At 45.8% G+C, this 144,179-nt stretch overlaps 1 protein-coding gene across 4 annotated transcripts; it reads left to right on the top strand.

Moving 5' to 3' along the window:
• The first annotated feature begins 44,611 nt into the window (after positions 1–44,611).
• LDAF1 (lipid droplet assembly factor 1) lies at positions 44,612–108,379 on the top strand. Of its 4 annotated transcripts, none has more exons than XM_073543027.1 (6): positions 44,612–44,824; positions 66,486–66,630; positions 77,586–77,727; positions 93,564–93,732; positions 98,948–99,086; positions 107,195–108,379. In XM_073543027.1, the coding sequence occupies exons 3-6, from the start codon at positions 77,635–77,637 to the stop codon at positions 107,292–107,294; spliced, it is 501 nt and encodes a 166-aa protein (XP_073399128.1). In that variant the 5' UTR covers positions 44,612–44,824; positions 66,486–66,630; positions 77,586–77,634; the 3' UTR covers positions 107,295–108,379. The 4 variants fall into 4 exon arrangements, with proteins under 4 accessions (XP_073399128.1, XP_073399127.1, XP_073399126.1 ...); XM_073543026.1 differs by having other exon boundaries at positions 44,613–44,824; positions 66,486–66,644; XM_073543025.1 differs by lacking the exon at positions 66,486–66,630 and adding an exon at positions 46,592–46,664 and having other exon boundaries at positions 44,613–44,824.
• Positions 108,380–144,179: the final 35,800 nt, after the last annotated feature.

Genomic DNA, 144,179 nt, shown 5'->3' with positions numbered 1-144,179 from the left:
ACTGTCTGGCCCTTCCACCACATTTGGCTATCTCTGACACCTTCCACGTGTCTCTACTTAAACCTGTCTTCATGTCCCGGTTCTCCGAGTCATCTGCCAGGACATCAGACCTGTCCTCGGACAAGTTTAAGGTTAATGACCTCGTGGGATGCAGGGTGGTGCGTGATAAAAAGTTTAATTTGGTGGACTGGAAGAGTCATGGTCCAGAGGCTCAGACCTGGGAGCCAGTGGAGAACATCCGCGCTCCACTTCTCATTGCGGCATTTGAGCGTAGCGAGGCTCAGAGAGGAGGGGGCCCTAGGAGGGGGGGTAATGTTAGGCGTCGGGTTCCTGTCGCTGCACAGCGAGAATCCCGAGCCTTGCTTCCAGCGGTCTCCCATTCCTCTTCAGCTGCAGAGGAGGCTGCTCCTCAGTCTCGTCGGTCCCGGCGCTCTGCCCAGACTAGCTCTGTGGGTTTAGTTGCTGCTGCCACCTCTGGTCCAGCTATAGCAACGCATGCTTGTCAGCAGCGAGCTACTCCAGGGACTAAGTCCTCCATTCGGTCCACTGAGCATGCCCATGGGAAGATCTCCCATTGGAGATCGGAGGTCACATGCTCAGGTCCTTCTCCAGCTTGGATTGGACCATCAGGAAGGTCCCAGAAAGACACTGCTATAAAAGGGTCACATGGCCGCTCGGCCATGCGCTAGTATAGACTGCATTACCAGACTATGAGGAGTGAGTGTTGTATGCATGTATGAATGTCTCTGGTGAGATCGCTGTGTGTGATGGGGATCAGCGACTGGCGCCCCTGCCGGGTATCGCTGATCGCGCTCCATCATCCTGGGCCGTTTTTTGATCATTGGTCTCCCGCTGGCCAACGCGCATCGCTGTGTATGGCAGCGAAAGACCAGCGATCAGCGACGCTGAATGCTGGTTTCCAATGTAAACATCAGGTATCTAAGAGACGCGCGGCTCTAAGTTACCCGCTGTTTTCCTTGGAAACCAGCGTGCACGCTGGATTCCAGGGTAAACAGTGGGTATCCAAGAGCCGCACTGGTATCCAAGAGCCGCACGGGTATCCAAGATACCCGCTGTTTACATTGGAAACCAGCTTGCTCGCTGGTCCTGATCGCTGGAGGGGCTGTCTATGTGACAGCTCACCAGCGATCAGCCTAAAGATGTCCCAGCGATCCCATCCATGTCGGATCATTGGTTGGATTGCTGGGACATCGTTATGTGTAACTGTCACGTGCCCCATCCAGTGTGACACGGCCAGCAGGCCGGTAACTGATACAACAGGACACTGCACGTGTAATTGTCCAGTGTGACGCGGCCTGCAGGCCGGTAACTAATACAACCAGACAAAGGGGATAGGGAAAAACCTGAGTAACAATAACAATGGTGGCCCTGCGATAGGGAACGGGGAAGTGGAGACCTCCTGCACTCCCCTGAGTCAGTGTTTCTACACTCCTAACGTTCCCTAGGCCGGTTCCGCACCGGGCGCCGATCAGGAACCTAAAAACCCTGAATTGCCCTGCACCTAAACCCTCACTAGGGAAATGGTCGGTGCGGAAACTAATCCCACCACTGCACTAAACACACATAAGGAAAAATGACAAAACAGGGGAACACCACTTAGCTTTGCTCTGTTGCTTACACTCCCAGCAACAGAGCCCATGACCTGCGTGCAGCTTTTCCTCCGACCGGATCCAACACCATAGTGCAGCCTTGGAGCAAACAGAGTCCACCACCTGCATGTAGCTGTCCAGAAACAGAGTCCAGCAAATGAGTCCAGCTTTTCTGCCAAAGAGTCCAACATTTTGAGTCCAGCTTTCCAGCAACCGAGTCCAGCATCCTGAGTGCAGCTCTACACCATAGCTGCCATTCCACCAAGCAATGCCAGCCCTCCTTGCAGACACCATAGCTGACACTCCACCAAGCCATGCCAGCCCTCCTTGCAGACACCATAGCTGCGACTCCAGGACTCTCACTGAGCTGCCCGTGACTCTCCTTCAGCTCCATTCTTCACCCAGGCTTGCTTGCAAATGAGGAACTATCACCAACAGTGATTGACACACCTGACACTCTTTTATAAAGCAATCACACCTGTTACATAATCACGTGTACAAACTAAGGTAACCAGAGTGCAATAACCCTAATGGCCACCGGGGGGAAAACTACAACTGAAACCACCACAGTGCAATAACCCTAATGGCCACCGGGGGAAAAACCACCTTTGGCACAAAGCCAAAGGAAAAAAGTTACTTTGTGCATTTTCTCTGTCATATCCAACCTGGATCATGACAGTAATGGGTTGTAGGTTTTAAGATCTCAAAGTGTTCTCTGAAGCAGAGGGAGAAAATTAAGACCAAACAGTTGGGTGGGGTCCCTAGGAACTACAATTCCCAAATATTTCAAGGCCGAATTCTGCAATTTAAATGGAAAACTATCTGCTAAATGCAATTGTTCCTCAGAAGGGAGGAAAATATTCAATGCCTCAGGCTTAGTGAAATTAACCTTTAAGTTACTAAGACTTCCAAATTCTTCAAATTCTTTAATCAAAGAGGGGAAGGTAGTACGAGCCTTAGACACAAACAAAAGTAAATTGTCAGCAAATAAGGCAGTTTTATAATGTGTCTGACCCGCCACCAACCCCCTTATATTGAGATTTCGCCTTATGGCAACTGCAAGGTGATCCATTATGATAACATATAGCAAAGGGGATAGAGGAGACCCCTGGTGTGTGCCATTACGTATAGAAAAATCGGGAGAAAGGGAGCCGTTTGCTCTAACCCTTGCCGAGGGGCAGGTGTATAGGGAGGCTATCCAATTTAGAAATCTAGTCCCCAGACCGATCTGCTCCAACGAGGCCCTCATAAATTTCCAGCTGACCCGGTCAAAGGCCTTCTCCGTGTCCACTGAAATTTGCCACAGAACACTAGGATTGGCAAATTTGCCACTGGTGCCCTGTGCTCTTCACAGATGAAAGCAGGTTCACACTGAGCACGTGACAGACATCACAGAGTCTGGAGATGCCGTGGAGAACGATCTGCTGCCTGCAACATCCTTCAGCATGACCGGTTTGGCAGTGGGTCAGTAATGGTGTGGGGTGGCATTTCTTTGGAGGGCCGCACGGTGTTGGGCTGTGAGTACAGCCCCCATCTGTGGACGTCGGGCACTCAGACTATCCTCATGGAGTCGGTCTCTAACCGTTTGTGCAGACACATGCACATTTGTGGCCTGCTGTAGGTCATTTTGCAAGGCTCTGGCAGTGCTCCTCCTGTTCCTCCTTGCACGAAGGCTGAGGTAGCGGTCCTGCTGCTGGGTTGTTGCCCTCCTACGGCCCCCTCCACGTTTCCTGGTGTACTAGCCTGTCTCCTGGTAGCACCTCCAGCCTCTGGACACTACGCTGACAGACACAGCAAACCTTCTTGCCACAGCTCGCATCGATGAGTCATCCAGGATGGGCTGCACTACCTGAGCCACTTGTGTGGGTTGTAGAGTCCGTCTCATGCTACCACGAGTGTGAAAGCACAACCAACATTCAAAAGTGACCAAAACATCAGCGAGAAAGCATTGGTACTGAGATGTGGTCTGTGGTCCCCACCTGCAGAACCACTCCTTTATTGAGGGTGTCTTGATAATTGCCAATAATTTTCATCTGTTGTCTATTCCATTTGCACAACAGCATGTGAAATTGATTGTCAATCAGTGTACATTATATATATATATATATATATATATATATATATATATATATATATACTGTGTTCCAAATTATTATGCAAAAAGAGTTTAGGAGTGATAAGGTTAGAATTTTTTTGTTTGTCATTTAAACTCATTGATGGTGATGTGTGTCAGGGCTCTTTATATCACTGAAAGCAATTGCAGATACCGATGCAAGTTAGTTTGGCAGGTGTGTCCAAATAAAGGCAAGACTACTTAAGAAGGCTGTTCCACATTATTAAGCAGCCTACATTTTTTGCCAAAATGGGAAAAAAAAGGATGTGTCGGCTGCTGAGAAGCAACAAATTGTGGAGTATTTAGGTCAAGACATGACTACAATCAACATTGCCAAGACACTTCATCGTGATCATCGCACAATCAAGGAGTATGTCGCTGATTCCCAGCACACACGTGTGCGTGCTGATAAGGAAAAATTGAGGACTCTTTCCAACAGGCAATTGCATCAGGTTAAAAGGGCAGCTGCAAAAATGCCTTGTCATAGCAGCAGACAAGTTTTTGAAGCTGCTGGTGCCTCCAACGTCCCCCGAACAACAAGATGCAGGGTCCTTCAGAGGTTTGCAGCTGTGCGTAAGCCATCCTGTCGACCACCTCTATCCACTGCACACAAGCAGAAACGGCTCCAGTGGGCCAAACGATACATGAAGACTGACTTCCAAACTGTTTTGTTCACCGATGAGTGCCGTGCAGCGCTCAATGGTCCAGATGGATGGAGTGGAGGATGGCTGGTTGATGGACACCCCATGAAAACACGGCTAAGGCGCCAGCAAGGAGGAGGTGGAGTAATGTTTTGGGCTGGAATCATGGGGAGAGAGATTGTCAGCCCCTTTAGGATCCCTGAAGGGGTAAAGATGAACTCCATAATCTATGTGGAGTTTCTAAAACAGCACTTCCTGCCATGGTTCAAGAGGAAGAACCGTGCTTTCTGCAGCAAGATCATTTTCATGCATGATAATGCACCGTCTCATGCTGCAAATAACACATCTGCATCTCTGGCTGCTATGGGCATAAAAGAGGACAAACTTATGGTGTGGCCACCATCTTCCCCTGACCTCACCCCCATTGAGAACCTCTGGAGCATCATCAAAAGGAGTGTCTAGGATGGCGGGAGGCAGTTCACATCTAAGCAACAGCTCTGGGAGGGTATTCTGTCCACATGCAAAACAATTGAAGCACAAACCATCCAAAAACTGACAAATTCAATGAACGAGAGAGTTCAGAAGCTTCTTTCGAACAAGGGGTCCTATGTGCAAATGCAACATCACCTAGAATAAAGTTTTGACTTGAAAACTGTTTGATTTCATTTTGTAATAAGCTGATAATGCTTATAATTTCACAATTCACCATTTTTTTGTTCAAAATAAAAATAAAAAGGTTGAAAACTCTGCTGTGCATAATAATTTGGAACATGCATTTTGAGTGTTTCTTATTTTTAAAAATATACTGTTTCATAGGCAGTTTGTTCAAAAACATTGCAATTATACTAGAATATTAGATGACTGGAAAATAACAATGACTGCAATTCATATAGGTAATTTACAGAAAATATGAGGAAATATTTTTTGCATAATAATTTGGAACACAGTGTATATGTATATATATATATATATATATATACACACACACACTGTATGTACAATTATACAGAATTATTCTCTTTAATTGTATATACACTGGGTATGTAGAATGTTTTATAGCGCATGATATTGTGTCCTGTGTTTACTGATGGTTTTAAATAGATTCCGAAAAAGCACTATCAGTACCCCTATGATTAAGGGCATAACTTCGGTAGTCAAGTGTAAACTATCTCCTGCGGTTTTCGGTATATATTATGTAGCTATGTGATATTATGTGAATTGCAATGTATTGTCATATGGAGTGTGATATGATAATGTATAATGAATAATGTAGTGTACAGCATAGGATGACGCGGGGTAAGAAATATTTTAAGACTTAGGACAAAAAATACACAGGATAAGGTAGTTGACAGTAGTTAGATAGTGACGTTAGGTAAAGGTAGGAGTTAATGTTCGGGTCTAGCCCACAGTGGGACGGGCTAGGTAGGAAGACAGTGGGGAAATTCCTGATGTGTAGGAAGCAAGATCTGGACAGCAAGGAAAGTACACAGTGTTCTGGGCAGTACAATGCCTTACTACTATTCCCTGGGTGAATATACTGGTGTAACATCTGGAGCTCAAGGCTCGATTCTAGTACTATGTGAGTACTTTAACCCCTTCTGAAAAGAGGAAGATTTAAGTGGAGACGTTTGTTGGAGAAGTAATGGACCTTGGACGTACTGCGGGACTAAGCTGGGAATCCTTGCGACTGACAGAAGCAGGGCTGTAAGGGATAATCCAGGTAGAACAGAAAAAAATCTGGTGGGGTATGCTGTGGATGCGAGGAATTGAAAGTGTTGTGCCCGATGGTGCAAGTTGTAATATGTTGTTCATGGACTGTTGAAAAAAGTTCTTTGTGATGAAACAAAATGTGTGTCATATATGGTGGCTCCTGAAACTGAAGACCTGGAAACAGCTGAGGCTTGCGGCCTACAAGTGAGTGCAACGCAACCCACACATCACAGCACATTTAATCGGGGACACGATACTGTAAAGTGCCAGGGTGACGTAGAGCAGCAACTCGCCCATGACTACCGCCCTCTGGCACGTTGTACAAGAACTCATGGGAGCAATGAGAATAAAATAATAAAATTTGCCTACTTTTGCCCTGGTGGCAAGTCTTATTTGACACTATGTTCACACCACTATTTATGGCCTCCTTTTAACCCCTTTGGTCATATCTGTACATCCTGCGCTGGGGTGATTATATGTGGAGGGGGCTCAGGAACTGACTATGTTACACAGCCGCATTTGTCTGTAACAGCAGTGGCCTGAGTTGAGCTCTGATCGCTGCTGTTAGCCATTTAGATGCTACTGTCAGTCTCTGTCAGTTAGGCGATGATGTGTCACCATGGCATTTAGTGGCCTGTCGCTGCCATCTTGGTACTCCTGTGAAGCCAAGTGATAGTCTGAGCTTCATAGGAGATCATGATTTACACTATATACTGCAATACTGTGGTATTGCAGCATATAGTATAAGTGATTAGACAATCGCAGGTATGAAAAAAAAGTTTTAAAAAATCTATAAAAAAATTACATAAATTACATATAAAAATTCAAATAACCTCCATTTCATCCCTTAAAAATAAAGAAATAAAAAAATGAATAAACACATCTGGTATTGCCACGTCGGTAAAACTCCAGTCTGTAAAAATATAACATTATTCTGTACAGTAAGCACCATAAAGAGAAAGAAATAAATCAAAAGGTGAGAATTTTATTTTTTTTGGGACATCACACATCATTAAAAAGAAAAAGAAAAAAGTGATCAAAACATTGTATGTACCCCATAGTGGTATCTGTAAGAGGGGACAATCGTACCTCTAAAGAGCCCCTGTGTGATGTGTCATTAGCGTGGGAAGGCTGCCATTTACTGGCTAGACAGATATATATATATATCTCTAATATATAAAGCTGAATGTGTGTGTGTGTGTGTGTGTGTGTATGTTTGTATGTATGTATGCATGTGTGTGTGTATGTCCGGGATTGGCATCTGCACCGTCGCAGCTATAGCCACAAAATTTTGCACAGTCACACGTCTGGACCCCGAGAGCGTCATAGGCTATGTTGTGAGGTGAAATTTTAACCCCGCGCGTTCCAATTCACCAAACAATTTTGCCCCTAGGTACATAATGGGGAAAAAGTGTATGTATATGTGTGTGTATGTCCGGGATTGGCATCTGCACCGTTGCAGCTACAGCCACAAAATTTTGCACAGTCACACGTCTGGACCCTGAGAGCGTCATAGGCTATGTTGTGAGGCGAAATTTTAACCCCGTGCGTTCCAATTCACCAAACAATTTGGCCTATTATTCTTATCATTTCTATGGTGTTATCATCCTTCTGTAAAGCTGGAAATAACACAATTTATTACCGTGCCAACACAGACCACCCTTTGACACAGACTGCAGGGGGAGCCCAGTATCACACAGGATAGGATTAGATACACAGCTCAGCAGTCAGTATCACACAGGAGAGGATTAGACACATGGCTCAGCAGTCAGTATCACACAGGATAGATTAGACACACAGCTCAGCAGTCAGTATCACACAGGATAGGATTGTATGCACAGCTCAGCAGTCAGTATCACACAGGATATGATTAGATACACAGCTCAGCAGTCAGTATCACACAGGATAGGATTAGATACACAGCTCAGCAGTCAGTATCACACAGGATAGGAATAGATACACGGCTCAGCAGACAGTATCACACAGGATAGGATTAGATACACAGCTCAGCACACAGTATCACACAGAATAGTATTAGATACACGGCTCAGCAGACAGTATCACACAGAATAGGATTAGATATACGGCTCTGCAGTCAGTATCACACAGGATAGGATTAGATACAGGGCTCAGCAGTCAGTATCACACAGGATAGGATTAGATACACGGCTGAGCAGTCAGTAACACACATGATAGGATTAGGCACACGGCTCAGCAGTCAGTATCACACAGGATAGGGTTAGATACACTGCTCAGCAGTCAGTATCACACAGGATAGGATTAGATACACGGCTGAGCAGTCAGTAACACATGATAGGATTATATACACAGCTCAGCAGAAAGTATCACACAAGAGAGGACTAGGTACACAGCTCAGCAGACATTATCACACAAGATAGGGTTAGATACACAGCTCAAAAACAGGATGTGCCAAAGGAGAGGACATTTTCATTCCAAGAATTCCACTCATTCCATCTGATTTGTTTTTTGATTTTAAACGCCTCCAGTTTCCACTTCAACTGCTATTTGCAATGTCCATTAACAATGCTCAGGGACAGTCCTTGAAAGTAGTAGGGATCGATTTGCAATCTCCATGCTTTTGTCATGTTCAAGAGTTGGAACTGCCAAAAATCTGTTCATCTTTGCACCGAAAGGAAAAACCAAAAATCTTGAATGAGTTGAAAACAAAATAGTATCAATACTTGGGTAATCGTTTAGTTAATTTGTGTTGCAAATCTGTAGTGTTGAATATATGATGTGAAATGTTTTTATCTGCAATATAATCATTATAATTTGTTATAACTAACCACTAGAGTTGAACGAAACGAGTCGGTCATATTCAAAAGTCGCCGACTTTCGCTGAAGTTGGGTTTCATGAAATGAAACCCGACCATAGCGTGAGGTCGGCCACGAGGTTGGCGACCAGAGCGCCAAAGTCGCGTTTCAAAAGATGCTTCCAGCACCCTTTTTCAGCCAATGATGGAGGACGCACACTGTGGGCAACGCGATGACATAGGCATCGGTCACGACCATCTTTGAGAAGGGCATGCAAGTGATTGGCTGGCTTTGTGTGGCGTCACAGGGGCTATAAAAGGGCGTGAACGCCGATCGCCATCTTACTTATGCCGATCTTAGCATAGGGAGAACTGCTGCTGCTGTTGATTCTGTAGGGAGAGCGTTAGGCAGGGAAGAAGAACCCAAAAAACTGCTTCTGCTGTTAGCGATTTCCATTTACAACACAACACTTTGTGTGCAGTGACAGGGGAGGCTCTATTTTTGTGCATCAGCTTTGTTGGTTATTAGGCTGCCTTATAAGGCTCCCTGATAGCTGCATTGCTGTTTGCACATTGCTGTGCAAACTGCTTTTTTAAAAGCAAAAATACTTTTCTTTCTCTTTTCTGCACAGTTACCAAGCGTTCATTTTTCCACCCTTTTGTGTGTGCACTGTGCAGCAGTCCTGCTTATTAGGCTGCCTGCGTCCATACTTGAACTGAGAGCATCATTGTCAGCATCCTCAAATCTTTAGTGAGATCCAAATTCTCACCAATCCTATAGACACCCTCCACCTTGTCATACACCATCCAATTTCAGCCTGTTACATTGAGGTGTAATCTCTCCTGGGCCAGAGACAATAGTTCTGCGTCCTCAAATCTATAGTGAGATTGAAAATCTCACCAAACCTATAGACACTCTCCACCTTGTCATACACCATCCAATTTCAGTCTGTTACATTGAGGTGTAATCTCAACTGGGCCAGAGACAATAGTTCAGCGTCTTCAAATCTATAGTGAGATTCAAATTCTCACCAATCCTATAGACACCCTACACCTTGTCATACACCATGCAATTTCAGCCTGTTACATTGAGGTGTAATCTCTACTGGGCCAGAGACAATAGTTCTGCGTCCTCAAATCTATAGTGAAATTCAAATTCTCACCAATCCTATAGACACCCTACACCTTGTCATACACCATCCAATTTCAGCCTGTTACATTGAGGTGTAATCTCTACTGGGCCAGAGACAATAGTTCAGCGTCTTTAAATCTATAGTGAGATTCAAATTCTCACCAATCCTATAGACACCCTACACCTTGTCATACACCATCCAATTTCAGCCTGTTACATTGAGGTGTAATCTCTACTGGGCCAGAGACAATAGTTCTGCATCTTCAAATCTCTAGTGAGATTCAAATTCTCACCAATAGTAGATACACCTTCTACCTTCTTTTACAGTACCATATAGCTGGCGGTATTTTGGGTACATTTTCACAAAAATGAGCAAGTATGGTGGAAGACGCCATGGAAGTGGGCGGGGGTTGCCAGCTGGTCCCGATGGTGGTGGTGGTGGTGTTGCATCTGTTGGTAGTGGCAAAAGCACAATAGCACCTAAGGCAGGAGGTGTTGAGCCTGCGTCATCGTCTGGCTCCACAAGGCCTTGAAGGCTCTCTTTTCTGGGAGTAGGTAAACCACTTTTAAAGCCGGAGCTTCAGGAACAAGTTTTGGCTTACATTGCTGACACAGCCTCCAGCTCTCTCGCCTCCTCTTCTGAAGTTTCAAAAAATAAAAGTACTGAGTCGTCATTGGAGGCTCCTGGTCAGGAACAACACCTTTCCTTGTGTCCTTCACCCCTACCAAAAGTGAAGGATGTGGCAGGCCACACTACCGAATACTCCATGGAGCTCTTTTCACATACTATGCCTGGGTTAGCAAGTCAAATCGTGAATTCCCCAGTCCAAGATGAATCTGACATGGAGTGCACTGATGCACAGCCACTGCTAGATTTTTCTGCTGGTACTGGGACGCCCTCCCAGGGCTGTGGGGTACTCTGTACCGGGCTGGTCTCTCAGAGGGGATTGTCACAGCAGCGGTGACCCGGTCCGTGGCCCTGGGTGCCCATGTAAAATGGGTTGAGTTGGGAATAAAGTTTATAAGTGATTCGTGACGCCACCTGCGGTGTTCGGCAAGGGAGGTGTTAAGCCGACGCTGCAAGCAGATCCTCTGGGACAGATGATGTAGTGCAACAATAATGTTGTAGCCCTCCACAGGAAGGGCTCTTGGTCCCAGGGCAGTGTAGCGGAATGTTTAGAAAGAGGGTGCAGTGTTTGGCACAGAGATGTAGCGCAGTGTTGAGGATGTTGCAGGAAGGAGGCAAGGACACAACAGGGTGCAGTTTCTTTACCTTTACTTGGCAAACGCAGTCCAGGGTCCTGGTTACAGATGGCACAGGAGCAGGCTAGCCTGGAAGCAACTCAGGGATCTCTCTATCAGATGGGTTGTGTAGTCTCCTTCCTAGCGCTGGCTTGAGGTACATCCAGTACTGTGTTACACTGAAGTTCCTCCTTCTTATCTTCTCTTAGAACTACCTCGTGTCATGGTCACGTGTGTCAGGACGCAGATGTTTCCGCAAGGCGGACCCATAACACACGTGACCCTGGATACACCGCCTCCAGTGGGGCGCATTTAAATAATAAAACGTGCAGGTGGATATGCCGCCTCCACCTGGCGAATTTAGGTATTACACGTTATACAATAAATCAAATAATAAAGGGGGAACCTGGGTAACTTTAACAATGGTGGGCCCTGCGATAGGGAATGGGGGACGTGGAGACCGCCTAAGCTCCCCTGAGCCAGTGTCCCTGCACTCCTTACATTCCCTAAACAGGCTCCGCACCTGTCGCCGCACGCGTACCTTAATGCCCTTGCTCACCCTGACCCTAAACCCTCACTAGGGAATGGGTCGGTGCGGAGACTAATCCCACCACTGCACTAAAAACACACATGAGGAAAGAGACAATACAGGGGAAACACCACTTAGCTTTGCTCTGTTGCGTGCGCTCCTAGCAACAGAGCCCACCACCTGCGTGTGGCTTCTCCTCCACCCGGATCCATCACCATAACAGGATCCTTCACCTTAGTGCAGCCTTGGAGCAGAGACCACCACCAGTTGCAGCTGCTTAGCACCAGAGTCCCAAGGATGAGTTCAGCTTCTGCCACGAAGTCAAGCATGCTTGAGTCCAGCTCAGCGGCCAAGTCCCACATGGTGAGTGCCACTCTCCATAGTAGCCACTCTACCAGACCATGCAGACACTTCCCGCTGACACCATCACTGCGACCCCACCACGCCATGCCAGCCCTTCGTCCAGACACCATCGCTGAAACACGTCCCCCCTGGCTAAGCTGCGCAGGACTCCTCACCAGCTCCATCCTTCCTCCAGGCTCTCAAACCCAGAGTGAAAACAATCTCACAATATCACAGGCAGTGATTGCACACCCCTAGCACACCTTTGTAGGGTGTCACACCTGATCCATAATTAAGTGCACAAAAACCTAAAGTGCAATACCGAAAACCACCACCGGGGACAGTCAAGACACCTTGGAACTCTCCAAAGTAAAAAAGTTCACCCAGTGCAATTTAAAACTGTCAGATCATGACACCTCATATGGCAGACAGCTGTAGCCCTCTATCTCTCTTGGCTCACCCGTCGCTGTTGTGCCTCCGAGTCTTAGTTGGGAATAGAGCATTTACAGCTTCCTATTCCTCTGGTTTCTGTTGCAGGACCTTCAGTATCCATACAACCGTGGAGACCAGGCTCCAGACATGCGCTAACACTGGGAGGGAGCTCTCTATCCTCAGCTCAACCTCCAGCTTCTCTCCACACGTCTACACTCGTTGCCCTCCTCACACTAACTTGTTGTGAGTTCATTTTCCCCTTCACCATTGAGGTCTGATGAACTCCCTCTTCTGGTGAAGGAAGGTAGTGAGGCTGATTACAAAGAACCTGAGCAGAATGATGATGACTGGGTGACTGGGATTGCTGACTGGATATAAGGCAGCCGACGCCCTTCTGCCTTGCGGGTGATTACTCTGAGGGATTCTTGGAGACCAGTCTGATTCCTGCTCCTCAAAAGCTAAGTTTTCTGCTCTACTTTTTGCATTTGTGTTTTGGTTTTGTTTTGCCTTGTTTTTCTTGATTTCTGCCATTCCCTGCTGGGTGAGCTGATTTCCTTTTTGCTCTGTCTTCAGATAATACCTGAGTACTGATATAGTCTTTTTGAAGCCTAGCGTCTTCAGGGCCTTTTTCCCTATCAGTCTGTTGGCTTTTGTTTTTGAGAGGGTTTTGGCAGATTGCAGACAGCAGCTTTTCTATTCTGTCCTATTTAGTTAGCTTGGGCCCCATCATTTGCTCAGCCTATCTTTCTATCTGTGTGGGTGTTTTTTCATCTTGCTTCACCCTCATTATATGTTGGGGGCTGCCTATTGCTTTGTGGTCTGCTCTGGGGCAGTTTAGATTTCCCTTTCTGTCTTTAGGCTATGTAGTTCTCCGGCTGTGATCGAGGGGTCTAGGGCACCGTAGGAACCCCCCACGGCTACTGCTAGTTGTTGTTGTTAGGTTCAGAGGTCTGCAATCTGATAGCTGTCAACTTCTCTGGTTTTCTGGACTTAGCTAGTATTTCTGTTTTTGCCTCCTATGGTGACTCATTCATAACACTAACTCCTCCTTTCCCTTCCTGGCCCTCAGAGAGCACTCATGCCCCAATTCTGGTTCAGAGCTACCTCTGCTGGCCTGGAGTGGGAACTGTGTTGCATGACATGGTTAACTGTTAGAGAGACCCTTCATTGCCTCCAAGCCTGACATCACCCTCCCTAGGAGGAAGGTAATGCCACTGTGGCGACCATACTCCTGGGGGCGCCACATTCCCCCCTAGTGAAAGTCAGTACTCCTGGACTGATAAAAGAAAACATGAACAACATATGAACAGATAAACAATATGAAGGTTACAAGATTTAAGAAAAAAAAAAGAAAAATTTACAAAAACCAAAAGCTCCAAAAATAGTCCTATGATGATAGGTCCAAGCATCAATGTCCATGGTCCATTCCTGGGGAAATGGTGAGCTATGTACAAGGGTAGTGACCACACACAGTCCAGTGGCCAAAATGTCCATCAAACAAAACGGGAAAAATTCAAAAAGGAAATTCTTACAGATTACCTGTAGGCACAAACTTGAACAGTTACATATATACATACAATTTCAACATTTACATGACTCTGACTTGGTTATATGCGGAATCTGATAGGTGGTATACCTTGTGTAGTACGGGTAGACCTGTGTAACTCTGGTGTGGGTAAACTGGGTAGTATTCTCCTATGGATTCTAAGTCTCACCATGGGTATGACAGATTCACCACTGGCAGGGCGAGGGTTCTCTGGCTCCACTGCTGGTGTGGCATCTGCTACCTGATTTTCAGGATTCTCATGAGTCACTTCTTCTTGTACTACCAATTGGGGAAATGTCAACACTGGCACCACTATGGCATCATTTACTTTAGTCCAATTTGCAGGGAATTCTCCAAGTATAGTGTTGAACTTTTCTTCTTCTATGGGTTGGATGTTATTTTGTTCTTCTATTCTTTCTCTTAACTGGTCAGGGCATAATTTCAAATGATCCCTTGATACTGCTGCTGAGGTTTCTCCTCCATCTTTACTAATAAGGCACACCTTGGTATTGTCAAAATTTGAGGGTAGAATGGTGTAGGGTTCAGCTTCCTATTGGTCATCCAATTTATGCAGTCTTCTTTTCCTCTTGAGGACTTGTTCTCCTGGTGACAAGGGAACTGCCTTTCTTGTTTTTGTCTTGCCTGAGCTAGACTCTTCCCCACACGCTCTTGTACTCTACGTTACTGTTGTTGTCTTTCTGTATCCCAGTCAGCATCTGGTGATGTTACTTCAGGTGTCAGGACTCCCATATCCAAATCAATAGGCAGTTTACCAGGCCTCGCTCTCATTAGGTAGGCTGGAGTGCAGTTGGTGGAATTCACAGAAATGTGATTGTAGAGGTCTACCAGATCTGGCAACTTTTCTGGCCACAGATTTCTCTCTTCCAAAGGCAAGGTCTTCAGTAGATCAATCACTACCTGGTTCATCTTTTCACACATGCCATTGGTCTGTGGATGGTACGGGGTTGTCCTGATCTTCTTACAACCGTACAAGTTACAGAATTCCTGGAACACTTCTGCCTCAAAAGCTGGACCTTGATCTGTAAGCACTCGCTCAGGATACCCATGTGGTCTACAGAAGTGCTGTTGGAATGCTCTGGCTGCTGTCCTGGCTGTTTGATCTTTGACAGGCACAACTACCAGGAATCATGAGTAGTGGTCCACGATGGTAAGAGCATAGATGTAGCCTGAACGGCTTTGGACCAGCTTCACATGGTCTAGGGCGACCAACTCAAGTGGCTGTATGGTTATTATCGGCTGTAGAGGAGCTCTCTGGCTGTTTCAATCCTTTCTGCGCAGGTTACATTGTCCACACTCTCGGCACCATTTTTCAATGACTTTCCTCATACCAGCCCAGTAGAATCTCTCCCGGAGCAAGGCTTCTAGCTTCTTACATCCGAAGTGTCCAGCTCCATTGTGGTATGCTTCCAAGACCATTGATGTGGGTCGCCCTCCCAGGGCTGTGGGGTACTCGGTACCGGGCCAGCGTCAGCGGGATGTGTCACAGCAGCGGTGACCCGGTCCGTGGCCCTGGGCGCCCAATGTAAAAAGGGGAGATTGAATGGTGGGATGTCGTTAATGGAATAGTTTGTGACGCCACCTGTGGTGTTCGGCAAGTGAGATGTTGAGACGACGCTGCATGTAGATCCTCTGGGGCTGGTGGTGTGTTGCAGCCAAGATGGTGAAGCTCCCCACAGGTGGAGCTGTAGCCCCAGGGCAGTGTAGATGTCGGGGTAGAGGGGAGGCGCAGGCGGTGTAGGAGCTGGTACCCAGATGTAGCGGTGCTGGGTGCGTTGGCGCAAGAATGAATGGAGGACACCAGGGCTTGTAGTTCCAAAGCTTTACTCACAGTCTGTAGTACACACAGGTGCCTGCCTTCATGCCGTGTCTTCCTGGTCTGGGACTCAAACAACCTCCAGGCCAGATGGAATGCTCCCTTCCAACACTCCGTCAACATGTGCCTTTCTGAACGTCTCCTCTTATAGCGCCTTTAAGTGTGAAGTACTCCTAGTACTGAGTTACACTGGAGTGCCTCCTGACAGATGTTCCCAAGAACTCTACTTGTACGGCAGACAGCTGTAGCCTGCTTCGGGGACTCCTTACTCCGGAGTCCCGGCTCACTATCAATGTTGCTGTTTTGCCCCCAAGTCTTAGATGGGAGTAGTGCATTTACAGCCCACTACTCCACCGGTGTCTGTTGTAGAACCATTGGTGTCCATACAACCTCGGGACCGGGCCCCGGCCTTGCGCTTAGAACTTCTAGGCAGGGCTCTTCCTCTAACCCACGTCCTCTGTTCCCTTTTACTCCTACGTTCCGTACTAGTCTTTCCTTCTTATGGAAGATCAGGTTTCGGTTCAGTGTCATTCTCCTTCTTTCCTTTCCCGTGCCAGCAGACCCAGGTCACCGAGATCTGCTGCAGCACCTCCTTCCTCCATCCCTCTTTCAGGGATCTTCTTTCCTCACTCCTCTCTGAGTGACTCCCTCTCACTGACTGACTTCGAACTCTCCCAAATTCTAAACCTTCTCACTCTTTTATGTATTCTAACTCCACCCGCCTCCCAGCACGTTTAGTGTTCCAAGCAGGGAGCCACCAAAGGTGCTCTGCTACACTCCAAGCAGGGAGCCGCAATGTGGCTTTGCTGAACTACTCTGTTGTGTGGGATGCAGGTGTTGGAGCGTGGTCAGGAGCCTCCAACTTACCTGGATGGTGGGGTACCACACCTCAGGAGGAGGTGCAGTACCTCTGTGGCGACTGAGCCTCAGGAGCATCACAGATGCCTTTCTCTTTGGGACTATCACCTGCCAGACCAGCTCATGAGTGCGGGCATTGATACTCCTCCGACACAGCTTTCCTTCATAGATGAACAGCCGGCCTCTATCCTTCCACAACTGCTGGGTTTCTTCTGGAGCATCAGACTCTGGGAGTGAGTCAGCTTGTGACAGTAGATCCTTCACCAGGTGGACGGCGGGGTCATTATCCTGAGTTTCTGCCCAGTCATGATGGGGCAATGGATTTAGGGTGACCTCCTTCAAGCCAGACCGTCTGTTTCTCACTCCTTGAGGACGTTGGGCTGCAATTGGCCGGTGGAAGGGAGGTAACTCTATTTCTTCTAGAGCCTCAGGGTCTTCTCCTGCATCTGGCAGATTAGGCATTCTGGAAAGCGCATCAGCATTGCCATTCTTGTGCCCCGCTCGGTACTTGATGGTAAATTCATAGTTAGACAGCCGAGCCATCCATCGCTGCTCCAGTGCACCTAGTTTTGCGGTTTTCAAGTGAGTCAACGGGTTGTTGTCCGTGAAGATGGTAAACTTGGCTGAGGCTAGGTAATGCCTGAATCTCTCCGTCACAGCCCAGACTATGGCCAAGAACTCCAGCTTGAAGGAACTGTAGTTGTCGGAGTTTCTTTCAGTGGGACGAAGCTTCCTGCTGGCGTAAGAGATCACTCTTTCTTTGCCATTCTGTACCTGTGATAGTACTGCTCCCAGTCCCACGTTGCTGGCATCAGTATACAACACAAAGGGCTGGTCATAATCTGGGTAGGCCAGAACTTCATCTCCTGTGAGAGCAATCTTCAGTCAGGTGAAGGACCTCTCCAACTCCTCAGTCCATTCAAATGTGGAACTTTTCTGTTTGGCTTTCTTGGACTGCCCCACCAGAAGATTTTGCATAGGAGTGGCTATTTCAGTGAAGCCCTTGATGAATCTTCGGGAGTAGCCTACCAACCCAAGAAATTGGCGTAATTCATGGAGGTTGCTGGGCTTCGGCCAGTCCCGGATGACTGTGACCTTGTCAGGGTCCGGTGCCACACCTTCTGCACTCACTACATGACCGAGGTACTGAACCTTGGGCTTCAGGAGGTGGCATTTGGAAGACTTCACTTTCAGGCCAAAGTTGGACAGGGCTTCAAACACCTCAACCAGGTGTTCCAGATGGTTTTCATAAGTCTTGGAGAAAGCAATGATATCACCAAGGTACAACAGGACTGTCTCAAAGTTCATGTATCCCAGGCAGCGTTCCATCAGCCGTTGAAATGTTCCTGGGGCGGTGCAGAGCCCGAATGGCATATAGTTGAACTCACAGAGACCCATTGGGGTGGTAAATGCTGTTTTCTCCTTGTCTGCCTCTGCAACGGGAACCTGCCAATACCCACTAGTGAGATCTAAGGTGGAAAAGTAGTTAGCAGTTTTAAGTGCAGCTAAGGACTCCTCAATTCTAGGTAATGGGTAGGCATCTTTATGTGTAATGCTGTTAATTTTTCTGTAATCAACACACTTTCTCATGGCACCATCCTTTTTCTTTACAAAAACTATTGGAGCTGCCCAGGGGCTACAACTGTCTCTGATAACCCCAGCTTCCTTCATCTCTCCCAACATACCTTTAGCACATTGGTATTGTGTTGGGGGTATAGGCCGGTACCTTTCTTTCATGGGTGGATGATTCCCAGTAGGGATATGATGTTGAACCCCTTTTGCCTTCCCAAAGTCTAGGGGGTGTTTACTGAATACCCGCTCATATTCCTGGGTCACTCTATAAACCCCATTCTTTTGGTATGAAGGGGTGGCGTCAGTCCCCACCTGCAGTTGCTGGCACCACTCCTCCAGCTGCTTTACAGAGCCATTGTCCTCCACCAGGTCGGGTGAGACTAAGGGCTCTGCTGCCTGCACTGCATTGTTACTGACAGTGAGCAGCTTAGCAACTGTGGCATACCGAGGTATTGTGGCTTCCTCCTCCCCACAATTCAAAAGGCGTACAGGTACTCTCCCTTTACGTACATCAACTACCCCTCTGGCTGTCAGGACAGTGGACCTGCTATCAGAGTATACTGGCTCTACCAATGCCTGGTAATCCTTCCCTCTGAGGCCTATAGCTGCCCGACACCAAATCAACATTTCACATCTGGGGTTTATTGCAATGGGGAAAGCATCACTCACTCTGACACTGCCAATTTCTCCGCCAGAGAGTTCTACCTGCTGTCTTTGCATCAGGGCCTTGATCTCCTTCTGCAGGACTCGTTGTTCACTGGAACCAGCAGTCTCAGCCACCTGTTGCAACAAGACAATAACCTCGGAAAGACAATTTTCAATTAGATTTGTACCAAGAGTCATCATGGGATTACATTCACGTCGATCAATATCCACAACTATCAGACATTGAGATTTTAACTCTACCCTCCCCACTTTAACAGTAATTTCTTTATATCCAATCTGCGGGAAAGACTGACCATTACTGGCAACTACTGTCAGTTCATCAGTGGGGCCACGGGTAAGTTCAGAATCAGCCCAATACCGCTTGTAAAGGATATAGGGCATATTTGTTACCTGGGAGCCAGTGTCCAGCAAAGCGTTCATGGGGATGCTGTCAATCACCACTGGAAGGATCGGTCTCCCGCCAACATACTTGGCTCACCAGTTCCTTGGACCTTTTGGTCCTACTCCTTGGGGTTGGCCCTATGCCCCAGGGGTTCCTCGTTTAAAGGACAGAATCTTGCAAGATGACCTGCCTTGTGGCAGCGATGACAGATGGGACGTCTGTCCTGATCATAGCGGTCATTGTTCCTCCCTCGGAGTGGCGGGGTTCTCCTCTTCCGGAGCCACGGGACATCCTCTGGACTGGAAGCAAGCTGGATCTTCTCCTTGGAGGACACCTGCAGGGACTGCACGGTTTTAGTAAGTGCAACCATACCTTTGGTCAACTCTGGGACCTGAAGACGCAGTTCTTCAGTTGGATCTTTATCCAGAGTCTGTGCATCAGCCTCCACAGGGATGGAAGGGAAAGATGTTGCTTCCTGGTGGTAGGTGATCGCTGGGCACCTAGGGGGCGCTGGACGGTTGAGAGTTGGTTCCTGCAGTACCCGAATAGCCCTGTCCTTGAAATCAGGTCAGGGTTTTGTAGGGTTATGATGCGCAGCTGTGCTCTGTGGGTACTGGATAGGAGTCCTTCAATGAACTGCTCCTTTAACAGTTTGTCTTCCTCTTTCACACTGTCAGGATCAATTTGCTTGACGGCTCGCAGCGCCTCCTGCAGGTAAAGATCATAGTCCCTTATATTGTCCTGCGCTTTCTGTTTACATCCAAAGAACCTCATCTTGATTTCAGCTGCGGTGCGGGTGTCAAAGGTGCTTTTCAGCTTGGCCAAAATCTTTTTGACAGTCTCTTTATCAGTGTCCTGTCAGGCTTTTACTTCTCTCTGTGCTGCACCTGTTAGCTGCCCAATAAGGATGTTCACCTTTTGGCTTTCAGATAGAGGATACACCTCAAACAAACTGCACAGTCTCTCTTTAAATTCACTCAGGGTATGTGACTCACCCGAGTACTGCTGTAGCCAAGCCGCTCCCGGTATGTAGGGCACGGACAGCGGCATTATGGGGACCGTTGCGGTGGGCGTTACTTCTCGCGGCGCTGAGGGGTTTGCGGGAGTGCCCGCCGCTGCATTGGCATTGTCCTCAGACATTTTCTCTCCCCCCTAGTTAACATGAGCCAGGCCGCGGGGTTGCGCTCGCTTACCGGATGCCGCTCCTCGGCTGGATCAGGGAACGCCAGAACTGCAGGGCTCAGCTTTTAACTTCCCGTGCGCTCTTCTCCCTTTGCGCTTCTCGGCTGGCTCCGCCCACGAAGGCCTGCCCCCTTTTCTTCCCACGCTCGCCAATCAGTGGGATAATGGCGGCAATGGCGCCAACAGTCCAGAGTACACAAAACAGTCTCTGGCACACAGGCCCCGGGGATACTGGGCTCCGTAATCCTGTTCGTGACACCAAAATGGGACGCCCTCCCAGGGCTGTGGGGTACTCGGTACCGGGCCGGTCTCTCAGAGGGGATTGTCACAGCAGCGGTGACCCGGTCCGTGGCCCTGTGCGCCCATGTAAAATGGGTTGAGTGGGGAATAAAGTTTATAAGTGATTCGAGACGCCACCTGCGGTGTTCAGCAAGGGAGGTGTTAAGCCGACGCTGCAAGCAGATCCTCTGGGACAGATGGTGTAGTGCAGCAATGATGTTGTAGCCCTCCACAGGTAGGGCTGTTGGTCCCAGGGCAGTGTAGGATGTTGCAGGAAGGAGGCAAGGACACAACAGGGTGCAGTTTCTTTACCTTTACTTGGCAAACGCAGTCCAGGGTCCTGGTTACAGATGGCACAGGAGCAGGCTAGCCTGGAAGCAACTCAGGGATCTCTCTATCAGATGGGTTGTGTAATCTCCTTCCTAGCGCTGGCTTGAGGTACATCCAGTACTGTGTTACACTGAAGTTCCTCCTTCTTATCTTCTCTTAGAACTACCTCGTATGGCAGACAGCTGTAGCCCTCTATCTCTCTTGGCTCACCCGTCGCTGTTGTGCCTCCGAGTCTTAGTTGGGAATAGAGCATTTATAGCTTCCTATTCCTCTGGTTTCTGTTGCAGGACCTTCAGTATCCATACAACCATGGAGACCAGGCTCCAGATCATGCGCTAACACTGGGAGGGAGCTCTCTATCCTCAGCTCAACCTCCAGCTTCTCTCCACACGTCTACACTCGTTGCCCTCCTCACACTAACTCCTCCTTTCCCTTCCAGGCCCTCAGAGAGCACTCCTGCCCCAATTCTGGTTCAGAGCTCCCTCTGCTGGCCTGGAGTGGGCACTGTGTTGCATGACATGGTTAACTGTTAGAGAGACCCTTCATTGCCTCCAAGCCTGACATCACCCTCCCTAGGAGGAACATAATGCCACTGCGGCGACCATACTCCTGGGGGCGCCACAGTACATTCACTCAGAGCACTACATTGTCCTCGCAGTGCACTGAGGCGGAATCGGACCCTGATGAAACTCAGGTGCCCCTTACCGCATACTATACCACCTTACACGGTGACATAGAGGAAGGTGCACATGAAATTGAAGAGGAGGTGATGGATGACCCAGTTGACCCAGATTGGCATCCACTGGGGGAAGAGGGTGCCGCTGCCAATAGCTCAGAAGAGGAGGAGGAGGATCCGCAGCAGGCAACAACATCGCAACAGCTGTTATCTGGCAGGACCGTAGCAGTCCAAAAACCTGTTACAAAAACCAAAAGGGTTGCAGGACAGCTTGGCCAGATGGTCATTAGCACAGCGTGCAAGGTCTCAAAATGTCTTCCATAGTAGGAAGAGTGCAGTGTGGCACTTTTTTGAACAAAATCCTAATGATCAGGCAAAAGTTATCTGTAAGAAGTGCGCAAAGAACTTTAGCCAAGGGAAAAATCTGAGAAATTTGAATACCAGTTGCATGCTTAGACAGTTAACCACCATGCCGGACTACCAAACCTCATGTACCACATGTGCACCTGCTGCGAATGAAGGTAGTCAGCAACGCTACATTGCTTCCCCCCGCTGTTAGCCCAACGGTTAGCACACCACCAGCAGCAAATGTCGAGGTGTCGTCGCAAGGGCAAAGCAGTCATGGAATCACAATGTTATTGCTACGAAAGACTGAATCTAGGCCATCAGCAACACCACCAACACCATCACCATCACCAACCCTCTCTCAGTCTGCCATGTCCCCCGCTAGTTCCACCATATGCACCTCTCAAGTCCAGCTCACCCTACCAGAGACTCTGAGTAGGACAAGAAAGTACTCATGCTCTCATCCGCGTACACTGGCTTTGAACGCCCACATTGCCAAACTAATCTCATTACAGATGATGCCCCACCGGTTGGTTGAAAGCAAAGCTTTCCGCGAGATCATGGCCTACGCAGTACCACGCTATGACCTACCCAGTCGGCACTTCTTTTCGCGAAAAGCCATCCCAGCCCTCCACGTGCATGTGAAAGACCGCATTGTCCATGCACTCAAGCAATCAGTGAGTGGAAAGGTGCACCTCACAACAGATGCATGGTCTAGTAGGCATGGCCAGGGCCATTACGTGTCCATCACTGCGCACTGGGTTAATATGGTGGATGCAGGGTCCACGTGGGACAGTGCTGCCTAGCCCACGGTATAGGAAACCGTTGGCTGTAGGCGTTCAACCCTCCTCCTCCAGAAGCGAAAGCTCGTCCACAGAGCGCAGTCGCACGAGCACTCCATCCACAGCTGCCAGTGTTGCACACGAGGTGTCCAACTATCGAACAGCTAGTGGTAAGCGTCAGCAGGCTATGTTGAAGATGATGTGTTTGGGCGACAACAGACACACTCCGGAGGTACTGGCCGACTACTTGCAGCGACAAACTGAGTCATGGCTGGGCAGTCTACATCTTGAGGCAGGCAAGGTAGTTAGTGATAACGGCCGGAATTTTGTGGCAGCCATAGCCCTTTCAAAATTCAGACACATACCTTGCCTGGCTCACACCTTGAACCTGGTGGGGCATTGCTTCCTCAATAGTTATCCGGAGTTAACACCCCTGCTCCATAAGGTGCGAAGATTGTGCTCGCACATCCGCCGGTCGCCCATACACTCCAGTCATATGCAGAAGCTGCAGCGATTGCTCCACCTTCCCAAACACCGCCTAATTATCGACGTTGCAACAAGGTGGAACTCCACCCTGCACATGGTTCAGAGGCTGTGGGGACAGAGGCAGGCTGTAATGCATTTGTGGGAGGATACACGGGCAGGCAGTTTGAGGGCAGACATGGAGTTGTCTGGTGTGCAGTGGTCGAAGCTGAAAGACCTCTGTAAAGTCCTTCAGTGTTTTGAGGAATGCACACGGCTGGTAAGCGCAGACGACGCCATCATAAGCATGAGCATCCCACTTATGCGTCTGCTCATGCAAACTTTGACGCACATTAAGGAGCAGGCATCTGCAGCCGAGGAGGAAGAGGAGGGAAGCCTTGATGACAGTCAGCCATTGTCTGCTCAGGGAAGTCTCGTGGACGAGGTGGAGGAAGAAGAGGAAGAGGAGGAGGATGATGGGGATGATTATTTTGGGGAGGAGGATGCTTCTCAGGGGGCAAGAAAAAATGTTGGCGTGGCAAGGTCAGGTACAGGGTTTGTGCGTGACTGGAGGGATGTGGATTTGCCAGAAAGTGCTCCTCCACCCAGCACTCGCAGTGCATCATTGACACCTGGAACATTGGCCCACATGTCTGATTATGCCTTGCAGATCCTAAAAAGGGACCCCCGCATTGCCAAAATGAACGATGACGACTACTAGTTGGCCAGCATCCTGGATCAACGCTATAAAGGCAAATTCCAAATCATCATGCTACAGGAGAACCTAGAGCTAATAATGGCTAACAAACAAGCAACTCTGGTAAACCGTTTGTTTGAGGCATTCCCAGCACACAGCAGCGGTGATGTTTTTCCAACAAGCCATAGGGGGCAACATGAAAGAGGTGTTCGTGGTGCACACAGCCAAAGTGGCGTTGGACACAGGGGTTTCATGACCATGTTGTGGACTGATTTTTCAAGTACCGCTCACACGACTGGTAATACTGCATCGATCGAAAGTGACAGGAGACAGCAGTTGTCAACTATGGTAACAAACTTCTTCTCCTCCCATATCGATGTTCTCCCTCACCGGTCATTCCCCTTTGACTATTGGGCCAGTAAACTTGACACCTGGCGTGAATTGGCACAATATGCCTTACATTAGCTCGCTTGCCCTGCTGCTAGTATGTTATCTGAACGAGTCTTCAGTGCTGCTGGATCAATCCTAACAGAAAAAAGGACCCGTATGTCGACCCAAAATGTTGATGATCTAACCTTCATTAAAATGAACCATGTATGGGTTTCAAAGGATTTTGTCCCACCCTCCCCTGCTGACACGTAGGTTGCCAGAAAAATGGCTTGCTTTTGTCCTGCTCTTCCGCGGACTTCTCCAATTACTCCATTTGCAGCTGCTGAATGTCCAACATCAACATATGCCAATTTTTCCACCTCCCTAACTGGGCTGCCTCCCCCCACAGGGCTGGGGTCACCACCTGGCGCATGCACCCGTGCGAGTGCCGTTGCCCTGGACAGGTGGGTGGGCACACTGTTTGGCAACGGCACTGGCACAAGGTCCCTCATAGTAGAATCAAGTGTCTCTGACGGTGGGGGTGCACACCCGCTGTCCGACACACCGGCATACTATGAGGGGCCCTGTGCCAGTGCCGTCGCCAACGAGTGGGCCCCCCCTGCTTGCTCAGGATCACAGTACTTGCAAAGTTGAAATACTTACCTCTCCCTGCTCCACTGCCGTGACGTCTTCCGCGTTTCCTGACAGTGACATTCTGGTCAGAGAGCGCGATGACATCACGTCTGTACGCCCTCTGCCTAAACAGTCCAAGTGCAGTGAGATGGAAGATGGGGACGACGAGGAGTCCAGACTAGTACAGGGATTCCCTAGCGAGGAGACTTATTTAATTGTTTTCAATGTTGAGACAGCTATTTTTGGGGAGTACTATACTCTGGAGAATTATATATGAGGCCCACTATACACTGGAGCAATCCAAAGGTGGACATCAGACACTGGAGCAGCATTTACAGGGCCCATTATGCACTGGAGCAATAGAAATGGGGCCCATTATATATGGAGCATTATTTGGGCCCATAACACAGTGGAGCTTCATCCATGGGGACCAACATATACTGTATCATCATGTGGAGCTCATCATATACTGTTTCAAACATTATATGGGACCAATGATTCTGTATGGAGAATTATATGGGCCTCATTACTCTGTATAGCGCACTATGCGGTGGCCATAATAGTGTATGGAGTAATATACTGTCCATTTTTGGAGCTATTGGAGAATTTAAAATGGATATCAGTCATCAGATGTAAGAAGTGAAGTATTTTTCATTGTACTATACCGCTATTTCTCTGCCGTATCAGAGGATCATGAATTGTGGCATGTGTTAAAGGAACCCATTGACACTCTTTGGCCCTGGGCCCACGAAAATCTGGAGCCAGCCCTACCCCCCCACAACTTTAGCCAAATAACCACCAGTTTTCAATGCCTAACTATTATTATAAAGTAAATTAAGGTTGACAAGCTTAAGTAATAAGAATTGATGTTTTTGGCGTTAAAATGGGCACTGTAGGTGTGTTTCCTGTCCTCCACTCCCTGCCGATCTTGGTTCCCCATTGACTTGCATTGGGTTTCGTGTTTCAGTCGGCCTTCGACTTTTCACAATAATCGGCCGATTTCGGTCGACCCGACTTTTGAGAAAGTCGGGTTTCATGAAACCGGACTCGACCCGAAAAAAGGCAAAGTCGCTCATCTCTACTAACCACAGTTGGTTACTATGCCCGGGCAACGCCGGGCTCTTCAGCTAGTATATATATATATATATATATATATATATATATACTGTATATGCACTTCAGGGGAAGTCTTCTGTAAAAATCAATTTTTAAACTGCAACTCCAATTTTTTGAGGATTATTTATTACAGTGTGACTACAACGTTCAATTTTTGGTCTCCAACAAACGAGTACTGAGTGCACAGAATTTCGCAAATTCATAATAAAAGTAAATGGATTTTCAAAATGAAATTAATCTTCAATGAAAACCTGAAAATTGGGACTCAAGCCCAGCAGATTCCATATGGGGACAGCCCCCTTATATCACTTTTTTAGGCTATAATTACAAATTTTCTAGATCATTAAGTGACCATTCATATAAAAAAAACTCTCTGTAGTTAATTCTTGAAGATTTATACTTCTAATCATAGATTTTCAATCCAGAGCTTAATGATTTAAGACCTAATCTTCTCAATAGTGCCATAATAAGATTATGCAACAAAGTGTTAATGTGATCTCATTGTTGTAATCTCCGATCTTCCTATGTGTATCAGTAAAATAAAATACTTGAAAGGGCGACTTACAGACATTATTATATCTTCAAGCTGCACTCACATACATTAATTGCATTTTGCCTAAATCATTGATTTATTTTTATCATAGAAAGTTGAAAAAACTGATACCTTGATAATTGTGATCTGATGTGTTATTCCAGAGAAATCAATGTTTTTCGTAATCGGTAAATGAGCTATTAAGACACTGAGAAACCTGCTCTAAGCTGTTATGGTGGCGTGTTTTTTTCCCTGAATGCTAGGCAGCGGGGATCCGACTGTCAATCAGAATGACCTCAGATGTCCCACCCCGTCGTCAGAGTGGACTGGAAAAAAGCCTCCACTCTGTGGACCTTACTTCAGTAGAGGTTTCTGAATCCCCGGCTGTAGCAATTTGTGACTGCTCTGTGCCGGGGAAGAACGGCGCCAGACACAACAGGTAGGCCAGCTGCAATCACCTGCATGTTAGTGCTTAGATGCATTTTTTGTTGTTTTGTAAAGTTCTGGATATACCTTTTAATTAACTTGGTAGGGTTATGGCTTGTTCACTATCACTATTGTTATTAAAGGCTAAAATTTCCAGCTTTTATAAAAACACAGCCGCCTCTTACCTGGTGCCAAAAAAACAGCAGCCATGGGTTCTTCTAAGAGGCTGCCTGGCACTCTGAAATGAAAATGGTGGAGGCCCAAAAAACAGGAGAAGGCTAGCAGAAGATAGCAAAGCATTTTCACCTTGCCCTTTCCTCAGTTTGAAATGTAAATCAGAAATGTCAGTTACCAGGAACAGTGGCGGTCAAGATGAAGTCTGGAAAACCAATCAAAATTTCAATCCTCGTAGGATTGCTATAGAGGAAAATCAGAACCCCCGCTTTATTGCAAAAAACCATTATAAAAATTTTGCAGACTTTGCACTTGTGTTACATTGTTCTACTGTTCAGATATACCTGCACAAATATGCCCTTCATGCAAGAGTCATCAGAAGAAAACCTCTTCTGCATCCTTACCATAAAATTCAGCGTCAGAAGAAAGCAAAAGAACATCTAAACAAGCCTGATGCATTTTGGAATCATGTCCTGTGGACCTGAGGTTGTGTTGCAGCCTATGCCACAGGGAACATTTCAAAGGTGGAGGAAAGAATGGACTAAATTAAATTTAAACAAATTCTTCTTTTCAAAATTCTTTTTATTAAAGAGTAAAAATAAGACATTCACATAAAGGTTACGATTCCTACACGTGAAACGAGATTAGGTAATGTGAAATGAGCGGTTGATAAACAAATTCTTGATGCAAACAAAACCATCTGTAAAAAAGCTGAAGTTAAAAATGGCTTCTACAAATGGATAATGATCCTAAATATAAATCTATGAGAGGCAACTTCAAAAGGCACAAGCTGAAGGTTTTACAATGGCCCTCACAGTCCTCTGATCTGAATTAACATCATTGAAAATTTGTGGATAGACCTCAAAATAGCAGAGGATGCAAGACAAGCCAGGAATCACACAGAACTGGAAGAATTTTCCAAGGAAGAATGGATGACAATCCCTCAAACAAGAATTGGAAGACTCTTGGCTGGCAACAAAAAGCTTTTACAAGCTGTGATACTTTCAAAATGGGGTGCTACTAGGTACTAACCATGCAGGGTGCCCAAACTTTTTTGTTGGCCCATTTTACGTTTTATAATTTTTTAAATGTAAAATATGACTATGTATATATTCTTTGCCTAAAATACAAAGGAAATGTGTCATCTTTAACTTTCGGCCTTTTAGAGATCATTTTATCTTCAACTTGCTTATTTTGACCTGGGGTGCCTAAACTTTTATATGTCACTGTATATATAGAAAATACACACACACACACACACACATATACAGTGGGGCAAAAAAGTATTTAGTCAGTCAGCAATAGTGCAAGTTCCACCACTTAAAAAGATGAGAGGCGTCTGTAATTTACATCATAGGTAGACCTCAACTATGGGAGGCAAACTGACAAAAAAAAATCCAGAAAATCACATTGTCTGTTTTTTTTTTCATTTTATTTGCATATTATGGTGTAAAATAAGTATTTGGTCAGAAACAAAATTTCATCTCAATACTTTGTGATATATCCTTTGTTGGCAATGACAGAGGTCAAACGTTTTCTGTAAGTCTTCACAAGGTTGCCACACACTGTTGTTGGTATGTTGGCCCATTCCTCCATGCAGATCTCCTCTAGAGCAGTGATGTTTTTGGCTTTTCGCTTGGCAACACGGACTTTCAACTCCCTCCAAAGGTTTTCTATAGGGTTGAGATCTGGAGACTGGCTAGGCCACTCCAGGACCTTGAAATGCTTCTTACGAAGCCACTCCTTCGTTGCCCTGGCGGTGTGCTTTGGATCATTGTCATGTTGAAAGACCCAGCCACGTTTCATCTTCAATGCCCTTGCTGATGGAAGGAGGTTTGCACTCAAAATCTCATGATACATGGCAGGGCCGGACTGGGACTAAAATTCAGCCCTGGCATTTGAAGTTACACAGGCCCACTAGTCACATGGTGACTATATAATATCTTTGTACAGTTGTAGTTTACAAGAAGTGAGAGGAGATTAACACGACTATATAACATGTAGTCAGAGCTGTGCCCAGTATTTCAGCTCAGTCCTATTTATTGCTTTTAGGTACAGTACTCCTCCCAAATCTCTGTCCCCTTTTGTATGCATGATTACAGAATTCCTGGCAGAACTGCTCTCTATTGGGCAACCAGACCCCCTGGTCATAGCCGCCCCTATCATACCTCCCAACTTTCGAAGAAGGGAAAGATGGATAAAGACTGCGGCGCACACCCATGTCCACACCTAATCGCACCCATTTAGCACTGCTGATCACACTGACTGGTACTGAGGGCACAGTGGCTGGCATTATGGGCACACTGACTGGCACTAAGGAAGAGAGAAAACAGAGAGAGAGAGAAAAAAGAAAACAGAGAGAGCGAGAAAGAAAGGGGAAAGAAAGAAAGAACAGTGAGAGACAAAGAAAGAACAGTGAGAGACAGAGAAAGAACAGAGAGAAAGAAAGAGGGGAAAGAAAGAAAGAAAGAACAGAGAGAGACAGAGAGAACAGAGAGAGAAAGAAAGAAGTAAAGAAAAGAAAGAAAGAACAGAGAGAAAGAGAGGAAAGAAAAAGAAAGAAAGAACAGAGAGAAAAAAGAAAGATTAGAGAGAGAAAGAAAGAACAGAGAGAGAAAGAAAAAGAAAGAAAGAAAGATTCTACAAAGATACTATAGCAGCCCGGCTCCCATTGTAGTGCCCACCTGAGCCTCCCGGTGCAGGACCTATCATGATCCGCTCACATGGCCGGCATCCCCGATTCCAAGGCGATCCTGCTGTCTGCGCTGTCGGAGGAGGACACGGTGATGGATCTGAAGCATTCCTGGTTCCGTCACAATCTCCTCAAGAAATGATCTCATTTCCGGTCAGCTTCCAGCACATCACTTCAGGTGGAACATCATGTGTGTGTTTTAAAATGCTCCTCGGGGCTCCGCCGTGTACTCCTGTGTCCGTGGGAAAAGCACGCTTCATATGCTTTGTACACACTTGGCTCCGCTCCGTACATCCCGTACACATATGGCTCCACTCCATACACACACGGCTCCACTCTGTCCACCTCGTGCACGCGTGTCTCCTCTCCGTACACCTTGTACACGCGCGGCTCCGCTCCGTACACCTCGTACACGCGCGGCTCCGCTCTGTACACCTCGTACACGCGTGTCTCCTCTCCGTACACCTTGTACACGCGCGGCTAGGCTCCGTACACCTCGTACACGCGCGGCTCCGCTCTGTACACCTCGTACACGCGTGTCTCCTCTCCGTACACCTTGTACACGCGCGGCTCCGCTCCGTACACCTCGTACACGCGCGGCTCCGCTCCGTACACCTCGTACACGCGCGGCTCCGCTCCGTACACCTCGTACACGCGTGGCTCCGCTCCGTACACCTCGTACACGCGCGGCTCCGCTCTGTACACCTCGTACACGCGCGGCTCCTCTCCGTACACCTCGTACACACGCGGCTCCTCTCCGTACACCTCATACACGCGCGGCTCCACCTCGTACACACACACGGCTCCGCTCCGTACACCTCATACACACGGCTCCTCTCCGTACACCTCGTACACACGCGGCTCCTCTCCGTACACCTCGTACACACACACGGCTCCGCTCCGTACACCTCATACACACGGCTCCTCTCCGTACACCTCGTACACACGCGGCTCCTCTCCGTACACCTCGTACACACGGCTCCGCTCCGTACACCTCGTACACACGGCTCCGCTCCGTACACCTCGTACACACGGCTCCTCTCCGTACACCTCGTACACACGGCTCTGCTCCGTACATCTCATACACACACACAGCTCTGCTACATCCACACTGTAAATCCTGACCCCACACATACTTACCTCAACCAGCACCATGACAACAGCAAAGCAGAGTCTTGCAGACGGTAGAGGCAAGGCTGAGCGCACAGGACCTGTGATGAGGTCACAGGAGGGGCGGAGTCAGGGGTGATACGATCGGGGGTCTGGACAAAGGCTCCTGATCATGTGACCCCCTGACTCCTCCCCTCCTGTGACCTCATCACAGGTCCTGCGAACAGAGCGAGCAGGCAAGCGAGTGGCTGCAGGGGGGAGGGGGTCTCATGCTACGGCGAGGATGGGGTGCGTGGGGGTGCGTGGCGGCTTATCTCCTTGCAGTGCGGGAGGAACTTGAATCTATCACCGCCATGCCCGCAGAGGGCCGGCGGCAGGAGCCACAGTGGCCGCAGCAGCTGGCAAGCGGCCAGAAGTTCGGGCGCTGCCGCCCGCGGCCCAAATGACAGCGGCCCAGCGGGAAAATGCCCGGTTGGTTATATTGCCAATCCGGGCCTGATACATGGCCCCATTCATTCTTTCATGTACCCGGATCAGTCGTCCTGGCCCCTTTGCAGAGAAACAGCCCCAAAGCATGATGTTTCCACCACCATGCTTTACAGTAGGTATGGTGTTTGATGGATGCAACTCAGTATTCTTTTTCCTCCAAACACGACAAGTTGTGTTTCTACCAAACAGTTCCAGTTTGGTTTCATCAGACCATAGGACATTCTCCCAAAACTCCTCTGGATCATCCAAATGCTCTCTAGCAAACTTCAGACGGGCCCGGACATGTACAGGCTTAAGCAGTGGGACACGTCTGGCACTGCAGGATCTGAGTCCATGGTGGCGTAGTGTGTTACTTATGGTAGGCCTTGTTACATTGGTCCCAGCTCTCTGCAGTTCATTCACTAGGTCCCCCCGCGTGGTTCTGGGATTTTTGCTCACCGTTCTTGTGATCATTCTGACCCCACGGGGTGGGATTTTGCGTGGAGCACCAGATCGAGGGAGATTATCAGTGGTCTTGTATGTCTTCCATTTTCTAATTATTGCTCCCACAGTTGATTTCTTCACTCCAAGCTGGTTGGCTATTGCAGATTCAGTCTTCCCAGCCTGGTGCAGGGCTACAATTTTGTTTCTGGTGTCCTTTGACAGCTCTTTGGTCTTCACCATAGTGGAGTTTGGAGTCAGACTGTTTGAGGGTGTGCACAGGTGTCTTTTTATACTGATAAGTTTAAACAGGTGCCATTACTATAGGTAATGAGTGGAGGAAAGAGGAGACTCTTAAAGAAGAAGTTACAGGTCTGTGAGAGCCAGAAATCTTGATTGCTTGTTTCTGACCAAATACTTATTTTCCACCATAATATGCAAATAAAATGAAAAAAAAAAAACAGACAATGTGATTTTCTGGATTTTTTTTTCTCAGTTTGTCTCCCATAGTTGAGGTCTACCTATGATGTAAATTACAGACGCCTCTCATCTTTTTAAGTGGTGGAACTTGCACTATTGCTGACTGACTAAATACTTTTTTGCCCCACTGTATATATATATATATATATACACTCACTGGCCACTTTATTAGGTACACCTGTCCAACTGTGTGTTAAGACTTAATTTCTAATCAACCAATCACATGGCGGCAACTCAGTGCATTTAGGCATGTAGACATGGTCAAGACAATCTCCTGCAGTTCAAACCGAGCATCAGTATGGGGAAGAAAGGTGTTTTGAGTGCCTTTGAACGTGGCATGATTGTTGGTGCCAGAAGGGCTGGTCTGAGAATTTCAGAAACTGCTGATCTACTGGGATTTTCACGCACAACCATCTCTAGGGTTTACAGAGAATGGTCCGAAAAAGAAAAAAAATCCAGTGAGCGGCAGTTCTGTGGCCGGAAATGCCATGTTGATGCCAGAGGTCAGAGGAGAATGGGCAGACTGGTTCGAGCTGATAGAAAGGCAACAGTGACTCAAATTGCCACCCGTTACAACCAAGGTAGGCAGAAGAGCATCTCTGAATGCACAGTGCGTCGAACTTTGAGGCAGATGGGCTACAGCAGCAGAAGACCACACTGGGTACCACTCCTCTCAGCTAAGAACAGGAAACTGAGGCTACAATTTGCACAAGCTCATCGAAATTGGACAGTAGAAGATTGGAAAAATGTTGCCTGGTCTGATGAGTCTCGATTTCTGCTGCGACATTCGGATGGTAGGGTCAGAATTTGGCGTAAACAACATGAAAGCATGGATCCATCCTGCCTTGTATCAACGGTTCAGGCTGGTGGTGGTGGTGTCATGGTGTGGGGAATTTTTTCTGGGCACTCTTTGGGCCCCTTGGTACCAATTGAGCATCGTTGCAACGCCACAGCCTACCTGAGTATTGTTGCTGACCATGTCCATCCCTTTATGACCACAATGTACCCAACATCTGATGGCTACTTTCAGCAGGATAATGCGCCATGTCATAAAGCTCGAATCATCTCAGATTGGTTTCTTGAACATGACAATGAGTTTACTGTACTCAAATGGCCTCCTCAGTCACCAGATCTCAATCCAATAGAGCATCTTTGGGATGTGGTGGAACGGGAGATTCGCATCAGGGATGTGCAGCCGACAAATCTGCGCCAACTGTGTGATGCCATCATGTCAATATGGTCCAAAATCTCTGAGGAATGCTTCCAGCACCTTGTTGAATCTCTGCCACGAAGAATTGAGGCAGTTCTGAAGGCAAAAGGGGGTCCAACCCCTTACTAGCATGGTGTACCTAATAAAGTGGCCAGTGAGTGTATATATACTGTATACATACAAACAGAAGAATGAAGCAGCACTGTAAGAGCTAAGATGTATGCAAACTGACTATATGACATTTGGGCTGCATTACTGCTACACATAATATGCTTATAAAAAATGAAGGTACTAAATGAAGCTATTAAATTGGACAATGTGAGAACATGGCAACCTTTCTTTGATGGGATCCTAAACCTAATATTTATCGAACATGCCTCTCCCGAGCTGAAAGCCTACAATTTTAAAGGGCAGTTAAGATCCAGCAGTAATTACAAAAGACCTTAGGCTGATGGGAGGAGTGCTCAGTCAGAAAAGGAAGCAGTCATCCCCTCCAATAGTATACTATAAAAATAAAAATAAATAACCAGCACCTCTGAACGGAATAAAACAAGTCAGTGTGAAGCGGTGCACGCTGCTATGACTGGATAATATACAAAGAAAATAATACAGCAGCACAGTGTAAGTGCTAAGATCTATGCAAATATTGAATATTTGAAATTTGAGCTGCAGCGTTTCCCTGGGTTTGCCAACTACTATCGTAAATGTATTAAATATTGTTCCATAATTGGCAAATCACTGACTGACTTGACCAAGAAAAGCCACAGTACAAAGTGATATACGGATCAAGAAGATATCCAGTGACGATGATGGTGTTGAATAAAGAGCAGTTTTATTAATCTGCGCAAGTCAGAGTTAAACAAATTCCTTCATCAGGATTATCAGTATCGGAGCAGATTTATCCATATATCACTTTCTACTATTGTATTTACTACTGTTTTTATTCCAGCATAGGGAGCAGCGGCAGCTGGAATCTATATCTGCATAGGAGTTGTGCCTGACACAACCTAGCCAGGTAAGCAATACCATCCAATCTACTATATTTATTTGCCTATTCATGCCCTATTATGCGCTTTTTTTTTTTTATCACTTCTTAGCTATTTTGACCAAGAAAAGTGCACACTTAGCTAACTGGAAGTCTAGGACCATCCAAGCCTCCAATGAATTAAAAGAGCATTTCTCATCTGCCCCTGTATTGGTTCAGCCTGATCTAGAATATCCTTTTATAGTGGCGGTTAATGCCTCAGAGACTGGAGTGGGAGTAAGTGCTGTTAGGCTGTGTGCACACGATGCAGATTTGCAGCGGATCCGCAGCGGATTTTACCGCGCAGAAACGTTGCATATACGCATTGTGATGTACAGTAGCCTTAAAAGCAATGGAAAAAAAAACCGCTGTGCAGATGCTGCGGATTTTTCCGCGCGGTTTTCCTGCGGTACAAAATCTGCAGCATGTCACTTGTTTTGTGCGGTTTTCCATCTCCCCTGTCACCAAATCAGCAGGGGGGAGTCCGCAGTGGAAAACCGCACAAAAACTGCAAGGAAACCGCAGGAAAAATGGAAGAAATCCGCAGGAAAAATGCAGGCCATTTGACCTGCGGTTTTCTTCCATTCTGCACAGAAAAATCCGCAGGGCTCAAAACTCCGTCTGCACTCAGCCTCACAGTGTACACCGTCTTTCACTCAACTCTGTCCGTGTGCCTTCTTTTCACGAAAATTTTCATCTGTCGAAAAGAACTATGATATCTGCACTCGGGAATTGTTGGCAGTCAAGTGGGCCTTCTTGAAGGTGCCAAACATAAAGTCATGGTTATTATTAACCACAAAAATATTACTTATCTTGAATCTGCCAAAAGACTAAATTCTAGAGAAGCTGGATGGGCTCTTTTCTAGGTTTGAGTTTATGGTTAGCCTTGGTATTAAGCATGTTAAAGCTGATGCTCTTTCCCGAAGCTTCTTCAAATCTCACTCCAAGAACTTTAGGTGAGGATATTGTTGTGTCCCCAGTTTCTTTAGATGTTCTTGTGGAGTTATGTAGATCTCAAGTATTAACTGCAGACAACACTCCCACCCAAAAACATCTAGGAATTCTTCTGGAGTCCCATGTGTCAGTTCTCACAAGTCACCCTGGGATTAACAATATAATCCGACTGGTAACTAGTAATTTTTGGTGACCAACCACTGTTTGAGATTGTAAGGAATATGTCACTGTTTGTGAAATCTATGCCCGAGCTAAAGCACCCTGAACTCATCCTGCTGAACTTCTCCTTACCTACTCCTAGATGCACTTAGACTCATCTCACCATGGACTTCATTGCTGACTTCCCATGCTTCTAGAGAAAAACTGCTATCTGGGTGATGGTCGACAGGTTCAGCAAACAGTGTAATTTTGTTCCTCTGTCTGGGTTACCTAACTCTGAAACCTTAAGTAAATTATTAATTGAATACATTGTGCATTTACATGGTATTCCAGAAAGTACAATTTCCAGCAGGAGACTCCATTAGTTTAAAAATTCTGGAGGGCATTTGGCAGCAAGACCAATATAGTATTGTCTTTCTCATCTGTTTTCTGTTCAGAGACCAATGGTCAGACTGAACGTGCCAATCACACGCTTGAACAATTTCTTCAGGGTTATGTCTCTGACCATCAGTGGAATATCTGCCTCCAGCCGAATTCACCATTAGCAATCTAGATGTAGGTGTTAATTTTTCAGATTGCTGAGAATAGTTCCTCCTTTCCTATACCCTTGTGTTTTGCTGCAGTGAGCTGGTAGTTAATTAGCTCACTGCTAGAAGCCATGCGCGGGACTTTCTTCTATATAAATCCCAGCAAACTGACTCTAGCTGCCAGTTATTAGTTATTGTTCATCTAGTGACCTAGGCTCCCTGACTTGGCTCCTGCATTCCGTTTTGGCTTTTTTCCGTATTTTAACCTTGGCTTGTATTTTGACCATCCACTTGTTTCCTGATTTTGTCCTTGATGTGATTTCTCGGCTTTGACCCAGCTTGGCAACCCGTCCTGCCTCTGGTTCACGCTTCCGGACAGCAAACCTCCCGCGGAAGCAATCCACTGGACGCCATTGTAAGACCAGATACCTGTAGCGGGGTTAAAAGGTAGTCTGGGTTTTTCTTGAATTTGACAGACGGAGCAGGAATCATTGAGTCAAACCTTCAATGATCATAAAGTAATATGCGAGGATGGGAAAACCCTTATAAATATTACTTTATTGCAAAATGTTTAATTTCAGGAACAATAAAAATTTATTTATGAAGGTGATCACATCCTTTATAGACTTGTGTATCAGCAGAAAAATCCATGCAATCATATTCAAAAGTGGGAAGAAAAAAACAACAGAAGATAACAACCACTGTGTATTTTGATCCTGCTGTCATAATTGCAATTATCAGAACTGTGGTGTGTAACACATGATGATCAAATGACAGCAACAGACTATTAATGATGCTTCTTATTGAATTATGTTAAGACTTAAAAGTGAGTAAATTAAAAATTGTATAACTTAATGCACTTAAAACTTACTGAGTTACTGTTAATCTGCATTTCTGAGAAATCTGCTCTTTGGGGATCATGATTATGCTCTAAAGATCCATGATCCACCAATTAAATGTGAAGTTTGTTGATATTTAAGGGGCTGTCCACTTCTCAATCCCTATGTAGTGGACAACCCCTTTAATGAATATTTGTAAAATAGTGGGTCACAGTCAATTCTTTTAAAACTCGCAGTGGTCACCTCATCCATATAAATAATAATTTCTCATATTGAGTTCTATCTACCTCTTTCAGGAAACAAATAGGAGAAAAGAGGGAGTGGGGTCTGCAGCTCTGAGAAGAGGCAGTGTGCTGTTGGGTAATGTAGTTTTACATAGTTTCAAAGTTACATAGGTCTAAAAAAGACCTAGGTCCATCAAGTTCAACCTTTCTCAATGTGGTGCCCCCAGGAGTATGGTCGCCACACTGGCAGCATTGCCTTCCTCCAGGGAGGGTGATGTCAGGCTTGGAAGCAATAAAGGGTCTCTCTGGCAGTTAACCATAACATGCAACACAGTTCCCACTCCAGGCCAGCAGAGGGAGCTCTGAACCAATACTAAGGGGAAGAGCTTCTCTCTGGGGGCCAGGAGGGGAAATTAGTCAGTTCCTGTGAGGAGGGCAACGTGTGTAGATGTGAAGGGAGACACTGGGGGATTGAGCAGAGAGTTGAGGCTCATTCCCAGCTGGAGCGCATGATCTGGAGCTTGGTCTCCTAGGTTGTATGGATACTGACGGTCCTGCAACAGAAACCAGAGGAATAGGAAGCTGCAAATGCTCTATTCCCAACTAAGACTCGGAGTCACAACAGCGACGTGTGAGCCAAAGGAGATAGAAGGCTACAGCTGTCTGCCATACGAGGTAAATCCGAAAGGGAAGAAGGAGGAACGTCAGTGTAACACAGTACTACATGTACCTCAAATAAGCGCTAGAAAGGAGACTACACAACCCATCTGCATAGAGAGATTCCTAAGTTGCTTCCAGGCTAATCAGCTCCTGTGCCATCTGTAATCTGGACCCTGGACTGCATTTGCCAAGCAAAGTAAAGGTAAAGAAACTGCACCCTGTTGTGTCCTTGCCTTCTTCCTGCAACTTCTTCAGCACTGCTACATCTCTGTGCCAAACACTGCACCCTCTTCCTAAACACCTCTCCTCACTGCCCTGGGACTACAGCCCTGCCTGTGGAGGGCTACAACATCATTGCTGCACTACACCATCTGTCCCAGAGGATCTGTCTGCAGAATCGGCTTAACACCTCCCTTGCCGAACACCACAGGTGGCGTCACGTATCATCCAATTATAAACTTTATTCCCATCACTCAACCCCTTTTACATGGGCGCCCAGGGCCACGGACCGGGTCACCGCCGCTGTGACAATCCCCTCTGAGAGACCGGCCCGGTACCGAGTACCTCACAGCCCTGGGAGGGCGACCCACTCTACATATGATAAAATTCTTTATCACTTATTATCTATACCCCAAAATGCCATTTGTGCTGAGGAAAGCATCCACCTTTTTTTTAAAAGCTGTTATAGTGCCTGCTATTACTACCTCTTGTGGTTGGGCATTCCACAGTCTGACTGCTCTAACTGTAAAGAACCCTTTCTATTTAGCTGCCATAATCGCCTTTCTTCCACCCATACTGAGTCCTTTGTAAGGTCTTTGGAAGGAAAAAGTCATGTGCCAGTCCTTTGTATTGACCACACATGTATTTAGCAGTGTAAGAATAGGACCTCCCTTTTAGCAAAGTGAAGCTGGTTGCAAAGGGGCAAAGGGAAACAAAAAAAGTCACAATGGTACAAGAAAATAGTTTTATTTTGGGCCTGTACTGTAAACTAACAAGTCATGCAGATACTATGCTTTGTAAAAATATTCCCATTGTAGGAATAACCCTTTAAATCAGTGACATTTTGTAATTCCAGTCGTTACTTTATTGTTTAGGTTAAGAATCAGTGATGTAGCTCCTGCATCTCTGCCTGCAGAGACATCAACGTACTCACCGCCAAGACTCCAATCCTCCTTCCGGGTCTGCTGTTGCCGGGGTGCATGCACTCCTAGTAAGTCTCCAGGCACTGTGCTTAGAGCGTGCACACGCACACTTCCTATTTCTTAATGGGACCGTGCGCGTACCTCTAAAGTGTCCCCAGCCAATAGCTGGAGGTCTCTTACTATTTAAACCGCCTCCACCAACATGGAGGTGCCTGTGCAATGTTGTGAGTTTGTTCCTAACACGATTGTCAGTTCTCAGGTCCCTGTACTAGTACTGTATCTCAATCAGCTGCACCCGCCAGTGCACACCTCAATGTCAGCAGAGCCAGCTGCATCTGCCAGTGCTCACCTCAACTGCAGCAGAACCGACTGCCCCCGCCAGTGCTCATCTCTCCATTATACTGTCCTGTCTGCACAAAACCAGCTGCACCTGCCAGTGCTCACCTCAACGGCAGCCAAGCCAGCTACACCCATCAGTGCTCATCTCTCCGTCAGACTGTCCTGTTTGCACCTGTGGTTCTTGTCATCTTCTCTACCTTCCTGCATCTGTTGGAAATCCTCCGGGCCGTTCCAGCTATCCACTCCTAGGGGTCAGCCGCTATCTACCCAAGGTCAGCCCTGGAGTAGCACCTGGATCACCTCCCTTGTCTCTCCATGGACTTCGGTGTCGTTAGCTGCTATGTGTCTGTGGTCGGATTGGGTGAGACTCCTAGTCACCCCACTCTACAGTAGGTCTTCCTTGGGCTTTGACACAGTGGTTCCACCACCAAGCCCTTTTCATGTTATGGATGGAGGTTCTAGCAACTAGCTGAAATCAAATAATTTGCTTTCTTATACACCCTGATCAAATGGGTTTAATTCCTGGTAAATCATCCGACATAAACATTCCATGTTTCACTTAAGTATCTTCTTATGATGTGTCCAAAGTAGGCAAGTCATAGCTTGATGGTTCGTGCTTCTGTAAAGGGTAAGGGGGCCAGTTCAATGCCCTACACTCCTTGCATACGTCCCTGGTGTGTAAATATGTCCTGACAGAAATAGTATTATAATGACTCTTAGAGTGGACCCTCTAGGCCGTGATACCAAACCTCCCTGGGTGAGCTGACCTAGTGAGGACCACCCTCTATACAGGGAGTGTCAGGGGCAGAACAAGGGGGATAAAGTACCACGATTGCTGGAACCAGGTGGCTGGCTCGAAGGAGAAGCGAAAGACCGTGTCTAGCAGCGTGAAGACGGGGACACGCTGGGTACAGAAGTGCGTAAAGCGTGTACATGGGGGCACCCAGGGTACAGGATAGTGCAGAGCGCATACTGGGAAGCACGCCTGTGTACAAGACAGTGCAGAGCGTGTGCTGGGAAGCACGCCTGAGTACGAGACAGTGCAGAGCGCGTGCTGGGAAGCACGCCTGAGTATGAGACAGTGCAGGGCGCGTGCTGGGAAGCACGCCTGGGTACAAGACAGTGGAGAGCGCGTACTAGTTGCACGCCAGAGTACAAGGTAGTGGATTTGAGTACAGAGAGCGACCATGCCGGCACCAAGCTGGCCTAGCAAGGAAGCAAAATGATAATCAGGCGCAGCTTACAGGAAGAGGATACCTGATATAGGGAATGCGCGCTGGAGGACTTCCGGGTTAGGGTCCTCCAGGACCATAGAGACGTCACATGTGCGCAAGCACGCCTGACGGGACCCCAGAGAACAAAAGTAAGTACACCTCTAAGTGAAAATGGACAACTTGAGCCCAAAGTGTGAATATTCTGTGTGGCCACCATTATTTTCAATCACTGCCTTAACTCTCTTGGCCATGGTGTTCTGTAGAACTTCACAGGTTGCTACTGGAATCCTCTTCTTCTCCTCCATGACAACATCACAGAGCTAGTGGCTTTCCGAGACCTTGTGCTCCTCCACCTTCTGTTTGAGGATGCCCCACAGATGCTCAGTAGGGTTTAGGTCTGGAGACATGCTTGGCCAGTCCAGCAGCTTTACCCTGTTTTTCTTTAGCAAGGCAATGGTTGTCTTGGAGGTTTGTTTGGGGCCGTTATCATGTTGGAAAACTGCCCTGCGGCTCAGTATCCAAAGGGAGGAGATCATGCTCTGCCTCAGTTTGTCACAGTACATGTTGGCATTCATGGTTCCCTCAATGAACTGTAGCTGCCCACAGCCCCAAACCATGTTACTCCCACCACCATGCTTGACTGTAGGCAAGACACACTTGTCTTTGTACCCCTCTCCTGGTTGTCGCCACACACGCTTGACATAATCTGAACCATTATCTTGGTTTCATCAGACCACAGGACATGTCCTTAGTCTGTTTGTCTTCAGTAAACTGCGGGCTTTCTTGTGCACCATATTTAGAAGAGACTTCCTTCTAGGGATGACAGCCATGCAGATCAATTTGATGCAGTGTGCTTTGGCGTATGGTCTGAGCACTGCCAGGCTGACCCCCCCACACCTGTAACCTCTGCAGCAATGCTGTCAGCACTCATATGTAGAGGTGAGGGGCCGAGCTGGGGGGTGGTCCCTCTTCTTACCGTGCAGAGATAAAAACAGAGACACGATGGAGGCAGATTCTGGGTGCAACAAGTCCAAGTTTATTTCTCACTTGCCGTCCGCCTGACGGCCTCAGAAGCACTCCGCACTTCCTTTACCTCACGGCCCTCCGTTTCCAGGGCTGCTACTTACACACTGCACGTTACACTGGGGGACGTGTATGCACACACCGTCCCCTCTTCACTCGTCGACGCTCCTGACAGGTCCGTCACTGTGGCCGCCTTAGGCCCTTAAACCAACAGCGCTTCCACTGATCAGTCGTCGTGACAAATACAGTGTCTCACACCCAGTGCCTCGTCCCTTCTGCGGTTCTTCCTATCAGGACCACCCCCCTGATGTTCTCTCTCCTCAGTCCCCCTGGTTTAGATTCTCCTCACAGCGCACAGACTGTCGCAGTCCTCCTGTCACTGGAGCTCCCCCTGGGGACTGGAACCTTCTGGAACCCTCCCTCAGTATTTATAGCTCTCCCGGGCCCCTGTCACTGTAACCCCGCCCCCATGACCAACGTTTTCTAAAGCCCTAAGCTGTTGTCAAGTCCTTTGCTCACACTCCTCCCTGCCATCTAATGGTCAACCCAAGGTACTGCACGTCCACTACACTTTCCTAGCTGTTTCCCCACTGTAATAACTGACACCTACCTACACTGTGCAAACCTTTCCTTCTTCACTCTGACTAGTCCGTCCGTCCGTCAGGTCACCTTCCCTACACATACATCTATTATGAAAACACAACCTCTGGATAGGACACTGAGCACATCCACTCAACTTCTTTGGTCGACCATGATAAGGCCTGTTCTGAGTAGAACCTGTCTTGTTAAACCGTTGTATGGTCTTGATCACCATGCTGCAGCTCAGTTTCAGGGTGTTGGCAATCTTCTTGTAGCCTAGGCCATCTTCACGTACACCAACAATTTTTTTCTCAGATCCTCAGAGAGTTCTTTGCCATGAGGAGCCATGTTGAATTTCAGTTGAACAGTATGCCAGAGTGTGAGAGCAATAACACCAAATTTTACACACCTGCTCTCTATTCACACCTGAGACCTAGTAACACTAATAAGTCACATGACAACAGGGAGGGAAAATGACTACTTTGGCACAATTTGACCATTTTCACTTAAGGGTGTACTCACGTTTGTTGACAGCAGTTTAGACATTATTGGCTGTGTGTTGAGTTATTTAGAGGGCACACCAAATTTACACTGTTATACAAGCTGTATACTGACTACATTGCATAAAAGTGTCAGATCTTCAGTGTTATCCCATGAAAACATAATAAAGTATTTACAAAAATGTGAGGGGGTGTACTTACTTTTGTATACTGTATATTTGAACAGCCCTTTAGACAGATAGTGGTCCCTAAGGCTGGTTTCACATTAGCGCTTTTTAAGCGCATGCACGGCCGGGGGTAGCTCCGCCCCCGAGCCGGCTCTCTGCCCGGCGTGCCCGCCCCTTGCTTGTAGCGCCGCCTCCTAGCGGACAGCGGCGCCTGCGATCGGCGCACCCTATCTTTAGCATAGGGTGCGCAGATCGTGCGCAGGCCGTGCGCTAGTTGCGCTTTGACCTGCGCTGCGCACTTTTGACGGTGCGCCGTGCGTGCCAAAATCGAACTTTTCGGATTTTTGCGCGCACGGCGCACCGTCAAAAGTGCGCAGCGCAGGTCAAAGCGCAACTAGCGCACGGCCTGCGCACGATCTGCGCACCCTATGCTAAAGATAGGGTGCGCCGATCGTAGGCGCCGCTGTCCGCTAGGAGGCGGCGCTACAAGCAAGGGGCGGGCACGCCGGGCAGAGAGCCGGCTCGGGGGCGGAGCTACCCCCGGCCGTGTGTGCGCTTAAAAAGCGCTAATGTGAAACCAGCCTAATTAAGTGGTTATTTAGTGCATATTATTATTATTATGAGGGGGGGTTGACGTATGTCGCCTGATTGGGAAACCTCTCTTTAAGGCCTTCTTCACACGTTCATCTCTTGTGTCCATATGTGGCCCGTTTTTTAAGGGCCGCAAATACGTACACACGCAAGCCGATTGTATTCAATGGTGGTGCTCACATCATTTTTTTCACATGGACCACATTTTTTTTTTTGCGCAGCATGGATAAAATGTGTGCTGCACACATGCACATGGATTACATCCGTGTGTCATCAGCGTGACACGTACCGGCGCCTGTGAAGAAGCTGTACAGTTCGTGCTGTTTCCCGGCGCCGGCAGGCAGCTCTTATCATCGTCTCCTGCTTGCACGGAGATCAATGCGACCAGGAGATAATGATGGGAGTTGTATTCAGTGCATGCTGTGTAAAAAATAAATAAATAAATAAATAAAACACAATTTTTCATACTTGTTACCACTAGTGGACTCAGACGAGGGCCCCTGTGGAAGAACAATACATGGGCCTTTGCAGCCCAATAGCTCATCATAATGCACAATTCCACCTGCTTTGGAGCTGGTAGCGGGCCCCTTAATTCTTGGGCCCCAGTGTCGCTGTACAGGTCGCACCAATAACATTTCCCCTTCCCTGCAACATATATATAAAGAGAAAAATATATGCCTTTCAAAAGTTTATAGACGATAACGGAACTTCCCCTTCAAGACTAGAAATGTTTGCTCCTCCGGCTGCAATTTAGAAGACAGCGTGAGATTGATTATACGGTTGTAGAAGAATGGTGCGGTCGCCTCTGACACATATATAAATATATACCATCTCCTGATCTATCCAGGCGGCTGTATATATCCTGCTTATAATAGACGGGAACTGAGAACTTTTTGGCTCTGCTATTATTGTGACTTTAATAACATCATGAGCCTGTGCAGGAAGAAAGTGTGAAGGAGGAGTGATCAGGCAGGCGCTGTAAGGAGCTCCTTCTCTACAAGGCCGCTCTTGTGTCTGAGCAGAACCCTGGGGCGGGGAGTGAATAGGAAATGCTGCTCATGAGTATGGAGGGGATCTGACAGGCAGCTCACAGAGGTAAGAGAAGGGAGGATTAGGTTACTTTTCTAACCCAGTCACTTGTTGTCGCTGTCTGCTGCTTCTTTACATGCTGATTTCCTAGAATGACCTAGGTTCTGCTTGTTTGGCCCAGGAGCTGACAACCGGGGCTTGTGGTACAAAGACGCCTTTTAAACTTTAGCAAATGAACGTGTAAAGTAGATATCATTAATAGTGATGAGCAAACGTGCTGGGATAAGGCGTTATCATACTTGGGTGCTAACCGAGTGACTTGAGTGTGCTCGAAAAATGTTTGAGTCCCTGCGCCTCCATGTCTAGACAAGCTGCGCCTGCAACACGTGCCGGGATTAACTACCAAACAGGGAATCCCTGCATGTGTTTAGGCTGCGAACAGCGTTGACATCGCTCATCGCTACTTATTAATTTTTGGTGTAGCAATAGGGGTGGCCATACCTACAATCACACCTGCTCTCCTATGTCTCTGGGCCTGGCGTTACCAAGCGACACATGGGAAACCAGGCCTGGAAGTGAAAAAAGGAGCTTCAACGCTGAAGGGACCATATAGAATCCCACTGAATAGGACAGGTGCACTATACCTATAGGCGCACACTTCCCGGCAGGTATGAGTAGACATGACATCTCCGGCCTCTCACCTCTAGTGTAGAGGCAACGTTGGTAGTCCTCGGTCACTGGGCCAGAGCCCTGCCAACCTCCTATTTTCGGCATCCTCTATGCCTCTTCTGATTAGTAGTCCCTTCGTCATCATTACTTTGCAGCCCAACAAATGCATGACGTCACGGGGTGGCCTACAAATATAAGAGGTGCCAGGGATGTCGCAGGTATTAGGAGGTATGCAGAGTTCTGGATTGTTGGTCACGGACTGCCAACATGGCTGCTGGACCATGGTTCTACAGATCATTTTACTCAACTCCAGGTCTAATCCTTAGGCTGTGTGCACACGCTACGGATTCTGCTGCGGATTTTGCAAAATCCGCAGATAAATCCGCAGGTCAAAAGACCTGTGGTTTATCTGCGGATTAGCTTGTGGTTTTGCCCTGCGGTTCATCATCTCCACAATGGAGGAGATGGTAAACCGCAGTGGAATCCGCAGAAAGAATTGACATGCAATTCTTTCTGCGGATTTGAAACCGCAGCAAAAACCGCGTGGAAAATTCCGCAGCATCTGCACAGCGGTTTTTGATTTCCACAGGTTAGAATGCTACTGTACACCGCAGCAAAAACTGCTGCGGATCCGCAGCAGAATCCGCAGCGTGTGCACACAGCCTTAAGGCCACGTTCACACGATGAATAGTTGGTGAGTTTTTTTACCTCAGTATTTGTAAGCCAAAACCAGGAGTGGGTGATAAATACAGAAGTGGTGACAAGCTTCTATTATACTTTTTCTCTGATTGTAAGCTAAAATCAGGAGTGGAACAAATATTGAGGTAAAATACTGAACATGTGCACATAGTAAGGATATGTTCCCACAATGAGTTTTCGGTCAGTTTCTGAAGTTGCAGGTTTTCTGCATCCATTAACCTCTTCAACTTGATTTTCCATCTTCATTTTTATTCTCCCCTTCTTCCGAGAGCCCTAACTTTTTCTTTTATTTTTCCAGCTCTATAGCAGTATGAGGAATTTTTCTTTTGCAGGATGAGTTGTAATTTTGAATGACAACATTCATTCTGCCACATAGTGTACTGGAACACGGGGAAAAAAAAATCCAAGTGTGGTGAAATTGCAAAAAAGTGCAATTCCATAATGTTTTTTGTTTTTAATTTGCAGTGTTCAATATATTGTAAAACTGACCAGGCAATATGATTCTCCAGGCCAGTACAAGTACACGGATACCAAACAGGTATAGGTTTTTTTTTGTTTGTTTTTGTTATTTAAGTGGTGAAAAAAAGATTCAGAAGTCTGTCCAATTTTTTTTTTTGTTTCATTACTATTTTCCAAGACCCATAATGTTCTAATTTTTTGTGTGAGGGCTTATTTTTTGCGCCCGAGCTGACATTTTTACTGATACCATTTTGGGGTAGATGCAATGTTTTGATTGCCTCTTATCGTTTTTTATTGCAATGTTGTGTCAACCAAAATACATAATTCTGACGTTATGATTTTTTTTCTCGTTACGCCCTTTACCTTTCAGATTAATATTTTTTTTTAGATTTTGATTGGATATTTCTGAATGCAGTGATACCAGATGTGTTGCTTTTTTGTTATTTTTACTTGTTTACTTTTTGTTTGTTTTTTTTTACTGTATTTAATAGTCCCATAGACTTGACTGTCCGATTGCCTGTGTTACGTAGCTTTGTTATGTAGATCAAAAATCATGTTCTCCTCTGAACGCCGGCCATGAGCCGTGTCCACGAGGTGATTGTGATAACTGGCATTAAGTGCTGAGAAATATGTGGGCTCGGCGTGTGAGCTCGTATCAAAGGCAGGGACGTATGCGTCATCGGTCGTGAAGGGGTTAAGTAAAATGGGGTTTCATGCATTTTTTTTTTACAAAACTCATCGTGGGAACGTAGCCTTAAAGGGGTTGTCCACTACTAGGACAACCCCTTCTTAATCTAAATGTTTGGCCCAGATAAAATTTAAAAAAAAACAAAAACATACTCGACTCTCGTGCAGGCGCTGTCTGACCGCACCCTTATACTATGCTGATTACAGTGCGTCCAGCTACTGGGAACACCATCAATCGCCTCCAATCCGTGCCTACAAGTGTTGTCAGTCTTCTAGCACTGTCACTACAAGTGATCAGGGTAATTGCACTGTTTCTAATTAATTATATGGGCTTTTTGTTTAATGGGAACGCATCAGCACCACTTTTAACATATGCTAGTAATGGAACGGCTGCATAGACGGCGGCTCTTCCTCCTCCATGAAAAAAGGACCTTTTTTTTTTCCTTTGATATTTGATGTGCAAGTCATAAGAAATATAGTGCAGGAGGCCTACACAAATAAGGCTGTAAATGGACTAGGGGCGAGTCGAAGCACTTGGGAGAAGCATTTCACGCCCTGAGTGAACTTCCAACCTAATTTGGATAAAAATTCTACACTTGATTTCTCTTGATTGACTTATTGGATCTCTAGTAGAGATGAGAGAGCGTGCTGAGATAAGGTGTTATCTTAGCATGCTCGGGTGCCGAGAGTCTTCGGCATGCTCGAATAATATATTCCAATCCCCGCGGCTGCAGGTCTCGCGGCTGTTCGACAGCTGCAACACATGCAGGGATTGTCTGTTTCTTAGTCAATCCCTACATGTGTTGTGGCTGTCGAACGGCCGCGAGTCCTGCAGGAGAGGGGGGCTTGAACATATTATTCAAGCACGCCAAAGTCAGTCGGTTAGCGTCCGAGCATGCTCAGATAACACTTTATCCAAGTGCATTTACTTATCACTAATCCCTACAAAAAAAAGTACATTTTTATTGGGAGACAATCACCTATGTAGCCAAACCACTAACTTCATATGGAAAAACATGCTGACAGGTTCCCTTTAATACGTGATCATGAATGGTCTTATAGCTAGAGAAGCTCTTTGTAGCTGCCATCCCCTCCGGAGAAATAGAACAAGGGTTGGGATTAAGGGAAGCCTTTACTTTTAACTCTGAGTTGCTTTATAGGGTATGTGAAGAGTGGCTTAAAGCATTAGAGAAAACAACTATACTGTAGATAATACACCAGGGGGAATCATAACGTGGTTCAAAAGAATCCTTAACGTGACATCTGACACCCACGTGGCACCCGAAACACATGACTTGGACTCCTGGCACTGGAGCAGAATTCAACACACATTTATAAACCTTTTTTTTTTTTTCACTTGCAAAACTAGCTCTGGGCACTGAGATCATAAGCCTTGAAGTCTTCTCATGATGATAGTTTTTTTTTTTAAACTTTTTTATTTACCGTATACACTTTTTATTTGCTTTTTTTTTTCTTTGATACCAAATTGGGATACTTAAGACATTTTTTATTATTTTAACGACATTTTTTTCTAATGTAAGTGCAGCAACTAAAAATCGATACTTCAATATTTTTTTTTTTTTTTCTCTTCAGCATTTAATGTACGGTTTAAAAAAAGTTATGTTTTAAGTGCATGTTTAAAGTACTGAGAAATATACCAAACTGGACAAGATCGTGTAAAAAATCCAATTCCACCATTGGTATTTTGGGTTTTGTTTTGTTAATATAGTTTACTGTGTGATAAAAAAAAAATGACCTGGATATGATTGTTCACGTTAGTCCGATTACAGTGATACCAAACATGCATTGATATCCCCCTCCTTACGACATTTTCTGATTGGGTTGATTAATTCCATATTTTAATAGATTGGACTTTTACAAATGCAGTGATACTAAATGTGGTTATTTTCCCTTTAATCATGGGATAAGAAAGTACGGTAATTTGAATTTTTTAAAAATATTTTCAAAAATAATTTTAATATTATTGGATTTGAACCTGCGATCATATACCATATGCTGCAATACAATAAAAATATCCATTTCCTATGGAGTTCAGCTTACAGTTGAGCATCACGGTAGTACTGAGATGACAGCAATGGAGGCTGTGAGGTAGCGCTGTCATTCAAGTAGGGAATTCTCGCTTGGCAGCCAAATAATCACAACCGGCACGGGTTTTCCATAAAAATCTTAGTTCGTGTGGATTATTCAGGCATCATAAACCCAAACCAGCAACATAAAGTTCATATTCACAGCATAGCGTCCTTGACAGAGCTTCACACAGGTTATGCCATGTTCCATACGCAGGCTCTTCAGCCTCATAGTTATCTCACCCACGTCAGGGTTTCCTCATGGTTCCTTCACCATGCTGGAGACATCCATTCCCTCCGGGGAATCATCAGGCACGTGCAGCCATTACACACAGCCACTTCACATGCTGTTAGCCAGGAGACACATCTCCAAGCGGGACCTTCCACAACGGACCAACCAGGTCCCTGCATTCACCACATGTGACCTACCCTGGCCACCTTATATGGTCCGTAGCCATGCCCACCGGGTCACATGGCTATGACCTCATCACAGGTCCTTGAACCATTCACACTCTCTTTGCAATAGCGTTCTTAAACACACCCCCTGGGTGGGTTTGTAGGTAACAGGGCACGCCCGTCTCCCCAGCTACCTGGTGTAACAACCCTGCTGGCATCACTGCATGGCCTCCCATCCCCCGCACATCAACTTACTCACTGCTCCGGGTCATGCTGTGAATTCTGTCTGTTGCCAGTCCTGTGCTCTGTGCCTCTGCTCTTCTGTATGTTTCCTGGCTATATGTGTATAGGGGGGGTGGCGCTAGAACTCTCTGGTTCTTATGCAGTCAGGGTGCACCTGTCTAATCGGTCCCTGACCAATCACCTAGAGCCCTTGACTATTTAGTTCCGCCACACCCACTGAAACATTGCCTGTGCAATGTCTAATCTCAGTTAGTATCTTGCTGCTGAGTAAGCCAGGCCCTGTCCTGTGTATTTCCTCCTTCTCTGGAGGAATACTTCTTGTCTTGCTTTGTACCTTGTCCGCCTGCCAGGAGGCACAGGAGGCAGAATATCCTGCCCTTGAGTCTTGGTCCCAGTACCTTGTCTGTACTCTGTCCTGCCTTAGTCTCCCGTTCTCCTTGTCTGTGTCTTTCCTTGTGTCCTTCCTGTCTGTGCATCTGCACCCCTGCAGCTCTGTCTGTGCATCTGCACCCCTGCAGCTCTGTCTGTGCATCTGCACCCCTGCAGCTCTGTCTGTGCATCTGCACCCCTGCAGCCCAGCCTACTCCGCACTCCTGCCTATAGCCATACCAGCATCTCCTGTGTGAACAGGTCCAAATCCTGTTCCAACATACACCACTCCCTCCTGCCTACACCTGCTGTGTGAACAGGTCCCTAGCTGTCCCTTCTCATACCACGCCAGTCTGTCCAGTGTCTCCAAGCCGTGCCCGCCTGTTCTGTGTCTGCAAGCCGTGCCCGCCTGCTTGCCCTGTGTCTCTAAGCCGTGCCTGCTTGCCCTGTGTCTCCAAGCCGTGCCTGCTTGCCCTGTGTCTCCAAGCCGTGCCTGCTTGCCCTGTGTCTCCAAGCCGTGCCTGCTTGCCCTGTGTCTCCAAGCCGTGCCTGCTTGCCCTGTGTCTCCAAGCCGTGCCTGCCAGTGTACCAATCCGTGCCTGCTTGCCCTGTGTCTCAGCCGTGTCCGCTTGCCCTGTGTCTCAACCTGCTTGTCACTCGCACCTGTCCAGGTGTCCTGTTCCCGAATGGGATCAGCAGCCACAGCCAGACACCACCCTGGAGTGGCACCCGGCAGCTACCTGCCGGACAAGCCTGACCTCACCATCAGAGGCTCCAGTGAAGATCGAGGTAGCTGCCGTAGTAACGCCCCTTCCAGGGTAGTCTAGTTTGTGGCACAGTGGGGCCACAACCCCCCCGGCTCGCGCCACTCAGCCAAGGCGCGAGCGTGACACCTGGAGACTTCTCCCTGACACATTGAAACAACACCTCAGCAATATCACTGCTGATTAACACACGCATAAGTCTCCATCTCAAGGCCACCCACCTTGAGATACATAACGGTCATTCAGGACTCTGCCATTCATCCTCTCTCCTAGGACATCCACACAGCGCCCCCTAGCGGACACAGTGGTCACTACACCACATACCTCCCCCCTCTGTTCAAACCTGTGGGGTTGAACACACAGCATAACCCCAGGATCTCGAGACCGGGCACTCACTACACCTTGCCCCACAGGTCGAGAGAACCGTCTCCATCTGTCATACAGCCTAATTCCTATGTTAGGCCTCCCCCGCCCCCCGCAGTCAGAATATCGGCCCTGATCTTTGGCCCTCCAGTCACAGCCTGTCTGCGTCATCAGACACTGTTTGGTCACTACATTCCTCTCCCTGTTGATTCCGTTCCACGACCAGCTCCCCCTGTCAATATGGTCATAAGTCTTAGTTAAGCCTACTGTCTGGCCTGAGTCTGACTCATTCAGCGTCTCACAGGAACTACGGTCTCTCAAAATCATCCTGCCAGTCGAACTACCACTTGCTGACATTCTTCGGCCATCTGCCCTGTCACTTCTTGGTGGAACCCTTCGAGTCCTTACATCTTGGGTTGAAGGCGCCCGCCACCTGGTGTTCCGTACCTCTTTATTGATTCGCTGACGGTCCACCTCAGCTGCTCAATCTCTTGCAGGTACCCCACTCGATTCTCCAATAGCATCCGAAAGTTTTCAGGCTTTCCACGGAGCCAACCACCATGATGGGAATCCTATCCTCTTCACTGGATATCTGGTCTTCATCATCAGGAGGGATCCTCACCCTCATCACACCGGAGATATTCACAAGGTCTTGCATTACCTTCCCGAATCTTCCAATGATTCTCCCAATCAGACTTTTGGGAACCAGAACTACATATTTCCACAAACCCAGCCGATCCATAGCCTCTCTTGCTAACTCTAGGCGTCGAGCAGTTTTCATATTACTCCGCCTGACCAACTGTTTGGCATGGAGACATTGCAAATGCATCTCTTTCAGGACAGCTATCTGGTTTGCTGTATCTTCCCTGGCCGATATTATCACCAACTGCCGAGTCTCAGGTGCCCAGTGCACCTTACACGCCTTGACCGCCTCCTTAAAAGCCTCATGCACACCTTCCTCAGTGCAGGCTTCTTGCATGTCTTCTCGTACATCAATCACAGACTTGAAGGTCGTGGTCTTGCTCGCTTCCTGGACCGACGGCTCTGGCTTTACCACGGACACTTCCCTCACTACAGATGAGCTGACCAGATGACCATCTTCTTCAGCTCTTTGCTCACCCACTTCACAAGATTTTATCTCTTCATGACCCTTTGCCACGATTGGTACTGGCAGTTCCGTCTTGTCACTCGGGCCCAACCGCTGTAAGTCTTCGTCCAGTTTCCTCTCCCGCCGAAGATCTCTTGCAGTTTCTTTGAGTTCCTCCTTTTCTTCCCTAAGGGTCTTGTTCACACTATGCCAGGTGGACAGATGACCTCTGAGCTCCAAGACTTCTTTCTCGCGCTCCTCGACCCTGTGCTTGGCCGTTTGTCTCAGGACTCCTTCTCGTTCGACATGTTCTTCCACCTCTTCTCTGAGGGCGTTATTCAGTCCTTGCCACGGTACCATGTGACCTTTGAGCTCAGAGACTTCTTTCTCTAGCTCCTCTAGTCTGTGCTCCCTTTCCCTCTCAGAGCCATAGTCACCCCCAGAGTCTGAGTCACCCCGACCTGCCGAGCAATCCCTCCAGTTACCCATTAACCATGTGAATACTTCAGCCGTCTTATCAACTAGGTCAACGTCAGTCCTGTCACGAGATTCCAGGTCCTTCCATTGGGCCAACGTACCCCTTTTCCTGGTCACTTCTACCTCTGACCTCTCCACGTCAGGAGCCGTGACCATCTTAGTATTAGTTAGCCCAACAGTAGGAACGTCTCCACCCTCCTGGCATATGTCATCAAACCTGAGAAAGTCCCGGCCCCACTCCAAGGCATACACTAAGTCTGATGGTATACTGCCACCTTGGCACTCACTGCCTTCGAGCCCCTCAAACATTACTCTGTCTAACGCATAGTTAAGAGCATAAGATAAGAGCATAAGATAATCCTTTAATCGTCCCACCATGGGGAAATTCAGAGCCTAAAGGGTATGTCACACTAAGAGATATCGCTAGCAATATCGCTATAACTTGTGACGTTATAGCGATATTGCTAGCGATATCTCTGTGTGTGATACTTACCTACGACCGGCTCCCCCGCTGGTTATCGCTGATCGCGCGAGAACGTCCAGGACTGTTTCTCGTCGTCAGCTTCCTGCGGCGCTTCCTGCTGTGAGGACGAGCGACGCGTGGAGCCAGGCGGGAGGACGCAGGATCGCCTGGTGTGACAGGTAAGTAGCGATCCCCGTCCCCAGCGATGTCGCTGGTGAGATCTGCCTGTGTGGCAGCTCACTAGCGACCACTTAGCGATGTACCAGCGATCCTGACCGCGTCATATCGCTGGTCGGGATCGCTGGTACATCGCTAAGTGTGACAGTACCTTTACAGCAGCAAGGCAGGAACAAGTACAGATACAGACGCATAAAGGCATTACATTGACAGTAGGTAGGTACATATACGAAAAAAAAAGATATAACCGGACAGTCACAACTTTGGATCTATCAGTTCACTGTTTGGGTTGTTCTCCGTTTTGGACACTGCATAGTTCAACGTGACCCCATGTTTACAGCGAACCTGGACCATTTTCTCAGACAGAAAGTGAGAGGAGTTCCTGCCAGTCACCTGACTCTTTGAGTCCAACCTTCCAGAGATTCCTTCCCGGTGTAGCATCACGGTACACGCTTGCGGCCAGTCATCACCTGGAAAGAATATCCCACACTCTGGAGATAACATACACGAACACTGCAGTTCTCCTGACATGTCCACGGAGGTACCCAGTGCTGCCCCTTTTGCAAACTCTGCCCCTTTCTGGACCACCATCCCAATTTGGGTCACCGCCTCCCTCTGGGACTCCACCCCTTTTGGGCTACCACCCCGATTTGGGTCACCGCCCCCTTCCGGGACTTCCCCATGTCCATTATACCGGTCTTCTCAGACCACAGTTCACACCACACAGTTTATGTCTCTTGCGATACCACACAAGTCCTTGTTGGCACCACCACAGCTCCTGCTGTCACCGATTTTCGACACCACCAGCTGCCGTTCACACACAGCTGCTGATGTCACCCTCGTAACCCCGCCGAGTTACCGGAAGCCGCTTGTCCTCTTCGTAACCCCGCCGAGTTACAGCAAGCCACTTGTCACCTTCTTGACTCCCACTGAGCCACTACAGCTGAGTTGAGACAAGAGAAAAAAAACACATCACACTAAACTCACGTGTCCTGTCTGTGTGCTATTCAGGACGTTCCGTCTCCGCCTGAGACCATCCAACACACAGGGCGCACCGGGTGCGATTCAGGGAGTGACCCTCCTCCCAGGGTCTCCCCACACACCGGCCTCACCAGGTCCAGGGGCACAGCGGGTGCTCTTCAGAACATCTGTCTCCGCCTGAGACTGCCTAACACTCTCGCCTCACCAGGTCCAAGGTCATACCACATGCTCCCGGGATCCGATTCCTTCTCCTAGAATCTCCCAACACTGACCCTCCAGGACCTTTCCTCACTGAACCCTCCAGGTACACAGTCTTACTCACTGACCCAGGTCAGTACCACACGAACACCTGTCCGTTACCTGTGTCGGCCACACAGGTCCTCGGGTACCTCTTATCCGCAGAGGCATCCTAGCAATCACCAGTCTCCTTCTCTTACTCCGGTCAGCAGCACATCACACGTCTTTCACAACCGTCAGCCCTCCTGGCTCAGCATTGCCAGCACTGCACCATGTGCTTTGAAAACCGTTGCCCTTAGTAACCAATTTCTGCAGTCCTCTTCCGTTGCTCCTAGCAACAAGGCTACAACACTGCCCATGGCCTTCTCCACCAATTGTGAGGTAGCGCTGTCATTCAAGTAGGGAATTCTCGCTTGGCAGCCAAATAATCACAACCGGCACAGGTTTTCCATAAAGCAATCTCAGTCCGTGTGGTTTATTCAGGCATCATAAACCATAACCAGCAACATAAAGTTCATATTCACAGTATAGCATCCTTGACAGAGCTTCACTCTGTCCTCCCTGTGGTCACACAGGTTATACCATGTTCCAGCCTCATAGTTATCTCACCCACGTCAGGGTTTCCTCATGGTTTCTTCACCATGCTGCAGACATCCATTCCCTCCAGGGAATCATCAGGCACGTGCAGCCATTACACACAGCCACTTCACATGCTGTTAGCCAGGAGACATCTCCCAGCGGGACCTCCCACAACGGACCTACCAGGTCCCTGCCATTCACCACATGTGACCTACCCAGGCCACCTTATATGGTCCATAGCCACGCCCATCGGGTCACATGGCTATGACCTAATCACAGGTCCTTGAACCATTCACACTCTCTTTGCAATAGCGTTCTTAAACACACCCCCTGGGTGGGTTTGTAGGTAACTGGGCATGCCCGTCTCCCCAGCTACCTGGAGACTTATCCCTGACACATTGAAACAATACCTCAGCAATATCACTGCTGATCAACACACACATAAGTCTCCATCTCAAGGCCACCCACCTTGACATACATAACGGTCATTCAGGACTCTGCCATTCATCCTCACTCCTAGGACATCCACACAGCGCCCCCTAGCGGACACAGTGGTCACTACACCACAGGGCCTTCAGCAGAATCCCAGCTGTTATAGTAACCCATCGGTCTCCCTCAATCGCCAGTGCACCCGTCCATTTAAATGCTGCTGCTAGAGAGAAACAGCAGCATTTAAATGGTTAACAGCAGCTGGAACACCGCTTTAGGCCTCTTTCACACGTCCGTGTCTCCGGTACGTGTGGTGACAGTTTTCACACGTACCGGAGACACGTACTCACGTAGGCCCATTCAAATTAATGGGTCTGTGCACATTTCACTGTGTTTCCACAGACCGTGTGTCCTTGGCAAAACACTCTGATATGTCCGTTTTTTGCCGTCACCACGGACGGCAAAACGTCGTGCACATGAAGAACACACATTGATGTCCTCCATGTGCACGGACGACCGCCGGGGAAGAAGCGTTACTGTAAAGCGCTGTTACCCTGCGGCAGGTGCTGAACGCGGCTCTCGTTCTCTCCTGCTCTGCCGGTGATTGACAAGAGCAGAGGAGAAATGAATGAAAAACCAGACGTGGGTTCCCCCTATGTTTTTGAACCAATCCGGCAAAACTCACAGTTGCGGACTGCTGTTTTTAGACTGGGGGGGCCCATATCCATGGCCCCTTACCAGCCTGAGAATAATGTTGTGTCATGAAAATAAAAAAAATCAAATTTTTCCACAAAAATGAACTTTTAGCCCCCATTTTTTTCTCATTTTTGCAAGGGTAACAGGAAAAAACATAGACCCCAATATCTGTTGTGCAATTTCTCCCGAGTATGCTGATACCCTATATGTGGATGAAAACCAGTATTTGCATGCACGTCAGGGCTCGGAATGGAAGGAGACTTTGATGGAATGGTCTGTGGACAACATGTCGTGTTTGGAGAGTTCACAAGTTGCGTTATTTATGCAAATTTTCATCTGCATTTTACAGTACCAGCAAAGTGTATAACAGTGGTTGCGAGCCTATGGCATGCGTGCCAGAGAGCCAGAAGCAATGTCTGCATACACGTGACGGGGACATGGCAGTGACATCATACACACCTGTCGCTTGGACGCTGAAGTCAGCTGCCAGCTTCAGAAATCAACGTGGCAGGGGAGATGAAGGAAGGGGAGCACGAGTGCTTTTTTCTATGCATTGAACAACAGCGGCGTCGGCAGGATGGGGGACATATATACCAGGATGGGGGGTATACAAGAATTGGGGGTCATATACCAGGATGGGGGGCATATACACATAACTGAGGGGAGATACATGGATTGGGGGTGCATATACAAGCATGGGGGATATAGATGGATTGGAGGAGCAGATTCATGGCTGGGGGGGCATATACAACGATAGGGGGAGCCTATACCACAAGGATGGTGGGTGAATATATCAGGATGTGGTGACATATTCCTTTATGTCTGCAGTCTGGTACCCCTGCTCCTGTCTGTGGCTGCTTTCTGCTGAACCTGCCTGCTCTCTGTCCGAGTCGTTTGCAAACTAAGGCCGGGGTCACACTTGCGAGTGTGATGCGAGAAAGTCGCGTATCAATACCCGGCACTCGGGACCATAGTGTTTGGCTGCATAGAAATACATGCATCCGCACACTCTGGTCCCAATTGCCAGCGGCAACGCCGGGTATTGATGCGAGAGATTTGCTCGAGTTTCTCGCATTACACTCGCAAGTGTGACCCCTGCCTAAAACCTTGTTTTTAGGTTAAATTGCCATGTTGACATTTTGCCATAAAAAAGTGGGTTTTGGACTGCAATTTGGGCATTCGGTCTCTAAAAGGTTCGCCATCACTGGTCCTATGAGATTTCAGCAATCTCATGCACACAGCTTCTTTTTTTTTTTTTTTTTTTTGTCCTCAGTATTTTGTGTAATACCTCGTTTTTTTGCAAAATGCAGCATTTCACTTCTTTCTGCATTTTTTTCATCCACTGAAAGCATTGGGTGGTGCAAAAAACGCTGAAAAAAATGTAGGTATCAGTTTTTGCTGTGTTTTTGGTGCCAAAACCTGTTGAAGTAGAATCAGATTTTTTTTATGCACTAAACTTTATCAGTATGCACAAGAGACAAATGTACCCTGACAAAAACACTGCAAAAATGCCACAAAAACTAAGCAAAAAAAGGCATAAAAAAGTGTGAACTTAGCCTAACGCCACTGTCAAAATACTGGAGGAGAGATATGTTTCACTGAGGCTTCTGTGACTTGAAACCCAGATGTTTTGCTTCAGCACACTAAATGTTGAGATGGGTTATGCAGCCATTTTAAAAGGACTGGGTTTTTTAGAACAACCATAGAGCGGGTGGGATGTTGATCTTCATATCTCCACCTCAGGATGTGGTCTGGGATATAAATAGGCCTTCTGAGACATTCAGTGTTCAGTAGGGCTGGAGAGAGGAACTCCAGTGCTTTGTGTCCTGATAAGGAAAAGCTGAACCAGTGTGTTGTTCTCCCGAGCAGGCGGATCCCCACAACAACATGGAATATGCTGTTTTGTTATATTTTGTTTTTCCTTAGGCCAGATAGGCCATGTTTATTTTTCCTAAGTCTGAACTGGCTTATGCAGCACCCTTAATAAACCAGTGAGAGATTTAAAGAAACAGGTTTCCGGGGTCTATCTCCTTGTGTGGCCGAGTGATACAATGTTTTGTGACTGCAGGAAATTGCAGGTCAATAGTATTACTCTGTGATTTTGCTGCCGTAGCCGAACCTGGAAAAACCACTATCTCTCAATGACTGGTAAAGGAACTCTATTCTTGTTTGCGCTAGTGAAAAGATATTTAATTAGACTTTTTATTTGTGTATACTGTATATACTTTATATCCCAAGCAAACTAATGATTCAGAGAGAATCCCATGAGGATGCTAGGGACTAGTCTTGCTCAAAAATTTAGGATAGATTAAGTAAAGGACTCTATAAGAACCCCCAATAGATGCCATCCAAGAGTCGGTTTATTCGTTCATGTCAATGCGTTTCAGTCCCGAACAGGACCTAAAGTAGGAGGAACGGTAGAAATAGCTAGTGGCTGAGTATCATGACGCTGTCACCCTGAAGACTTAGATGGACTGTTTGAACTGATGTGCTATATAAAAAGTTCTTTAATATGAATAGATATAAACCTTATAGACAAAAGAATTAGGACACCTACAGAATATTTTATGACTTCCCATTCTAAACCCATAGACATTAATATGGATTTGGTCACCCCTTTGCAGATATAACTGATTCCGCTCTTCTGGGAAGTTTTTTTTCCAAGACTTTTAGAGCAGTGGTTCCCAAACTCCACTCCTCGCGGACCCCAACAGGTCATGTTTTCAGGATTTCCTTAGTATTTCACAGTTGATGGAAGTATCATCAATGCATCAGGAATTCTCTCACATGTGTAACACTATGGAAATCCTGAAAACATGACCTGTTGGGGTCCGCAAGAACTGGAGTTTGGGAACCACCGCTTTAGAGTGTGTTTGGGAATTTTTGCCCATTTATCCAGGAGAGCATTTTTGAGGCTAGACACTCATGTTAAATGAGATGCTGGCTTACAATCTCTGTTTTAGTTCATTACATAGATGTTTCCACTGCTCCACTGGGGTTTCCACTGCTCCAGGGTCCAGTGGTGGTGGCTTTACACCACTTCATCCTATATTTGTCAATGTGTTTGGTGATGTGAGGATACATGTAGCTGTTCTGCCACGGAAATCTATGCCATGAAGCTCCCGGTGCACAGTTTTTGTCCTGATGTTAATACCAGAGGAGGTCTGGAGTTATGGAGTCAACAAGGCATTGGTGACTTTTCTGTCCTCTGCTCCTTAGCACTCGTTGATCATGCTCTGGCACTTTACGTGTTCTCCACTTTGTGACTGAGTTACTGTGCTTTCTTCCACTTTTCAATAATCATACTCCTATGTGATGATGGAGTATTTAGGAGGAAAGAAATGTAATGACTTGTTATCCTGGTGGCTCCTATGACAGGACCACGCTGGTATCAGGGAGATAGTTACCACCAACCATTCCGTCACAGGTTAGTAAAGGTAGACGGCAGGTGAGGGGACGAGTGTTATACACATTTGGTAATGGGACTGAATGAAATGTTTATGGTTCAGATCTTGTTTTACGTATGGAATTATTTTTGAACCTTTTTCCCTTTCCTTATTTTTTTTGCTTACTTTTCAGCGGTATTGTTCTTTTACATTTTCCAGCCTTGATAAAAATTCTTATCCGTACTATTGTTTATTATAATGGGGATATTTAGACCTCCTACGCGATAACATGAATGTGACATAGCTATGAAGTACCAGCTGTAGTATCGTGTATATTGTAATGAGTCTTTTGCACTTCATTCTTTCAGCATTAAATATGTGTGTTTCTATATCGTTCGTTTGATTTCTATGCAAATTATATACCTGAATTTCAGGAATTTCTTAGATGACAGTGTATTGTTCCTGTCTTTTTATCTACAGTTTGAGACCTTGCATATTTCCAGTTCACCTTTTCATTACTCCTCATAATGATGACTAGAATGCAACAGGTTTTATACATAAATGTATCTCACTTCCAATAACTTTATATTTTCACAAACTGCCAGAGAAAATTACACTTTAAAAATCCATTCATTACACCCACGTGCTATAGATTTCATTACTCTACAAAGGGCTTCATTAGGCATTCAGAAGACAAAAACTGATTATAAAAGATGCTTCACAAGAAAATAACGTCCCTTTAACCATCTGTTCTTCCTTTTTCTTTTCATTTATCTACAAAAATACTAAAGCTTTTTATTACCGTATGTTACGAGGAGATTGATTTTAGGACATTACCGAAGCGGAATTATGCCAGGAACATTGCAAAATTAAAGTTCCAGAATGAAATCGGACGAAAATGTTGAATTGACAACACCTACAGTAGATAATCCTTTGTACGACATCCAATCCTAAATCCAAAGGCACTGATGTAGAGTTAATTCCCCCTTTGCAGATATAACCCCTTCCACTTTTCTGGAAAAACTACAAGAATTTGAAGTGTCCAATGAAACCACATAATATACTCGTAGAGAACTGATAGCCCGATTAATATACGTCCCCACAGTTCTGGAGTTGATAGATGACTGTAGGAGTTCCTCAACCAGGGGGATTTGACCTGGGAAGATGTCAACAAACCCCATAAATACTATCCTTTCAACCCAAAAGTACCTGCCCAGGGTAACACATCTTTTATATAAAACCTGAAAAGCAACAGAATCACTTGCCACATATCCACACACATTGAGCTAAAAAGGTTCAATAGAAAGCAACCTGGACCAAGTCAAAGACAGAGGAGCTAAATTTGGAGACTCCAACCACAGAGATCATAAGTTTTCAAATTTACTCCATTTTTTGTTCAAATGTTTCTCAAGTCTTTGAATATTATTTACTTTACCTACCAATTCCCTTATAGTAATGGGTTCAGGGTTTTTCCAAAATGAGGCCATGTTTTTGGGCTTGATCTGTTTAGCTAGCTGATGGCTCTCCATCAAGTGAACTTCAACCATATAGCCAAGAATACAAATCCTATTGTCCATAAAAATTTGACAGTATTTATTAATTCCACCTTTTCTCTCCAAATGATGGAGTGGAGGACAGTTCCACGTTGCATGTATTAAATCCATATCTGGCATACTACACTTCCAGTACTGTAGATCTCATTTATACTCCATCTTAAATAGAAGTTGGTGAACTCTGGAGACTCTAGAATTTTACAATTATATCTAATTCATAGATACCTAACTAAGAGAAACCTTCAACATACTCTGCAATAACTCCTCCTACATATCACTTATTGGGCCTAAATCTCTATGCCATATAACCCACAAAGAGCTTGTTTTCTTTTTAAGGCTATCTTCTAAAAGACATCTAAAATATAAGGCTATGATGACCCTTTTTGTACTACCCCCAGTTAAAACCATAGTAACAAATGAGGCATTTGTTGTAGGAGTCATTGACGCAGCTCAGGTCTCCCTTGTATTATGCACCCCTGTCTCAACTGAATATACTGATAAAACCTACTATTGGGCAGATCAAATCCATTTCAAAGGCTTTGAATTATCCTACCACTAACGATTGTACTATTGTAGTGATCCTTTTATTTGGCCAGAGTTTGAAGCCAACAATCTTTATAAAGCAGTTGTCCGATCGTAGGAGACTCCCTTCTCAATCTGAATGTTTACCCCCAGCAAAAATAAGAGTGAGAGCTGCAGCTGACCGCTTACTTCCTTTTCATTACTAAAATGTCCAAAGGTGGGGATAGTCACGCCAGCACTGATTGGGCGCAGGGTGTTCATGTCATAACAAACTCACATGAGCCCCGGGAATGCGTGTGCCTACACTACTGGAATGCGCCGATGCGGGAGGGAGTATAAGCTTTTTTATTTTCAAGGGGGGAAAACATTCAGATCAAGAAGGGGTTGCCATAGTAGTGGAGATGCCCTTTAAGTTCTTGATACTATTTATTAGCCCATTTCAAGAAATATTCAGTGAAACCTTTCATTCCTGTTATTTCTTTAGCCTTGTTCCACATTTGATCCATTCATATGACAGTCGAAGAGGAAGAATCTAGAAAAGTGTTGAATCGCCTCGAGTGTAAGTCCTGTAACACATTTTCAGACATTAACGTGCCTCAGCATTCACATCCAATGAGAAGGAACAAGCCACATCCCTCCCCAGCGAGTTTTGCCCTTTCATCCAGAAAAGCATTTGTGAGGTCAGACGTGGATGTTGGAGGAGAGGGCCTGGTTCGCAATTTGTGTTCTACTTCTATAGGTGTTTAATGGGGTTGGCACTGAAATTCTTTGTCATCTACCTTGCCCAACTATGTCTTTGTGGACCTTGTACAACTGGGGCACAGTCATGCTGGAACTGAAAAGGGCCTTCTCCAAACTACTCCCACTGATTTGGAAGCTATAATTGTCTTGGTATGCTGAAGCAATAGGATTTCCCTTCATTGGAACTAAGGTGCATTAGGCAAACCCCCACAAAAACAACCCCAACAAGTATTTCTCCTCCACCAAACTATAGTTGACACAATGCAGTGAGGCAGCCCAGAAAATTTTCTCCTGGCATTTACCAAACCCAAACTCGTCCATCAGACTGTCCAAAAAAGTGATGATTTTTCACTGCACAAAACATGCATGCACTGCTCTAGAGTTTAGTGGCGGGTGGTTAACACCACTCCATTTCACCGATCAGCGTTTTTTGGGAGCTCTGGACTTGGAGACTAAATGCAACATGAATTTAGCCTTATGCCTCACTCAATTGTCAGAGATTTTTCTCATACGCAAAAAATGGACTGATTTTCGCAATTGTCTTGGATCAGATAATCATTATTGTGTCAGCATTTACTGTCAGTTTCATTGTGTTTTTTGTGTACAAGACGATTTTTTTTTTTAAAGCTTCTCTTATCAAACAAAGAAGAAAATCGGACAGCACAAGGGTAGAATCTTAGTATTTTTTTTTTTTTAAATAAACCCATAGACTTGCATTGCTGAACTTGATCCGCAAATAGGGTAAAAATTGGACATGTCTGTTTTGGTGCTCAACACTTGATCTGGAAAAATACACAAACATGTGAACAGCCCCATAAACTATAACACTTACAAGTCCTATCCAGGAAAAACGCGGAACTCGTATATGAAAAACTGTCTGAATAAGCCCTAACATAACAATGTAGAGGTTCACGTATTTAGATATTGCTTGAATAATTACCGTACTTGTTTCCGTACAAAAGGGAATCATGGATTACTTACCCTATGTTCATTCCAACTTGACTCTGTCCTCTTCTTAGCTATTGACCAATACTTTTTTTGAATTCCCCCTTATTTTTTCCTTAATCATTCTATTCTCTTCCAACGCTTTTCTTCTCTCTTTGTTCTCCCTTCTAACTTTGTCTCTTCTCTGCTTGTTGTTGTCCCCTACCTTTTTCTCTTCAGTGTTTTTTTTTTGCAAGCTTGACTCATAAACCATCAACATTTTTTGCTATGGACTAATTTCTGGCATCCTCCCTCTGGGACAGATATATGGTTTGGAATTTCTTGATCTACCTAATCTGTTGATGCTAGTGGTGGGCTTGGTTATGACTCCTATATTGTATACGTTGGGTCTTGCTAATCCAATTACCTCTTCAGCTTATTGACCTTTCCAACACCGGACTTATTAACTCAAATCCCATGCCTGTTACCGTAACGAGGCCAGGACCCAGAGTCCCCATGGTCCACTTATGCTTTTCTTTTTTACAATCGTGGGCAAAACCTTGACTTTCTTTTACTTGCTCCATGAGACTGGAGTGTGTGATTGCCTGTAGCCAAGGTGTATACATCACTTTTCAACTTGTCTTTTCAAATTTACCGTGGATTTTGTTCAATCAGAAATACAGTAACATTTGTATTGTTTTATTAGCTTTGTCGGAACTTGGAATGGCCTGAAATGATCGCTGTCAAGCTCATCCTCACTTTTTCGCTGTATGTTTACTGCTATCCCATCTCCAAATTCAAGATGAGCCAAAAGTTGTGACTGACAGGGTAGTTACTAAGGTTGCAGCAAAACCTAGTAATCCTAGTCTTCTAATTGGAGTTGTCAGATATGGGGATTTTAAATTTAAGCACGTGGGCACAAAAGCAAATCTGTACCATGGCCCCCGACATGTACTAAGTACCATTTATAGTGTTGCTGTCCTATAACAGTATTCGGTAAGGGTATCCTGAAGTGCTAGAGCTAAAGTTCGACTGCTACCTCTGTGCCCATTGTAATATACAAAAAAAAGTTGCACTCTGTCATGCTAAAGCATGCCAATGTGGAATATGTGAAATATGAATAGCAATACGGCTTTGGAGTATTAGGGAAAAAAAATGAGATGCTTAGCATAAAATTTGGCCAAATATCTGCCCATCAACCATCGTCAAGGTGGTCTTAGTTTGATGTCCACATTAACCCAGGAATTCAGACATCAACCTTAGAGAGGTATTCACACAGGTCAGGGACCCATCAGACTGAGACCATCTTGACGATGGTTGACGGCCAGATAATATTTGTATATGGGGGTAGCTATGCACCTATTCACACTAGTCTGGATGTGCCAGTCAGTTTTTTTTGTCTTCTGTGCCCATTATAGTTATGCTCCTGGTCAGAAAAAGACATGTCCAGTAACCATTGAATAACAGACTACCCAAGAACTTAAAGGGGTGGTCGGGCACCTAAAATGTATTTTCTAAATTTCTATCTTTACACCCTAACCACTTTTGTAATATCCTTTATTTCACAATACCCTACATTTCTCCCTATCTATATATATAAAACAAAACCATATGGAACAAAACCAATGAAAACCCAAAGATGTCATGCACTAAATAGTACTGACCAAACAGGGATCTAGGGTGGACACTCCTAACTAGCATATTAAACAGAAAAAATGGAGTACAAGTCCAATTAGACAAAAATACAATTTATTTATTCATCAAATTGATGTAAATATTACAACATAATAATAAATACAAAAAGGATCAGGTACTATGCTGCTTTGGCCCAAAAAATATAGTCACCTTGAGAAAGAGGCGAAACGCGCGTCGGTGGCGGCGCTGCATCTGTCCCGTTCTTAGTGATTATGGGTAAGCACAATGGCGTTGGATAATGGGTTGTTTCAATCAGATTGCGCACCTGTTTGTGACCCTCTCTAAATATAGAGTTTAGAACTATTGGCCCATCACTATTTCAATGCACTAAGCACTTTATATTTTTTGGGACAAAAGCAGCATAGTACCTGATCCTTTTTGTATTTATTACTATGTTGTAATATTTACATCAATTTGATGAATAAATAAATTGTATTTTTGTCTAATTGGACTTGTACTCCATTTTTCATATTTCTCCCTATCTAACTAATCCCTGTATGTTTTTTTTTTTTTTTTTTTTTACTAAATTTAATGTGACATTTCATTTGAGAGCAGTCTCAAATGTCATGTCGCAGGAGGCTGGTGCTGCATTCGCTCCTTGCAGTGTCCATCGTCCCTCTTGGGACGGGACATCACAGGAGGCTAGGACTGCACTAATTCCCCTCTCTTGGAGTAGGATGTCGCAGGGAGCAGCACTACAGTTACTTACTAGTTTCCTGCATTACTGCCTCCTCTGAAGACGTCCTTGATCCTGGGTGATGGATGCTGTGTGAGTGGTGAGTGCAGCGCTGGCACTCTCCTTCTATCTCTGTCGCCGTAGCTCCTAACTGCTAAAGATGTTGTCAAGAGGCAGAAAAAGAAACAGCCAGTGCTGCCCCACAGCTTCTAGCATTTACCTCAAATGACGGGTCAGCAGTGATCGAAGCAGTGAGTGACACCAGTGTCGCCACTTGATGACAACTCATTTGAGGCAGTGCTAGAAGCGATGGTGCTGCTGTTCCCTCACTTTGTAATTCCACCCCCTGATAACGTCTTCTTTCACAGAAGTTACAGTGGCAGTAGACAGAAGCCAGCAAAGTGCCGACTTTGCACTTGCATCTCCCACAGCGTCCATCACCCAGGATCCAGGATGTCTTCAGAGGGGGGCGGTGATGCAAGAAACAAGTAACTGCAGTGCTGTCCCCGGTGGGTGAGTGTAAACAGGTGCGTGGATGCAACGGCGCAGAAGATGAAGACGAAGTGGTAACTTAACCAAAGATTATTTCTTTTCTTTAACACAACCTACTGGGTAACTAAGAACTAGAATTCAGATTGACAAATTAAATGAGGGGAACTTTTTACAATAGGAATGGGTACCACTTTTGCGAGTGGGAGTTATTACAACAATTCTAACAATTGAACTCAATTGGTCCCTACTTCATGCTGCTGGAATCTGATAGCGTGGGATAAAATGGATCCGAGACCAAAGAGGAGACAAAAACTGTATTTTAACAAAGTAAAGGAATACAACAAAAAACTAACAGAGGCTTTCCTGCAAATACAGCAAAATGCCCAGCACAAACAGAAATGTCCAGCAAACGTAATAGCGGTGTGCGTCCACTAAAGCAAATAAGTCCAGCAGTAATATAACGCGAGTGTGAACTGCACTGATACGTGGAAGTCAAGTAATAGTGCGAACAGCACTTATATGTGGAACTCCAGCAATAATAAGAAGCAATAATACGGCGGCACTTATACGTGGAAGTACAGCAGTAATTAGAGGCAAGAGTGCGACCGGCACTTTATGCGTGGAAGTCCAGAACTAAGCAGACAGAGGAGACGACACCTTTCATGGAAGTCCAGAAAACATGGGTGGAGCATAACAAGAAGATCCTTAAGAGTACCTTTTTGGGCTGAAAAGTCCTGCTCAAGTCCTGCACAGCAGCCCGCACAGACACAGTCTTAGAAGTAGGACAGTAGGTAACCCAAGCAGGATCCAGAAGTAGCTCAGAGGACTGAAGACAACTTGTAATAGAGAGGCAGAGCACCGAATAACCAGCAGCAGGACTACAGAGGCAAGCCAGGAGGGAGCTCAGAAGCAGACAGCAACAAAATACTCAAGCAAGGAGGATCTCTTGACCCGGACTTAAATAGCAGGACAGACAGGAAGGCAAAGTACCAGACTCCATCTTGGACAAGGGCAAAACAGGCTCCATGGAACATCCGGATTCTTTACAGCTGCTCTCAGATTGCATATCAAAACTCTACTGACAGATTCCCTTTTTAATTTTGGAAAACTTGAAAATGTAGGAGTCTGACATGGACAATATGTCACTGACTACTTCTATAACGTTCCCTGGAGTTGATCGAAGCTAAGGTGAAACTAGCTGTGGGATTGGAAGTGACATGTTACCTGTCACCGGTTGATCGTTCCTATGTCCCTTTGTGATGGAGAGCAGTGATATTGGAGTAAGGACTTTTTGGCTTGCCTGTGGTTAGCACTTTTCTCCGGGGTTCACTGCCAGCCGTGCTTCTCTTGGCTTCCCTTGTGTCTGGTACTGCCCCAAATAAGGGTCTCTCACCTCATCCATAAACCAGCATACCCTAATCTGGTATTCTACACATTAGGGGAGGGTTCTAATACATGCCTTCGACTGTACACAATTAGTGTGGGTTGATGCTTGAAGTACCGTATCTTAATCATCATTGTTGCCATGGAAATTGCTTATTTAATTTTTGAATTTAAAGATTATAGCAACTCCCACCAAGAGAGAAGCATTGCTATTCATCCATTATCCGTGAGTTAATCATTTCCAGGTTACAATTAACCTGCACACTTCTAGATACTATGACATTAGTATTTTGCTCCGTTTAAAGCATTTCATGCTGATTTGTAGTAAGTGCTATTTGACAGCTGTGAAAATGTAACATCTACCAGATGACGTGCTTCTCTCCTTCCTTACAAGTTAAAGTGACACGTACACCGTTTATTATACTGGAAAATCAATGTAAAGTTTAAGTGGTCACTGTCATTTCAGCAAAATTTGCAGAAAACAATAGTGCAGAATATGAGAAACTATAATATGTCTTATCAGAAAATTTTACACTTTTTCTTCTTCACACATAAGCTACTCATCCCTCGAGTAAAAACTGCAATTATATTCTGTGACGAAAACGAATGCGGATCACTGAAAACCATGAGACTCAGGCAGACACTGGCTGACCCAGCTGCAGCTTCAAGCGTCACTTCAGCGCTGTATTCACAGCCACACAGCTCAGTACTGCTGCATATTGAATTTAAAGCTGCTGCAAGAATCCATTTCACCGTGCGTTCTATGTGTAGGAGATATCGTAGCAAATAGTCTTCACCCCCACACCCCAGTTCATAAACAAATGAAAATCAAAGAGAGCCTACAGTGGGCAAAATGGTGAAAAATACAAGTCATATAATGGGCAGAATTAGTGTTATTTCTCATATATACACGCACACGAGCTTATTCTGAAATGTTACCTGAAATGTCAAGTTCACATTAACCCCTTCACCCCAACTGATTTTCCATGTTTTTGATTTTTCTGTTTTTTCGTCCAAATAACCGTATGAGGACTTGTTTTTTGCGGGACAAGTTGTATTTTTTGAATGACGTCATTCATTGTATCATCTGATGCACTGGAAAGCATAATTCCAAGCGAGTTGAAATTGCAAAAAAAAAAGTGCAATTACACAATTTTTTTTTTTTTTTTTGTTACTTACCATGTTCACTATATAGTAAAACTGACCTGGAAATATGGTTCCCCAGGTCGGTACGAGTACGCAGATACCAAACTAATGTGTAGTATTTTCTTTTTATTGAGTGGTGAAAAAAAAATCAGAAATTTGTAAAAAAAAAAAAAAAAAATTATAATAAAATAAATACCGTAATTTGCTTTTGCCTACATTTTCCTAGGCCCGTAAAGTTTTTATTTTTCAGAATATGATACTGTGTGAGGAAAATGCGTAATGTCCATCAGAGGATTCTTCTGTTAAAAGCTGCTAGTCTTCACATTTTTTTATATGCAATGGGTAAAGACTAGCGCCTAACATGTGTTTGACATTTTCCGCTATGCCGTGTACTCATCGGATTAATTTATTTTATATTTTGATCGCACTTTTCCGAATGCAGTGATACCAAATCTTTGTATTTTTATTCAATTGTTTTATTTATTTTTTTAAATTTATTTTTTTGTTTTTGTTAGTCCCCTTAGGGCAGGGTTCCCCAACTCCGGTCCTCAAGGCCCACCAACAGATCATGTTTTCAGGATTTTCCTTGTATTGTACAGGTGATGCAATTATCACCTGGGCAATACTAAGGAAATCCTGAAAACTTGACCTGTAGGTGGGCCTTGAGGTCCAGAGTTGGGGAACCCTGCCTTAGGGGACTTGAATCTGCGATCATCTGATTGCTTGTGCTATACATAGCAGTATGAACGCCAGCTAAATTCTGGCTTTCACAGGAGGATCGTCATGGCGTGCTCGGGTCCAGCACTGAGTCTCCGACATTCCAGTGTCTGTATTGTCTGCAGCATTGACGTCACGTAGATAGCATTCCAGACATGATGTTTAGCTGGGTAGAACTGCTGAGATCCGCGCAGGACCTGGGGAGGGTGAGTAAAGCATTTGTTAAAAAAATAAAAAATAAAATAGTTGGATGTTTTCTAAAATCTGGAAAACCCTTTAAGTCCCAATGTAAAATCTTTATTAAGCCCCTGAATCTGTATTTTTAAGACTAAGGTTTTCACGTAAAGTAATCACGTTGGTAGGATTTCTTGTGTAGCAAATTCACATTTGATTTATTGCTCTAAAAGCCATGTGCTTTAGGCTTTATTTACACATCAGTATTTTTTAACAGTTTTTCAGTATTTAATTGCCAAAACCAGGAGTGTCTCCAAAACACAGAACCGGTGACGTGTGAACGAGGCCTTACAAATGAACGGTGTCATTCAAAACTACAGCTCATCAAAAATAAGCCCTGGTATTGCCATAAAATGAAAAAATGATAGCACTTGGAAGAAGGGGAGGAAAGTACAAAAGTTTTTCAATATTGCATTAGTTTAGTATTGTTATGATTTTGGACGGATAGGCTTTAGTATTATTACTCAGACACCGGCTCTTTATTCTACGGGTAGTGTACTATAGTTATCTTCTATCGAGATGACTGATGACTATCCACAATGTACGGGGAGAACCGGAAGCCGGTGGCGGTGTTTCTATGTAATTAATATTGCCTGTATAGATTTCTCTATATAAACCCTGCTGTGTTTCAGTGGGGGGGTCTGTACAAAGCTACTAATGGCCCAGCAATTAACGATAGAAAAGTGCCTGCTGAGCCCTACCCTATACATTATATGTCAGCACACGTAGGCGGAAGGTGTTCTGGACTCCTGAAGAGGCTCCCGGCCATCCCAGGTGTGATATTCTCATGGTAGATGCATTATTAGGAGCACTTAGATTGAAATTATATATTTTCTCCCTTTTTCTATATGTCATTGTTAAAGGGGTTTGATTAGTTAGATTCTTTTTTTCTATGTAGCGTTACCATTTTTAGCGTAGAATGTGTGCATCCATGAAAGTCCTCACAGATCTGTTTTATTATCCTTTAGTCATCCTTTATGCCGTCATGTGTTGCCGCCATGAAACAGCCAGAGATAAACCTCTGGGCTGCACCTTATAAAATAAGAGGTACAATATGGGTCAAGGAAATGTTAAGGTGGTAACATGGAAATGTACTTCACAGATGGCCGCAAATACATGACTTAAAGGGGTCTTCAATATTCAGGAAAATTGACCCCGAAACGCTTTACCCCCTTCGCAATATATGATGTTCATGTATTTTATGTGTCTTTTCTCTCACTTTGATGTGGGCTCACACGCCGGTCCTGCAGATGATGGCAGATTTAGTCAGCCATCATGTGCCTTTAAACAGCTCTTGGTGGAGTGGCGCTCCCCCGCGGCTCTTAACCTGTTAAATCTTACTGTCAATCTCTCGCAGCGACACTAATACGCGTCAAAAGGGACGTGTCACTCCACATGCCCATCGGCATGCTGGTGACACGATCGCGGGGTGTTGATGGGTTGACATGACAGCCGAGGACTGCTCTTGACCCCCGTGCCTGTCATTTCGATCCTCCTGTGAATGCCGGCCCAAATCTGGCGTTCATAGGAGATCGTGATTTCTCTATACATAGATTTCTCTTAATGTGCGAGACTCTGCCGTATTCCTCACATGTGTGATCCCGGCCTAACCATGATTTTTCACCCATTATTTGTGCTCCCCTACCTCCAATAATATTAATGAATGACTTGGCTCTGCTTATCACATACCACCGGCGCTCGCAGGCAGTAATATCCCCCCCACACGCACAGTCTTTAATGGCGACAGTGAGCATGCCCTAGCTGTCAGACAGGGCAGGTAGCGGATGTCTCTTGTGATTCTGCAGTGCCAACTTCCGTTTTATTCTTTCTAGACAATTGGACCAAAAATCACAGACGTTCCCCACCAATTTACCGTAAGTCGGCCAAGCCCCTACATGCACACAACCAAACTCAACAGATCTTGGTCCCTTAGATTAGATAAGAAATAGAAAAGGGTTAAAGGGTTATGCCCTTCTCAGGCATTTATGACCTATAAACGGGTCTCATCATGAATGCCTGATAGGTGCGGTTCTATCACTCACCCCTCCTATATGCAGACATGAGGCTTCCAATCCCCTATTATATGCAGATCAGTTGTATCATGCACACCTTACAGTATATACAGACAGCAGGCTTCTCACCCCCTCCTTATATACAGACAGCAGGCTTCTCACCCCCTCCTTATATACAGACAGCAGGCTTCTCACCCCCTCCTTATATACAGACAGCAGGCTTCTCACCCCCTCCTTATATACAGACAGCAGGCTTCTCACCTCCTCCTTATATACAGACAGCAGGCTTCTCACCCCCTCCTTATATACAGACAGCAGGCTTCTCACCTCCTCCTTATATACAGACAGCAGGCTTCTCACCCCCTCCTTATATACAGACAGCAGGCTTCTCACCTCCTCCTTATATACAGACAGCAGGCTTCTCACCTCCTCCTTATATACAGACAGCAGGCTTCTCACCTCCTCCTTATATACAGACAGCAGGCTTCTCACCCCCTCCTTATATACAGACAGCAGGCTTCTCACCCCCTCCTTATATACAGACAGCAGGCTTCTCACCCCCTCCTTATATACAGACAGCAGGCTTCTCACCCCCTCCTTATATACAGACAGCAGGCTTCTCACCCCCTCCTTATATACAGACAGCAGGCTTCTCACCCCCTCCTTATATACAGACAGCAGGCTTCTCACCCCCTCCTTATATACAGACAGCAGGCTTCTCACCCCCTCCTTATATACAGACAGCAGGCTTCTCACCTCCTCCTTATATACAGACAGCAGGCTTCTCACCTCCTCCTTATATACAGACAGCAGGCTTCTCACCCCCTCCTTATATACAGAGAGCAGGATTCTCACCCCCTCCTTATATACAGAGTGCAGGCTTCTCACCCCCTCCTTACATACAGACAGCAGGCTTCTCACCTCCTCCTTACATACAGACAGCAGGCTTCTCACCTCCTCCTTACATACAGACAGCAGGTTTCTCACCTCCTCCTTACATACAGACAGCAGGCTTCTCACCTCCTCCTTATATACAGACAGCAGGCTCCTCACCTCCTCCTTATATACAGAACAGGCTTCTCACCTCCTCCTGATATACAGAGAACAGGCTTCTCACCCAATCCTTATATACAGAGAGCAGGCTTCTCACCCAATCCTTATATACAGAGAGCAGGCTTCTCACCTCCTCCTTATATACAGACAGCAGGCTTCTCACTCCCTCCTTATATACAGACAGCAGGCTTCTCACCCCCTCCTTATATACAGACAGCAGGCTTCTCACCCCCTCCTTATATACAGACAGCAGGCTTCTCACCCCCTCCTTATATACAGACAGCAGGCTTCTCACCCCCTCCTTATATACAGACAGCAGGCTTCTCACCTCCTCCTTATATACAGAGAGCAGGCTTCTCACCTCCTCCTTATATACAGAGTGCAGGCTTCTCACCCCCTCCTTATATGCAGATAGCAGGCTTCTCACTCCCTCCTTACATACAGACAGCAGGCTTCTCACCCCCTCCTTATATACAGACAGCAGGCTTCTCACCTCCTCCTTACATACAGACAGCAGGCTTCTCACCTCCTCCTTACATACAGACAGCAGGCTTCTCACCTCCTCCTTACATACAGACAGCAGGCTTCTCACCTCCTCCTTACATACAGACAGCAGGCTTCTCACCTCCTCCTTATATACAGACAGCAGGCTTCTCACCTCCTCCTTATATACAGACAGCAGGCTTCTCACTCCCTCCTTATATACAGAGAGCAGGCTTCTCACCCCCTCCTTATATACAGAGAGCAGGCTTCTCACCCAATCCTTATATACAGAGAGCAGGCTTCTCACCTCCTCCTTATATACAGAGAGCAAGCTTCTCACCTCCTCCTTATATACAGACATCAGGCTTCTCACCCCCTCCTTATACACAGACAGCAGGCTTCTCACCTCCTCCTTATATACAGACAGCAGGCTTCTCACCTCCTCCTTATATACAGACAGCAGGCTTCTCACTCCCTCCTTATATACAGACAGCAGGCTTCTCACCTCCTCCTTATACACAGACAGCAGGCTTCTCACCCCCTCCTTATATACAGACAGCAGGCTTCTCACCTCCTCCTTATATACAGAGAGCAGGCTTCTCACCTCCTCCTTATATACAGAGAGCAGGCTTCTCACCCCCTCCTTATATACAGACAGCAGGCTTCTCGCCTCCTCCTTATATACAGACAGCAGGTTTCTCGCCCCCTCCTTATATACAGACTGCAGGTTTCTCGCCCCCTCCTTATATACAGACAGCAGGTTTCTCGCCCCCTCCTTATATACAGAGCAGGCTTCTCACCCCCTCCTTATATACAGACAGCAGGCTTCTCACTCCCTCCTTACATACAGACAGCAGGCTTCTCACTCCCTCCTTACATACAGACAGCAGGCTTCTCACTCCCTCCTTACATACAGACAGCAGGCTTCTCACCCCCTCCTTATATACAGAGAGCAGGCTTCTCACCCCCTCCTTATATACAGACAGCAGGCTTCTCGCCTCCTCCTTATATACAGAGAGCAGGCTTCTCGCCCCCTCCTTATATACAGACAGCAGGCTTCTCACCCCCTCCTTATATACAGACAGCAGGCTTCTCGCCTCCTCCTTATACACAGAGAGCAGGCTTCTCACCCCCTCCTTATATACAGAGAGCAGGCTTCTCACCCCCTCCTTATATACAGAGAGCAGGCTTCTCACCCCCTCCTTATATACAGAGAGCAGGCTTCTCACCCCCTCCTTACATACAGACAGCAGGCTTCTCGCCTCCTCCTTATATACAGAGAGCAGGCTTCTCGCCCCCTCCTTATATACAGAGAGCAGGCTTCTCGCCCCCTCCTTATATACAGAGAGCAGGCTTCTCACCCCCTCCTTATATACAGAGAGCAGGCTTCTCACCCCCTCCTTATATACAGAGAGCAGGCTTCTCACCCCCTCCTTATATACAGAGAGCAGGCTTCTCACCCCCTCCTTATATACAGAGAGCAGGCTTCTCACCCCCTCCTTATATACAGACAGCAGGCTTCTCACCTCCTCCTTACATACAGAGAGCAGGCTTCTCACCCCCTCCTTATATACAGAGAGCAGGCTTCTCACCCCCTCCTTATATACAGAGAGCAGGCTTCTCACCTTTTCCTTATATACAGACAGCAGGCTTCTCACCCCCTCCTTATATACAGAGAGCAGGCTTCTCACCCCCTCCTTATATACAGACAGCAGGCTTCTCGCCTCCTCCTTATATACAGAGAGCAGGCTTCTCACCCCCTCCTTATATACAGACAGCAGGCTTCTCACCCCCTCCTTATATACAGACAGCAGGCTTCTCGCCTCCTCCTTATATACAGAGAGCAGGCTTCTCACCCCCTCCTTATATACAGAGAGCAGGCTTCTCACCCCCTCCTTATATACAGAGAGCAGGCTTCTCACCCCCTCCTTATATACAGAGAGCAGGCTTCTCACCCCCTCCTTATATACAGAGAGCAGGCTTCTCACCCCCTCCTTATATACAGAGAGCAGGCTTCTCACCCCCTCCTTATATACAGAGAGCAGGCTTCTCACCCCCTCCTTATATACAGACAGCAGGCTTCTCACCTCCTCCTTACATACAGAGAGCAGGCTTCTCACCCCCTCCTTATATACAGAGAGCAGGCTTCTCACCCCCTCCTTATATACAGAGAGCAGGCTTCTCACCTTTTCCTTATATACAGACAGCAGGCTTCTCACCCCCTCCTTATATACAGACAGCAGGCTTCTCACCCCCTCCTTACATACAGACAGCAGGCTTCTCACCCCCTCCTTACATACAGAGAGCAGTAGTAGCTTACTCCAGGGTTCTGTGTCCACTGTATTTCCAACTTCACCACATTTCAGCATTAGGCCGGGGTCACACTAACCGACGCAAAATACGGTCCGTAGTTTACAGGCGTAATACGGATGAATGACCCCCAAATAGTGCTCCGTATGTCATCCGTAAGCAAGGTGTGGTCGCGTATTTTGCGCATGTGAGCATCCGTATGTAATCCGTATGCCGAGATTTTCTCGCCGCCTTGCAAAATGGACATATAATGGAGCCCTATGACAGGGTTTATAACACAAACCAAAGAATAGATATAGACACATAGAATGCATATATATATATATACACACGTCATTGAGACACACATATATATATATATTTCACAGAGTTCTGACATAGCAGAATAGCCGCTAATTCAATTGCCGGCTTTTGTCAAATCATTCCCCAACCCGACATGAAATGACACATGGTTTACATACAGTAAACCATTTCATGTTTTTGTTTTTATGTCTTTCATTAGTAATTAGATGAGGGTTGATGTGTAAAATTTTGGGAGGTGTAGGTGTTCATTTAAGGGGTTAATTCGTTGTAAATAAATGTGTGGGCTCCTGCGGTAATCTGTCAATGCGGGAGCCCACACATTTACACCTACACCTCCCAAATTTTACACATCAACCCTCATCTAATTACTAATGAAAGACATAAAAACAAAAACATGAAATGGTTTACTGTATGTAAACCATGTGTCATTTCATGTCGGGTTGGGGAATGATTTGACAAAAGCCGGCAATTGAATTAGCGGCTATTCTGCTATGTCAGAACTCTGTGAAATATATATATATATGTGTGTCTCAATGACGTGTGTGTGTGTATATATATATATATATATATATATATTTATAATGTATTCTACGTGTCTATATCTATTCTTTCGTTTGTGTTATAAAACCTGTCAGTGTGAGTTTACTGTATAGCGCACTGAATTGCCGGCTTTTCTAAAGGACACCGGGTGCGCATTTCTCACAAGTCACACATCTGGTCCGTGTGTAATGCGTATTTTTAGCGCACCCATAGACTTGCATTGGCGTATTACGGGCGCAGTACGCTGACAATCGCAGCATGCGCACGGAGCGTAGAATACAGATGAGAAATATATGGCTGATGGGAGCTGTCCCATAGAGAATCATTGGTCCGTGTGTAATGCGTGCTTTTAACGCCTCTCACTCGTCCATATTCCTCTCTAGTGTGACCCCGGCTTAATACAACAATCCTGATCAACAAGTGTCATCTACATGTTGTGAGTAAGCATGCAATCCATTTTCTTTTGAACAAGACTGATTGGAGCTTTTTTTTTCGGGAGTAAATGATGAGTTCAGTAGGCAGGGAGGAGAAGTGGCTCATAAGTGCAGAAAGAAGCTTTTTTTTTCCTGATAAGCTATATTTACAAAGTTTTATATATTCACCCGTACTATTTATTTATGTGACGTATGTTTAAACAACAGCGACCAATTAATTTTTCCTATTGTTGAATCGTGTATTTAACATGTATGTTACAGATATTTTAGTTTTAGGTTACTGATGGTTCTGAAACAAAATATAGTAAAGTATTAAATCTGAATGTAATGTTACCATAAAACACTTTCTTTTTCTTTCAAGATATTGCTGCAATTTGACACTCACTTGTTGAAACTGTCAAGAAATCGGCATGGCCAGTCCAGAAACTACATGTGGAGAGAAAATGAATGAACTACAGAAGCGGATAACCTCTGTCATGGGGACGGTCAATAATAACTCCAAGGTTCTTCTTTTTTTACTTCTTTGACTATAGAAACTTTAATGAATGTTTTGCATTCAATGACCAGTAGAAGGAACTAAAAGGGGTTGTTTGGACTGAGTGACTTCAGACTTGTAGCCTATGTGGGACTGCGGACTTGCAGCCTATGTGGGACTGCGGACTTGCAGCCTATGTGGGACTGCGGACTTGCAGCCTATGTGGGACTGCGGACCTGCAGCCTATGTGGGACTGCGGACTTGCAGCCTATGTGGGACTGCGGACTTGCAGCCTATGTGGGACTGCGGACTTGCAGCCTATGTGGGACTGCGGACTTGCAGCCTATGTGGGACTGCGGACTTGCAGCCTATGTGGGACTGCGGACTTGCAGCCTATGTGGGACTGCGGACTTGCAGCCTATGTGGGACTGCGGACTTGCAGCCTATGTGGGACTGCGGACTTGCAGCCTATGTGGGACTGCGGACTTGCAGCCTATGTGGGACTGCGGACTTGCAGCCTATGTGGGACTGCGGACTTGCAGCCTATGTGGGACTGCGGACTTGCAGCCTATGTGGGACTGCGGACTTGCAGCCTATGTGGGACTGCGGACTTGCAGCCTATGTGGGACTGCGGACTTGCAGCCTATGTGGGACTGCGGACTTGCAGCCTATGTGGGACTGCGGACTTGCAGCCTATGTGGGACTGCGGACTTGCAGCCTATGTGGGACTGCGGACTTGCAGCCTATGTGGGACTGCGGACTTGCGAATCCTCACATCATGTTGGCTCAGGGAGTGAGCGGTCATGCAAATGCAAGTGTGCGATTTCGCCACATTCCAATTAGACTGTGTCTGGCCTCACTCAATACAGTTGCATTGAGCGATGACGTGCACGTCTAGTCTGCACGTGACCCCATGTATGCAAATCACATACTTACGGTCATGCACTCGCAGCTCCCGGCACCGGAGAATTCTCACAGTGCACAGTGTGAGCAATGTGATGATTCACAAGTCTGCAGTCACATAGGCTACAAGTCTGTAATCACTCTAAGGCCGGACAACCACATCAATTATGAGATGTAAGTGGAAATGAAGAGGATTTTGTCATTGTATTCAAAGCTCATTTATACAAGTATCATGTATATCAAGCCTGTGCGATACTGCACAGGAGCCATGTAGCTCCTGAGTATGAGCGGAGCATATGTTGCCCTAAAGGCTCGGTCAGACTGCATATTTATTATCTGTTGTGGCTTATTTTGGAGAATTTCTTGATACATACACATCCTGATTAAACACACTGTACCATGGCTTATGTAATTTGACAGAAAAACTCTGAATGACATTGAGGGCACAATTTCTGTGGTAGTAACTTTGGAACGCTTCAACGTATCCCAGTGATTCTGAGATTGTTTTTTTGTGACATATTGCGCTTCATGATAGTGGTAAAATATTCTCGATTATAATTTGCGTTTATTTGGGGAAAAAAAGTAAATTTGTCAAAAATGTAGAAAATTTTGCAATTTTCAAACTGTTTAAATTTTTATGCCTTTAAATCAGAAAGTTAAGTCACACAAAATAGTTAATAAATAACATTTCAGGCATGTCTACATTACATCAGCACAATTTTTGAAACACAATTTTTGTTTTTGTAAGGAAATTAGAAGGGTTGACCAGCAATTTTTCTAATTTTTCCGGCAAAATTTACAAAACCATTTTTTTGGGGACCACATCACATTTGAAGTGACTTTGCGGGGCCTACATGACAGAAAATACCCAAAAAGCGACAATATTTTAAAATCCATACCCCTCACACGCCCAAAAACTACATTCAATAAGTTTATTAACCTTTTCGGTGCTTCACAGGAATGAATTAAAAGTGTAATGGAAAAAATTAATTAAAATTTCACCTCTAAAATCTTGATTTAGCCCCAATTTTCTCCGTTTTGCAAGAGGTAATACCGAAAAGTGGGACTCAGTTTGTTACCCACTTTCTTATAAGCACGGCGATACCCCACATTTAGACAAAAAGTTCTATTTGGATAAACAGCAGGGCTCGGAACGAAAGAAGCACAATTTGAATTTTGGAATGCAAATTTGGCTCTATTTGGAATAGATTGTCATATTTGCAGAGTCTGTGTGGTTCAAGAACAAAAGAAAACCACCGTAAATGTATTTTTTGTAGATTTATACCCTCTAATGTATTTATCTAGGAAAGTAGTGAGTAGTTTCATACCGTTTTTTATGCAGTTAATGCTACACAAGTTTGAAAAATCACAATCTGCATTTTTTTCACTGTCACTTTCATAATTTCTTTATTTGTAAGTTCTGAGGAACACCCCTCAAATTTTAGTGTATGCGTGGTAACCTTGGTGAAGAAATGACGTCAGTAGTTCCCAGGTAATTTTACCCAGAATGCCAATTGTCTGGGGGGCAGTTTGGTGGGTTTATTTGGTGGTCTCTACCGTCAGGAGTTAGAAAGCTGCACGTGTACCGTGTTGTGGTGTCGCACATTTTGTATAAGTTGACACTGTGTTTGGCGCGCTTGGAGGAATAAATTGACCGATTGACAGACTGCCCTTAAAACTCATTAGAGACTCGTCAGCTGCAGTATTTTGCTCTGGGGAATAGGAATTTAGAAATGAATCTTTTACGGAGGGAAATTAGGGTTCTCAATTTGTTAAGGCAATTGTAGTTGGAGTCATTGCGCAGTAGGAACGGAGAGTGAATTTTTAAAATATACCCATGTTGAGGGTAGGGTCCAGAAAAATGTTTTTTTTCACGGACATTTGTGGGGACCCATGAACGGGAATCAAAGGATGTGGGTTTTTGGGAATTGTATTGTCGGCCATGTAAAGTGGTTTGGTGGGCAATTTGTAGGACTTCTGGGGTAACAACAACTTGGAAAACATTCAAAGGGGCTAAAATTGGTGACATCTAATTTTATTACAGTGGCTGCTGAAAAAGGGGGAATTTAAGGGGAAAATGCATTGTCGGGACACCACAATGGAGGTGGGACTGAGGAACGTGGCCCTGCCTCAGGCGCTTCAGCAGTGACTGACCCCGCTATCATCAGGGTGTGGAATCACGTGGAGGAAGAGGAGTCGTTGCTGTCTGAATATTGTTCTACTTCAGAAGCAGATTTGGTTTCACACCCAGAACTGCTGGAGCAAAGCGGGGTGTACGCGGGCTATTGTTTTATTTTATACAAATGCCTAACAAACAAAAAATAACCTAATCTAGCACTGGTAGATCTAACGTAACTGTAGTGATTTTTATTTTTTTTATTTTTATTTTTTTACTTTCGAACAAACCCCAACGCTCGCTAAAGGCAAAGAAAGGAAAAAATAAAAATTCTAAAGGAAAAAAAAATTAATCTGAGTAGCGGGATGACAAATATTAGGCTTTTGATCACTGTGATTGGCTCTATCGCAATGATCAAAAGTCAGCAACCAATAGAAAAAATCCCTATTGTTGCTGGGTGCTGGCCATTGCTCAATACGCCCGCCATACGGAGGAGGAATGGTGTCTTTGTTTCCATGATGGGCCTGGGCTCATTTCTCTCTCCCCTAACATATTAGATCCTGTCAAAGGAGAGAGAAATAATTTTAAAAATGGACTTTTATTTATTTTTTTTTTAACGTGATCATCGTTATTCAATTAATGACAGAGGACAGAAAAATAAAACCCAGCCCTGATTGTTCTCCAGGGTCTCCGCTACCCCTCGTAACTGAAACACCAGAGATTTTCCGACGCTGGGGAGGCGCTATTCACTTTTTTCTCAGCGCCATTAAAAAGCGACATTGAGGAGTAAGGCCCCTTAAATGTCACTGTTAAAAGGCGCGTTGTTAACTGATTAAACACCGGTTGTAATGTAACAAAATAGTTTAAAAGCCAAGGGGGTGAATACTTTCACAAGCCACTGTAAACCCTAAAAGGGCAGGTTCCACGGGTAGATATTGACCTCTCACTGGCATTAAAACTTAGTATGTTGACAGTAAAGGATATTCAATGACCGGCTATTGAGGGGTTGAGATTTAGTCTGCTTAATTGTATATTGACTGGGATTTGGGTTTAATTGATATTCAAATATCCCTCCCAGGTGATATTTTCTGCTCAATACAACTGTGTTCTTTCCTGACATATGATGTGCTATTATGTCAGATTTTAGGTCCCTGTTCTTTTTATGCAGGCTCAGGAGCTGAGCTTGCATATTTCCCAACCGATGATGGCTGTGCTACACAGCCATCATCTTTTAACCGCAGCAGGTGAAACTTAGCGCTGCCTTCTGCTGTTAAGTTCTGGAATGTTGCTGCCTATCTCAGTCAGTGGCATTTTCAAGAGCAAGATTAAAAGCTGGCGATTGTATGGGGTGGGCCGATGGGTTGCCTTAGAAGCCAACCGCCTACTGAAGGCTCCCCCGACATGCCAGAACAGTTTTCCTGTGAAGACTAATACTACGGTATTGCAGTTATAGTACAAGAGATTGGATGATCACAGGTTAAAGTTCCCTAAGTGGGCTAAAACAATAATGTAAAAATATGTGAATTCAAATCTCCACAATTTTCTTTCATTAAAAATAATGAAATAAAAAAAAGCTGAAAAAAGTAAACCTATGTGGTATAGCTATATCCAGAAAAGTCTGATCTATCAAAATTTAAAATTAAGTCAGTCGACAGAAAAAAAATTTGAAACCCCAGAATTGCAGTTTGTCGCAACACTGCAAAAAAAATACAGTAAGTGGCAATCAAAACATCAGAGGGACTCTCGTGGTAAATAAAATAAAACATAAGCTCACATGCAAAAAACAAGCCCTAATGTAGCTCTGTTGGCATTACCATAATTATACGGAGCTGGAGAAACCTATTGTCAAATCATTTTTACCCCACAATGACAGTGTAGTATGTGTGCCGACTAGGGGGGTGGTCCCTTTCGGCTGAGGAACAGACTGGAGACAGACGCAGTAATCCGTTCAATCAGGTCCACTTTATTGGGTGTCTTCTTTGACATCCACAGCAACACGACAGCTTCTGCACATTTGCCCGGGTACCTATCACCTCCTCCTACTCCTGTTGGCGATGACCCCCTGGGTTCTATCACTGTGGCTGCCGATAGGCCCACGGCCACAGCGCTTCCCCCGACCGAGTCTGCCCGCTGCAACACTTACTACCCCTTCGGTGTCCAGCCATCCGGTACTGAAGGCCTCCTTTGTCCTGCATCCTTCGTTCTGCAGCTGTCCTGTCAGGGCCACCCCCGACTATCCGTCTCTCTCTCCTGTTTTCTCCTGAGCTCTGCTGTCTTCGCGTGAGCTTTTCTGTCCTCTGTCGCTCCCTAATAGAGAGTAAATCTGGGACTCTCCTTCCTTTTATCCCCTTTCCTGGGAATTCCCCTCCTTATTCCCCGGAACTCCGCCCACCATGACTTGGCGTATCCTAGCTTCAGCTGCTGTTAGATTCCTCTTCTCACTATCCCTATATCTCCATCTAGTGGCCAAAACCCAGTACTACACCGTGTCTCATCAATTCTAGCTGTTGTCCCACATATATATATATATATATATATATATATATATATATATGTCATAGTAAAGCATTGTACACATCACATTTTACATTTACTCTCCTCAATCAGACAGGTCCACATATCAGTCCTACAACAGCAGAGAAACAAAACCCCAGAAAATACAGTTGTAGACTTTCATTTTTTTTTCGCACTTTGGAATTTTCTAATATTGTTTTCCAGCACATTGAATGGTAAAATGAATGGTGTCATTGAAAGCTACACGTTGTGCCACCAAAAACAAGCCCCCGTAACTATATAGAGGGAAAAATAAAAGGTAATGGCTCTTGAAAGAAGGGGCGGTATGCAAAAAATGGGAAATAAAAAATTGTTCTTTGTTTTGATTTGGCTTATTCCAAACTGGAGAAAGTTTGTAAATTTTGCTAATCGGCCTCCCGTAATTTGCACTGGAGGGTGAATAATTTTGATTGCAATTGTAACACATTACCTGTAAAAACATTCAGCTGCTATATTAGTATTCTGCACATGTACCATTGAGGAATCAAGCACTGTAGAATTGCAGACTCGTATGCTTTCAGGTTCATTATCTGAAATAACTGCTTCATTTGTAAGTACTGTAACTATAATGCAGACTATTCGGGACTTGGAGAAAAAAAATCGCTGACTGTACTTATACGCTCTCCAGGCTGCATTAGATACTATGTAAGAGGTCATTTAAACCTACCAAATGCATTTTTTTGATATCCGGATCTAAATGCACAAATCCTTTAGTCCAGGAGTCCTCCATTTGTAATTTTTTCCTGTTCAAGCACCTTACAAAAAACAGTCCAAAACCTCAAAGGCTCCATGTATTAGGCTGTGTGCACACGCTGCGGATTTTGCTGCGGTTCCGCAGCGGTTTTGGCCGCTGCGGACCCGCAGCAGTTTCTGCTGCGGTGTACAGTACAATGATTCCCTATGGGAATCAAAAACCGCAGTGCAGACGGTGCGGAATTTTCCGCGCGGATTATCTGCGGTTTTCAATCCGCAGAAAGAATTGACATGTCAATTCTTTCTGCGGATTCTCCTGCGGTTTGCCATCTCCTCCATTGAGGAGATGAAAAACCGCAGGGCAAAACCGCAGAGCAATCCGCAGGTAAAACCGCAGGTCTTTTGACCTGCGGTTTCACCTGCGGATTGTACAAAATCCGCGCGGATGAATCCGCACCTTTTCCGCAGCGTGTGCACACAGCCTTAGGAACCAAATGAATCGCCCAATCCCAAAAATCTCTTACAGTACCATTAAGTGGCCTTACACAGATAAGTCTTACAGACCTGCGAGTTGCAGATGTGTAATACGCCACCCGTGGCATGCCGTCTGTCCATATTGTATCACTGTGACCTGCATCCAAAACGTAAAAATGCCCATACACTTCTAAATTTGAAGTTAGAGCATTAGCGGGGATTTTTATTTACTGACAGATATTTCCGCTTTTCTTTTTTGTTGTGGTAGTGCAGCAATATTAGTCTGAATTTACTTCTTAGAAACTGATGGTAAAATTAAAGGATCACTCTTGTTTTTTTGTATGGTCCCTTTTACCGTGGTCCTGTAATGGTAAATGTAGTATATGTATGTCTTTATGATCATATGGCCGAGTTATCATCATGCTGGGTAATGATCGGGAACAGAAATGGCCTCTAATCTCAGCTATGTACCCCTTAGATCCAGCAGTCAATGGTGACCATAACATCTAGGGGGTTTTACAGAGAAATGATCACTCTCATGGGTTGTCATAGCATTTGGGGGTCATATGAAGACCACAGTCTGTCATCTTTTGTACACCTGTTAGGTCATAAAATGAAGGTAAACATAAATAAAGCGCCACTCCATCGTCGTTTTATTTCACTGCTGAAGTGGTGCTTAAAATCTAAGTCCCTTGCCCCCTGTCTGATACTCAGCTTCCGGTGTTTTCATTTGTTTTCGCCACAGCTCCTGCCGAATTCTGCAGTAAGTGACCCAGTGTTTCATGGAGTGGCGTAGAGGTCACCAATCAATTTAAGTCTATGTGAAAAAAAAGATTTACTCAAGGGTGGATAAAAAAGTGCCACAAGATAAGAGTAGAATGTGCAGCATGAATGATGATACAATGATGATACAATGATAAAGTAATAAAAATAATAATAATAACAAATGGCAAAAATTTTTGTGAAAAAAATGCCTTTATTAAAATATATTGGCACAACAATTAAGTGCATTAAAATTATATATATATATATATATAATCATAAAAAAGAAAAAATAATAAAATATAAAACCACATATGCGGTATACTTATGTATATTGGAAAACCCGTTCCATAACAAGAAAGGCTTAATTAATAATACAGGTAAAAAAGTGCATAATTAAAGTGACACAGAAAAATAAATATACATTAATAGATGTGCCAAAAGTGCAGCTGTGCAAATAAGTAAAAAACGCCCTAAGGCGTGTGCTATTAAACCAAAAAAATACCTGTAAGCCAATGACCGCAATGTGGATAATATAATGACGCGCCCCGACGCGCGTTTCGGAAATAAAATCTTCTTCGTCAGGGGGTATCTATCCCCCTGACGAAGGAGATTTTATTTCCGAAACGCGCGTCGGGGCGCGTCATTATATTATCCACATTGCGGTCATTGGCTTACAGGTATTTTTTTGGTTTAATAGCACACGCCTTAGGGCGTTTTTTTACTTATTTGCACAGCTGCACTTTTGGCACATCTATTAATGTATATTTATTTTTCTGTGTCACTATAATTATGCACTTTTTTACCTGTATTATTAATTAAGCCTTTCTTGTTATGGAACGGGTTTTCCAATATACATAAGTATACCGCATATGTGGTTTTATATTTTATTATTATTATTTTTTCTTTTTTATGATTATATATATATATATATAATTTTAATGCACTTAATTGTTGTGCCAATATATTTTAATACAGGCATTTTTTTCACAAAAAATTTTGCCATTTGTTATTATTATTTTTATTACTTTATCATTGTATCATCATTGTATCATCATTCATGCTGCACATTCTACTCTTATCTTGTGGCACTTTTTTATCCACCCTTGAGTAAATCTTTTTATACACACCGGATGGTCTGCCATCCTTTTCTTGGGAGATTGGTTCAATCACACTTTTTTATATATTTATATCTTTATTTATATTAATGTGATTATTACACTTTATATTAGTATTTTGTGTGTTTGTATTTTTTCTCCTTGTCTATTCTCTTAAGTCTATGTGAGTCTAGTTCTGGCTCTCATAGACTTGCATTGAGTACTTGTAACGTAGCTGATGACATCCGGCAAGTCAGAAGATGGCGCCGAAAAACGGTGAAAAGGCCGGAGGGTGAGTACATGACTGGGGGAAAAACAAAACCCGCTGGAGTGGTGCTTTAAGCAAATTAGTCACAGGCCCCCAAGCTATAAAAATGTTCATAAAACCTTCCAAAAATTCGACTAAAAATCAATCAAAAAGTTGTTAGCATCTGAAAACGGTGCCAACATATTTATAAACTCATCCTTCAAAAACAATCCCTGATAAATGGCTTGGTCGACATAAAGTTAAAAAGTTATGACTTTTCAGGTTTAGTTAAATAAATGTTCCCAATTTTGTTTGTTTTCTAGATTTGTGAAATTCTTACAAACAAAACACTCAAAGACATAATTTTTTTTAAGTGTTTTTATTGTGCAAAAGTGCTAGAACAAAAGGTAAACTTTATTTGTGCCACTGAAGTATTGCCAACCAGCTAAATAACGTTTACAAGTCAATTGTACTTCATGGTGAATGGTGTAAACACAAAACCCAAAAATTTCAGAATCGGTTTATTTTTCATTTCTCTACCAAATTAAAATTTAGAAATGTTTTTTCTGTACATTAAATGTACAATTAAAAAGTAAAAAAAAACTGCAAAAAAAGTCCTCATATAACTATTTTAGCTGAAAATTCTTCCTGCTTCCTCCATTTCCATTATTCACCGATGCACCATATTCGGAAGGGAGGAAGATCTCTGTAGAACTTGTGTTGCCTATTCAATATTTTGTTTTCTATTGGAAGACGACTATAAAACATCATTGAAGAAAAACTTTTTCTGCATTGTTTGTTTTCAGTGGCTTTTTATGTAAAAGGAAAAAAAAAAACACTTTAAAACATTTTTCCAGGAACATTCCATTTGCCAACTTCGACCTCTCTTCCTTTTGCTGTGACAGTGCGTATAAAACAGTAGGATGGGGAAAAACTGATAAGACTTTTATTGCTTTGCTCTGGTAAAGATGCAGTTTGCATCAGCAGAAACTTCTCCCCATTGCTTGTTGTGAGAACTTGTGGAATTTCTAAAGTGACCCTGCAGGGCCACGGCAACGAACCTCCCTTGAGTGATCTGGCCTGGTGAACCACTCCCCATACAGGGAGCGTCGGGGGCAGGCCCAGGGGAGACTATCGCCGTGACAGCTGGTACCCAGGGATGGACAGAAGGAGACACAAGTGGAAGACTGGACGGACTAGCAGAGAGGCTGGCAGCAGGAACCGGAGACCACAGGGGAGACTACTGCCAGTCCGGTGGAGAGAGGCTGAAGAGGAATACTCTGGAAGGGAATGGCGACACAGGAGGAGACAGGCACAGGCTGGAGCAGGCGAGCACTAGGAGAGAACACAGAGAGGGACTTAGGTGAGGACTGTGGGAAAGGTATCGCAGCAGCGCAAGACAGGTCAGGTAGCCGGAGAGCAGGGAAATGCAGGGAAGCGTGGGGCCCGAATATTAAGTGAAGCACAAATGATAGTCAGGCACAGTCTAGAGGAAGAGGCTGCCTGATATGCAGAGTGCACCGCAGGACTTCCGGGTCAGAGTCCTCCTGGGTCATAGAGAAGCCGGGAAGGAGCAGCCGCGGTCAAGCAGGGAGATGTGCGCGTGCACCGCCGAGTCCAGTGTGAGAGACTCTCTCGCACACCCGACGGGACCCAGGAGCCGGTCGCGAGACCAGAAGAGTGGACACCGTGTGACACGCATCAGCTCCGGGAGCACGCCGGGACGCCGTGGACAGGTAAGTATGCCGGGGCTCGGGGGCAGCGGGGAAAGCGGCGTGACAGTTGTTGATTGATTGTTTGTTGTTTTTTTTTAATGAAATATATGCAAAGTGAAGCCACACCCTCTCTCAACAAAGTGTCTCCCCCCCGACCACTTTCTTCTTTTTGTTTTTTTAAGATTTGTTTTTACATGGCCTATAATCCCATGCTACGGATGCCACATGAGGGAGGCTAGATAAACGCAGTATTAGTAATACTAGTAATTATACAATGTTTGAGTCGTCATTATTATTATAATTGAGTGTTTTGCCCCTTTAAGTGTTTCAGGTTAAGTTAATTGAGATGAAAAGGACTAGAGTCCTAAAACGAAAGCTATTTAAGCAAAACAGATATGTAAGACTATGAGATGTAATGATGGTGATTATTGCAATTAATCTGGGGAAACTGAATGATATAAGAGCTATGAGAAAACAGTTTTCAAAGGATAAAATTCCTGTTGGTTGTGGAGTGATGCAAGGCAGCCGTAAAGAGAGGAAAAAAAGTCTTAATTACGTATTTTTGTAAATTTGTTTCTGAAACTTCTTTGTGCTGTCCTATATTTGTGGATTTTACCTCTTAGAGCTCATACTCACATGCGAGAAACTCGGACGAGTCTCGCACATCAATACCCGCCACTGCCGCCGGCACTTGGATTGGAGGGTTCAGCTTCATGTATTTCTCTGCAGTTTTCCAAGGGTAAAATTGTTTGAAAAGTAAAAGTTAGAAATATTAAAAAAAAGATCAAGAACATAGTTGTGGAAAGCTTAGTTGATCCCACTAAAGTTCTCCTGACACCACTCCACATAAAGCATGGACTGATAAAGCAGTTTATGAAAGCTCTTCCGAAAGAGAGACTTTTAAGTACCCATATGCCAAGTTCCAGGGACTGTCCAAAGCAAAACTGAAGGAAGGCATTTTTGTGGGTCCTAATATTAAGAAACTCATGAAAGACGACGTGTTCGAAACAAAAATGAAAGCTGTTTAAAAAAGGGCTTGGGATTCTTTTAAGTAGTGAAGACATTTCTCATCATCTTTCCTCCATCTCACAGATCTTCCTTACCCGACCTAGCTATAACAATTAATGACATCACGCTTTCCCCAGTAGCGGAAGTCCGCGGCCTCGGAGTAACCTTTGACTCTGCCCTGTCCTTCAAACCGCACATCCAAGCTCTTTCTACCTCCTGTCGCCACCAGCTGAAAAATATTTCCAGAATCCGTCCTTTCCTCAACCCTCAATCTACTAAAATGCTTGTGCATGCCCTCATCATCTCCCGCCTCGACTACTGCAACATCCTTTTCTGTGGTCTCCCTGCTAACACCCTCGCACCTCTCCAATCCATCCTTAACTCTGCTACCCGACTAATTAATCTCTCTCCTCGCTACTCCTCCGCTTCTCCCCTCTGCAAATCTCTTCACTGGCTCCCATTCCCTCAGCGTATCCAGTTCAAATTACTAATACTAACCTACAAGGCCATCTATAACCTGTCTCCCCCATATGTCTCTGAACTAATCTCCCGATACCTTCCCTCACGTAATCTCCGGTCCTCCCAAGACCTCCTTCTCTCCTCCACACTTATTCGCTCCTCACCCAACCGCCTCCAAGACTTCTCCCGAACTGCCCCTATTCTCTGGAATTCTTTTCCCCAACAAGTCCGACTATCAACCACAATTGGATCCTTCAGACGGAACCTGAAAACCCACCTCTTCAAGAAAGCCTACAGCCTGCAATGACCCCGCTACCTCCTCTCTCACCACTACCGGTGATATCACCTGGTTGAAACACCGAAACTGCTGCAACCAACCTACTGTCTCCTTTCCCACCATCCTGTAGCATGTAAACCCAAAAGGGCAGGGTCCTCTCCCCTCTATATCAGTCTGTCATTGTTAGTTTGTTTACTGTAAGTGATATCTGTAATTTGTATGTAACCCCTTCTCATGTACAACACCATGGAATCAATGGTGCTATATAAATAAATAATAATAATAGGGAAAAACAAAGATCCAAAGTTTAAGTCCATCATGAAGAACATGCTGAAATGTTTCAAAGCCTTGGGTTGCCTGATGAATTTGAAGTTACATTCCCATTTTGGACTACGTTACTGAAATCCTTGGTGCTGTTAGCGAAAAGCGTGGACAAAGATTTCATCAAGACATCAAGGAGTTGGAACAATGATACCAAGATTTATGGGACGTGAATGTGGGGACAGTTGCTGGATTCTTCACAGAGGAGATCCGCAGGCCTTCTATAAGAGAAAAGGTGTCAAGAGAAGCTTTGAAGAGAAAAGGAAAGGCACAAGAATTTCCAGTAAAGTTTCAGAAAGGCAAGCCCGGACGCCTGCCCCAAAGGGGCTACAGGGAGGGCGCACATGACTAAGGAGGGATGCTAGGCCTGAGGGTTAGTGAAGGTTAAGGTGTAGTGCTTTTGTGTTTGTGGGGAAGGTGTGGGTTGGAGCTATGGGGCTTATGGTGCAATGTGAGTTGGCAGGGAGTGGTCAGTAGTGCTTTGTGTTTGTGGGGAAGGTGTGGGTTGGAGCTATGGGGCTTATTGTGCAATGTGAGTTGGCAGGGAGTGGTCAGTTGTGGGATGGCGTTCTTACGGTAATTTGCTGGTCGTGGCTGCCCTGGGGCAGTTTTAACAACTTTTGTACGTAAGGACTGGTGGGTTCTCACTGCGGTTCTTTAGGGTTGCCGATTGAGCTTTTGGCAGACTGTATCGGGTGGTATTTGTTACAGCCGTTGATTGCAGCTACATAGGAGTTTATTATACAGAGTGGATAGTTTTTCGTTACGATGGGCTAGGAGGTTTATTCTGGGTGCAGCTGGTCCTGCTTTGCCTTCTGGGTATACAGCTCTCCTTAGAGTCTTTTCTTTTTGGGTGCCCCCGGACGGGGGGGCCAGGGTGAAGTGTTGCGCAAGGATGATGCAACATTTGAGTTGGGTAACCCAGCGTGTGCTTTACTGGTCTCAGGGGTCCTGGTTGGTGAACGGTTTGTTTATCCTGCGGGTGTTGTTCCATTTGTCAGGAATTCTGTATAGAGCATGAGGCAGGACATGTTGTTTCGATGGCCGTGTGAATGGTCTCCCGCGTGGGTGTAGCCCGTCCGGCAATACATGGCTATGTCATTTATTCCGTTATGCGCACTTGTCAGGACCGGCTGGTATTATGGGGACACGGTTGTGGTGCAGCGCTGCTGCGGGGGAGGTGTACTTTAGGTAGTGGGTGAGCAGGTTGCAACTATAACATTACTTTCATTAATGTCGGGCTGGTGGTACACTGTGGCAGGGGAAGCTAGTGCGATGTGCATTGACTTTTAATGATTCTAAGGACCTGGTAATCGTCTGGGGCTGTGCTCCGTTTGGGGGTGCTTTTTGCGGTGCTTTAAGGCTGAGTGGTGGACAAGCATTGGGCACCGGTGAGTGCAATGTTTTGGCGGATGGCCCGGGTTTATGGTGTCTGGGGTTTTCGGGAGACGTGATGTGTGTCTGAGTTTTCCTGGACTTCAGGTGGTGTGGAGTCGCTTTTCTTTCTTTTGTGAGTAGTGTCGAATCCGCAGTTCAGTGGGGAATGGGTGCGGAGTACATCTCACTTTTGGTAAGAGGGTGGCAACAATAGTGTTGTGATTCTGGGTTCGAAGTGCACAGGTGATGCACACAATTAATTCGTTCCGGGTCGTGGTGATTACGGGGTGTTTTCTAGTTGGGTGGATATTTTAAGATAGATGCTATCACGCAGGGTTGACGGGACCAACAGCGTTTTGGTACTGCACGTGTGTGGTGGAGACTTGGTCGCTGGGGCGGCAAGGGGTTTGATCTGAGACATCGGGCCTGAATGCTCCTGCCTGGGAGCCATGCTCGTGTTGTTGTTCATGACTATATAGTGGGGCACGTTTTTCAAGAATCTGTCGGAGGTTGGGGAACCAGTGTAGGTTCCGTTGTTACGTCTATAATGGTTGGCTTTGATTATTATCAGGTGGAGTGCAATTTTCTGCCTGGGAGCCGTGCTTGTGTTGGTGTCCATAGGGGCTCCTGTTTGGAATGACTACATAGTGGGTTTTACTGGGCACATTTTCAAGAATCTATCGGAGGTTTGGGGAACCAATGTAGGTTCTTTTGTTCACTGCAATAATGGCTGGCTTTGATTAATTATTAGGTGAAGTACAATTTTCGGAGGCGCCTGCAATGTTGCGGTCTCAACGAGGCAGAGGCGGCGGCTCAGGTTGGGGACTGGTCGCGCAGGCGGTGCATAGGATTGGACGATGCGGTTGGCTAGTTGCAGGTCTTGGGTGTGGCTGACCTTGTTGTACTGGTATTTTGGTGTAGGTTGGCATTGTCAGGTCTAATGGGGATCAGTTTTGATCGATTGGTCTTGGTACAGAAACATTGGTTACTCAAGCCGCAGAGTCGGCTCGGGTTGGGGTTTTTTGGTGGTGGTACTCGCACGTACAAGGTGTCATACGTGCTCGTGGTGGCGGAAAGGAGGGGGGTATTTGAAGTCAGTGGATTGCACAAAGAGCGGGGGGGTGAACCCAGTGCAGGAGCGGGTTACCCCTGGTGGTGCGATGGTATATTTGGTTAAGGTGGGTCCCAGCTGTGCTGGGTCACAGCGGGACATGTTAATGTGGGACCCTGCTGTGTTGGGTCACAGCGGGGCATGTTAACGTGGGTCCCTGCTGGGCTGGGTCCCAGCAGGACATTGGTTGGGCAACACTCGGCTGGGTGTCCTCGAGCCGGTGTGGTGCGGCTGAGGGCACGTGGTGGAGCTGGTGTTGCAATCATGTACAATGGACTCTTCATTTACCCCCCCCCCTCCTTTTGCTGGTGGTTATGATTATGGAATATTTCTACGTTTATGGCTAAAATGTTATTGCTTGTTTGGTGTTAATAAACGGGGCTGCTGTGGCCTTTTACATCCAATGTCACGCAGTCGTGTCTTATTTAAGTTAAGAAGGGGTAAGTGTGGGTTTTGGGAGGGGTCATTACAGTGAAGCCGTCAGTCAGACTTTCCTAAGTCATGAATGTTCATATAATATTGTGTACAATTTTGGCTACAATAAAGATTTTTCTCTCGCTTATATGTAATTTCATGTGCGTTTTGTGCAAAATTCATATGTGATGCTTAAAAACAGAAGTGTTTTTTGAAAGTCGGGCATAAGCAAGTGTAAGAATCAGTTATTGGATTTGAAACAATTTTCACAAACCCAAATTTTGCATACCTGTGTAGTTATCATTTTTGTTATCTGCTTTTTTCCATGTTGTTGTAGGTGGCCGCCTTTATGAACTCCTCTGTTGGACAGTACTTGGATGAGCGTCCATTTCTCTCCTTGTCACTCCTGGTCTTTATTGCACTGTCCGCTGTCCCTGTTGGCTTATTTCTGACTGTAATTGCCGGAACGGCAGTGACTGCCTGCCTTGGGGTGATAATTTTGGAAGGTAAGATACATTTTAGGTTTATTCTAATCTTTTTTTCTAAACCTGTATTAGGCAATTATATATATCTTGGTAATATATTTTCCTACTACAGAAATTGCCAGAGGTTGAGCTATAGGAGTACAGAAGAAATGGTCACACCAAGAGCCTTGTTACCGATGATGGCCCAAATATTTCCACTGCCAAAAACGCAAAAATAATTTGTGGGTTTTCCCTCAAATATAAAAGCCTTCTATATAGCAATATGTCATGACTTTAAATTTTGTAATTGGGAAGATGGTCATGTGATGTTTTGGGGTGCTCTCTGAAATTGATGGGCAGATTCTGTTGACTTATGTCCTGTAAAAACACTGATTTGTGGTAGGAAAGTATATAGAATGCTTTGTAGTGCATAAGGTTCTGATGCAGACTGTTTCTTGTTTATCATGTTCACGGGAAAACCTCTTTTATCAGCGCACTTCAATACTCTAAATACCCCCATATACATTCTCCCACAGTCAGTGGGATCAGTCGACCAGTGTAATGTCTAAATGGGCCTCCCAGCTCTACCTAGACAGATAATGGGAAAGAGAAGGAAGATAAGTCACCGCTGGCAGCGTCTCTTTCATAGAGAACACAGGAGCCGAGCACTTGTGAATGGTCGAGTTGGGTCTGTGGAACAAATGTCTTCAGACCGGAATGGGAAAAATTAACAGGCAGTCCAATAAATGTTCAAACAAAATGTGAGTAAATTCAATTTTACCACCCAAACTGACTTGAATACAGATGAATAATCTTTTCGGGTAACTTCACTTGCATATTCATTACCGTAAGTGTGGGTCTTGACAATTGCAATCCCACAATTGAATTTGTCAACTTTCCAACCCCACTGAAGACAGGCTGGGTCAGAAGAGCCTAAAGAAAGATGTTGGGTCCAGTAGTTCCACAGGAGATGTTTTAAAATATCTTGTGGTTCCAGAAGTTAATCAATTCACCAACACTGACATATGGTTGGGGCTGTTTATCACCCGATAAAATTTTCAAGTAAAATGCTTTAATTTTACTCACAAACGTACAATAATACAGGTTAGTAAATACCAAGCACCTGGCATGCCAGTCTCTTGCTCAACCCTGGGCTTCGCCTGTTGACTTCTCCAAGGACCAACTGAGTATGCACTGTACAAATAGCTCAGCCTTTATTTCAGGGCATTGAAACAAGATGCACCACATTGTAATCAATGGGGCCTTTCTGCTTTAGTTTGCATCAGTTATCTAACAGATTTGTTTGTCACCTGAGTTCTGTTTTTCTCTCTGGAACAACGAAACGGAACTCAAAAACACATCCGATAACTAAGCCAAACTCTGCTCTACACAGATGAGGAGCAAGCACCTTGAAATAGGTGTCTGTAGTCAATTTTCTGACTTGGCACATGACCAGGGGGTCATGTTGCGAGGCTTGCTAAAGCGCCAAACATTGACTTGTAGGGTCCTCTGTCCTATAGTATGTTCAGTATAGTTCTATGTGAACTAGTTAGCATACTTTCCCTTCCTGAGCCAAAACTTTGCTAAAAAGGTATTTGCACAAGGCCAATGAACTCAGAACTAGGATAGATCTATAATATGGTTGTATGCATGAAACGTTCTGTACTTTTTTATTGAATATAAGCCTAATAAAACCGTGTGGCTGGGTGTAATGTAAGCAAATATCTGTGATTTGATTTAAATCCCTGGTTCGTACTAACAAGACAAAGATTAATGGAATTCATTCAAATTCTGCACATTGCATACAAAGAATTATCTTGGGAGCCCCATACAGGTAATGTCAGTGGGTGGACAAGCGGCATGATTGCTTTTGATTAACTCAGCAATGCATGTTATTGACTGTTCATTGGCCTATCTTCACCTATGCGCGCTGCTTTTATTTCCTTTCCTTTTAATTTTTCTTTTTTCGGTCAATCACAGAAATCACATTGCATACTTTGTATTTGTTTCCCATAATTATCTTTGCTAGTACATGACAGAATACTCTTTTTATTTGCACTGTTGGATACTTGATGCGTATAATTCTTTATTATGTTTAAGAACTCTGAATCTTGTATACAAATTATTATACTATTTTTCTCTCATTCTTATTTCTAATCTCTGAGCTCCGGCAACAATTGTTTAAATCCCATTTTTGCTTTGTTTAGCCACGCTTCTCAAGACGTCATCTCATTTATTATTCATTTATGTTCAATTTTTTTTTAATACCCGGCAATATTTTATCCTACGTTTTTAAGATGACCTTTCATCTTCTGTCAAGGCGTAAAGTTCTCTTCAGTCTTTCTTCAATTATATATCATTAAAACAGATGTAACTCTTACAGATTAGGGACATCTTTGGCAATATGATTTTTTTTTTTTTTTTTTACTTAAAGGGAATCTGTCACCCTATTTTTTAGACTGTCAGCTGCCGGCACCGCCATCAGGGGCTTATCTACAGTATTCTGTAATGCTGTAGATAAGCCCCTGATGTAACCTGAAAGAGAAGAAAGACGAGTTATATTATACTCACCCAGGGGCGGTCCGGTCCGTCACCTCCCATCTTCTAATGGTGACGTCCTCTTCTTTGATCGAAGGTTGGGTGCGGGTAGGTACCTAGAGACCATGTCACAGATGTATGGAGGAGACAGGTTGTGGATGGCTTTGCATGTCATGGTTAGGGTTTGAATTGGAGCCTCTGGGCAATAGGAAGCCAGTGAAGGGCCTGGCATAGGGGGGAGACAGGTGGATTAGTCGGGCAGCAGAGTGTAGGATGGACTGGAGCCGTGCCTGAGTGCTAGAGGGGATGCCAGAGAGTAGGATGTTGCAGTAGTCGAGGCGGGAGATAAGAGCATGCACTAGTGTTTTTGTGGTTTCGTGGTTGAGGAATGAGCGGATCCGGGAAATATTTTTGAGTTTGAGGCGGCAGGAGGAGGCGAGGGCTTGGATATGTGGTTTGAAAGAGAGCGCAGAGTCGAGGATCACCCCAAGGCACCGAGCGTGCGGGACTGGGGAAAGAGAGCAGCCATTGACATTGATGGATAGGTTTGGTGGATGGGTAGAGTGAGATGGGGGAAAGATGATGAATTCTGTTTTGTCCATGTTCAGTTTGAGAAAGCGAGCAGAAAAGAAGGCTGAGATAGCAGACAGACATTGTGGGATTTCAGTCAGTAAGGAGGCGAGGTTGGGTCCAGATAGGTAGATCTGCGTGTCATCAGCGCAGAGGTGATACTGCAAACCGTGGGATTCTATGAGCTGTCCCAAGCCGAAGGTGTAGATGGAGAATAGTAGGGGTCCTAGGACAGAGCCTTGAGGAACACCGACAGACAGGGGGTGAGGTGAGGAGGTTGTATGTGAGAGGGAGACACTAAATGTTCGGTCTGCTACGTATGATGAGATCCAGGATAGGGCCAAGTCTGTGATGCCAAGAGATGAGTCTGTAGCAGGAGGGAATGGTCTACGGTGTCGAAGGCAGAGTGTTGTGAGTTCATTTTCTCCTTCACCGTCGATGTCTGATGAACTCCCTCTTCTGGTGAAGGAAGGTAGTGAGGTTGATTACCGAACACCTGATCTGGTAGATGACTGGGTAACAGGAAATTCTGACTGAATATAAGGCAGCCGACGCCCTTCTGAGTCGCTGGTGATTTCTCTGCTGGATTCTTGGAGACCAGTCTGATTCCTGCTTCCCAAAGATAAGTTTTTGTTCTGCTATTGAACTTCTTAGTTTTGTTTTGTTTACCTTGTTTTTTGGAGTTCAGCCATCCCCGGTCGGGGGTGTGCTGAGTTCCATTTTTGTCTCTGATCAGTTTGTCTCTTTGCTCTGTCTTCAGAATTTACCTGAGTGCTGATATAGTCTTTTTGAAGTCCTAACGACTTCAGGGCCTGTTTTTCCTATCAGACGGTTGGGACATTTTTGGTAGGGTTTTTTACGGATTGCAGACAGCAGCTTTTCTATCCTGTCCTTTTTAGTTAGCTTGGGCCCCATCGTTTGCTCAAACTATCTTTCTAGCTGTGTTAGTGTTTTCATCATGCTTCACCGTCATTATATGTTGGGGGCTGCCTATTGCTTTGGGGTCTGCTCTGGGGCAGTTTAGATTTCCCCTTTCTTTCTTTAGGCCTATTTAGTTCTCCGGCTGTGATCAAGGGGTCTAGGGCATCGTAGGAACCCCCCACAGCTACTGTTAGTTGTTGTGGATAGGATCAGGGGTCTGCAATCCGATAGCAACCAACCTCTCCGGTTTTCTGGACTTAGCTTGTATTTTTGTTTTTTCCTCCTTCGGTGACTCATTCATAACAGCAGAGGACAGGTCCAGGAGAAGGAGGACAGAGTCGTGCGTGTCGCTTGCTCTTGGTGGTTAGTAAGTCGTTAGTGACTTTAGTTAAGGCAGTTTAAGTTGAGTGATGCGGTCGAAAGCCAGATTGTAACCGGTCAAAGAGGGAACAGGAGGAGAGGTGGGAGGACAGTTCAAGGTATACATGCTGTTCCAGTAGTTTTGAGTCGTAAGGGAGAAGAGATATCGGGCGATAGTTAGACACAGAGGATGGGTCAAGGGAGGGCTTTTTAAGGATGGGTGTGATTGAGGCATGTTTGAAGGATGAGGGAAAGACACCATTTGTAAGTGAACGGTTGAAGAGGTGTGTTAGAGATGGGATGAAGACTGTGGCCAAGTTAGGGATGAGGTGAGACGGGAGTGGGTCGAGGGCACAAGTGGTGAGGTGTAATCTTGACAGAAGGGTGGAGACCTGATTTTCTGTCATGGTGGAGAAGCTGTTTTTTGCAGAACAGGGCTGAGTGGCTAAGAGGGGCATTGGGGGCTGCGGGCCAAAGTTTTGTCTGATCGTGTCGATCTTCTGCTTAAAGAAGGAGGCAAAGTCTTCAGCAGAAATGAGAGGAGGGGAAGGAGGTGCTGTGGGACGGAGTAGAGAATTGAAAGTGTTGAAGAGCTGTTTAGGGTTGTGAGACAGGGAGGAAATGAGAGATGCAAAGTAAGTTTGTTCTGCGGCAGAGAGCGTGGACTTAAAGCTGGCAAGGGACTGCTTTATGCGCTGAAGTCTCAAAGAATGAAGCGGATTAAAAAAAATAATAATAATTTCTCCAAAGGTATCTATATCCTTTCAACAGCAAACTGTTCCTAATTTCTAACAAGTCAAAAGCGTCCTACTGGATATTTTTACTTTATCATTGTGACTTAATTTTATTACTGTTTTTGTTTTGTTAGGTATTGTGGTAGCAGTGTGCGGTGTGACCTTGCTCTGTGTCCTATGTGGACTGGTGCTTCTGTCGTTTGGGGTGTCAGGAGTCCTGAGTGTCTGTTACTTGGCAGTATCTAGTATTATAAATTACATGCACAATTCCAGGTAAGCACATGCATTGAATACAATGTAATTTGCACTGCATAGCTATTGTACTGTGTATCTCTCAACATACACCCCAACGTAGAAGGTTAGGACAGAGGGACTCTTAGCAAAGTTTTTATTTTATGCTAAGTTATGCTAAGTCACTTCCCTAAATTTGCCCCATTAATTTTCACATAGTACAATACCACTTTGTTGTCCCAATACACACAGTATAATGCCCATCAAGCCCCGCTCACAGTATAACGCCTATACAGTCCCCCATCCATACAGCATAATGCCCACAGTTGCCCCTACATACTGTATGATGACCATACTGTGACCCCCACAGTATGATGCTTCCACGTTCCCCCCCACACAATTAGGTGTCTCCAAAGCCCCACAAACATGATGACCCCATACAGCGTCTTTATCATAGTATGATGCCCCCACACAGTATGATGCCTTCACAGCTACACACTCCCCTACACAGTATGATGCTCCCACAGCCCCTCCACACACAGTATGATGCCCCCACAGTCATCCTACACATAGTATGATGCCCTTATAGTAACCACATAGTATGATGCCCTCCTATTTCCTCCACACTCGGTATGCTGCCCCCAAATAGTATGAACAGCAGCATAGTATGATACATTCTCAGCTCCTCCACACTCAGTAAGATGCCTCTACAGTACCCACATAGTTTGAAGTCACCCACACACAGTATAATGCCCCCCAAAATCCCCAACCTCACTCATTATGAATCCCCTACAGCTACTCGCACAGTATGATGCTCTCATACACAATATAATGCAACCACAGGCCCAAATACAGTATACAGCCCTCCTTCACAATCCACCTACACAGTATGATACCCCCAATGGGCCACCACCACTTTCCACAGTTCCCCCACAGCCTCAGAACATGCACACATCAGAATAGCAAATCTTTATTACCATAAATACACTAAGTGAGGAGATGATCAAAAATTACTATCCGTTGGAGATGTGCTAAAGCGTCCACAAAAAGTAACATAAACCCACAAGTAAAGCATGAAAATCCATAAAATGTACTGAAACAATCTAATGCTGTTTTAGGTTTCTAGGCTTTTTACGGAATTATCTGTTTCTGCTTGGAAAGCCATAGACATGCCTATTTAAAGAAAATCCACCCTCTATCTCTTCAGGGGATTTCTCAAGTGCAAAAGTGATATAAAAACAATTCGGGCATGACCAGATTAAATCAACAGTTTGTTGTACGCTATTTGACTTTCTTTCTACCGTTTTTTAAAGTAGAATAAAATTGGTTTTGCAACGATGGTGTGCCTAGGAGCTTTTTCATAGATCAACACAATTCTAAGAAAACTAAATTGATGGTATTAGGGATGAATATACCCATACAAATAAGATTGGATACTTGCTCTTCAAAATTGATTTCTCTGGTAGACATAGTATTGGAGCGCCTGAGAGAGCAGACAGGTTACGACCACAAGCTAGTAATCATATTGTCATGTAAAATGGCGAGTATCTAATCTTCTTTTGCCAAAATAAATGATTGCACTTGTAAAAGAAGAAAGGATACTTGGGAAATATTAATTAGAAGAGCATGCTAATTAGCAATCTTTTTATAATTACTTTGAGTTTTGGGACCCTTATTATTTAGTGTCATGTAATTTAGGATGTATTATTTATTTTTTGAAGTTTTCTGTTTTAAATTTTTTGTTTTTTCCTCCCTCCCCCCCCCCCCAATATCATCTGTAGGGGGAGAGCCAAGAGGCCCCTACACATATAAGGCTGGCAGACAGTATTGGTGGCCTTTGGGGTGAGATTACAGTTCCCGGGATACGTCCTTAAATAACCACTAATCGGTGGCCATTTACTTGTTTGTTTAGAAGACAGGCGAACGCAAAGAGTGATCGTAATAAGCTGTTCTTTGCACATAGACTCTCGTTTTTCACGACAGTACAAGTTCTATTTACAGTGGGTACGGAAAGTATTCGGACCCCTTTAAATTTTTCACTCTTTGTTTCATTGCAGCCATTTGGTAAATTAAAAAAAAAGTTCATTTTTTTTCTCATTAATATACACTCCGCACCCCATCTTGACTGAAAAAAACAGAAATATAGAAATTTTTTGCAAATTTATGAAAAAAAGAAAAACTGAAACATCACATGGTCCTAAGTATTCAGACCCATTGCTCAGTATTGAGTAGAAGCACCTTTTGAGCTAGTACAGCCATGAGTCTTTTTGGGAATGATGCAACAAGTTTTTCACACCTGGATTTGGGGATCCTCTACAATTCTTCCTTGCAGATCCTCTCCAGTTCCGTCAGGTTGGATGGTGAACGTTGGTGGACAGCCATTTTCAGGTCTCTCCAGAAGTGAGAAGACCAGTCCATCACCTGGAGCGGTGCCCGGAGAAGCTGGCCAGGGGTAGTGTCTGAATAGTCCCATTTATGGCTGTAGTACCCTGTCAGATGTGCAAGCTATATTTTTTCTGGATTGCCAAAGCCATATACTATACCAGGCTCTAATTCATTGTGCCAATGGTTTGGGGAGCATGAATCAGCAGACAGGTTCCCTTTAAGCAGAAGTAATGGTAGCTTCAAGAATAGACCCTAAAGGGAAACAGTTTTTGTTATGTTATTTGAGGGCAGCATGAGGTAAGGGCTGAAATACTGGATTCAGGGATATGTCCCTTATTAGGCTGTGTGATGTAGTTTCAATACTTTGAGTGTATTATCAGCAGGAAATTCATAGTGTTCAGGTGACACCTGGTCTGACCACACCCCCAGCAATGATTAGCAGCTCACTGTCAATAGACAATGTGCTTAAAAGCTGTGGTGTAGGCAGGGTTTGCTTTCTGAGCTCTGTTACATGTACATAAGAGAAAACTCTGATTTTGCCACAATTGCTATAACCAGTAAACTAAGTTTACTCGTTGCTCTGCTGCTCTCAGATAAAGTAGTAAAATCTGGTGACAGATTCTCTTTAAACAGCCAATTTCCACTGTGATTCTTTTTTTTTTTTTCATCTCCCTTTACTACCCAAGATTGGAGCCAGCTGATGTGTGTCCTAGATAACACTTCATTATCACCTACACCTTGTCCGTGCAAATAGCCCCTCTCTGAGAGGCACTAGGAGAGATGAATGTGCTGCTGTCTATTGCCAGTTGCGGTTATATATTAAGAGATATTATATATTTGGGTTTGTATGACCCAGAAAATAGTGTCCTATATGAGCGTTTCTGTGCTTTATATAGACCCCAACTACTCCAATCAGTTTATTGTCTTTAGTATCTAAATTCACAAGAAAGATGGTCCTTATGCACGGTATCTATTCTTCGTTTTTGTGATTTTCCTTAATTCAATTTTCTTTTTGTCGCTAACATATAAAACAGGTAATTTAAGGAGTACTCGTATAGTAAAGAGCCGAACCACATGCTTAAAGCATACCCATCCTTTCACACAGAACATGTAGAAAAGGTTATCCTGCTGCCTGATCACCAATCAGTTAAAGGGAATCTGTCCCAGGATTTTGCTACCTCACCTGAGAGCAACATAATGTTTGAAAAGAGACCCTGATTCCAACGATGTATCACTTAGCTTATTGAGTGCAGCAGTTGTGACACAATAAGAGCTTTTAGATTTAGAATGAAGCAGAGCTGAGAAAGCTAACCCCGCCCACAACAGGCTCTCGGTGTGCTAAAACTATTATTACAACTACTACGTATTAGGATAGGATCTTGGAGATGAGAAAACCTCTTTAATTCTGCTCAGTAATTAGTGATACAAAATTAATTAAATGATAATTACAATTGTAGTTAATATTAATTTTGAGCGGCATTAATTTCAGCCTATTGGTTCGTCCTTCACAATATTCACCGTCTCTCATGTGTCCCTTTGGGAAAATGAATGACCCACCTCTGAACTAAGTTGTCTAAGATTACCCTGGTATTTAAATGACTTGCATACTTTAGTGTCTTGCCAGAATTTGAAAGCCATTCAAGAGCAACTTCATTTACTGGGGATTCAACTCTAGAAGTTAATTTGGGGTCACAATATGTGCAGTTTTAGATTTTTAGGTCAGAAAATGACAACCGTGTTCTGCTTTATATCAGTCACTTCCCTGATCCTCTTGTCCTGCATTTTTCAGCAGGGATTAATAATAAACTTCTCCCAAATGTAAGAAGAATACACTCAAAATTCTTGCGCAATCCAGAGATATCATTTGACTGAAATCCAAAATTAAATACATTTTTAACGTTTTTCTTTAGGAATATTTCTATAACATCAATTGTGTCTAACACTGCTCTGTAAGAAATACCGCGCTCTATACGGACTGATCATGTTTAAATCCTTAAAAAGTTGGAAAAGTCCTTTTTTAATCAATTGTTTTTCACACTTGAAATACAGTCTGCCCAGATGTGAGAATGAACCATAAGCAAATTGTTTTTTTAATCACATATACTGTATCTATATAGATATGTATAGAGGTGTGTGTGTATGTATATATATTCTAAGAAATAAAGCGCAAATGGATGTGTGTATTGGGCTTTATTCTGAGATCTATATGGTGTGGAAGGTCAGCTCACTTAGCTGCTCCTTGAAGTAGATGTGAGGGACGGACAGGGCTGTAGTCATGGCCACTAACATCTGCAATGGTGTGCCCTGTCCTCCCATCTCATAAACACGCTGCCCATCACTCCGCATACCTGCAGCACCTTTCACACCTCCATCAGGGTCCTCTGTACCTTTCTGGAGGACTTCAGGATCCACTTAAGAAATAATGGAGTCACAGTCCAGTTCTACTTTAAACGGAGCAACTTTACGGAGACTTGTACGCAGCATATTCATGTTCTTTCCAGCATCATCATCATCCGGGTTCACAGCATACAACTCCTCTTCTGTCCATCTCCTTCTCTCTCTGTCACGAAGCCTGCTTCCGGGGCGGACCATGCCGAATGGTCCCACAGGATCTTCAGTGCCCAACCACACTCCAGTCAGGTGTTCCCTCAGCCGTTTTGCCCCGGCTTTGAATTAATCAGCCCACGAGAAAGGCTACCACATGTTGGGTGCTGTGCCCGTACTGCCTAGTTTTCACCAGCAACTGCAGACCCACTTTAACTGCACTGCCAGCATTGTGATGATCCCGGTCACAAATATACGCTGGGTTCTGTGCTTGCCAAACGTTACGTGACCTGGTGTTGCCCAGGAGTAGACAGCCTTCCTGAGCTAATGGGCTCCCTCACCCTGGCTGACTTCTATCAGGGAATATCCTACACCTTATCCCACTGTGCCCCTCCTATGTTAACCATTTCTATACTATGTACTACAATTCCCCCATCTAGTGGCCCATCTGAGGCAATGCTCCCCTTTTACATTGTACCCCATCTAGTGGCCGACCCGGGGTAATACTTTCCCTAAGTATAACATGCATATTATACACCATTTACATAAGACTTCTTACAAGGATTACACAATAGCAGTAATATTAAATATGCACATCATAGCAGCATGGCAAATATGCTTAAAGGGGTTGGGGAAAAGGTGCTACATTTATTACAACCCCTTAGGCTAGGTTCACATTGGCGTATGTAGGATCTGCGGAGGGCTGCAGACTTCCTCCATGAAGCTCCGCCCCTGCTGCACCTCCACTAGTCAGCTCCGCCTACGTCCACATACTTCTGAGTGCAGCCTGCATACCTTATCTTTAACATTGGGTACGCAGGTAGTGCGGATGCCTCCGCATGCGTCGAATGCAAAATGTTGGAATTTGATGCGGTTGCCGCATCGTCAAAACGACGCATGTGGAGGTATCTGCATACATCCGCACGACCTGCGTACCCAATGTTAAAGATTGGGTAAGCAGGCCATATGCGGACGTAGGCGGAGCTGACCGGAGGAGGCGTGGCAGGGGGTGGAGCTTCACGGAGGGTGTCCGCAGCTCCTCCATACGCAAATGTGAACTTAGCCTTACATAGACACAGACACGCAAGGGGTTAAAGTCTCTGGGTGGTTTATTGCATCATAAACCAAAAAGCCCAAAATGGTAACAGAAAAAACAGCATGTCCAGCTCAAAAGAAAATGAACAGTTCATACACAGTCCTGCCCAGTACTTCTGGGACAACACATATGGCAGCTCTCTCAGGAGCTTCGGTATGGAGACTTCCTTGCCTCCACACAACACAGACAGAGGAAAAAATATTGGCTGGACATGTATTTCCCCAGCCACACACTTGATGTGGAGATATGGTGAGTAGGCGTCCCGACCATCTCTTTACCTACTCACCTAAAAACCCGCCATAAACATGGCCGCTTAACTCCTTCAGCACATAGCATGCTGAAAAGAAACTTATTGGTTTCTAGATCACGGAGGAAAGCAATCTGTGTGACACTTATCTCCCCTCACATACTGTGCCAGTGATCCTGTCACAATGGGGAAAACCGTGGGTGAAATGGCTAAAGATTTCACATTTTATTTTGCCTTATCCCCATGTTATTCCTCTATAATCTCCATCATTTCACACTAATCCCTTTTGTATATACATTAGATGTCTTACAGGTGCGGCCCCCAACCTCTATACCGCATCCAGGCAAAATGCATTGCCTTAGAGATTCATTTGTAGCGGGAGGCCAATTGGCATTAATATGATATTAATTTGTCAAAGGTCCTCGCGGTGTGAGGCTTTATAGAACAGAGGGGAGCTGTGGACCTGCGCTTGGTAGCGTAGCATATTCTTATAGTAGGTAGCCCTGTATTCTAGGGAAAAAAAATGTCTTGCAGAATAAATCCTCTAAACTCTATTTACTTTCCCCCGGCGGGAGACCTTTGTCACATTCTGTGGAAATATTAGCTTCGCCCGAACAATCTTGCTTGTCGTAGGCATCACAGTGTGAAGCCGGCCATATCTGTTCACTAAAAGTGCCTGCTTATTACTGACATTCAGAGCTCGTATTAGAAGAAGAAGAAACTGTGAAATTATAAAAGAAAAATAGAGTTCACTAAATGTTAATTGACTAATAATATTAATTTCTTGCTCGTGGCATTTATACATTTTCTATATCATTATAATTATCTTAAAGGGATTGTCTATTTTGCTAAATCTTTTTTTTTTTTTTTTTTAAATTCTAATTTGAAGTGGGTTTTGATTTGGTGCTGGGACTCCGAAGAGGTCATCAGCAATCTGTGGCGAAATTCAGCCGCAAGTGTATAATTTCCATGCAGCTCCACTGCACGAATAATGCAACGACGAGTTGTTAAAGGGAATTTGTCACTAGGATCAACTCTCTTAAGCCGTCTATATGGGCATGTAGGTCATAGAAGGTTAAATAAAATTATACCATGATATCGGTGATTAGAACTTATTCCAGAGAAATCCACATTTTCCCAATATGTTAAAGAGCTGCTAAGATCTATGGGCCAGACATAGATCTCTGAGAATCTGCCTCCTGACATTATTGTAAATAAAAGGAGGGGTTACCTGTGTAAGACACACAGATCAGAAGAGCAGACTGTCAGTCATTACATGTCTCACAAGGGTAGCACCTACTTTTACTTATAATTAGCCCTGGAGGCAGATTCTCAGGGAGATCTATGTGCCACCCATCGATCTTAACTCATTTACATATAAGAAAAACATAGATTTCTCTGGACTAAGACATCGGATCGCAGATATCAAGGTATCATTTTATTCATCTTCCCATGAGCTACATGCCCATATAGAAGCTAAGGAGGGTTGATTCTACTGTCAGATTCCCTTTAAAAGGGTTTTCCTTTGTTCATGCTTCAGGCCACATTGCGTCCGAGCCTCCTGGCTTTATGCGTGCTGGTTTGTAGCATGCTCCCTTGACAGTTCAGATCAGTGTCATTGACATGCCGCTTGCGTGAATTGCATTCTCTCATGCTAAAAGCAAAAGCAGCTTTACAGCCTCTGCAGCTTCATAAAAGTGCAGTGGTACGGAAGCTTCAGCGCAGTGCTTACAAGAGAAAATAACCCTTTAAAGTGAGCCTGTCAGCAGGATTTATCACTATAAAGGTATGGCCACTGATTAAATTGATATCTTTGTTGAAGGAATCCAATCAGTGGTTCTTTAAGCTAAACTATTTATTTGATCTTCTTTCATTTAGACTGTTATCCAGGACACCAGACCAGACTGATCCTGGCTCACAAGCTGGAGACCCACAAGCAGGCAGGAAAGTTTCAGAGGACGGCGGTCACATTGACTAGAAGATGCATTACTACTGCAATCGGGGCTCTACTAATAGACTGTTACAGTAATTTGTTTACATAATCACATAAGCATTTTGGTTTTCTTTTGTGTTACATTTAACTCATCACATTTACTTTATATCATAAATCACTTTTTAGGGTGCTCTCACATGAGACGCTTCCGCTCTGTAGAGAATTTTGCATTGTCAAGAGGGAAACCTGCAGCATAGATTGGCGTGCCGCCGATTAGCGGCCATCTCCGGTCAGTGTAAAATGCAGATACTCTGTCAAACTGTGAGGGAGATTTCTTAAAATCTCATAATATGCTCCCAATGTGAACATAGCCTAAAGCCCACTCACTACAACTAGTGATGAGCGCAAGGGCTCGTTACTCGACTTTGCCTAGGGTGCTCGGGTATGCACCGAGTATCGCTGGTGGTTGAGTGACATGTTTAAGTCCTCGTGACTGCATGTTAGACAACCACAAAACATGCGGGGGTTACCCGTGCATGTCAGGCAAACCCCTCATATTTCATGGCTGTGTAACAGCCGTGAAACATGCAGTCGAGGGGACTCGGACATGTCATTCGAGCACCTGCAATACTTGGTGCATACCCGAGCATCCTAGGCAAATTCGCATAGCGAGCTCTTGTGATCGTCACAAATAAACATGAAACCTGATGTTCTTGTATAAAATCAACACGCCGTGTGTGTAATGTAGACTTGCGTTTAAAGGGGTTTCTCCGCCCTTTTATTAAAGTTGAAATAGCCAGGCTATCCTTTATAAAAGAAATCCTAATGACCCCCAGATTGTGCAGCAGCTGAACTGGAAGTGATGATGTCGCCATTGGCTGCAGGGTCAGGTGACTGGCAATCGGTTTTCTCAGGGGACAGGTCACTGGTGGTCTTGTTATGATCACTTCTGGACTGGTAGAGCTAAATCAAGGGGCGATTAAATATGGGATAATTTTTTTCCTTACATAAGGGTGACTTCCATATATAAAATTTAATCGACGAGACGAAAACCTTTCAGCGCCACTTCATCTTTTTCATGTTTGATAAAAGCTTTGAATGGTCATAAAATAAACATTGTGTACAATGTTTTTCTGCACTGCTTGTCATTATTTTTATTATTTTTTGTAGTAGTTGCCCTCATCATCTCCTGCCTCAACTACTGCAACCTCCTGCTCTGTGGCCTCCCCTTTAACACTCTTGCACCCCCCGATCTATCCTAAACTCTGCTGCTTGACCAATCCACCTGTCCCCTCGCTATTCCCTAGCCTTTCTTCTGTCAATCCCTTCACCGGCTCCCCGTTGCCCAGAGACTCCAGTTCAAAACCCTAACCATGACATACAAAGCCATCTACAACCTGTCTCCTCCATACATCTGTGACCTCGTCTCTCGGTACTTACCTGCATGCAACCTCTGATCCTCACAAGATCTCCTTTTCTACGCCCCTCTTATCTCCTCTTCCCACAATCGCATACAAAGATTTCTCCCACGTATCCCCCCTACTCTGGATCTCTCTACCACAACATATCAGACTCTAGCCGACCTTGGAGACCTTCAAAAGGAACCTGAAGACCAACCTCTTCCGACAAGCCTACAACCTACTGTAACCACCAAACCGCTGCACGACCAGCTCTACCTTCGCCTACTGTATCCTCACCCATTGCCTGTAGACTGTGAGCCCTCGCGGGCAGGGTCCTCTCTCCTCCTGTACCAGTCGGTGACTCATTTTGTTCAAGATTATTTTTTATGTATATTCCCTTTCAAGTGTAAACCACACGGAAATGGCAATGTCGGGTATAGGTACATTAGTAGCGGGAGGAAACACAAGGAGTTCAGTCTTTGACAGGTTCAGTTTCAGATATAGTGAGGACATGATGTTAGACACAGCGTTTAGACAATCGCTGGTGTTTTCTAGAAAGGCTGGCGTGATGTCAGGAGAAGAAGCATATAATTGGGTGTGAAAAGCATAGAGATGGTACTGGAAACCAAATCTACTGATTGTTTGACCAACAGGGGCAGTGTACAAAGAGAAGAGGAGGGGACCTAGCATTGACCCTTGAGGAACCCCAACAGTAAGGGGAAGATGAGAGGAGGAGGAACCAGCAAAAGATACAGTAAAGGAGCGGTCAGAGAGATAGGAGGAGAACCAGGAGAGAACGGTGTCCTTGAGGCCAATGGAACGGAGCATAGTGAGGAGGAGCTGATGATCCACAGTGTCGAATGCTGCAGAGAGATCCAAGAGAATTAGCATGGAGTAATGACCATTTGATTTAGCTGTTAGTAGATCATTACAAACTTTAGTGAGGGCAGTTTCAGTAGAGTGTAAAGAGCAGAAACCGGATTGGAGGGGGTCGAGAAGAGAGTTATCAAAGAGATAGCGGATAAGATGGGAGTGGACCAGGCATTCCAGGAGTTTAGACATGAAGGGAAGATTAGAGACAGGTCTATAGTTAGCGGCCCAGTTTTGGTCGAGGGATGGTTTCTTAAGTAGTGGATGTATGATGGCATGCTTAAATGAGGAGGGAAAGATACCAAAAGAGGGAGAGAGGTTAAATATTTTAGTTAGATGAGGGGTGACAGCAGGGGAAAGGGACTGGAGTAGATGTGACAGAAATGGGTCACTGGTGCAAGTGGTTGGGCGAGAAGATGCAAGGAGCCTGATTACTTCTTCTGTGACTGGTTCAAAATCAGAGAGGGAGCTAGATGCAGTGGGGGAGGGAGGACAGTGCATGGTATGAGGTGATTGGGAGATAATTTCCTGTCGGATCTGGTCAATTTTTTCTTTGAAGTAATTCGCCAGATCGCAGGTCGAAGCTCCGTGGTTGGGGCCTGTACTCTTTGGTTGAGTAGAGAATGAAAAGTGTCAAAGAGACGTTTCGGGTTATTGGACAGTGAGGTGATGAGGGTGTTCAAATAGGTTTGTTTTGAGAGGTGAAGGGCAGTGTTGTATGTTCTAAGCATAAACTTATAATGGATGAAATCTTCGTGTAGATTGGATTTTCTCCACAGACGTTCGGCGCACCTGGAGCTCCGCTGCAGGAAACGTGTTTGCAGGGTGTGCCAGGGTTGTCGCTGTCTGTGTTGTGGTGTTCTATGTATAGGAGGTTCAAATTCATCCAGGGCACTTTGAAGTGTTTCATTGTAATGCTTCAATGCAGAATCAGGACATGAGAGGGAGGAGATACGGGCCAATAAAGACTGCAAGTTCTTCATAAGTTTCTGGGTGTTAATGGCCTGTATGTTTCTATAAGTATGGACAGTGGGGGTGACCTGAGTGACCTGGCAGTTTTTGATAGAGAATGAAAGAAGATTGTGGTCAGAGAGCGGGAGAGGGGAGTTTCCAAAATCATCCACTGCAGAAAGCCGAGAGAAGACCAAGTCGAAGGAGTTTCCGTCTTCATGCGTTGGAGAATTAGTAAGCTGCGAAAGGCCAAACGAGGAGGTTAGAGATAAAAGGTGAGTAGCAGATGGGGAAAGGGGAAGAGCAATGGGGATGTTGAAATCACTCATGATGATGAGGGTAGGGATGTCACAGGAGAGAAAATATGGAAGCCAAGTGGCAAAATGATCCAGGAAGTGATGGGAGGGGCCGGGAGGACGATATACCACCGCCACTCGCATGGAGAAGGGGGTGTAGAGTCTGACGGCATGGACCTCAAAAATAGGGAAGACAAGTTAGGGTATTTTGGTGATAAGAGCAGACCAACGCCTCCACCTGCTCTATTGTCTGATCTTGGGGTATGAGAGAAGTGTAGTCCACCATATGAAAGAGCAGCAGTGGTAGTGTCTGACTGCTGGATCCAGGTTTCAGTAAGAGGCAGAAGGTTAAGGGTACGTGCACACGCTGCGGATTAATCCGCAGGGATTTTGCAAAAACCGCAGATAATCCGCAGGTCCAAAGACCTGCGGATTATCTGCGGTTTTGCCTGCGGTTTGGTCCTGCGGATTCACTATCTCCACAATGGTGGAGATAGGAACCCGCAGCGGTTTCCGCAGAAAGAATTGACATGCAATTCTTTCTGCGGATTCAAAACCGCAGCAAATCCGCGCGGATTTTTCCGCAGCGTCGGCACAGCGGTTTTTTTTTACCATTCATTTGAATAGTACTGTACACCGCAGCTAAAGCTGCTGCGGGTCCGCAGCGGCCAAAACCGCTGCGGAAACGCAGCGGAATCCGCAGCGTGTGCACACAGCCTAAGAGAATTAGAAAGGAAGAAGTCATGAATGAAGTAGAGTTTGTTACACACTGAGCGAGAATTCCAAAGGGCACAATTAAGGGAGACAGATGTCATGCAGGGAATATTAATAAGATTAGAGGGGTTTCTGAGTGTAGCAGTTGGGCGGTTTGACTTTCTATAACATGGGGGACCAGGGTTGGGAGCAATGTCTCCTGCGACTAGGAGAAGGAGGATAGAGTGAACAGATGGTTAAGTGATTTGTGAGAGCGCCTCTGATGTTGAATGGTGGGACTGAATGGATCTGTGCAATTTAACAATGTGAAAAGAGTGTGAGTGCTATACATAGGAGAGGAAAGGAGTGAGGGGCAGATATGGATGAAGTGCAGAGAGTTAATGCCAGGGCGGTGGATGTGTGTGAATGCAGCTGCCAGGATATAAATTATACAAATGCATATGGTAAATATTTACAAATGACAGAAAAAACTGACGGCACATCTAGAACTAGTCTGAATAGGTGCATACCAAAAAACACCTTACATATCAAGTAAAGAAATGGTTGCACTCAATTGCATTAAGGCATGTCAAATATGAAATATATGAAGTACGAATAGCATAATGGCTTTTGTAATCTAGAAAAAACATATGAGATACTTAGCACAAAATTTGGCCAAAAGATGAGCCCATTCACCAACGTCAAGGTGATCTCATTGAACGGGTCCCTATTATAACTGCCTAGTGTGAACTAACCTCTGGCTAATAACATGGTAAAGCCTGTATTTATAGGGAGATAGGAACCAAAATGTGATTGGATGTAATTAAAATCACAGAGATCACCTTGACGTTGGTGAATGGGCTCACATCTTCTGGCCAAATTTTGTACTAAGTATCTCACATGTTTTTTCTAGATTACAAAAGCCATTATGCTGTTCGTACTTCATATATTTCATATTTGATATGCCTTAATGCAATTGAGTGCAACCATTTCTTTATTTGATATGTAAGCTGTTTTTTGGTATGCACCTATTCAGACTAGTTCTAGATGTGTCGTCAGTTTTTTCTGTCATTTGTATGTTAGCTTTCTGACTGAGCACTCCGCCCTTCATCAAGCTGTGATTTTAGATTACAAAAGCCATTATGCTCTTCGTACTTCATATATTTCATATTTGATATGCCTTAACGCAATTGAGTGCAACCATTTCTTTATTTGATATGTAATATGGTAAATAGTTGGTGCAATACAGATGAACACGGAATAGATGTATATAAATGTCTTACCTGTTATGATTGGGTCACCTAGGAGGAAAACAAAACCAAGCTAAGTCACAGAAAACCAGAGAGGTTGGTAACTACGCGGATTGCAGACCCCTGATCCTAACCACACAACTAACAGCAGCCGTGGAGCGTACCTACGATGATTCTAGATGCCTCGTCACAGCCGGAGGACTAAATAAGCCTAAAGCAAGAAAAGGGGAAATCTAAACTGCCCCAGAGCAGGCCCCAAAGGAATAGACAGCCCCCACACATGTATTGATGGTGAAACAAGATGAAAGCACAAACACAGGAAAATAGGCTGAGCAAACGATGGGGCCCACACTAACTAGAAAGGACAGAAAAGGAAAGATACTGTCTGCAATCACGCCAAAAAACGCTGCAAAAAATGTCCATCACTTCTGATAGCAAAAAAAACCCTGAAGTCACTAGACTTCACCACTATATCAGCACTCTGGCATATTCTGAGAACCGAGCAAAAAGAGGCCAATCTAATAAGGGACAAAAAGCAAACTGGCACATACAGGAACATAAGAGTGGAAATTCAGCACAGCCCCAGCCGGGGCTGGCTGACCACTCAAAAACTGAATAGACAAAACCAAATCAAATGTGAAAATTAGCAGAGAAAACATAGCTTGAGAAGACAGGAACTGAACTGGAAACCAAGACCTCAGGAGGCAGGAAAAAGCCACCAGCATGGGAATAGGGAGTTGTGTTATGAATGAGTCACCGAGGAGGAAAAAACAAAAAGCAAGCTAAGCCCAGAAAACCGGAGAGGTTGGTAACTAGCGGATTGCAGACCCCTGATCCTATCCACAACAAATAGCAGTAGCCGTGGAGCGTGCCTACGGTGGTCCTAGACGCCTCGTCACGGCCGGAGAACTGAATATGCCTAAAGAAAGAAAGGGAAAATCTAAACTGCCCCAGAGCAGACCCCAAAGCAATAGACAGCCCCCAACATGTATTGTCGGTGAAACAAGATAAAAACACAGACACAGGTAGAAAGATAGGCTGAGCAAACGATGGGGCCCTCGCTAACTAGAAAGGACAGGAAAGAAAAGCTGCTGTCTGCAATCACGCAAAAAACCCTGCCAAAAAGAATGTCCAACACTACATGGATCATAAAGCACTTTGAAAAGTTTCATGACCTCACAACATAAGGGGACAAGCAGAGTAAGTTGAAATAACTATATACCAGATATAAGCTTGCATAGTTGAAAACACATATGTAGCATTCAGGATTAACTGCTTGCTGACATTGAATGGAGTGGAGACGCACATGAGTTGATTCAGAGCAGAGATTGAAAAAGCTGGTTACCAGATATAAGCTTGCATAGTTGAAATCACATATGTAGCATTCAGGATTAACTGCTTGCTGACATTGAATGGAGCGGAGAAATACAGGAGTTAATTCAGAGCAGAGATTGAAAAAGTTGGTTACCTGTATGAAGAGAATAGAGATGCGTGTCACATTCATCCATGTTATAACTGCCTCATACTTTGATTAAATGTACTTTGATTAAATGTGCATAAATGCCTCCTGCATAAAAGATATTGGCTCCTTTACTTCCCTAGACCACCAGGAAAGCTGATAATATCCTTTTCACACCCTTTTTATTGTCCTAAATCACTAGACATGTTACCATAAATGCCCGTACTATCCTAGACCATGGTGGATGACGACATTAAACCTTTAGCTCTCCTCTCTTTAATTCTATTGTAATCAATGTGAACTGCTACTTAATTTAGAAATATATTTACAATTATTTTTCTTTTGGTTATTTTGTATCATTTTTTTCTATTTCTGGACAACCCTTTTAAGTCGCCAAATGTATAAAACCACTTCCTTGCCTTACGCAATGCTTAACCTGAAGTCCGGAGAAAAATATGCTGAGCCCTGGGTGCTACAAGTTGGACAAATCCAGATCAAATTCAAAGTGGATCAAGTAAGATGAAAATTTGATATGTATTTAAAATGTTATTCAAAAGTATGAAAAAAATTAAGAAGCTGGTATAAAATTGAAGATATAAAGTAGACATTTTAACAGTAAAATGCCATTCAAAATTACATTGCACTGGAACCAGTTTGTTTTCCACTTTTCCACCTGTACTTTACCAATGAGTAGCGTCCCATGTTCAGTACATTTTTTCTGGACGTTATGATAATTATTTGTGTGGATTCCCAAACATTTGTTAAACACTTGTTCTGGGAATTCTGGGCTCCACTTCCTTCCCCTGAGGATGCTGCCTTCTGTTGTACTCCACATCGGCTTTTGCCAATTGCCTGATGTAGCTATATAATATCATCTCCCTAGGCATCTTAAGGTCCACAAAGACATATCTGTGTCTTAGGAATATGACTAGAGTCCTGTGTTTGTGGTCCTCCATCTGTGCTTAGTGTTCTTCTACTTGCAAAACCTTCAGTAATTCTACTATTCTAAATAAAATGTACAAAGATAGAATAAAATAAACTTTATTGAAAGTAAATAGATAAAAACATATCAAATTTAAATTTAAAAATGGAGATACAATTACAAAAAAACTGCCTGCAGAGGCATCAGCCATTTAATCATCTACTTAATTATTATTATTAATGTTGGTGTGGAATCACAGTATGCTTTCAAATATATTAACTAGCCATATGGCCTTAGAACTTGCCTCCACCCATGTGTGTAAACCATCCATATAATTACCAAAGCACCTGTGAATCTCCACAAACATACTTTGTACCTAAGATTACCCTCCTGTCTCCCTCTCTTTCATTATATATTTTTTAATGCTCAATATCTAATCAGGCTGTGAATTAGGACACTGTCCTAGTACTGAGTACGATATCCCCCACCCCCCTGTGGGCAGTATTTTTATAGTGGTTTGAAAAAACCACTATATTGTAATCCGAACGCTGCTAACTTCTTCTTCTTCTTCTTATTATTATTATTAAGTTGATTTCCGCAATTAATGCGGCCCGAACCGCTACACGCACAGACTCCGTTGAGGTGTCGTTTCGAAGCCAGCGTCCATGAGAGGTGTGCTAAGTATTTTTCGTGTCGATCGGATTTGTAGTTTTTGCGCAATTTGCGTTTGAAATTTTTTTTTCCCCGTCATTGGAATGCATCGTCTCCAATGCTTTTCAATGGGTAATGGCAAAACGTGCCCTGAGGCGATTGAAATGGCAGTTGAGCTCATTATTATGCGCAGGCACACCCAGTTACTATGCCAACGCCTACGAACGTCACATGACATCCCAAGGACAGAGATTCTGCCACATAATATCAGCTCTTAAAGTGAAACCCACAGCACAAATGCAAATCTAGCTTCATCAAATGACACATGCCCTTGAGATAGAATGTGCAACAAAGTGGATTTAGAAGCCCAGTGAGCCACCCTGGCTCTTAAAGGGCCGACGTGCCACAGTGATTCTTAAAGGGCCAGCGCACCGAAATGAGTCTTAAAGGGCCGGCGCGCCAAATCGAAAGCTGAGTGACCCGGCCTCCAAATCGGAGGCTGAGCCACCCTGGCCTCCAAATCGGACCCAGTGTGGCCCCGCTCAAAAAATCAGACCCAGAGTAGCACAGCCCACCAAATCGGATCCTGAGGGGCCCCGCCCACCAAATCAGACTCTGAGTGGCCCCGCCCACCAAATCGGACCCTGAAGGGCCCCGCCCACCAAATCGGACCCTGAGGAGCCCCGCCCACCAAATCAGACCCTGAGAAGCCCCGCCCACCAAATCGGACCCAGAGTGACCCCGCCCACCAAATCGGACCCTGAGGAGCCCCACCCACCAAATCGGACCCAGATTGACCCTGCCCACCAAATCGGACCCCGAGGAGCCCCGCCCACCAAATCGGACCCAGATTGACCCCGCCCACCAAATCGGACCCAGAGGTGCCCCGCACACCAAATCAGACCCAGAGGTGCCCCGCACACCAAATCGGACCCTGAAGGGCCCCGCCCACCAAATCGGACCCAGAGGGGCCCCGCCCACCAAATCGGTCCCAGGGGGCCCCGCCCGCCAAATCGGACCATGGGGGCCCCGCCCACCAAATCGGACCATGAGGGGCCCCGCCCACCAAATCGGACCCTGAGGAGCCCCGCCCACCAAATCGGACCCAGATTGACCCTGCCCACCAAATCGGACCCCGAGGAGCCCCGCCCACCAAATCGGACCCAGATTGACCCCGCCCACCAAATCGGACCCTGAAGGGCCCCGCCCACCAAATCGGACCCAGAGGTGCCCCGCACACCAAATCGGACCCTGAAGGGCCCCGCCCACCAAATCAGACCCAGAGGGGCCCTGCCCACCAAATCGGTCCCAGGGGGGCCCCGCCCGCCAAATCGGACCATGAGGGGCCCCGCCCACCAAATCGGACCATGAGGGGCCCCGCCCACCAAATCGGACCATGAGAGGCACCGCCCACTAAATCGGACCCCGAGTGGCCCCGCCCACCAAAATGGACCCAGGGGGCTCCACCCGCAAAATCAGACCCTAAGGGGCCCCACCCACAAAATCGGACCCTGAGTGTGCCCGGCCACAAAATCAGACCCTGAGGGGCCCCAACCACAAAATCGGACCCTGAGAGACCCCGGCCACAAAATCGAACCTAGAGGGGCCCCAGTCACAAAATACAACCCTCAGGGGCCCCAACCACAAAATCAGACCCTGAGGTGCCCTGGTCACAAAATCGGACCCTGAGGGGCCCCACCCACAAAATCAGACCCTGAGGGGCCCCACCCACAAAACCAGACCCTGAGGGACCCCAGTCGCAAAATAAGACCCTGAGGGGCCCCACCCACAAAATTGGACCCTGAGAGACCCCGGCCACAAAATCGAACCCAGAGGGGCCCCAGTCACAAAATCAGACCCTAAGGGGCTCAGGTCACGAAATCGGACCCTGAGGGGCCCCACCCACAAAATCAGACCCTGAGGGGCCCCACCCACCAAATTAGACCCTGAGGGGCCCCACCCTCAAAATCAGACCCTGAGGGGCCCCACCCTCAAAATCAGACCCTGAGGGGCCCCAGCCACAAAATCATACCCTGAGGGGCCCCAGCCACAAAATCGGACTCTGAGGGGCCCCACCCACAAAAAAGGACCCTGAGGGGCCCCACCCACAAATCCAGACCCTGAGGGGACCCGGCCACAAAATCAGACCCTGAGGGGCCCCGCCCACCAAATCGGACCCTGAGAGGCACCCACAGTTAAAACGGATCCTGAGTTGAAAGTCTTGCAGGGGCAGCAGCCAAGTCTCTCTTAAAGGGGCAGCCGGGTACGATTTCAAACCACTATCTGTACTTCCTTCAGGAAATACACATCTAGTTCTTCTTATTATTAAGTTGATTTCCGCAATTAATGCGGCCCGAACCGCTACACGCACAGACTCCGTTGAGGTGTCGTTTCGAAGCCAGCGTCCATGAGAGGTGTGCTAAGTATTTTTCGTGTCGATCGGATTTGTAGTTTTTGCGCAATTTGCGTTTGAAAATTTTTTTTCCCGTCATTGGAATGCACTGTCTCCAATGCTTTTCAATAGGAAATGGCAAAACGTGCCCTGAGGCGATTGAAATGACAGTTGAGCTCATTGATATGCGCAGGCAGACCCAGTTACTATGCCAACGCCTACAAACATCACTTGAACCCCAGCACAGAGCCTCTGCCACATAATATCAGCTCTTAAAGCGAAACTCACAGCACAAATGCAAATCTAGCTTCATCACATGACACATGCCCCTGAGAGAGAATGTGTGCGCCAAAGTGGATTTAAAAGAAGCCCAGTCAGCCAAACTAGCTCTTAAAGGGCCAACGCGCCAAAGTGATTGTTAAAGGGCCAGCGCACCCAAATGAGTCTTAAAGGGCCGACACACCAAATCGGACAATGAGCCACCCCGGCCTCCAAATCGGAGGCTGATCCACCCCGGCCTCCAAATCAGAGCCTGATCCACCCCGGCCTCCAAATCGGAGGCTGATCGACCCAGGCCTCCAAATCAGAGGCTGATCGACCCAGGCCTCCAAATCGGAGGCTGAGCCACCCCGGCCTCCAAATCGGAGGCTGAGCCACCCCGGCCTCCAAATCGGAGGCTGAGCCACCCCGGCCTCCAAATCGGAGGCTGAGCCACCCCGGCCTCCAAATCGGAGGCTGAGCCACCCCGGCCTCCAAATCGGAGGCTGAGCCACCCCGGCCTCCAAATCGGAGGCTGAGCCACCCCGGCCTCCAAATCGGAGGCTGAGCCACCCCGGCCTCCAAATCGGAGGCTGAGCCACCCCGGCCTCCAAATCGGAGGCTGAGCCACCCCGGCCTCCAAATCGGAGGCTGAGCCACCCCGGCCTCCAAATCGGAGGCTGAGCCACCCCGGCCTCCAAATCGGAGGCTGAGCCACCCCGGCCTCCAAATCGGAGGCTGAGCCACCCCGGCCTCCAAATCGGAGGCTGAGCCACCCCGGCCTCCAAATCGGAGGCTGAGCCACCCCGGCCTCCAAATCGGAGGCTGAGCCACCCCGGCCTCCAAATCGGAGGCTGAGCCACCCCGGCCTCCAAATCGGAGGCTGAGCCACCCCGGCCTCCAAATCGGAGGCTGAGCCACCCCGGCCTCCAAATCGGAGGCTGAGCCACCCCGGCCTCCAAATCGGAGGCTGAGCCACCCCGGCCTCCAAATCGGAGGCTGAGCCACCCCGGCCTCCAAATCGGAGGCTGAGCCACCCCGGCCTCCAAATCGGAGGCTGAGCCACCCCGGCCTCCAAATCGGAGGCTGAGCCACCCCGGCCTCCAAATCGGAGGCTGAGCCACCCCGGCCTCCAAATCGGAGGCTGAGCCACCCCGGCCTCCAAATCGGAGGCTGAGCCACCCCGGCCTCCAAATCGGAAGTTCATCGACCCCGTCCTCCAAATCAGAGGCTCTTTGACCTCGGCCTCCAAATTGGAGGCTGAGCGACCCCAGCCTCCAAATCTTACCCAGAGTGGCCCCTCCCACCAAATCGGACCCTGAGGGGCCCCAACCACAAAATCGGACCCTGAGGGGACCCAACCACAAAATCGGACCCTGAGAGGCCCCGCCCACCAAATTGGACCCAGAGTGGTCCCGCCCACCAAATCGGACCCAGAGGGGCCCCACCCACCAAATCGGACCCAGAGGGGCCCCTGCCACAAAATCGGACCCAGAGGGGCCCCTGCCACAAAATCGGACCCAGAGGGGCCCCTGCCACAAAATCGGACCCAGAGGGGACCCAACCACAAAATCGGACCCTGAGGGGACCCAACCACAAAATCGGACCCTGAGGGGCCCCACCCACAAAATCAGGCCCTGAGGGGCCCCACCCACAAAATCAGACCATGAGGCCAAAGTGGCCCCTGAGAGGCACCCACAGTTAAATCGTATCCTGAGTTGAAAGTCTTGCAGGGGCAGCAGGCAAGTCTCTCTTAAAGGGGAAGCCCGGGCACCATTTCAAACCACTATCTGTACTTCCTTCAGGAAATACACATCTAGTTCTTCTTCTTATTATTATTATTATTTTCCAGTTGATTTCCGCAATTAATGCGGCCCGAACCGCTACGCGCACAGACTCCGTTGAGGTGTTGTTTCGAAGCCAGCGCCCATGAGAGGTGTGCTAAGTATTTTTCGTGTCGATCGGATTTGTAGTTTTTGCGCAATTTGCGTTAGAAAATTTTTTTTCCCGTCATTGGAATGCACTGTCTCCAATGCATTTGAATGGGGAAATTTTGCCATAGACAAAACGTGCCCTGAGGCGATTGAAATGGCAGTTGAGCTCATTGATATGCGCAGGCAGACCCAGTTACTATGCCAACGCCTACGAACGTCACATGACATCTCCAGAACAGAGCTTCTGCCACATAATATCAGCTCTTAAAGCGAAACCCACAGCACAAATGCAAATCTAGCTTCATCACATGACGCATGCCCCTGAAAGGGAATGTGTGCGCCAAAGTGTATTTAGAAGCCCAGTGAGCCAAACTGGCTCTTAAAGGGCCGAAGCGCCAAAGTGATTCTTAAAGGGCCGGCGCACCGAAATGAGTCTTAAAGGGCCGACGCGCCAAATCGAAAGCTGAGTGACCCCAGGCTCCAAATCGGAGGCTGAGCCACCCCGGCCTCCAAAATCGGAGGCTGAGCCACCCTGGCCTCCAAATCGGACTCAGAGTGGCCCCGCCCACCAAATCAGACACTGAGGGGCCCCGCCCACCAAATCGGACCCAGAAGGGCCCTGCCCACCAAATCGGACCCTGAGGAGCTCCGTCCACCAAATCGGACCCAGAGTGACCCCGCCCACCAAATCGGACCATGAAAGGGCCCCGCCCACCAAATCGGACCCAGAGGGGCACTGCCAACTAAATCGGACCAAGAGGCCACGCCCACCAAATCGGACCCTGAGGAGCCCCGCCCACCAAATCAGACCCCTGAGGGGCACCGCCTACCAAATCAGACCCTGAGGGGCCCCGCCCACCAAATCGGACCCAGAGTGGCCCCGCCCACCAAAATGCACCAAGGGGGCTCCACCCACAAAATCGGACCCTAAGGGGCCCCACCCACAAAATCGGAACCTGAGGGGCCCCGGCCACAAAATCGGAACCTGAGGGGCCCCAGCCACAAAATCGGAACCTGAGGGGCCCCACCCACAAAATCGGACCCTGAGGGGCCCCGGCCACAAAATCAGACCCTGAGGGGCCCCGGCCACAAAATCAGACCCTGAGGGGCCCCGGCCACAAAATCGGACCCTGAGGGGCCCCGGCCACAAAATCGGACCCTGAGCGGCCCAACCTCAAAATCGGACCCTGAGGGGCCCCGGCCACAAAATCGGACCCTGAGCGGCCCCGGCCACAAAATCGGACCCTGAGCGGCCCAACCACAAAATCAGACCCTGAGGGGCCCCGGCCACAAAATCAGACCCTGAGGGGCCCCGGCCACAAAATCGGACCCTGAGGGGCCCCGGCCACAAAATCGGACCCTGAGGGGCCCCGGCCACAAAATCGGACCCTGAGGGGCCCCGGCCACAAAATCGGACCCTGAGCGGCCCAACCACAAAATCGGACCCTGAGGGGCGCCGGCCACAAAATCGGACCCTGAGCGGCCCAACCACAAAATCGGACCCTGAGCGGCCCAACCACAAAATCGGACCCTGAGGGGCCCCGGCCACAAAATCGGACCCTGAGGGGCCCCGGCCACAAAATCGGACCCTGAGGGGCCCCGGCCACAAAATCGGACCCTGAGGGGCCCCGGCCACAAAATCGGACCCTGAGGGGCCCCGGCCACAAAATCGGACCCTGAGGGGCCCAACCACAAAATCGGACCCTGAGGGGCGCCGGCCACAAAATCGGACCCTGAGCGGCCCAACCACAAAATCGGACCCTGAGGGGCCCCGGCCACAAAATCGGACCCTGAGGGGCCCCGGCCACAAAATCGGACCCTGAGGGGCCCCGGCCACAAAATCGGACCCTGAGCGGCCCAACCACAAAATCGGACCCTGAGGGGCGCCGGCCACAAAATCGGACCCTGAGGGGCCCCACCCACAAAATCAGACCCTGAGGGGCCTCGGCCATAAAATCGGACCCTGAGGGGCCCCGGCCACGAAATCGGACCCTGAGGGGCCCCACCCACAAAGTCGGACCATGAGGGGCCCCACCCACAAAATCGGACCCTGAGGGGACCCACCCACAAAATCGGACCCTGAGGGGCCTCACCCACAAAATCGGACCCTGAGGGGCCACACCCACAAAATCAGACCCTGAGGGGCCCCGGCCACAAAATCAGACCCTGAGGGGCCCCGGCCACAAAATCGGACCCTGAGCGGCCCAACCTCAAAATCGGACCCTGAGGGGCCCCGGCCACAAAATCGGACCCTGAGCGGCCCCGGCCACAAAATCGGACCCTGAGCGGCCCAACCACAAAATCAGACCCTGAGGGGCCCCGGCCACAAAATCGGACCCTGAGGGGCCCCGGCCACAAAATCGGACCCTGAGGGGCCCCGGCCACAAAATCGGACCCTGAGGGGCCCCGGCCACAAAATCGGACCCTGAGGGGCCCCGGCCACAAAATCGGACCCTGAGGGGCCCCGGCCACAAAATCGGACCCTGAGCGGCCCAACCACAAAATCGGACCCTGAGCGGCGCCGGCCACAAAATCGGACCCTGAGCGGCCCAACCACAAAATCGGACCCTGAGCGGCCCAACCACAAAATCGGACCCTGAGGGGCCCCGGCCACAAAATCGGACCCTGAGGGGCCCCGGCCACAAAATCGGACCCTGAGGGGCCCCGGCCACAAAATCGGACCCTGAGGGGCCCCGGCCACAAAATCGGACCCTGAGGGGCCCCGGCCACAAAATCGGACCCTGAGGGGCCCCGGCCACAAAATCGGACCCTGAGGGGCCCCGGCCACAAAATCGGACCCTGAGGGGCCCAACCACAAAATCGGACCCTGAGGGGCGCCGGCCACAAAATCGGACCCTGACCGGCCCAACCACAAAATCGGACCCTGAGGGGCCCCGGCCACAAAATCGGACCCTGAGGGGCCCCGGCCACAAAATCGGACCCTGAGGGGCCCCGGCCACAAAATCGGACCCTGAGGGGCCCCGGCCACAAAATCGGACCCTGAGCGGCCCAACCACAAAATCGGACCCTGAGGGGCGCCGGCCACAAAATCGGACCCTGAGGGGCCCCACCCACAAAATCGGACCCTGAGGGGCCTCGGCCATAAAATCGGACCCTGAGGGGCCCCGGCCACGAAATCGGACCCTGAGGGGCCCCACCCACAAAGTCGGACCATGAGGGGCCCCACCCACAAAATCGGACCCTGAGGGGACCCACCCACAAAATCGGACCCTGAGGGGCCTCACCCACAAAATCGGACCCTGAGGGGCCACACCCACAAAATCAGACCGATGGGCCCCACCCACAAAATTGGACCCTGAGGAATCCCGACCACTATTTCAAATCCTGAGGAGCCCAGGCCACCGAATCGGATCCTGAGGGGCCCCACCCACCAAATCAGACCCTGAGGCCAAAGTGGCCTCTGAGAGGCACCCACATTTAAAACGGATCCTGAGTTGAAAGTCTTGCAGGGGCAGCAGGCAAGTCTCTCTTAAAGGGGCAGCCCAGGCACCATTTCAAACCACTATCTGTACTTCCTTCAGGAAATACACATCTAGTTATAATTGCATCTCCATTTCAAAATTTTAATTTTCATATATTTTTATATATGTACTTTCAATAAAGACTATTTTATTCTATCTTTGGCATACGCTTCCTTGCAAATTTTTGGGAAATAGTTAAATTTGTAAGTGCCCTAATCTAGTCCCTTTTCTGTGGGTTTACCCTCAGTAATTGTGCATACCTTCAACCCAGTCTGTTTACCCTGACCTTTTTTCTTTTCCTGAAATAACCCATTGGTTGCAGCATATGTACTATTACTTTTCTCTGTTCATTCATGCATTTATCTTTGCTGGGTCCCACTTCATCTGTTCTTCTTCATCCTGTGATAACTGATTATCCAATTCCTTGGCGTTCCATATGACCTTCAACTAGTTGCACCAATATCCGGGGTCCATGTACCAACCCGGACCTGAGGCTTTATGGATTCACCTCACCAGGTGAGCCTAACAAAACATCAAGTAAGCTCCTGAGCAGCTGCTGTTCCTCTTCTACTTGGATTCACACCATCTGCTGACTCCCAGCGTTGTGCCTACTTGCTGCCCAAACCCTAAGGTGAGCTGCTCTTCAATGGTTTGGTACTAACCTACAGTTACAAACCCATCTTGAAGCTATTGCGCTAGGTGGTGCCACGTGCCCTTTTTTTATCCCTGGTCTACCATTTCAGATCAAATGTCTATATTTTCCCTTGAATGCAGAAATGGGTATTAGAGGAATTTGCCAGTGAGCTCCGAAACATTATGCATTGCCCTGGTTTCAAATAATCTTTTATTACGAATAAAGTGTTAATTGCATTATTCAGAATATTTGTCTATGTAGAGGGAAGTGAACCATAGCGGGAAAACAAAGAGCAAGTATGACTGATATCTATAATAAGCAGTAGAGATGAGCAACTTTGCCTTTTTTCGGGTCGAGTCGGGTTTCATAAAACCTGACTTTCGCAAAAGTCAGGTTGCACGAAATCGGCCGACTATAGGGAAAAGTCGGAGGCCAACTGAAACATGAAACCCAATGCAAGTCAATGGGGAAGCAAAGTCGGCAGGGAGTGGAAGACAGTAAACACACCTACAGTGCCCATTTCAATGCCAAAAACATCAATTCTTATAACTGAAGCTTGTCAACCTTAATTTACTTCCTAAGAATAGTTACGCATTGAAAACTGGGGGTTATTTGGCTAAAGTTGTGGGGGGGTTGGGCTTGCTCCAGGTTTTCGTGTGCCCTGGGCCAAAGAGTGTCAGTGCGACCCTTTAACACATACCACAACTCGTGATGCTCCGATACGCCACAGAAATATAGGTATAGTACAATGACACATACTTCACTGCTTACATGACATGACTGATCTATTTTTGTACAATAGCTCAAAAAAAGGACAGTATATTACTCCATACAGTGTTATGGCCACCAAATTGGGCACCATACAGAATAATGAGCCCCATATATTTCTCCATACCAAATAATTAGTCACATATAATGTTCCATACAGTATATGATGAGCGCCACATAATGCTCCATATATAATGGGCCCCATTTGTAATGCTCCAGTGTATAATGTGCCCCTTAGATGCTGCTCCAGTGTGTGATCTGCCCCATTTACATTGCACCAGTACATGATGGGCCTCATGGATGATGCTCCAGTGTATGATGGGCTATAATAATGCTCCATATATAATGGGCCACATTTGTTATGCTCCAGTATATAATGTGCCCCTTAGATGCTGCTCCAGTGTCTGATCTGCCCCATTTACATTGCTCCAGTACATAATGGGCCTCATGGATGATGCTCCAGTGTATGATGGGCTCTAATAATGCTCCATATATAATGGGCTTCATTTGTAATGCTACAGTGTATAATGTGCTCCTTAGATGCTGCTCCAGTGTGTGATCTGCCCCATTTACATTGCTCCAGTACATGATAGGCCCTATTTTTAATTAACCCAGGCATGGTATGTGAAAAGAGCTCCATGGAGTAATCTGAGGTGTGTGCTTCCACATCCTTCACTTTTGGTGTGGGTGAAGGACACAAGTAAAGGGGTTGCTCCTGACCAGAAGCCTGCAGTTACGACTCAGTGCTTGCATTTTTTACAACTTCAGAAGAGGAGGCAATAGAACTGGAGGCTGTTTCAGCAATGTAAGCCACAAACAGTTCCTGATACTCCGGCTTTAAAAGCAGTCTACCTACTCCCAGAAAAGGGAGCCTTACAGGCCGTCCAGAGCTACACCATGACGCTGACTCAACACCTCCTGCCTTAGCTGCTATTGTGTTTTTGGCTCTACCAGCAGATGCACCACCACCACCATCAGTACCAGATGGCCCTCCACGCCCACATCCGTGTCCTCTTCCACCATACTTCCTCATGTTTTTTAAAATGGATCCAAAATACCAGCAGATATATGGTACTGTATCAGAAGCGTACAGCTCTATACAGTATATGGATAACAGTAAATCTCGTATATATATCATGAGGCATACACAGACGATCACAGGCTCAGTATGGATTACCCAATAAAATAACAAGTTGAAAAAGAAGAGGAACAGTATCACCAGATACAAGGTGTATATATAGTATAGTGTAAACATTCTGATTCTCCGTATGCATTTCAGGAGGCAGACACAAACGCTCTCAGGCCCAGTATGGATTACACAAGAATATGAAAAGCTGTAAATGGGTAATGTAACACAAGCGTACAGCTGTATATAGAGTTGGGGGTAATCTTAAAGTTCCAAATATATTGCCGGAGTAACAGACAGCCGTTTACAGGCTCATTATGGATTACACCAGAATCTAAATAGCTAAAAAGGTTACTGTATACAGTGTTGGCCAAATTGAAAATATCGCTATATATTTCCGTAGTCAGCCTCAGACGCTCACTCAGTTTGGTTTTGACCATAATAAAAAATGTTGTAAAAAAGTTCCTGGCTAAGGCTACTTTCACACATCAGGTTTTCGGCGTCAGGCGCGATCCGGCATCGTGCCGGAACGCCGGATCCGGCAAATGTTTAGTAAAACCGGATGTGATGGATCCGGTTTTCTGCCGGATCCGTCTTTTTCTTGACAGACAAAACCGGATCCGTCTCATCCGGTTCATCCGTTTTTCTATCCGTTTTTCGACGGATTACGCCGGATCCGGTTTTTAAAATTGACCCTTGTGGCCTTCCGAACGGGATTGGCTACTGGAAAACTATATATACACTCACTGGCCACTTTATTAGGTACACCTGTCCAACTGTGTGTTAAGACTTAATTTCTAATCAGCCAATCACATGGCGGCAACTCAGTGCATTTAGGCATGTAGACATGGTCAAGACAATCTCCTGCAGTTCAAACCGAGCATCAGTATGGGGAAGAAAGGTGATTTGAGTGCCTTTGAACGTGGCATGATTGTTGGTGCCAGAAGGGCTGGTCTGAGAATTTCAGAAACTGCTGATCTACTGGGATTTTCACGCACAACCATCTCTAGGGTTTACAGAGAATGGTCCGAAAAAGAAAAAAAATCCAGTGAGCGGCAGTTCTGTGGCCGGAAATGCCATGTTGATGCCAGAGGTCAGAGGAGAATGGGCAGACTGGTTCGAGCTGATAGAAAGGCAACAGTGACTCAAATTGCCACCCGTTACAACCAAGGTAGGCAGAAGAGCATCTCTGAACGCACAGTGCGTCGAACTTTGAGGCAGATGGGCTACAGCAGCAGAAGACCACACTGGGTACCACTCCTCTCAGCTAAGAACAGGAAACTGAGGCTACAATTTGCACAAGCTCATCGAAATTGGACAGTAGAAGATTGGAAAAACGTTGCCTGGTCTGATGAGTCTCGATTTCTGCTGCGACATTCGGATGGTAGGGTCAGAATTTGGCGTAAACAACATGAAAGCATGGATCCATCCTGCCTTGTATCAACGGTTCAGGCTGGTGGTGGTGGTGTCATGGTGTGGGGAATTTTTTCTGGGCACTCTTTGGGCCCCTTGGTACCAATTGAGCATCGTTGCAACACCACAGCCTACCTGAGTATTGTTGCTGACCATGTCCATCCCTTTATGACCACAATGTACCCAACATCTGATGGCTACTTTCAGCAGGATAATGCGTCATGTCATAAAGCTCGAATCATCTCAGATTGGTTTCTTGAACATGACAATGAGTTTACTGTACTCAAATGGCCTCCTCAGTCACCAGATCTCAATCCAATAGAGCATCTTTGGGATGTGGTGGAACGGGAGATTCGCATCAGGGATGTGCAGCCGACAAATCTGCGCCAACTGTGTGATGCCATCATGTCAATATGGTCCAAAATCTCTGAGGAATGCTTCCAGCACCTTGTTGAATCTCTGCCACGAAGAATTGAGGCAGTTCTGAAGGCAAAAGGGGGTCCAACCCCTTACTAGCATGGTGTACCTAATAAAGTGGCCAGTGAGTGTAGAGTGTTCCTACAGCCCTTCTTTGACAGGTTGTCGAGGAGAAAGTGCAGGTTGGAGAGAAGAGCAAGTTACTGGCGAAGATGGATGTTGTCATTGGAAATATTTTGAAGAATTTGGCGGATTTTATAGCGGAGGCGAATCGTTTGAGGGTGATTGTTCTGGAGAAAGAGAGCGAGACAGCAGCGCATCAGGCATCGTAGACGACGTTTGTGGATCCACCCCCATCACAGCCAAGAGAATGACGCGTGGGGTCTATTCTACACTCTGCATGGACCTTCGACGAAACCCGGATACGTTTTTTGGATATGTTAGGATGAAAATGGAGAATTTTGATTACTTGGTGGAGCGCATTGCACACCTCATAAGAAAAGCGGACACCTATTGCCGCTTCTCTGTTTCCCCCGCAGAGCGTCTGATGGTGACTTTAAGGTAAGCCACATTTATTGGATGTGATCGCATCAGAGCACACTTTCACTGCAATCTTGTTGGTGGTAGTTTGTATCTCCAAGTGTTATAGCTCAGTTTTGGTATGTAATGCTGTGATTTAAAACTAATTTATTGTTTTTTAATTCCCCACAGATTTCTTGCAACTGGAGAATCCCTTTCGTCACTGCATTTCCAGTACAGGCTCGGGATTTCCACCATATCTGGAATTGTGAAGTACACATGCTGTGCACTGTGGGACTCCTTAGCTGAAGAGTTTTTACCAGAGCCCACAACAGAGAGGTGGATTGAAATTGCTGACAAGTTTCAACAGATATGTCAGTTTCCCAACTGCTTGGGCGCTGTGGACGGGAAACATATCCGCATTGTAAAGCCAGCTGGATCGGGATCGGAATATTTCAATTGCAAGAAATATTTTTCAATTGTCCTCATGGCCATCGCTGACGCGGAATACAAATTTATTGCGGTTGATATTGGGGCCTATGGCCGCTCCAATGACTCTCAAGTTTTCAAACTGTCTGCCATGGGGCGTAAACTGTATGGAAACACCTTCCAGTTCCCACCACCTAGACCGCTGCCGCAAACATCTGGTCCACCTATGCCATTTGTCTGTGTAGGGGATGAAGCCTTCCAGCTGTCAGAACACCTTTTGAAACCGTACTCTAGCAGAGGATTGACAAGACCAAAACGCATTTTTAATTACCGCCTCACAAGAGCAAGAAGAATGGTTGAATGTACCTTTGGTATTCTGACAGCCAAATGGTGGGTCCTATTGACTGCGATCAACCTCAAGACAGAAACTGTGGACGAGGTGATCAAAGCGTGCGTGATACTCCACAATTTTGTTATCTGCAAGGAACCCATTTCCATTGAGGACACCTCTGAAGAAACCACCTTGCAAGATTACCATGACATTACCACTAGAAGTTCTGTGACGGTTTCAGTAATGAGGGACAATTTTGCACTATACTTTGTCACCTCAAGGCAGAGTACACTGGCAGGATGACAGAGTGTGAAAGATTTGTGCCCTAACCAAACTTGTGTACCTTCTGTACCAACAGTATATACCTTTGCCAACCAAAGTTGGCTATCTTGTCATGGTCTCTATTTTTAGCTTTAGGCCACAGGTGTGTACCTGGTTGTGTTTTATGCAAAGTATTTCACCTTTTAGCAAAAGTTGTGTACATTGTTAGGAAATCACCAACAATAAACACAACTTTTTAGGTGAAATACTTTGCTTCAAACACAACCAGGAACACAACTGTGGCAAAAAGCTAAAAATTTACCCACAGTTATATACCTAGTTTTGAATACCATTTCACCTTTTAAATACCCTGTATTTAACCTTTTTCGCCGCAGAAAGAAATGACAGACAACCAGTGTAAAATAATTTAACTTTTATTGAAAAATGTTTTTTTTAGTAAACTTTTTTAAAATTTTAATAAACTTGTTTAATAAAGCTTTGAAACCATAAAACTGGTCATTTTTATTTAAATACACACATTATAAATCTGTGTAGTGTGTGGTGGAAATACTGCTGGAGGGGCTGCGGGACACTTCGACACTGGGAGTGTGGAGAGAGGACTGGGATCGTGGTGGGGAAGGAACAGTTAGAGGTGAAGGTGTGGAAAAAACTACAGAATGGGTGGACATGTGGGAAGCAGAAGAGGTGGTGGGTGGTGGAGTGGAGGGTTGGGCAGGGACTGTAGGAGCAGATGATGTTGATGGCAAGTTGTATGGGGAAGGAGTTTGGTACGGGGCAGGTTGCTGGAAGTGGGGAGATGTCTGGTACGGGGCAGGTTGCTGGAAGTGGGGAGATGTCTGGTACGGGGCAGGTTGCTGGAAGTGGGGAGGTTGCTGGTACTGGGGAGGTTGCTGGTACTGGGGAGGTTGCTGGTACTGGGGAGGTTGCTGGTACTGGGGAGGTTGCTGGTGCTGGGGAGGTTGCTGGTGCTGGGGAGGTTGCTGGTACTGGGGAGGTTGCTGGTACTGGGGAGGTTGCTGGTGCTGGGGAGGTTGCTGGTGCTGGGGAGGTGGATGGTATGTAATAGGAGGGGGAGGATGGAAAGTGGCTGGAGGGGGTGTAGATGTAATAGGAGGGGGAGGATGGAAAGTGGCTGGAGGGGGTGTAGATGTAATAGGAGGGGGAGGATGGAAAGTGGCTGGAGGGGGTGCAGGTGGAGGAACTACTGTGGTGGGAGGAGGAGGAGGAGGTTGGGAAGAAACTTGCTGGAGAGCAGCGTGGCATGAATGCATTACATGCATCTGCTGGGCAGGAGAGAGCGTTTCCATGCGCTCCACAACAGACCTGAAAAAGGTGTGGTTTGGCGAAGATCTTGCTTCTGAATGCATGGTTTGCAGAAGTGTCTTCACCTCCAGAATGCTGGAGTTGATCTGCTGATAGCCTGCGGAGATTTGCTCTGACAAGACTTTTAGACAGTTCTGGAAAGATGCATTCAGATGCAAGAACTCTGGCGCATAAGTCTTTTCCTGACCCCTCTGCCGCTGCCGCCCAGTACCCGCAGGTGTACTAGAGGTGGCAGGGGCAGAAGGGTGGGGTAAAGGGAAAGCGATCTCCTCACCAGCAGCTTCATGTAATGTAGGCGGCCACGATGCTCCTGTGCTGGTGGATGGGACAGATGGGTCGAATGTGTGGGAAGGCTGGGAAGGTGCAGATGTACCGGGGCGGTCGAAGTGTCCCTCGGTGCCGGTCTCCTCAGGGATCGCCTCAGAAGGGTCCAATCGTGCAGGCTCCCGAGTGCTGCTCACCGTGTTGTGGAATAAAGAGTAAAAAAAAAACAATTAAAATAGTGACATGGTATGGCCCTGGCTGAAAAAAAAAAGTTACATCTAAACATTTTTTTGTCACATGTGGTGTGTAATATTTACCTTCTGGTGAGCATTGTCTCCCGGAGGAACGACAGGGCTTCTGCGTACTTGTACTTGCTCCTGCGTCCTCCAGATCCACTCGGGGCCCGCATCTCTTTATTGAACTCCTTCTTGAAACGATCCCTCACAGACCGCCACCGCTTCACAATTCTCTCCCCTGAAACGAGAAAGGACAAAGTGGTTAGTATACAACATCAGTGTTTCCCAAACTCCAGTCCTCATGGTCCCCAGGGGTCATGTTTTCAGGATTTCCAAAGTAAATAGAAATCCTGAACACCTGATCCGTGGGGACCACGAGGACTGGAGTTCGGGAAACACTGGTTTAAATCAAGCAACCGGTACTGTATATACTTACGCTCTTTAATCTGGGCCCGAGCTTCGAGGTCCTCCCAGCGGTCCACAAGGAGCGAACAGATTTCCTCCCAGAGTCGTCGGGTAACGATCAGGTCAGCGTGGCGGCGGTCAGCCATATTCCAGAGCGGCTCCCTTTCTCTGACGAGATCGATGAGGCGGTCCACATCAATCCCTCCATCCTCACCGTCAGAGTCGGGAGCACGCTGTGAAGGCTGTTAAAGAAAAAGACAAAAATAACATAATTAGCCTCCACAAAAGAAATGAAATAAAAAGTGCAAAAAAAACAAAGCAAAAATATTTATACTTACACGCTGGTGACCGCCGCGTTGCTGTCGCCGACGACCCTGGGAGGCACTGCGAGGACCTCTTGGCCGAGCACCAGATTGGGAAGACTAGAGAAGAAAACAAAAAATGTTATGTCTTTGGATGTAGGCATTTGTTTGCTGTGTGTGGTCTGCAGAACATTGTTTTCTATGTGTTGTGTGTAGTGTGATGTTGTGTTTCTGCGTTTGATGCAAAAAACTTACCAATTGTGAGCCCACTCCAAGTGTCTGTCCACCCCTTCCTTCTTCTGGGAGCTCCTCTTCATCTTGTGATTCCTGTTTTGAAATAAAAGGCAATGAATACACATATATTACAGAGATGATGGATTTTGGAAATAAAAACTTACCGTCAAACGCTGACGATGCGAGGGAGGGCTCCCAGAAGATGTGCTGTCTTCCTCATGGCCAGACTCCATGGCTGTGGGTGGTGTTTCTGCTGCTGCCATTGCTGCTGCTGCTGCTGCATCTATTGGGCGGCTGTTGAATAAAGAGAAACAAAGGGCCAATGAATATCTTGATATTCCATAGCCCTAGTTTGGAGGAATGGGGGATTTGATAATTACCGTCTCTCATCTGCTGCTGGACTCCCCTCCCGTTGTTCAGCATGCTGCTCCATTTGGGGTGGTGCTGATGGTGCTGCTGCTGCAGATGTCTGCTGCCTTCTCCTGCTCCTGGTTCTTGGCTTGGGTGGCATGTTGGGTGTGGCTGAGGGTCCCATTGTCTTGCTTTTATATATGTCCTGTGGGCAGAGCTACTGAGCATGCTCAGACCAAAGAAACCGGATCCGGCCGCCGGATCCGGCTGTCGCCGGATCAGGCGCATTGCGGCGCTCATAGGCTTTCATTGTATGAAAAAGCCGGACACGCCGGATCCGGCGTGTCCGGCTTTTTCGCCGGAGACAAAAAACGTTACAGTAGCCGTTTTTTCCAGACACCGGATCGCGTCACATTGCCGGATCCGGCGAAAATCGGATGAAACGCATTGCCATCCGGCTCGATCCGGCTCTAATGCAAGTCAATGGGGGGGAAACCGGATCTGGCATTGCATTTCGCCGGATCCGGTTTTAGTCAAAAGCGCCGGATCGCGCCTGACGCCGAAAACCTGATGTGTGAAAGAGGCCTAACAAGATAGCAAGTATATGTTTTTTAGGGTACAATTGAAATCTCCGTATAAATAGTCCCGTAGTCACTCTCAAACACTTACACAGTATGGATTTGACCGTAATGATAAATGTCGAACAAAGGTACTGTGAAGGGTTAATACTAAAATCAGAGTTGAAGTTTAGTTTTAGCCATTCTCTGGAAGTTTCGTTTTTCCGTTTTTGTTGTTGTAAGATAAATTTTTATAATTGGCAAGGGCTGTCATGAAACCAGACTTTTCTCATCTGTATAAGATAAAGGAGGCGGGAGTGTAAAACTCTGAAGAATATGCCATTATACTACTTTCTACGCTATTTAGGTACGGACATATATGTAGTTTCCAGTTTTCTTGCAATATTATTGGCTTATAAAGTGAAATGATGCTATTGGTACTTGAGAACCTTGCATAATTAAGCAAAAGATTATAAAAGATGTGACTAAAATAAAGGGGCTTAGTGATCTGCCTCGATCCTCCCGTACAGAGACCCCCGTCTCCGTGTGGTCATTTGAGTTGCTAGCAACACTGGAATAATTTGGAAATCACTGGCTCAACCGTGAAGGGTTAATTTAGTCCTCCCTAAATAGCTACCTCGACAGTGGCGCGCAACATGGGGCCCCCTGAATAGGGACGCCTCTGCCCCCGGAGGACAACAAGACAAAAGATCCTCGGAGCGGACACGGGTGCTGGAAAATTGGGACTGATCACCCCCACAACCACGGTAAGTTGGCAGTTATACTGTTCAGACTGACCGTTGGTGTGGTTTTCCTGTGCTTGTTGCTGCAAAGAGGATCTGAGGTTTGTCCCCTGGCGGGGTGATTCATGGGTGGAATCATATAGAGGTGTAGTCCCGTTGGGGGCCCAGTGCTTGAACCGTACCTCATAAGGGACGGACACCCCGGATTGACCAGTGATTGTGACTCTCTTTATAGTCAAAATATCCTGAATTCTAGGTCATTGTTAGTTATCAGGCATGGTAATGTGATCGAAGATGGGTAGGATACGTAACTCAGGTATATATAGACAGATATATATAACCAGAGGTGTCCGGAGGGATAGTCTGAGATGCCCTCCTCCTTTCACTGAGTACCGTGAATTTTGGGCTTCCCAGAAGGGGTTGACCCTGTGGAACAAACAGACGGCTGCTCCAGTATTGTGCACAATTTGTCAGGGTATTTAGCTCTAAAGGAGAGAATTATGTTTCTGTGGAAGAAAAAGAAAAGTTTGGAATTGTGTGAAGGATCAGATACTGTTAGTCTTATGATTCAAAGACGAGGAAAGAAATGTGTCAGGAATGCAGGAAAAATATTTTAGATTCTGGGATTTCCTTAGGGCGGGAGGTTGTAGCCTACGCTATGGGATGAAGGAGTTAAAAGGTTGACTGATGATGGACTACTTAAAGGCGCTGAGGAATTCCGTGGCTTGGCACATGAATTGTATAATGAAGGTTATGTGGAAATTGCACAGCAAGTGAATTCTGATTGTTTCTGTTACTGCTATGTTGAAGGAGGAAAAATTGTCTATTATGACAGGGACGGGATGTTTTCTGGTTCAAGAAAGTGACTGTGGTTTGACAATGTGATTGATTAAAGAAGGAACTGAGATTAATGAGAGAATGTGTCAGGCAGTCGAATAGTTAAAAGTGATGATTTGAAACAAGAAGTTTCCCTGCTAGATGATTTCCCCAGGAAATCAAGCCTCTCCTCCCGACTGTAAGCTCTGTGCCCCTTAACCCTAAGGCACCGATGTATCCTGGACTACTGAAACTCAGTATGCCCCCACCCTATGATCCTGCCAGTTGGATCTGTGCTGTATGTGTAGTTACTAATCCTCAGTGGAGAGAGGTCTGTTATAATTGTGGCACAAGAAGACCGAGAGTTGCAGCCCCCACCTTTGCTGACGGTACCAATTATGTTATTGCTAGTGGTTGAGTATCCACCCCGTCCATTTACCAGCTCCAGAGGTAAAAAAAAAAAAAAAAAAAAAGTTTTCAGGAGACTTTAACCTGCTCTTTTCAGGAGAAAGAGAGGAAAAAAAAAAGAAAAAAAAAAAGCAAGCTAGCAGCTGCAGTTGCTTCAGTGCCCCCTCCCATCTTAGCCCACACCATATCCCCCTTCGCCCCCACCGCAGCTGCGAGCACACAGCCAGTCTCTTATCAGTATCATTGAGTATCATTGGAGCACACAGCAAACTCTGCCCCCCCAGACTTCAGCTAGTGGGAACCCTGCTCCTCAGCCCCTCCCTGCTAATTCTCGTTACTGCTCAGTTTGTAATCTCTCTCATATGTCCTGTAAGTTTACTAGGGGCAGATTCATTATCACAGTTCCGCTCCAGAATACAATTCCAAGATGATGGTCAGATGGTTTTTTTTTTGTTATATAATCCCTATGTACTGTAGATGGAGACAGTGAGGAAATCTGTATTTTGCATGCCCTTCCTACAGTTATGATGGCCCTGATAGGCCCAGATCCACCCCCAATATTGTCTGTGGATCAATGACTCACCCCATACCTCTCAGAGATACTATCTAAACTCTGGTCGAAAGGGCCAAATGATATAGGGAAAATGCCTGTAGAACCAGTAAAAGTGTTTCTCAAACCTGGTGCCTAATCCTCATACTCTTTTTTGTCCCAAATACCCCAGGATGCTGCTTGGTTTACAGTTATTGATCTTACCAATGCCTTCTTTAGCATTCCGTTACACCCAGACTGCTAGTTTATTCGGTCGTCCATGACAGCACCACCTGAGAGGGGATCCGCCCTTTAGGAACAGGAAACCTACAGATACAAAAAGGGTGGCACCTCTCCCACGCATCAGTTGGTTTCCTGTTCCTAGAGGACAGGACTCTCTACAGATCGTCCGTCATGGAATCTTCATTGAATACCCAGGCCGGCTGACCGACCCAGGTAGCGAGGGGGTCTCCTACCTCGGTCAGTGCGGGGTCCCTGGAAGCGCCACGGTGGGGCCAGGTAGGTCACCACGGCAGTGGACGAAGCAGGTGGAGCAGGGGTCCGGTGGATGCCGTCTCCAAAGCCAGCACCTGGTATGTATGCCCGGTGCGCTTCCCCAGGCCCGGTCCTTCCGGTCGGTGCTGTCCCCTGGCCGGGCTCATGGCGGCGGGCGCGGGGGGGGGGCTGGCACTCCGGGCAGGGCTGCGCGGCTCCTTCGCGCGCGCTCCCGCAGGGCTCTGTGAGCGGCGGAAGTGACGCGGCGGAAGGGGCGGAGCGATAGCGCCGATACCGGAAGTCGGGTGCCGGCCGACCTCCGGCGCACGCCGCGGGTGCATGCCGGTCCGGGGGTCGCGCGGCGACCCGGCGCAAGGGGGGGCGGAGCATGGGGGAGGGAACGCAAAGCTGGGTGGGTGGTGCTATGGCAGGTTGCCTGCTGACCCGGACAGGAGGCCATATAAGGCAGATGGGGACGCCGCTGGGGTGCTTCTGAAGGCCCCAGCAATGGATACGTCGGAAGCCCCCTTAGTCCAGCAGGACGAGGCGCAGGAGCGGCCGCAGAAACAGGCCAATACGAGTAGCCAGCAGAAGAAACAGAGACGAACTAGCGACCAGAGCCGCGAAAGTTCCTCCAGAAAGGACCCCCCTGCCTCCCTCCGTGATCCGGTACCTGCCTCATCTGCATGGGTAAGAGATCTCCGTGAACGTACCCTGATGCAGTGTTCCCTTATGTTCTTTTTCAGGGGAAGAAGGTTACGGGAAAACAGAAACACAGGGAATGTGCCCTCTGTAGTTCCACCCTAAAAAGTTATGCCAGCCATGCATACGGCAGACGGTAGGAGTTATTAAGGACAGGGAGTCCAGGGGTAGATTGTCTGGCCCTTATACTCTCCCCCGTTTATGCAGGTAGCGGAAGAGACACCTGACTTCACTTCAAACCTGAGAGACATGATCAGGGCAGAAATGAAAGCTTTACCTCAAAGAGAACCTTCTAGGAGAAGAGAGGCTAGTGGTTCAGGCTCGGAGGCCTCAGTCGCCCCTGGGAAGGGGGACAATTCCTCGGACTCCTCGTCCTCCTCGTCGTCTTCCTCGGATGAAGACTCTAGCCGATTCTGCTTCCCCTTAGACCAGATGGACAGATTAGTGAAAGCTATACGGTCCACCATGGGGGTAGCGGAAAAAAAACGGGAACTCTCAGCACAGGACATAATGTTCGGGGGGTTGGACCCCAAAAAACGTAAAGCTTTTCCATTGAACGAAAAGGTTCAGAGCCTAATTGATAGAGAATGGAAGAGACCGGAGAAAAGGGGCTCCATGCCACCAGCCTTTAAGCGGAGATACCCCTTTGATAACCCGGTAGTAAACAGATGGGATAAAGCCCCGAAACTAGATGCAGCAGTAGCCAAAGCATCTAAAAAATCCGCCATACCGTTTGACGATATGGCCTCCCTGAAAGATCCGTTAGATAAAAAAGCGGATTCTTTCCTTAAAGGGACATGGGAGATGTCAGCAGGCGCATTAAGACCAGCGGTAGCTGCCACCTGTACAGCCAGATCTATGATGGTCTGGCTAGATCAGCTAGATTCCGAACTAAGAGATGGAGCTTCAAGATCATCTATTCGGAAAAATTTGCCCATCATTCAAAATGCCGCGGCGTTTTTAGCCGATGCTTCTGCAGACTCTGCAAGAATGGCGGCTAAAGCCGCAGGTCTGTCTAATGCAGCGCGAAGAGCGCTCTGGTTAAAATGCTGGCCAGGAGATATTCAAGCCTGGTCCCGTCTCTGTTCCATTCCCTGCGAGGGGGAGTACCTATTCGGCCCCGTCTTGGACGAATTGTTGGAGAAAGCTGGAGATGACAAAAAAAAAATTCCCAGTCTCCCGAACCCCTCTTACAGACGTCCCTTTGCCAGGAAAGGGTTTTTCCGGAGAAGGCCATCCAGAGATCAGGGCAGATGGGATGACAAAAAAAGGAAAGGTACAGGATTCATGTTTGGGGGAGGGCGCCAGGAAGGTCCAGCTCGGGATACGAAAAAGCCGCCCCAATGACTAGTTGCCCCAGTAGGAGGGAGACTAGCTGCCTTCTACCCATCCTGGTCTCTGATCTCCAATAGCAGCTGGATATTGGGGATAATAGCCGTGGGACTACGACTAGAGTTTTCTAGGGTTCCCCTTGATCAATTTAAAATCACCCCACTCAGGTCGTCTGCTGCAGAACAAGCTGCCCTGGAAGCCGAGATTCATAACCTGTGCGCTAAGAAAGTCCTGATAGAGGTTCCAGAGGAAGAATGGGGGAAGGGATTCTACTCCCCTCTGCTCCTGGTCCGCAAACCGGACAGCTCCTTTAGGACAATAATTAACCTTAAGGCCCTCAACAAGTTTTTGGTCATACGTCCCTTTAAAATGGAAACGATTAAGTCTGCAATAAAATTGCTGTTCCAAAACTGCTTCATGGTGGTGTTAGATCTAAAAGACGCATACTACCATATACCCATCCATGCAGGCCATCAGCGGTTCCTCAGAGTGGCGGTTCAGTTGGATGGGTCAATTCGACATTTCCAATATGCGGCCCTCCCTTTTGGAGTGGCAGTCGCTCCCCGAGTGTTTACTAAGGTGATAGCGGAGGTCATGGCCCATCTACGTGAATCGAACATTCTGGTGATTCCCTACCTGGACGATTTTCTTATTGTAGGTAAAATGGCGAACCATTGTTTACAACAGCTACAAAAGGCAATGTCTGCCCTAGAACGGTTAGGATGGTTGCTGAACGTCAAAAAGTCCCGGTTGCAGCCAATGAAAGTCCAACAATTTTTGGGCCTAACCCTGGATTCTGAAAAACAGGCATGCCGTCTGCCTCCGGACAAGCTTGTTCGCCTCCATTATCAGATCCTGAACGCCTCCAATAACCCCACCATGTCCCTCAGAAAAGCCATGTCCCTTCTAGGCTCTCTTTCAGCCTGTATCCCGGCAGTCCAGTGGGCCCAGTTTCATGCAAGGAAACTACAGAGCGAGGTCTTATTACATCAAAAAGTCCTTGGAGGTTACTTGGAGGGTCAGCTAACCTTATCCCGTAACACAAGGGAGTCCCTAGAGTGGTGGTTAGACAAAGATAACTTATCAAAAGGGGTGCCCTGGGAGTATAACGTAACCCGCATAGTCACCACGGATGCTAGTCCTTACGGTTGGGGAGCTCATATGGGTGAAATTTTAGTCCAGGACCAATGGCAACATCATCAGTTAAGAATGTCATCTAACCTAAAAGAATTGACAGCGGTAGAACAGGCGGCTAAAAAGCTCCTTGTGTACCTACAGGGCCATCACGTGCGAGTGTTCTCCGACAATCGGGTCACCGTGGCATACATCAATCACCAAGGTGGGACCCGTTCCAGACCCCTGATGTTTGTAGCAGAGCGGTTGTTCCATCTAGCAGAACAATACTTCCTATCTTTAACAGCATTGCATATAAAAGGAAAAGACAACATCACGGCAGACTTTTTAAGCCGCAATCGGCTAGAGCAAGGGGAATGGTCTTTAAACACCTCCATATTCAATCTGATTGTTCAAAAGTGGGGATATCCAGAGGTAGACCTATTCGCCACCAGAGACAACACGCAATTGAAACAATTCTGCTCCCTGAATCCCAGAGAAAATCCTCTGGCGGTAGATGCCTTCCTGATAAACTGGGACTTCAAACTAGCCTACGCCTTCCCTCCCCTATCTCTTCTACCCCTGGTGATTGTTAAATATTAATAATCCGTTAATTTCTTATAAGACTCAGTTCTGTAGAATGCTTTAGCTTACATGACATAGGCTATTTTTAAGCTTGGCTCATGGTAGAAAGACAGCTCCATATATGTAGAGACCACGTGCTTTAGGAGACGTATATAATTCATGGCTAACTGTAGAGGTCGCTCTTCTTCTTCCCTCACCATCATGAGACACAGACGCAAGATGACATAACTCAACAGCTGGTATGTTACTTGACTACGAAGAAGCCGAACTGAGAGACAGACGCCATTTGCCATGTGAGATCCCCGAGAGAAAGAAGAATACATGTTGCTTTTGCCATGTGAGATTTCAGAGTATGAACTATGGACAATATCTCTTTCACTTATTTTTATTCACCTGTTTTTCTGTAATAACCTTTCTTTGATGGAAGAATCCAAATAAACCACTATATTTTTATCTGGTAACTAGTCCTGAATATTTTACAGGATATGCATTATTCTACATTGGAGAGCCAGCCAGATCTGAATTTTTGTACTTTTTTGCGGATTTCCCTCAACTTGCCCACACGGGGGATTGGACTTTGCTAACGTCAAATCATATGTGCAAGTTATCGGGAATTCCACTACTTACAAGAATCACATAGAACCTAGAAGTAAGAATTACCAGATAGATTGAGAAGTACTACAAGTGCCAAAAGTACCAGACGTAAGCCAGACGTGTGAAGACAACAGGAACCCAGAGTTGTCCATCAAAGGAACAAGCTGAGACATTTCAAGGTAAGATAAAATGGATGTCATTAATTGTCTTGCTAAGCAGAGTAAATTGAAATTTAAGTCTGTAGACAATTCTAATTCAGAAGTTTTATGGTTAAGTTTATATGCCGAGTGTGAACTCGAGAATCAGAGGTTAGATTCTAAGTTTTTGAATAGAGAAAGAGAGAGATTAAAAAATATTCTACAGATGGTAGATATATTTCATAGATCTGTGTCAGAGAAATCCAAAAATGATTGTTGTGATGTTCTCGAGATTGGCTGTAAAGTTAGGGAGATTGACTGTAATCAAGTGTCTGTAGCAGCCATTGAAGGTGACCTTGCAGACGTGGAACAAGATGGAGAAGTAGGAGGAGACTTCAGAACTGACGTAGAGGACGTACAAGGGAAAGACGTACCACTAAAAATAGAAGACTAACAGGCCCAAATCCGAAGTAGCGTGAGGAAGGATTTGATAAAGATATGCCAAATAATTCCTGCTTATGACAACAAAATAGATGTTTGTAGAAACTCTGAGATTTATGAAAGTTGTACTGATAAATTTGATTTATCTAACGAGGAGAAGAATCAGTTGTTCAAAATGTGGATCCCTGTAAATTTTGCTAGGAGATTGTCTTTAAAGTTATCTGGTGAAACACATGAGAATTTAACTGATAAAGACAGATTAAAAATTCTCATTTTTTGTTCATCAAATGAAAATCATCCAGATATTGATATTCTTCAAAAATTAAGAATTGGTCGGAAGGAATGTATTTTTACGTTCATGTCCATATATGAACGTTTGTATAGAATGCTGAGTGAGAATGTCAAAACACCGTCCCTCATAAGGAGTTTTGTAAGCAAATTTTGGTTTCTAAATCCTGCATCTCGTGTTATTGCGTCACAAAAAGATTCTTTGTTTGAATGTGCGCAATCCCTTGATTTTGCCAGAAAACACGAGAATCGTGAAAGGAAAGTAAATTGTGCTAATTTTGTGAAGACAGGCAGAGTAAAATCTTATCAGAAGCCGGTATTAGCAAAACCTTCTAAAATGAGTTTTCCCCAAAATCAAATCTACGAAGAAAGAAAAAGAAAATCACATGTTTGTTATAAGCCATATGGAATGATGCAAAAGAACACCGAAAAGACACAAATGGAATTAAGAAAAATGATGAGTTCTGATTTTCTTTCTGTAACAAAGATGGCCGAATTTAACAGACAGAAACAGGTGGTGAGTGACATCATGGCCTGTAAACTGAATACTCTGCTCCAAGAATCTATCAGCTTTAAAATGGCAAGAACCTTTCAGGATATTTTTTGCAGAGAAATAAGTATGGGTGTAGGAATTGGCTAGGAAAAAAGTAATATATATTGTGTAACAGTGTTATACAATTAGTGAGTTATAGAGTATAATCCTGTAGTTTTATGGTTTGTGGATATATACATAGTCATACAGTATATATAGAGTGTTTGTAGAAGTAGAAATAGTAGAACTGTATTTTTTAATGAAAATTAAAATCTACATCAGTAATAATATTTAGAATATGAATATGATATTAACCTTATTTTTTATGTTTCCTTAGAATTTTCATTTCAAAGCAGGACTTAATCGAGAAAAATTCTCTTCCAAGGATTTATGCCTTTATTTACACAGGATGTTGCAATAATTGCATGATTTTATATCTAACCCTTAAAAGGAAATAACTAATTGCTTTTTAAAATGTTCTGGGTGTGTGCTTTACTGCATGGTTTGAATGACAACCACAGCAGGGGAATTTGAACCTTGTTCTAATAATACAAGTATACCAGTATACTATGTCCCTGTTCCTTAGGAAAATAATTTTAAAGGGGGTCTCAACTTTTGCAAAGCAATGGAATTTTTTTCCAGGCCTAAATGTCAAGTTAGCTATATATACATATATTTATGTCATGTGTATTTGGGGAATATTCAAAGAAATATTAAGAGACTAAATTGAAATAGTTTACAATGCATTGATAATTAGGATAATTTGGGTTAAAATACGTGTATTCATCACACCTTCATATGTGAGGTATTTGGTTTAAAGTTAATATGTGACACAGTCTGAGTGACAGTGACTGAGTGTATGAGCAGCTGCTGAGCGAGTAATGTGATACGTTTGTATGAGGCCTCAGGATTCTGAATGAGGAAAGAAAAAAAAAACCCCAAAAGCTTTTATCTTTAGGAGAAATATGTAGATCAGTTAAATTATTAGAATATTAGGATATATAATGAAATATTATCTATACAACATATATTTCTATATTTCTATAGTAATTATTATTTCTTGATTTAGTTAATAGTGGATAAGTGCAAAGTGCAATCGCACATCAAAATGGTTTATGCAAATTAATTTTTCCAAAGGATAATTTTATGATATTCAAATTAATTTTAATGGTTACACATCTTCAGACAAATAATGGTATAAGCAAGTATAATATTTACACAATTTATAAATTAATTATTTTTAATTTTGGTTTTGATAAATGAATTATTTCATGAAACAATATTTTTTGGTATTAAGGGGGAAAATATGTTTTTTATCCTGACTACATCATCACATTTGATTAATAACTCTTCTTCACACATTTTAATAGGAAAAAAATATTAATAAGGTACAATGGTATAAGTATTGGGTATAATAACAAGTATTATAAAGAGTCATTTCTTTACACTAAGAGGAATTACATGCAAAGTTGCATAATTTGAATATTTTGATAACACAAGTTTATGACAATTATGAAATAATCCAGATCATGGAAATATTAAGGGTATATGTTACTGAAGATATAACTACTCTGCATCAACATAAAGGCCTTATTCTTATTTTTATTTTTATTCTTATTTTTCATTATTTTTAATTCTTTCACCAATATTTAGTAAAGTAATATCTATTGAGAATATTGCTTAATTAAATATAGCAATTATATGGTTCTATTACTAAGGAAAATGTTTCATTTCTGAGTTATATGCAACAATTCTTTTATTCATTCATTCGCTCACTCATATATTCTTATTTTGGTTCATGGCTTTACATTCTTACATATTATTAGTATAATGAATATATTCCTTATTAATAAAGATGAAAACACTGGTTACATAAAACACAGTGACACCTATGGGTTGAAAAAGGTAATTACACCCATGACATAAAAATGTTCTATCACATGAAAAAATGGATAATAATGTATTATCACTTATTATTGGTTTATTATTTCAAATATTGAAATCCATATATGGTACAAATTCTGATAATAATTATATGGATATTACTGATTGCTATGGTACGCTGT

Source organism: Dendrobates tinctorius, unplaced genomic scaffold, assembly GCF_039654945.1.
Source record: "Dendrobates tinctorius isolate UK_male_01 unplaced genomic scaffold, ASM3965494v1 ptg000129l, whole genome shotgun sequence".
Taxonomy (NCBI): domain Eukaryota; kingdom Metazoa; phylum Chordata; class Amphibia; order Anura; family Dendrobatidae; genus Dendrobates; species Dendrobates tinctorius.
This window is presented reverse-complemented; position numbering and strand designations above follow the sequence as displayed.

Coding starts and splice junctions, on each gene's coding strand:
- LDAF1 (XM_073543027.1), top strand. CDS start 77,635: ATGGCCAGTCCAGAAACTACATGTGGAGAGAAAATGAATGAACTACAG. Junction 93,733..98,947: donor TGGGGTGATAATTTTGGAAG/GTAAGATACATT, acceptor TTGTTTTGTTAG/GTATTGTGGTAGCAGTGTGC. Junction 99,087..107,194: donor AATTACATGCACAATTCCAG/GTAAGCACATGC, acceptor TCTTTCATTTAG/ACTGTTATCCAGGACACCAG.